The sequence below is a fragment of the Mercenaria mercenaria genome, chromosome 2 (genome assembly GCF_021730395.1).
Source record: "Mercenaria mercenaria strain notata chromosome 2, MADL_Memer_1, whole genome shotgun sequence".
Classification (NCBI taxonomy): domain Eukaryota; kingdom Metazoa; phylum Mollusca; class Bivalvia; order Venerida; family Veneridae; genus Mercenaria; species Mercenaria mercenaria.
Genome location: NC_069362.1, coordinates 25,270,328 through 25,392,599, shown reverse-complemented (window position 1 = coordinate 25,392,599; position 122,272 = coordinate 25,270,328). Strand labels below are relative to the sequence as shown.

Here is a 122,272-nt window from a genome sequence, read left to right as displayed (position 1 = left end):
TGTAAAGTTGGCAAAAATATTAAAACTCAATGTCAAAGCTCTGTTACTAAAAAACTAATGTCACAAATAGCCTCTTTTAAAAGATGTATAATAATAATAATAATAATAATAATAATAATGCCGTTTTCTGTTCTGATTCTGTTTCAACAATGGACAATAAATTTGAGCTTTTTACAGCCAAAATGTCCAGAAAGGCGTTATTGCCTCCATTTTCAATGGTACGAAATGTCACTGATTTTCTACGACTTCATTCGTGAAAAATTTTATTTGGATAATTTAGCAAATATTTCCGGATAAACAGACAATTTTAGAGTTAAATAGACCCAGAGTATGTCCCCAAGGTGAATAGATCGGAGAGATAAATGGTCAAGTCCATAAAGAACCATAAATCTACGAATTTTATTGGAGAAATAAATTTTGATTTTGATGGACCAAAGATAACAAGTCAAAATTTGCATTGTTCGCGAATTTTCGAACTCAGAGATTTGAAAATTGTGCTGAAGCTTCGCTTTTCAATTAAAGGGAGAAAACTTATTTTTTAGCTTATCCTACTGTGATACTAGCGTAATTAAACTCCTTGCACAAGGTAGTGATAAAAATGTAAACGCTTCTGATATTCAAGTAAGTTATGTTATGTATCATTAAAATGAGATGAGACTACATGAAGAAACCGATTGGTGCGAGTGATAAAAGTGGCTGACATCGAATGATTTGAATCAGTGATAAGTCACCAACGGTTGCCCAAACAGGCGATTCAACCAGAGTTCGTTTTTTTCCTCGAAGAAAGTGCAAGGCACAGAAAATGCTCCATTTCTTTTGGTACATTTGTATTGTACCACTTGATCATCCATGTCCTTATGCAGGGTTTGGTCTAGTCTTTCAATGGTGGACGTATTTCATGTAAGGGTGCCACTGATTAGGTATACGAAACCATTGGTCGTGATCGAGTTCAATCCCCACTCCTCCAGCTGAACGTGTTAACATTGGAATAAGAGTTCCGGGTATGGGTGCTTTACACGTGGCACGCTAAAGGAGCAAGATAGCCTCTGGAATTGGAGCCTCTGCTGTATTTTGTACTATCCTCCAAATGGAGGAGTCATCCATGTGGGTCTTGGGTAAGCTTACAAGGTCAAGATACAGTGCATTGGCACGTTAGAGAGCGGATGTAGTGGTGAAATGCTGATTGCAGTGGTAAATTTAATAAAATAAGAGTGTAGGTCCATGGCTGAGCACCTCACTGGTTATACTGTATGTACCAACACGAGCCTGACCGTCCGTGCAGGGCTGTAAACCATTTTATGATCAAAAGGAAAATAAACAAGCTATATGATCTCCGTAGTGCTAAAGAATTATTTGATATCTGATTTCATTAAATATGTACACGAATTCATTATCTGCACATGCTTTTTAGATGAAACAAGATGTATGTTTTATAGAAAATCGTACATTGTCATCTCATTCGATTTGGGCAGTAATTTATGCGCCCTCACAGATTGAAATCTAAGACAGGATATAAAACTGACCCTTAAAAGATGACCATTTATGTACACGTGTTTTATTCTGTTTCTATGCATATCAAATTTTGATGACAGCTATAAGATATCTTTATAAATCTAAATATTCATATATTCGTATTTTATTTTCATGTTTTTCAAATAGAAGATAATTGCTTTTCATCGCACATCTTTAAAAGGGCAAAGTAAAAGATCTTCACTGCCCTGGTGCTCAGCTTATTTGAATTTTGCCTTTTTAAGAGTTTCAATCCATTTTTGAAGGCTTTAATATTTCAAAGTATGCAGTTTTTAAAGATAATCTATACAAAATTAAGAAACAAACTCATATGGAATAAAGGGAGGTAATTTTCATTATATATTGCCGTCTTTCGTCTTCATGTTAGGCCTTTTACTACGGACATATATGATGATTACAGATTAAAAATTAACGTACATTTGTAAGGATCTATTTTCATTTCTAACATTAACCCTCAAGGTGATATAATGGACTTTTATGTCGTTATTAGGTGATTCTGTCTCGGTTTTATTATTAAAGTAAAGATTTTATTATAGCAATGCGTAACTACATAATATCTTGTTTTAAGATCAGGCCACCCATGTTGATGGTGTAAGGCACTTCATTGAATTTAAAGATTTTTATTACCAACATAAAACTGAAAGTCGTGACTTACACAATGCAATTCGTACGCCAACAGCAAATTTTGGATATCGAATATTTCTTGGTCTTTATTTTCTATTAAAAAATGTAATACACAATCTGTGTAACATTTTTGCTTCTTTTTTGGTTGTTAAGTTACGAGACTGGGACGCTGTTGTTACATTAAATTAAAAAAAAAAAATGGCTGCGTCTAACATTTGTTTTCATGAAAATTGCACTTTGGGTTCTGTGTTTTCAAAACATCGTCAGGTTTTGACAGTTTGCACGTGTACAATAAACATTTCTATTGTTTTTCAAATTGAGTTCACCCGCCCTGAAATGACATTTTGCAGTCAATGCTCAAAGTTGCGCAAAACAATGCAAGACAGCGTGAGATGATTTCAAATTGAGGATTCAATACGAGCGTTTAGGTGTTTGAAGAGCTGAGAAGTTGTTCACAGTTTTGTTGATCTTGCAAACGGATGTCGCGCGCGCCTAATATTATTCGAAAACTTCCTGTCGGTTTCCCAGGCCAATCATTTATGCATAGCACTTTCTGTTGTGGAAAAAAGCGTCAAATGTCCGTGTCCGAGTGTTTATGTTGCAACTTCGAATCAAACGCCCATGACCTCTGTAGGTTCAAACCCTGCTTGGGTCGTCATTTGAATAAAAAAACTTAGTGCGGAGCTGCACCTGGAATCTTCCCTCACTACTTCAACACGGGTAAATCACCATAATTTTTATAACCTTATAACCCAAAATATACAAAGGTACTATGCTTAGTGACAATCTAGGCCGATGCCTAATTTGTTTCTTGCCATACAATAGATGCATTATAGATTCGCAGTTTTGTCGACTTTGTAAATGAATGTCGCAAGCGATCGAATATCGGAGGCATTTTCCTCTTAAAGTTCCCAGGCCAATCATTTAAACCTGAATTCCTCTGCAATGTATTTTTATCAAGTTCAAAACAGTCATCAATGATCAATGCAAGAGTGCTAACAGACTTATTGACATATACTAGTACAACATGAGAAATATATACCGCTATAGAAGAGAGCTGCACGAACTGTAGTATCATTATACACATTCATTTAAACTAGAATTAAACAATTAAGCTTGATTTCAAATCCACTTACTGTTGTGAAATTCAAGATTATGAGAAAAAGGTGATTTTTTTTCATCATCATTTTGGAATAAACTATCGATCATTTGCTAGGCTCATTACAAGAATTTGATCTTGGGAAATCTGAAATTGAAGACGCGAGATCTTGATTTTCATGATCAAATTATTGTGAGAAATTTTACTTTAATATTGAATTAAAATAAATCAATTGTTTTAAATGTTATTTAAAGCCTTTGGGGGTATTGCTTGGTCTAAATGAAACAGTAAATTGGTAAAAGAGTACATGAATGCAAAAAGAAAAAAAAAATAGGTATGGCATTTTCTTGAGAGAAACTATGAAAGAAAATCTTTAGTCCCTTTGTGTTTAGAGAAAATAACTGATCCAAAGATCCAAATATAAACTATAAATCGTTCTCAATGCATCCGAGGGTGGTTTGATTTTTAAAATATCTTCAAAAATGTCTCTTTTTTACCAAAATTGTATTTCCAATTGAAAAAAAAACTCAGTTTTTTTAAATAGAACTTTTATATTTTTTGCTTTTATGCTAACTAACGATCCATAAAAATTATAGTCTTTAATTAAACTAAAATAAAATGGTGAAAATACCCCACCAGTTTTTGTTATCATAATTTCGAAATTAATCGATATATTTTGAAAATTAAAAAAAATCCTGTTACTACCCTCAGAGTTCTTTAATATGTCATAACTTCTATGCTATTGTCGCATATTTTAAGAGAAAGCAAGGAAAAACCTTGTTACGGAAAAAGACGAAGGTATCCTAACGACGCATCAGCTGTTAGACGTTCTTTATTAAATGTTGAAACATAATAGACTTAGTGTTCATCCTCTGCATTTGATATTAATTAATATTATTCACAAATAATGTCATCATTTGTCATGTAACAGGCGATTTGATCTTTACATGATATTATTATTGTATACACTATGTGATTTGATACTATGTACAAGTCAAATAAAATATATGTCCTGTTCTGTTCTGTTCTGTTCTGATATAAAGCTCGTAGTGATACTTCAGCAATACCTATTGCATTTGGTGTTATACTTGTTGTTTTTTTTTCATTCTCTAATTCATTGACTTGAAGTAACCCCAACTTTTGACTTGGCGAATTGAAAAGAAATGTATCACATTTAACCAAATTAAGTGAGGACAGACCATTGAAGATACTAGGGTCAGCATCTTTGCTAAAACATTTGTCATCCTATAGTTAACAATACAATGGACAGGGAAGCAGACGACAATATGTTAAAAGACATTCGCATACCATGCAATTTTCCCATGCAACCAAATATACTGTAAACAACTATTTGAAATAGATAGTAACGACAAACAATGGTTTCAGTGTATAGATAACGAACTGCTGTATCCAGCCATGATCTTTATGTCTTTTTTTGTGAGCTTTGATATCGTATATTTTGCAGAGGTGTCATAATGTTTTCAGACAAGGACAAGAGGCAAACTTTGAAAAGGTCTCTTTTTAAATTTTGGGTGTAGAAAAACACGGAATGCCATTAAAAGCTTTTTTCCTTGTGTTAGATTATCATGCAACAAATAATGCACGTCCTTTATCAGCAACACATGTTGTAACAAATATGTAAGTATCAAAGGTCAAAGTATTGCGATTACTGACTTTTTAAATTGACGTTGCACTTCTCAACCCCAGTCAAATACCACACTACTCAGTCCCACCTAAACACCACACTTTTCAACCATACTCTAGCTCCATACTTTTCAGCCCCGTTCAAGCACAACACTGACCGCTAAACCCAACTCAAATACAGCATTAAGTCTTCTCAACCCCAGACTCAGCCTCACTCAAACTTCACACTACTCAATCCCATTGAAACACCCGAAACATGGTTAAGACAGACACATGCCATTGCTGAAAATGCAACGTTATTCGGATAGTTTATATGTTACTGTTAAACACAAGAAAGAAACACATAAAACCTTCAAAAATATATAATTTCTAACAACTATTCGGCAAGTATCTTCCGCGCACTTTATCATCATTTCTGTTCAAATTTGTGGCATAGGCCAAAATATATTTATAAGATACAGCATATAAAAAGCCCGAATTTCAGAGATCACTCGAATAACGTCCTTTTTGAAATGAGAACACGCAAAACAAATATCATTTGTACAGAAAATTCACAAAATTCCTTCCGTGACTTTTCAAAAATAAGGAAACAAATATGTCCCACGAAAATAAAGGCTAATGAATGCTATAATGCGGGGTCAAATTTAAGTTTCCCACATATACATAAAAGAAGTTAAAACTTAACAAATCAATTACATTATCATTGTTGTTCATCATTGCGTGATGATGTTTGTCAACTCTATCATATTTCTAGTGGAGGAACAACAATCGTGTGAATCTACTCTACAAAAACAATGTATACACACTATGAAGACAGAGAATGTTTTTTTTTTCTAAAATATTTTACTTTGAGCTGAACTTCGGTATGGTAAGTCACAAGTTGTATTTGCGTACGACTAAGCCCCTAATAGATTCAGATATGTACCAATTTGTGCTGATTAACAGTATATGGAGGGATAATCCATTGAGGCTGTAGGCCTCAGGTGTTACTAGGGTGAGGCAATGCCGTCGTATATATATTATCCAGCTCAGCATAGTGTAGTGCTCAGGTGAGGAAATGATAACGGGTAATTCCAAAAGTAATTTTATTCTCAGAAGAGGAAATCTGTATACTAGTGGGTGCAGTTTAGTGTTCTGGCTAGGCAATCAGGTCAGTACCAGTAGGCAGTCTAGTGCTCTGGCTAGGCAGTCAGTTACAGGGTCAATATTAGTAGGCAGTCTTGTGCTCTGGCTAGGCAGTCAGTTACATCAGGTCAATACCAGTTTGCAGTCTCGGTAATCTGGCTAGGCAGTCAGTTACATCCGGTCAATATCAGTAGGCAGTCTGGTGCTCTAGCTAGGCAGTCAGTTACATCGGGTCAATACCAGTTGGTAGTCTGGTGCCAATTACATTGGGCCAATGTCTGTAGGCAGTCTGGTGCTCTAGCTAGGCAGACAGTTACAACGGGTCAATAACAGTTGGCAGTTTAGTGCTCTGGCTAGGTAGTCAGTTACATCGGGCCAAAACCAGTAGGCAGTTTAGTGCTCTGACTTGGCAGTCAGTTACATCGGGTCAATGTCACTAGGCAGTCTAGTGTTCTGGCTTGGCAGACCGTTGCATCGGGTCAATATCAGTTGGCAGTCTAGTGTTCTGGCTTGGCAGTCCGTTACATTGGGTCAATATCAGTAGGCCGTTTAGTGCTCTGGCTTGGCAGTCAGTTACATCGGGTCAATATCAGTAGGCAGCCCAGTGCTCGGGCCAACATCAGTAGGCAGTCTAGTGCTCAGATTAGGCAGTCAGTTACATCGGGTCAATTTCAGTAGGCAGTTAAGTTTGCTCTTGCTTGGCAATCAGTTACATCGGGTCAATAACAGTAGGCAGTCTAATGCTCTGGCTTGGCAGTCTGGTGATCTAGCTAGGCAGTCAGTTACATCGGGTCAATATCAGTAGGCAGTCTAGTGCTCAGGCTTGGCAATCAGTTACATCGGGTCAATTTCAGTAGACAGTTTAGTTTGCTCTTGCTTGGCAATCAGTTACATGGGGTCAATATCAGTAGGCAGTCTAGTGCTCTGGCTTGGCAGTCAGTTACATCGGGTCAATTTCAGTAGGCAGTTTAGTTTGCTCTTGCTTGGCAATCAGTTACATCGGGTCAATATCAGTAGGCAGCCCAGTGCTCGGGTCAACATCAGTAGGCAGTCTAGTGCTCAGGCTAGGCAGTCAGTTACATCGGGTCAATTTCAGTAGTCAGTTTAGTTTACTCTTGCTTGGCAATCAGTTACATCGGGTCAATAACAGTAGGCAGTCTAATGCTCTGGCTTGGCAGTCTGGTGATCTAGCTAGGCAGTCAGTTACATCGGGTCAATATCAGTAGGCAGTCTAGTGCTCAGGCTTGGCAATCAGTTACAACGAGTCAATATCAGTAGGCAGTCTAGTGCTCTGTCTTTGCAGTCTGGTGCTCTAACTAGGCAGTCAGTTACATCGGGTCAATATCAGTAGGCAGTCTAGTGCTCTGGATAGGCAGTCAGATACATCGGGTCAATATCAGTAGGCAGTTTAGTGCACTGGCTTGGCAGTCAGTTACATCGGGTCAATACCAGTTGGCAGTCTAGTGCTCTGGTTAGGCAGTCAGTTACAATAGTTCAATACCAGTTAGCAGTCTGTTACTCTAGCTAGCAGTCAGTTACATCAGATCAATTAATACCAGTTGGCAGTTTAGTGCTCTGGCTTGGCAGTCAGTTACATCGGGTCAATACCAGTTGGCAGTCTAGTGCTCTGGCTAGGCAGTCAGTTACATCAGATCAATACCGGTAGGCAGTCTAGTGTTCTGGCTAGACAGTCAGTTACATCAGATCAATACCAGTTGGCAGTCTGTTACTCTAGCTAGCAGTCAGTTACATCAGATCAATTAATACCAGTTGGCAGCCTAGTGCTCTGTTTAGGCAATTAATAACATCGGATCAATACCAGTAGGCAGTTGCGCTCTGGCGAGGTAGCCAAATTAATATCATACTACTGTAGTGGTTAAGCTCAGTGCTCTGTTGAAAGCCCTACATGGTGAGGCAATCATATCTGATAAATACCAGTGGTACAACGTAGTGCTCTGGCGAGGGAGTCATACCATATCAATACTACTTGTGCAGTTCCGTGCCCTGTCGAAGCAATCATACCAGATCAATAACAGTGGTGTAGTATAGTGCCCTGGCGAGGCCAATCCCAGTTGTGCAGCTCCGTGCCCTGGTGAGGCAATCATACAAGATCAATAACAGTGGTGCAGTATAGTGCCCTGGCAAGGCAATCCAAGTTGTGAAGTTGTGCAGCCCCATGCCCTGGCGAGGCAATCATACCAGATCAATAACAGTTGTGCAGTTAAGTGCCCTGGCGAGGCAAATCCGCTCCGTGCCCCGGCGAGGCAATCATACCAGATCAATAACAGTGGTGCAGTATACTAGTACTGCCCTGGCGAGGCAAATCCCAGTTGTGCAGCTCCAAGCCCTGGCGAGGCAATCATACCAGATCAATAACAGTGGTGCAGTTGAATGCCATATCAGGTCAATCCCAGTTGTTTCAGTTCCGTGCCCTGGCGAGACAATCGTACCAGATCAATATCAGTTGTGCAATTTAGTGTCATGGCGAGGTAGTCATATCAGATCAATACCAGTGGTAAAGTTCAGTGCTTTGGCGAGGCAATCATATCAGGTCAATACCAGCTGTGCAGTTCAGTGCTCTGCAGAGGCAGTCATGCCAGATCAATACAAGTGGTACAGTAAAGTGCTATGGCGAGGTAATCATATCAAGTCAATACTAGTTGTGCAGTCTAGTGCTCTGGGGAGGCAATCATACTAGATCAATACCAGCGGCGCAGTTTAATACCCTGGTGAAGCAACATATCAAGTCAATACAAGTTGTGCAGTTTAGGCCCTTGTGAGGCAATCATATCAAGACAATACCAGTGGTGCAGCTTAGGCCCTGGCGAGGCAGTCATACCAGATCAATACCAGCGGTGCAGTTTAGTGCCCTAGTGGGGCAATCATATCAAGTCAATACCAGTTGTGCAGTTTAGGCCCTGGCGAGGAAGTCATACCAGATCAATACCAATGGAGCAGGGGCATCAGGCCAATAGAAGTGGTTACCGAGGCAATCTCATCTAGTTAAGACAAGCTGTGCAGTTTAGTATTTAGGCCTGGAAATCGTCTGGTTCTCGGATGAGGTTACCAGGCGATGTTTATACCGGGATAGCCAGGTCTCCATGAAGTTAGATTTAGAGTAAGTTGCCGTCAAAATATCATCACTTGTTAACAGTCTCACTGACTGATTACAAATCATTCACGTCTGCACGGTAGCAGTGATTCGTTCACTAATGAAAAAATGTATCTTTCAGTCCTTTGATATACCGTCTTAAACTGTCCAGCCAAATGGCTGTAATTATTGTCCAGAAATGCCTGCAGGTTTTCTTTGACGGGCTATTTACACGGCGACGGGACATTACAGCTATGGTCATCGAAAACTAATTTATTAAGCTTCACAAGAAATTGCCATCAACACTTTGATGTCGTCAAAAGATGTCGCAAAAAGTGTCAATCATTCGATCTCGTGCACGAGCAATTTACACGAAAATAAGGGCTACATCCGTTCTCTCGCGTGCCAATCAAAAATAATCAGAAATATTCCGCTTTACGACTGAACTTTTTATTCATTTTATCTTTTACACGTCTTTGTCGTAACTCCCCCGGTATTTTGTATTTGGTTTTTATTTCTGATAATTTCTAAACAATTGCATTACAGGAATAGTTTTTAAATGACAAAGAAGCGCCAATTTGTTCTTTAATTTTGCGCTACAGGACATAGCTGGACCCACGAGGATTGGAATTTTACATTATTGCGTCGGAAATCTAATACTGACATTAAATGATCGTCACAATTTAATGTATTTGCCCTCGGATGAAATGTGGGGGCAAAAACTAATTTCACAACGTTCTTTAAGATTCCTCGAGGATGAAATTTTAGATTCTGTTGCAATCACAATTTTATTTTGATCATTTCAAATGGCATAATATTTCTTTTTACCCCTGTCTGTCAAGAAGAAACACTTCTTGAAGAACTTTGGAGGTTTGTAGTCAGTTGTTCATTTTTGATGCGCCGGTTGCTCAGCACGAAGTCCAGTTTTTCGACCTCTTCATCATGCATGGGCATTTTCGACACCAACACTTCCAGGGATGGAGAGTAATTCAAATTTGTTACACCGAGTTAAAATATAATCCGAATAAAGAGAGAAAGTATGTATTTTTTCCGGCATTCAAATATCTAAACGAGTTAAAAAAAAGTCATTTTACTATAGCAAAACACTCAAGTATATAATTAACATATTTTTCCAAGAATTAAAGATTTATCTATACAATTACCTGTAATATGATACTGTGAGAAAACAAGTTTCCGTTTCTGAGTTGAAACATTTTTCTTTGATTTATACTTGTCCAGTTGGACGAAATTTCTAACTGCCCGCTGCTTGTACATTATGTCCAGTTACTGACCCGGCCACTGCACAGTCGGACGGCTCTGAATGCCCCATATATCTCATTTAAAACATATGCTTTTTGTTTTTTAAAACTGTTTTAAAGCATGTAAAGTATTCACGGCGGCGCGTCCAAACATTATTTATTTACTCTGACAGCGGGAGCAATTACCCATGGTGTTGGTCTGCACGCGTCCATGCATTCTTGAGTACTTCCTCACAAGGTCAACATGCGGAAAGGTCAGTGAAATTGTTCAGCTTCTTCAACAGGACTGGCATGTCACGTATTTAATATTTTTGACTGTTACCAGGTAAAAAGTGAATCAAGGGCTTTTCCCTTATGTAAACTTTTTATTCTATTTGCAGAAACATTAATTTTGTCTTTGTCTACATCTCTTGAATCAGGGTCTTTCAAAAATGATCATTTTGAGTGACCCTGCTTGAATGTAATTAGAAATATTGCTACAAAATATAGGTTATTTATGAATCTGAAAGAATGTGTTTTTTTTTTTCTTGATTTCAGTCCAATGTTATTCAGAGAGCTAAAGTTTGTAACCTGTAAAATTTATCTTACAAATTCATCTTAGCTTAAATCGTTATGTAAAAAATATTTGAAAATAAGTTAAGGGTTCTTAATTAATTTAGCATTTTCATGACAATTGACAAGTTTTTGCACAAGTAATTTCTGCCTGCCGTCTTGTCATTACTTGAACATAAGAAAGCAGTAGTAGGCCTATACTATCTGAAAGTATGGCAATATGACATAACATAATTTAGGCATATTAAGTGCTTTATGGTCCCACAACCCTCTTGAAATCAACCTAATTCAAATATCCTTGTTTTAAATCAACATTTCAATATTTTACACAAAGACTGATTAGTCTGGTGAGTGCAGTGAATGTATTTTTCCCCCCGCTGAATGGAATTAACACCGGGTTGTGAATTAAGTGACGCCTTTTTTTCAAGTATTTTAAGGGGTTAGCAAATATTTTGCGGAATATTTTAGTGTGTTATATTTGTATTAAAAAATTAAAGTGGTATAAACTAATATTTGCCACAGGAATGGAAATAAAGTCATTTGCGTGAAGCTTCAGAGCAACCGATAAAAAACGGCGTTGACGCTGCCGGTGGGACAGGATAGTGTTTACCGTTTGCTTTTACAAAAGTTACTCCCCTTAGTTGAAAAATCGCCATGGAAAATGACAACAACAGTGGTGAATATTAATATGCCATGATCGAAATTGTCACGTAATAACTCCGGTGACAAAGGAATAGTAAACAACACTTTGAAAGTCTAACAGTTTTTATTTAAAGTTCAACCCAAGTTCTTAAGGAAAAGCGAGACGTCCTGACAATGATAGCTAACCCAAGGTGTTTTAGCCCAAGTAATTAAAAGAGTCTAATCTATTCAGTTCCCCGTGCCGTTCTCCACGGTTCTCCCGCTAATCAGAGTTATATAGGAAATATACCCAAGAGCATTGTTGGTAATTAGCTATCATGTCCGAGCGTTATTACAAATATGGTGATACAACATTCTGCAGACTGCTGAATCTGCATGAAACTGCAATGTATAATGGAAATATGCCAGCGTCCAGTTGGCTACCTGTATGCCTGGTACAGAGAAGAACTGTACTCTGTTAACCTTAGGATAAGAAATATACAATTATACACATGTATGAAACAGAAAGATCAATATTTCGGAGAAGCAGTATTTTAGAATACTGAACTATTTCTATATTATTTTATAACTATGTCCTGAATGGCCATTACATTACAATTTCCTTTCTTTCTTCTCTTGAAAATAAAGTAATAATTTAAATATGAATATGTCATAATAATAAAGTAAAGCTTAACTGGCCATTACATTACAATTTCCTTTCTTTCTTCTCTTTAAAATAAAATAATAATTTAAGTATGAACATGTCATAATAATAGTAGGCCATTACATTACAATTTCCTTTCTTTCTTCCGAAAAAAAAATTCAAAAGGATCTTGTAACGATTTCAATTTAGACTACGTACTTATGATGTATATAAAAAAAATACTTATAGAGAATATGATCTGGTTTACCAAAAAAAAATCACTTATAAAATACTTCTTTATTATAGGAGAGATCGTGTTTGTATACAAATCCGTTGTATATTCTATTTTTAGAACTGATAAGACAAAGACCGGGTGGGCTGTCGCCGAGCGTCCAAGTTTTTTTGTAAACATTGATGTTTTTCTAACGGCTTAAACTTTCTTAAATCATAAATGATATCAATAATTTTTTTATCAATGGAAAGGATATAAAACAAGCAATTTATTGATAACTTTTAATTTTTATTTCGAAACAAATTCGATTAATTATGAACGCTTAACTTACAGTGTTTTTTCTAAAAGTTTGGAGCATCGATACGCCGCTATTAAAATCATATGTCATTTAAAACGGTTATTAATTTTCAAAAGTTATTTGAATATAAAAATATGAAAATCGTAAGCATTTCAAAGCTTTTTGAATTTTTAAAATCCATAAATGAACGAAAAAGTTATTAGAAATTAAAAATTCCGATCCTATACATAAACGATGTAAAAATATTTGTTTTGCCCACCGTCAGATAAACAGGTGTTGATGCGTGACGTCAGGGCGATCTCTCCTATATCCTAATTTCTTAATCTATTCTCTTATCTTGACTCCTTTCTTTCTTCTACATTTAACAGAGCAGAAAAAGATGGTATCAGCAATATTATGTCTGAAATACCACACCATGATCGTATAGGAATTGTGATTACGCATATTTGTAAGCATCATGAAGAAAATACATAGATAATAACACTGCTAAAGATAATATCCGGATGAACGTCTGTGAATTAATGCGAAATGCATACCTGGTAATTGCAGTTAATTAATGACATAATACGTTATGATAACATGAAAAAATAATGTCTTTATTCATTCGGTATCTTTGATGTTGTTAGTTTTTTATACACAACATCTCCTGTATGGATAAATCAAAGTCACTAGTTCAGGAAAAAAAAAATATATATGTAGGTGTTTGTCACAATTAAAACGCACTTCTAAAAAAGTAAATGTAAGTTCGTCTACACAACGACTGTATGTTTGCATGAAAATTAAAACGCACTTCTAAAAAGTAAATGATAATTCCGTGATGATTCCAGGATTGTAAGGCAACGCACTTCTAAAAAATACCTGTAATTTCGTTTACACAACGACTCCATGTTTGTATGAAAACTAAAACGCACTTCTAAAAAGTAAATGATAATTCTGTGATGATTCCAGGATTGTAAGGCAATGCACTTCTAATAAGTAAAAGTTAATTCCAATTACACAACGACTGCATGTTTGTATGGAAAAAAACCCAAAAAACATGTCACTATGCCTGGAGAATAAATATATATGACATCAAACGCACTTCTAAAAAGTAAATGTTAATTCCGTGTACACGATGATTCCAGGATTGTACAACTCACTTGTAATAATTAAATGTAAATTTTGTTTACGTAACATCTCCCGTATTGTATGTAATGAAGGTACGATAATGTCGATTCAATAAAAAAAATGTGTATATGTATGTATGTCACATGTTACACTAAAATCGGTATGTAAATGAATTTAATCCAACGCGTTTAAATCAGGATACCATCCTGGAGGTCCACGCGCATAGTTCAAAGGATGGTCAGTACAGTTATGTAGTTCCCGCACGCCCCCTTGGTAAGGTATCCAGAGGTGTAGTTCACATGTACTGGATGTATGGGTGTTGCTGGCTTCAGCTGCCAGCTGTTTAAAAAAACTTTCTTCTGTGTTAGGGTTGTTCAATATTACTTGTGTAGTGTCGAGGTTGGTTGTAGCATACAGAGTGCGTAGGTCTACGCCCCTGTCTTCTTCATATCATATATTTGTACTCTTTGTATGAAGTGGTAAACACACTATGTATCATAAAACAAAGAGTCAACTGCCTCCAGATAGAAGTCATAAAAGTTCTGCATGATTAGTGTACGTAATTTATAGAATATGATTGCACAAAAGGTCTGTAGGATTTATGTATGAAAAGTTCTATATATGCACGCTTCTTCTACCGTTTTTGCTTTTAACTGTGATTTCCACGGTACTGTCAGGATTTGTATCAGTATCATCGGAGAATTAAAACGTTGGATGTCTATACTATTCAAGTTTGGATGCAATAAGTTAAATAAGTTCCAAGATGTCACTTTCATTAAAACAGTTTTAAAAGAGGTTATTGTCGCTGAGGAACAGATTTCTCATCACATTCGTTTTCAAACTTATGAAGTTATCATCTGTAAAAACTGTATCACTGGAGCTAAAAATTTATAAAATGTTCAAAACATCGTATTTAGCAAGTTATTTCTTTTCACTGTGTTTCACCATAATATTACAGTATATGTAATCGTATGTTGTGTCATTAGGGTAAATTATGACTGTATATATTTCTTGCGAGTTTACATGTAATTACTCCTTTGGCAACATTCTGACGACAGTTTGTAATACACACTATCTCAGTTCTTAGAGTGTACTGCTTACGTTACCTAGCCTAAATCTTCATGTATTTTGCAAGCATGTCTTACTTAAATTTTCAATGTTTCCAAAAAGAAATGAAAGAAAGGATGTACCTAGCATAAATATGTGTACTGTATTATATCAAAATACAAGACTGGAGTCAATTAACATCTAGATAGGAAAACAGTCTTACAAATGATGGTTAACCAAAAGTAATTGAAAAATGACAAGCCTGGATGAATTGTCAAGGTGCCTATGGCCTAACTTGAGAAACGAAAACAGATCTATTTTGCTCAAATACAATATAATACAAGTCTAAGAGTACACCTCTATGCTACTATATACACAACGCTATCAATGCGTCTATTTCTCAGATTGCGTGCCGACGTAAACACTGTCGGATGCGTCACTCGCGCACACCAAATACCTTGGTCACTAAGCATGGCCGATTTGCCATTCTACTACACTGGAGTCCCCTATTCCAGAATTCATGTCATAAATAAAATAAAAAAAAAAAAATATACTGAGGGAGTAAACAGTTTGTTTACTCCACACCCCTGTATGGGTGTCCTCATATTTTCAGCAAAATAGACCGTCCTGCCTCAGGAAGCCTTCAGACTGGATACTAATGTAACCCTTTGTCCACTGATGATCAAAATCAACAAGCTGTCATTTTTTTCACATTAACAAACCAAGAGAATGCACAAAATGAATGCATTCCAAAACCCAATGCACCAAAAGCATAACATTTCTATGCAGATAACCAGCTGTCCTAAAAATAGACTATACACTTCGTGTTCCAGTTTACAATTCAAATATTGTACCAAGTATCCTTATTTTTATTAAAACAGACAACCGTATGTACATTTGACCTCTGACAAAATGAAACTTTATTCACGAATGACCAAAAAATGAAATGACATGTGGTAAAACCGGTACATAAATACATTTCGAAGTAACACATTTTGCACTGAATCCGATAAAAACATACCAAGTTTACCAATGCTCAAACCAAGATTTCTTCATAGATAAGAGATAACCCTAATTATTCTAAATCAGTGATACAGACAGGAGATAACCCTAATAATTCCAATACTATAGCTATACAGAACATACAGTACACAATTCCATTTATTTCTGTTCTTTTTGTTTTACTATTTTCTAACTTTTTCATTTTTATTTCTTTTTCTCTTTTTTTGTTGACCGTCCTGCCTCAGGAAGCCTTCAGACTGGATACTAATGTAACCCTTTGTCCACTGATGATCAAAATCAACAAGCTGTCATTTTTTTCACATTAACAAACCAAGAGAATGCACAAAATGAATGCATTCCAAAACCCAATGCACCAAAAGCATAACATTTCTATGCAGATAACCAGCTGTCCTAAAAATAGACTATACACTTCGTGTTCCAGTTTACAGTTCAAATATTGTACCAAGTATCCTTATTTTTATTAAAACAGACAACCGTATGTACATTTGACCTCTGACAAAATGAAACTTTATTCACGAATGACCAAAAAATGAAATGACATGTGGTAAAACCGGTACATAAATACATTTCGAAGTAACACATTTTGCACTGAATCCGATAAAAACATACCAAGTTTACCAATGCTCAAACCAAGATTTCTTCATAGATAAGAGATAACCCTAATTATTCTAAATCAGTGATACAGACAGGAGATAACCCTAATAATTCCAATACTATAGCTATACAGAACATACAGTACACAATTCCATTTATTTCTGTTCTTTTTGTTTTACTATTTTCTAACTTTTTCATTTTTATTTCTTTTTCTCTTTTTTTGTTACTATCTTACTATTTTCTGACCATAGATATAAAAAGACTGTTTGAAAATATTTTTTTATGTTTTGCCGATGAAAAATATCCAAAAAATAATTTCGTTCTTGTTAATCTGTACAAAATAGGAATAGGAAAACGTTTCCAGCTTGCAAAATTGTCTGAGAAGATTGAGGAAAAGTAACTTACAGTTTCTGGCATGTTGTTTACTTCATAGTCCATGTGATCGTAGTGGTAGTATTCACAGATCATTACAGCGACAATCTATTTTAAAAAGTTCATTTTTGTCCCACTTATCCTTGGTCACGGCGCCAAACAATTGTCACGTAATAACTCCGGTGACAAAGGAATAGTAAACAACACTTTGAAAGTCTAACAGTTTTTATTTAAAGTTCAACCCAAGTTCTTAAGGAAAAGCGAGACGTCCTGACAATGATAGCTAACCCAAGGTGTTTTAGCCCAAGTAATTAAAAGAGTCTAATCTATTCAGTTCCCCGTGCCGTTCTCCACGGTTCTCCCGCTAATCAGAGTTATATAGGAAATATACCCAAGAGCATTGTTGGTAATTAGCTATCATGTCCGAGCGTTATTACAAATATGGTGATACAACATTCTGCAGACTGCTGAATCTGCATGAAACTGCAATGTATAATGGAAATATGCCAGCGTCCAGTTGGCTACCTGTATGCCTGGTACAGAGAAGAACTGTACTCTGTTAACCTTAGGATAAGAAATATACAATTATACACATGTATGAAACAGAAAGATCAATATTTCGGAGAAGCAGTATTTTAGAATACTGAACTATTTCTATATTATTTTATAACTATGTCCTGAATGGCCATTACATTACAATTTCCTTTCTTTCTTCTCTTGAAAATAAAGTAATAATTTAAATATGAATATGTCATAATAATAAAGTAAAGCTTAACTGGCCATTACATTACAAAATAAATTGAATTGAATTGAATTGAACTTTCTTATTTAATTTAGTGGGACTTTAAGCGTGTTATCTTATTAGATTTTGAAAGGGATGTAAAGTATGTTGTGATAATAAATAATCAGTTAATGATCCGTAGGCCTCCTTCTTGTTACTGTCCCAGCTGCTTGGCCTTTGAGTGCGTATGTCAGTGACAGTGTACATAGACGCTTTAGAGCTGTTTGCAGTTGCTAGATCTCAAAATTATTTGACAGTTTAGTGCTATCATTGACTGATTTTTATTGCCTGACAATCGATATTTCCTGCACATCGGACTGGTATTTCTGTTGATTTCACCTGCTTAAAATACTCGCAAGGGTGTCATGCAGTATTTATAGACAGATAGATAGATAGTCCAGCCTCCACCCAGGAAATTAGCCCTCCTCCCCATAGTCCAACTAATTTGACGCGATCCTAGGAAATATTGAGATATTTTTTTCATATGGGCAATATCCCCACTTGCGTCAAACACTTGAAAGACCAAAATAGTTAAGCAACTTCTGATGAAATTTTCATCACTGCCGATGCTTTACACAATATAGGTTTAAATGCCGTTTATTTCACGAATTGGCCATAAATTCAAATAAAACTTACATGTATCGAAAGGCGATTCAGTTCCTTCAGTTCAGTTACGAATTTTCTGTTGATTTAAACTTATGTATGTTCTGTACACGATTAACGTTTACCGTGTACAGTACGCCAATATGCGCAAGCGATAAAACCAGTAACTTTACACGACAGTGTACTGTACTGTGATTTATTCTCCATTATTTTGGTCCATTAAAGTTTTGACGTTTAGATTGCCCCGTCATAAATATAAAACAATCTGAACGTCAAATTATTTTGACTATGATATCCTCCCCATAGTTAGTAACAGACATTTATTTTGTCAGACTAGTATGTGTGATCCCCAGTAGTGCGGGACATGTCATGTTATTGAGGCAAACATTTCTGTCAAATAAAAAATTGCTCTTTGCATTTCAAAGTTACAGTGGGGACAAGATCAGACTGATGCCCGCACTCATTTTTGAATCAGTGGCAGTGCACATGCACTTGTTTTCATATATGCTAAACAGCCATTTTGACAAAAATGTCAGGCTCAGTGCAAGTGGGTGCAACAAAAAAGGAGAGTGGCAATATTTTTCGAAGATGGTTGATGTGGGTGTGCAATTTCCTGTCAAACTGACAAACCCCAATTGCACCCCCACCCCCCACCACCACCGTCATGCCAGATTACTTTTGTGTTGTAAATGACATCAAACTAATTTACATTTATGTGCTAGATTTTTTGCATTTATTATATTTTTAAGGAAAACTGAATGAAAGTCAAATACCTTGATAGTTTCTCGATGTTCGTTATAGCATATTCTTAATTCAAAAGAAGTTACTTTACAGAAAATATGTACCATTATGGTACAAATAATAAGATTTAAAGGTAAATTTTATTTTCCATCACTTTGTTAAACAATGAACATAAGCTCTATAGAGCTTTTGAGCGACCCTATTTAAAGAACATTTAAAACCAATTATACCTTACCCCCAGCATTTTCCTGGTACCCATTTACAGCTGGGTCAACTAAGGCAATCGTGATAAAGTGCCTTTCTCAAGGAAACAATGCAATGGGAGTAGCCAGGAATTGTACCCAGGGACTTCACCTCCTTAGGAAAATCGTCTTAGCCCTCTCGACCAATGCGTAACCAAAACTCAACATGGATTTTCTTCTTTTAAATGCCATGATTTTATTTCTGTATACAGATGTTAATTTCTCATCCTTCATTTTAACATGTAATGATCAGAAATTAGTGTCATAAAGAATGTTGTTAGTTTTATTTTATTTATCCTATAGTTTATTTGTAGAGTTTGATAGGAAATTAATATGTCACTGGTTCAAGGTGCAGATGGGAATATCAGGCTGTTTGGTAACTGTTTAAGTGACAGCTCAGAGGAGTATTTTTTGCCCCCTAAATGGATGCCCTGGATCCAGATATTACCATCTACAACTACAAGTGGCAGATTCTTTTAACCACTGAAGCCCTTATGGAGAAAATATGGCAGGAAAATGTATTTCGGTTGCATTAATTCCAAGATTATGTAGAACCTTAGCCCTGTAATTAATAAAGGCTCTAACAGTTGTTTGTAATAACTTCTGGACATGTCGCAATAACCCACTTATTCTTACTTAATAACAAACAGCTGTCTTACTGTATCTTAATATTCTAATATTTTATTAATCTTATCTGATGTCTGATCTTTTTTTTAATGCTTACTAAATAGTTTTTTCACAATGGTATTTATGCTCATTTATGTTATATGTCATTAAATATCTTAATTTTTGTCGTATTTTTATGTATTTGTAAAACGCCATTGAATATGTTTTGCATAAAAATAGGCGTTTGATCAAATGAAACAGTTTCAGTTTCAAAGGCTCTATGGCTAAGTGGTTAAAATCACTCACTTCAAATCACTTGCCCCCACCGCTATGGGTTTGAGCCTTGCTTGGCACATAGAAATTCTTCATGTGAAGAAGTCATCCAGCTGGCTTTATGGAAGACTGGTAGTTCTACCCACATGCCTGCCTGTGATGAAATAATGCTGCCGTCAATATCTGGAAAATCGCCATATGACCTATAATTGTATTTAGCACAATGTTAAATCCAACAAAAAACAAAAACAAAACAATAAAAGGCTACCGTCTAAAAAAATGATTCTCTGTTAAGTTCAAGGATAGTTTATGTAAATATGTATAATAAGAAAAGTCAGAATATATAGTTATACCGGTATTCATTTTCTTTTGAATCTTTAAAAACTAATTTATCTTTGCTATTTTTAATTTTACATTTTTTGACATTGAATAGAAAAAATTCTGTGTTGGTACATATTGATTTGACCATAATTTTCAGGAAAACAGCATGGGGATAACAGATGACAGTCCCATTACTACATTAGACATGGGCCTGATAGGGACTGACATGATTTGTCACTGATTATGTTTTTAACGGTAGTCAGCGTATGTTTTAAGTTAAGAAACATTACTTGTAAATCAATGTTTTCATTTTCTTATGTGAAACAATGACGCTTGTTTCTGCTTGCCAAAATAATTGTAAAAAAAACAAACAAACACCAAAACAGTGAAAGCTTAGTAAAAGTGTCCAAGTTAGTGTCTTATATATTGAGTATTTGTCTAGTAGACCTGTTAGTGACAATAGAATATCAAACAAATAAAAATGCTTTGGTTTTCATTTCAGTCTCTTATTTTACCTGTTCACAATGCTGACAAATGGTTAGATGACTGTCTACAGTCTGTTGTCAGTCAGACATATTCAGATGGACTAGAACTGTCCATATATAAGGACTCGTGCACTGTAAGTTTATAGGTTATGTACATATTGGCTTATAAATAGCTTTGAGGTAACAATAATGTCCCAGGGGTGGCAAAATCAGTTGTCTGACTTGCCTAGCTTGTCTTAGAGCCTATACGAAAAAGTAGAATTTCTCCGTATTATACTGCATGACCATTACCAGGTATATGTACAAGTAGAAAATAGCTCTTGGCAAAATAAGACAGGTAAGTCAAAATAAGATTTTACTGCCTCTGATGTTCATTCAGTCTGCTAGTTCTTCTTAAGTCATTCAAGGCAGTGAAAGAAAGTTCAAATAAGAAAATGATGAACATTTCAATATTTCATCATAATTGCAGCAGTTTTGTTTCCATGGCAATGTTAAACAACATGGCAGCTAGTTTAAATTTATTTTATTTCCATAATTTTAAAAAATAAGTTCTGTACTTTTACCATCTACAATGAAAGAGATCATCATGCATTACATCTTAAACTTGAATAACTCTAAATCAATTTATTTAAAATGGAGTTTGCTAAATAAATAATTCAGCAATGTATAACTGATGTCATAAACATAAAAATGGCTGCCTCCATGGTTAGCCATTTTGTTCATTTTCAGACTGCTGTATCCTTTTTTCTATAACAGCCATGACTCTTGCACCAATATTTTATGAATGATGTCCGTTTTACTTACAATTTCAGATTTATGTTGATGCACTTTCACCATATGTTTGTTTTAACTTCATGAATTTGATTCAGACTTAAAATATTTCTTCCACATCATGGCACAAAGTCCGTAACTGTGGCACAACTATTACATGAATTATGTCCCCTTTTTACTTAGAATTTCAGTTTTATATGTTTTGATACACTCCATTTCTATCTCTCATATTACTAATACATATGATACAGACTTGACCTATCATCCAATATTTTTAGCTCGGCTATTCGAAGAATAGGGGAGCTATCCTACCCGCCCCGGCGTCAGCGTGAGCGTGAGCATCACACAAATGTTAAAGTTTGCGTACCACCCCAAGTATTTTCAAAGTCCATTGACATATTGCTTTCATATTTTGCATACTTGTTTATCATCATTACCCCAGTCTGTAAAAAGGAGGAGGCAACTCTGTCAAGCATTTTGACTGAATTATGGCCCTTTTTCGACTTCGACTATTCTTATTGTAATGTTAAAGTTTTACTCATAGCTTATATTATACTATCAAACGCTGAGAATAGTCGAGCGCGCTGTCCACTGACAGCTCTTGTTATCCACTTTGGAGTCAATAAACACTCCAGTAACAGCTCAAGCTTCCTCAGATGTGCCCAGTTTCACTATCCAGCATCGAAATAGCCAAGCGAGCTTTTTCCTGTGACAGCTCTTGTTACAGTTCATATTCAGTCAGATGAACACAGTTGACTCAAAACAGTAATTATGTCTCCCACCACACAGTGGTGTGGGAGACATATTGATTTACTCCAGTCTGTGTGTGTGTGTGTGTCTGTCTGTGTGTCTGTCACAAAGCTTGTCCGCACTCTAAGTCGAACATTTCTCATCCAATTTTCACCAAACTTGAACAAAATGTGTTTGACCATAAGAGCTCGGCCAAGTTCGATAACTAGCCAAATCGGTCCAGGCGTCTTGGAGTTATGGCCCTTGAATTACCACAAATCGGCCTTTTTACTCTTGTCCGCACTCTAATTCAAACATTTCTCATCTGATCTTCACCAAACTTGAACAAAATGTGTTTGACCATGAGACCTTGGCCAAGTTTGATAACTAGTCAAATCGGTCCAGGCATTTTGGAGTTACGGTCCTTGAATTATCAAAAAATTGGCAGTTTTACTCTTGTCCGCACTCTAAGTCGAACATTTCTCATCCGATCTTCACCAAACTTGAACAAAATGTGTTTGACCATGAGACCTTGGCCAAGTTCGATAACTAGTCAAATTGGTCCAGGCATTTTGGAGTTACGGTCCTTGAATTATCGAAAAATTGGCAGTTTTACTCTTGTCCACACTCTAAGTCGAACATTTCTCATCCGATCTTCACTAAACTTGAACAAAATGTGTTTGACCATGAGACCTCAGCCAGGTTTGATAACTAGCCAAATTGGTCTAGGCATTTTGGAGTTACGGCCCTTGAATTACCAAAAAATCCACCTTTTTACTCTTGTCCGCTCTCTAAATCCAACATTTCTCATCCGATCTTCACTAAACTTGAACAAAATGCGTTTGGCCATAAGACCTTAGCCAAGTTCGATAACTAGCCAAATCCACCCAAGCACTTTTGATTTATGACCCTTGAATTACTGATTGGATCCACTCATCCAGACCATATAATTGGATCCACTCGTCTAAACCATCTAAAGAAACTAGACATTTTACATAGGGGCAGTTGTGGGAGACATGCGCTTTTCTCAAAAGCATCTCTAGTTATACAAAGACTATAAGGATTATGGAGACATAGCACATCTCTATCAATGTAATGTTTACATGATACTGGTGCACCAATGTTTTAACAGTTATTTAATTGTCTTACCATGTTGTTTAAGGATAACTCTGAACAGATTATAAAGGAATGGGAAAAGAAATTAGTTGAACGAGATGTCAAAGTTGTGAATGGTGGCCACAATGATGAAAACCCCAGAGGAGGTTTGTGCTTAAACTGTACCACTGAGTATATTTTTAGTGACATGCTAACCATTCCCATATCTAGCTGTCTTATCACCCTTACCACTTGCTAATTAACAATGGTATTTAAATGAATAGCTTATTTTGTGTAATTACATGAAAAGCTTATTTGGTGTATTTACATGAACAGCTTATTTGGTGTATTTACATGAACAGCTTATTTTGTGTATTTACATGAACAGCTTATTTTATGTTATATGATAAAAAGCTTATTTTGTGTATTTACATGAACAGCTTATTTGGTGTATTTACATGAACAGCTTATTTTATGTTATATGATAAAAAGCTTATTTTGTGTATTTACATGAAAAGCTTATTTGGTGTATTTACATGAACAGCTTATTTTATGTTATATGATAAAAAGCTTATTTTGTGTATTTACATGAAAAGCTTATTTTGTGTATTTACATGAACAGCTTATTTGGTGTATTTACATGAACAGCTTATTTTATGTTATATGATAAAAAGCTTATTTTGTGTATTTACATGAAAAGCTTATTTGGTGTATTTACATGAACAGCTTAATTGGTGTATTTACATGAACAGCTTATTTTGTGTATTTACATGAACAGCTTATTTGGTGTATTTACATGAACAGATTATTTTGTGTATTTACATGAACAGCTTATTTGGTGTATTTACATGAACAGCTTATTTGGTGTATTTACATGAACAGCTTATTTGGTGTATTTACATGAACAGTTATTTTATGTATTTACATGAACAGCTTATTTGGTGTATTTACATGAACAGCTTATTTGGTGTATTTACATGAACAGCTTATTTTGTGTATTTACATGAACAGCTTATTTGGTGTATTTACATGAACAGTTATTTTATGTATTTACATGAACAGCTTATTTGGTGTATTTACATGAACAGATGATTTTGTATATTTTTATAAACTTCTTTTTCACTGCTTGATCCAGAAGATAGAGCAATGCTAATTTCTGTTTAAAAATGAATTGTTTATTTAATTAATATTCTGATATTCACACTGATGTTGGACATGCTATGGTAATGAACATTTACTATCTTATTATTTTCAGTTGGTTATGCTAAGAATAGGGCAGTCAAGCAGAGCTCGGGACAGTATCTGTGTTTTCTGGATGCTGTAAGTAAACAAGAATTAGGTGGTTAAAGTTTTTCAGTATTACATTATTATAACTTGACATACAGAATAGGAAGCTATTTGTTAGAAATTAATGAATTGATATAATCATTAAGATTTTCTTGAAGCATCTTTCTAGAAAATACAAGTTAGTGTTTTAAGAGCATGATAGCTGTGACATCTCCCTGCTATTGAAAAGTAGAGAAGAATAAGAAAAGTGTATGGAAATTTCAGGTTTGTATATAGGCTGTCTGATGGTTAAGATATTGTTATAAACATGATATTATATTTTAGAGGGAGTTTTTCTTACATTTAGGATGATGTTATGGACAAGGATAGAGTAAATGAACAATACAAGGCAGCCAAGGCCCATCCTGACAGTGTATGTTCTTTGAATGTTACAGATTGCAAGTGGAAACTATAAAAATGCGGAAAAAAGTTGTTTATGTTTATGGCTACCTGGATGCATACCCATTCTATATACTGGTAGTTTTGACCTCTAACATATAGTCAAACTATATTCACTCTAATTTAGATAATTCGGACACTACCCTTTGCTTGAACTCATCGTCGGCTCACGGCAAAATCCCTATAATACTGTATTTTGTTCAATGCCTCGAGCTACATATAACTTGAACAAATTTTGCTGGTCCCATTAAGTTCAAGCGAACTTAGTTTGACTATGTGAGCCGCGCCATGAGAAAACCAACATAGTGGCTTTGCGACCAGCATGGATCAAGACCAGCCTGCGCATCCGCGCAGTCTGGTCAGGATCCATGCTGTTCGCTAACAGTTTCTCCAATTCCAGTAGGCCTTAAAAGCGAGCAGCATGGATTCTGAGCAGACTGCACAGATGCGCAGGCTGGTCTGGATCCATGCTGGTCGCAAACCCACTATGTTGGTTTTCTCATGGCGCGACTCATTGTGTCTTTCTAGTATCCCTGTAGCTAATGTTTGTAGTAAAACTGGAAATCATTATTTGGTCATTCCTAGAAGTATGCTGCATTTGCCATTGTTTCCTTCTTGCAAATATTTTTCACATAGACAGTAGTAGATATAGAAGCTGCTGACAACATGAGAAAAAATTAACAATAACTATATTTTGAAAACCTTCCTTGTCTTCCTTTCTTTCTTTCATCAGAAATGAAATGAAATAGTGATGCTGAGAATTTAGTAAGTTAAGGTATACTGCTGGATTTATGTTGATATATTTAGATTTACAACATTTGTTTACAGTGAAGATTGTTCAGCTAAGCTTAAGTCAAAATGATAGAACTGTGACTGATAGAAGCTGCAAGGGGGTGTGGGGATTGGGGTGGAGGGTTACAACACTGGTAACATGAACAACATTTAGATCTACATACTGTGTGTATGAAGAAATATAACAAGATTTCTGCATAATTGTAACACTGATGTAAATGTACATAATTTATAATCATTTGTTTGTGTTTGAATGATAGATTATTGGGAGTAAGTTCCACAGGGAGCCAGAGGGATCCACAGACAGATTCACAAAGTGGGCCAACACTATAACCCAGGAACAGCTATACACACAGGTTGATAATTCTTTTCCATAGTATGTACAATCTATAACTGTAGCTCATTGAGTCTGTTTGCATGAAACAGTTTTTCAAATTGGATACAATAATGGTCCTTCGAAATTTTGTACACATATGTTTTTGGTGTATGTTTGGTTGTTCAATCATCAAGTTCGTTATAGATTACCTAAAGGTACATTCTATAACATTAAAGACATCTGTCCACTTGGCACAAGTGAGCACAAATTATTAGGCTCTGAAGGAAAGCTTTTTGTTCAAATAGCAAAAAGAAGGAAGTTACTCGGAATGATTTCTGGCAAGTGAGTTTCAGGGTATAATTAAGAAATATAGTTTTCCTTAGTTGTACATATTCTTATTGTGTTTCTTTAAGATAAAAGCAATTCAGCTACAACATACAAAATTCAAAACTTTGATATCTGTAAAGATAATTTTAAATCTGACTATATGTACTGTACATGATACAAGTACTGGTATGTATTCAGGTGTACACATCCCATGGACCCACTGTGATTATGCCAACATGGTTTTGTAAGAGGGAGGTGTTTGATAGAGTAGGTGGTTTTTGTGAGGCAGGAAAGGTATGTTTATTTCATATTTCTTGCCTCAGTAGCCAATTGGTAGAGCACCTGCTTCCAGTGTAGGAAGTTGTTGGTTTGCTCTCCTGGCAGCGTCACACCGAAGATGCGAAAAATGGTATAAGTAGCTTTCTAGCTTGGCATTCAGCATTAAGAGGATAGTATTAGGACTGGTCAGACTGGTGTCATTAATACTGATACACTGAGTTGAGTATCTTGTCATGTGTCTATGGCTTGATATTCTGGTGAGACAGCACTATAAAGTTGGTCATTAGGCTCATGGCTACAAGTAGACGATGTCATTTATATGACTAAAGATTTTTGAAAAAGATGTTAAACCCATACATTATTTCCTTCTGGAAAAGTCTTGTCTATAATTCCACATATTTAGTTACTGCAATTTTGTTGGTAATTACGTCTTCTTAAAAGGTGTTATCTGATTTTCTTTTTGAAGGGTGTGCCTGAAGATTTGATATTTTTCTACAAACATTTGGAGCTTGGAGGAGGGCTGTACAGGGTGGAGAAAGATTTGTTGATGTATAGGTACCATCCAGAGGCAACAACATTCTCTGTGAAAGAGTAAGTCATCTGTGATGAGGTGAGGGACCTTGCGAATATAGCAAAAAATTAAGCCCTCACAAATATTTCTGCTTTTACAGTACGTTATTGATACAAACACATTTACTAATGCATTTTATTTGAGGTACAAAAACTGTGCATGCACAGTTACGTATTGGTTCGTATTTTGTTTTTGCATGTGTAGTTTGGGTATCCAGATAGCATCTATCTGGTATGCCCATTTTATATTGCACACCTACAGTACAATCGTGATCCTACGAAAAGCCAAGGGACCGGCCGTTTTTTTCGTAATATCGCATTTTCGTTCGAGCGTAGCATAGGAAATTTCGCTATACAGCACCTTAATATCTACACGTCGTAACCCGTGATATTTAAACGTGATTTTCGTATAGGAGTACATGTATACCAATTTTATATGTACATCTAGGTTTACTACAAATCTTATTCGAATCTGAACTCAGATGGTATCTGGAATGTAAAACGGTTTTTTTCTTCACTTTTTATTCACTGTACATTAAACATATATAGGGTACAATGTTGCACGAGAACAAAAAATCACAACTGCATATTTCGATACCCTCAGCTACCCTTTACTGAATTGTTTGGAATAATAAAACGACAATAAACAGACGATCAGGACTTAAATATTTTTTTTTAATTTTCTTTATGCATTGATTGTTTGAGACGTATAGATATCGAAGCAAGTGTGACTGGTATGCCATCCGATATGATAGTTATAAGAGAAAAAAATAACCACTAACTTTTGTCATAGGGTACAGCGTATGTGTTTCGAATTTAATTACTAAGTTTTCACACTTTAATTACTGTTTACGCCCAGCTAAATGAAAGTGACACTTTCCACTCTAAAGCGTTTTCACGCCGTTATGGAAGGTGTGAAAATTTAGACGATACAGGTATTCGTAAAATCCCAACTTAAACAAGTTGAAAACATGCTTTAAGGACATAACAATACATTCGTATAAGCGCATTTTTCTTAAATTGCATTTTCGTAAAACTGCGAATATGTAACATACAAATTAGACGGAAAGCAGCCGGGACCACAAAACCTTTTCGTAGTATACCGGTATTTCGTTAAATTGCGATTCGTAGCATCGTGAATGCACTGTATTTGCAATGTCATAATGTTTGATTTTTTAGCTCACCTGTCACAAAGTGACAAGGTGAGCTTTTGTGATCGCGCGGTGTCCGTCGTCCGTCGTCCGTCCGTCCGTCCGTAAACTTTTGCTTGTGACCACTCTAGAGGTCACATTTTTTGTGGGATCTTCATGAAAGTTGGTCAGAATGTTCATCTTGATGATATCTAGGTCAAGTTCGAAACTGGGTCACTTGCCATCAAAAACTAGGTCAGTAGGTCTAAAAATAGAAAAACCTTGTGACCTCTCTAGAGGCCATATATTTCACAAGATCTTCATGGAAATTGGTCAGAATGTTCATCTTGATGATATGTAGGTCAAGTTCGAAACTGGGTCACGTGCGGTCAAAAACTAGGTCAGTAGGTCTAAAAATAGAAAAACCTTGTGACCTCTCTAGAGGCCATATATTTCACAAGATCTTCATGAAAATTGGCCAGAACGTTCACCTTGATGATATCTAGGTCAAGTTCGAAACTGGGTCACGTGCCATCAAAAACTAGCTCAGTAGGTCAAATAATAGAAAAACCTTGTGACCTCTCTAAAGGCCATATTTTTCATGGGATCTGTATGAAAGTTGGTCTGAATGTTCATCTTGATGATATCTAGGTCAAGTTCGAAACTTGGTCACCTGCGGTCAAAAACTAGGTCAGTAGGTCTAAAAATAGAAACACCTTGTGACCTCTCTAGAGGCCATATATTTCATGAGATCTTCATGAAAATTGGTCAGAATGTTCACCTTGATGATATCTAGGCCAAGTTCGAAACTGGGTCACGTGCCCTCAAAAACTAGGTCAGTAGGTCAAATAATAGAAAAACCTTGTGACCTCTCTAGAGACCATATTTTTCATGAGATCATCATGAAAGTTGGTCTGAATGTTCACCTTGATGATATCTAGGTCAAGTTCGAAACTGGGTCACGTGCCTTCAAAAACTAGGTCAGTAGGTCAAATAATAGAAAAACCTTGTGACCTCTCTAAAGGCCATATTTTTCATGGGATCTGTATGAAAGGTGGTCAGAATGTTCATCTTGATGATATCTAGGTCAAGTTCGAAACAGGGTCATGTGCGGTCAAAAACTAGGTCAGTAGGTCTAAAAATAGAAAAACCTTGTGACCTCTCTAGAGGACAGACTTGTGAATGGATCTCCATAGAATTTGGTGAGAATGTTCATCTTGATGATATCTAGGTCAAATTCGAAAGTGGGTCACGTGCCGTCAAAAAGTAGGTCAGTAGGTCAAATTAAAAAAACGTTGTGACTTCTCTACAGGCCATATTTTGTTATGGGATCTGTATGAAAGTTGGTCTGAATGTTTATCTTGATGATATATAGGTCAAGTTTGAAACTGGGTCAACTGCGATCAAAAACTAGGTCAGTAGGTCTTGAAATAGAAAAACCTTGTGACCTCTCTAGAGGCCATACCCTTGAATGGATCTTCATGAAAATTGGTCAGAATGTTCACCTTGATGATATCTAGGTCAAGTTAGAAACTGGGTCACGTGCCTTAAAAAACTAGGTCAGTAGGTCAAATAATAAAAAAACCTTGTGACCTCTGTAGAGGCCATACTTTTCACGGGATCTGTATGAAAGTTGGTCTGAATGTTCATCTTGATGATATCTAGATCAAGTTTGAAACTGGATCAACTGCGGTCAAAAACTAGGTCAGTAGGTCTAAAATTAGAAAAATCTTTTGACCTCTCTAGAAGCCATATTTTTCAATGGATCTTCATGAAAATTGATCTGAATGTTCACCTTGATGATATCTAGGTCAATTTCGAAACAGGGTCACGTGCGGTCAAAAACTAGGCCAGTAGGTATAAAAATAATAAAACCTTATGACCTCTCTAGAGGCCATATTTTTCAAGAGATCTTCATGAAAATTAGTGAGAATGTTCACCTTGATGATATCTAGGTAAAATTCAAAACAGGGTCACGTACCTTCGAAAACTAGGTCAATAGATCAAATAATAGAAAAACCTCTCTAGAGACCATATTTTTCAATGGATCTTCATGAAAATTGGACAGAATTTTTATCTTGATAATATCTAGGTCAAGTTCGAAACTGGGTCACATGAGCTCAAAAACTAGGTCACTATGTCAAATAGTAGAAAAAACGATGTCATACTCAAAACTAGGTCATGTGGGAAGAGGTGAGCGATTCAGGACCATCATGGTCCTCTTGTTTTCAGTTCCTGAACATGCAAATTAGACCAATCTATTCACATGCACTATCTTTAAACACATGCATAGTGCTTGTTAAAAGAATTAAATATATAAATGTTTATAATGCTGTTTTGTAACACTATGAACTTCTTAAAAGATATTATTGAATGGATTTTTTTTTACAAAGGAATGCATGCATTGAATTATTGGTGCAAAATAGTTCAGCATGTTGTTAAGATCTTTTGTGTTATTCTCTACCACCAGAGACACAATATGGAAGGAGCGAGTAGAATTTCTCCAGAAACAGGTGCTGTCAAAATGGCCGACATTTACAATATGGAATGCTGGGAAACAGGGGAGAAAACTCTATAGATCCCTTTCAAGAGCAAATCAAAAGAAGGTATGCATTTTCAATTTTTCTTTTTATAAAATCATTGCTTTCATATTCTATTGACAGACATATGTAAATGCACTGACAACAAAAAGAAATGCCTCATTCAAACACATTGTACAATATTTTGTTACCCGTGATTCAAAATTAGAAAAGAACATTCCATTCAGAAATCTGATGATTTAAAAGAATTGATGGTTAATTAGACAACATTTCATGGTCGCATTTGCTTCAAATCTTGAATTTCAATAGACTGGTCAGAGGAATTTTACTGACACAATCAGTAGCATGTGCAGCCATCTCTACTGGCAACCACAGCAGCAAGACATCACCCCGTGGACATGTGACAGTTATGTAGCAGATACCATGGGATTCTGGCCCACTCTTGGTGTAGTGCTGCTATCAGTTTCTGGACGTTGGCAGGCTGTGATAGGTAACAAGTGCAACATGAAATTGCATGTTGTCTTGCTGAAAGACCAAGCGTTGACATTGGCGGAATAGGACGTAATATCTGGTGGATGTAATGCCTGGCTGTAAGATTACCTTGGCACATGACAAGTTGGGACTTAGCCCTATTGGTGACGGCTGCCCAGACCCTAACTCTGCCCCCACCTTAAGGATTATGCTGTAGAATGCAGTTGTTAGTGTAGCGTTCACGACATCGTCAATAGACTTCCAATATGTCCATTGGGGTTCCACAAGTTGAAACGTGACTCATCACTAAACACTAGGTTCTGCCAACGCTGACCACGATGGTTGCGGGCCCAAATCAGATGTTGGGTACAGTGAAGTAGCATAAGAAATAGACTGCGGTGGAGCCTGCAGCAGATAATTTCCCATACTCTAAGCTGATTTCTCACTGTATGTCACAGATAGGCCATCTATGGTTACCTACTACTAAACATGACGTGGATTCAGCTGTGCAAATGGCGTTGACGAATGTAATTGTCCTGCTGTACTGACGTTACACGCGGTCTATCCGAATGAACCTGTGGACAAGCATTCTGACATGTCGAACAAGATGCAGTATTGTGAAATGAGAGATGTTTAAATGTCTAGCAACATGTTCTTGCATTTGCCAACATTCGAGCATGGCCAAAACTTGGGCCTTCTCTTTGAAATTTAGTCTCAGCATTACCAAAAACTGATTAATTGTCAGAAAATCTCTGAGATATGGTTGTATGTTGACTAACACATGTACCTATGTAAAATTTGCCCAATAAAACCACATGGTTGATACACACAGGCTAAACGAGGAATCATTAGCAGGTACATGAATTTAACAGTGGGCTGAATAAAATCGTAAGAGTTTTGGTTGGCTGTATTTGTCAGTCAGAGTACATGTACATTTCTGATATTGCTCAAAAAATTTAAACTATGTAACAAAAAAAATGGCAACTTGAGATGAGGCGTTTCTTTATCTCGTCGGTATATTTTGACAAACAAGTACTATACTTTGTACTAGTCATGCACATGATGGTTCTATTTATTGTAGCATAAAGTAACCAGGTGGTCCAGTTCTACATAAGGTCAATTGTAAATTCTCATTCATAGAAAATATCAAATGCTCATTCAGCCATTAATTTTCTACCGTTATACCCAAAGGTAAAAATAGAAATGCATAAAAATGTAATAGTAATAATAAGCAGAAGGAGCTATTTCTGTATTATCCTTGCGGGTGTGCATGATGATAAAAGCCAGACTGGTCGCTTGATATGATTACTTTTCCCACAATTTGAGCATCTTTGTCTTTCTGAGGTATGAGAGTATCAATTCTCCATTTATCATTAAACCAGTCTACTCTGCCGTGTAATTAGACTTGATTGTCCGTCATAAATTTTGTGTAAAATTCTCACTTATTGCGGAAATCAATTGTAATTTTACACAAATATTATACAAAACATCAAACAGGTCTGTTAGCATGTTTAAATATTCAAGAAAATCTTCAAAGACTTCTGAAAATATTCAAACCCCTAATCCTTAATCAGTAAATTTTCTACCTGATTTGACGTTTTGCTTAGGATGGCGGACAACCTGGGTTATAAATATGGTGAGTTTTAAAAGACTGGGACACTAGATTTTCCAGCTCAGCTCATGTTTTCACAGATATAAAAAAGAAACCTGTCCAGTGATTTTAGAGCAGGATCTTCCCGTTGTATGATTTACAATATGTGCAGTGACCTCTGAGGCTGTCCCTATTATAGCCTTAATTACTAATTAGCATTTTGAAATTGATCCAAGGAGGAGTCGAGAGTAGATCAACACTGGCTTAAATTTCAATCAGTAGTATTGACAGGATTTTTTTAAACAGGTCTTTAAATTCCTTTTGATCTCTTTCTCCTGGAAAAACAATTTTTATAATTTTTGGCTTGATCAACATTTAGTTAAATTTCAATTAGTTATTTTGACAGAAAATTTTACTGGACACTGAAATTTTGCTTTGAAGCTCAGGGTCTTGAAAACAGTTTGTTTTTATAGTTTTTGTCCATGTTAATTCCTGTATAATTTTCATATTTCTCTTTTGACAGAAAATATTTTAGGATCATTGAAACCTCACCTGGCAGAACTTTCAGGAGTTATAATTATTTTAAAATTATAATCATAAATTGTGATTGTGTCCAAGAGACCTTTGTATGGTAAAAATGGTTTTTAGCTCATCTTGATTAAAAAAAAAAAGCTGTGAGGTATTTGTATCACTTGGTTGCCAGTGTCCGTGTGACTACCCTGTTGGTCCACTTTTTGTTAAGGTCCACTTTTTCCTGAAAACCATAAGAGCTGTAGGTCTGAAACTTTGTATACTAGGTGAGTAAGTAGGCCAAGAACCATAACTCTGGTGGGCATTTTGTTTGAATTCCTTACAACTTTTAAGTACATAGCTGTTCATAACAATGCATATTGGCAAGGAATAAAGGAGAGGGTTGGACTAGCATAATATTTGTGCCTGTTTTAAGTAAAATTTGCTAGGAAATCATGATCTAGACCAGACAATGAATTGATTCAAGATATTCTGATTTATATTAAAGTTTCTTGGCTGTTCAATATTTTATTTCACTTTAAATTAGAACAAATGAAAAATTGACAACATATACTCTTCTACCTGATCTGACAATACAAAAAGAAGATTATTCAGCTATATATATCTATAGTTTTGAACTAAACATTGTGACAATGGCAGACAGAGATAGAAATAAAGTGTTTTGTTTCTGTTCTAAAATGTTTTTATATATGATGAATAATGGAAAAATGATGATAAATGAAATGAAATGACGAGGGAATGTCATGAAAAAGAACAGGTGGGTGTGGGGGTGTTTCTAATTGTAATATAATGTAAAAACAAAGAGGAATCAGAGTATAGTATTTGTTTTGCTCACAGAATATACTGCTGATACAACATCAAGAAATTCTTCCCATTTTGCATTGAACGTGTTTCCGTTTTATTCTTTATGCTAGCAATTGTATATTCTGAATTATATAAAAGCTTTGAATTATTCAGAGTATACCTTCAATACAGAATATTAAAGTTTCTACATAAATTATAACTCATACACACTGTTTTTAAGCTTTAATTGTAATGATAGTAATTTCAAACTTAAATTACCTAAACAAGTTTTTGAAATTATGTTGTTTTCTTAAATACAGCTGCATGAACTAAACATCTGTAAATCGCTACCTGAGGTTTGACATGTGTAATAATTTGATTATAAAACTTCCTACATTTAATTTAAATCTCTCAATTAAAAATGAACAATACAGAAATCAGATGTCACACTTCCTTGCGAAAACTTGAGAAATTCAAATTAGCTTCCTTATAATGGTAATGTTTCAATTAGAGCATTTACACCTGGTTAAGCAATGATCAGTGTGTGTTTATAGTGTTCTACAAGTGTCCGTACATCTACTTAACATCCGTGTGTCATTTTCACACTTCATTTATTACTTCACGTCAGTTTCGGGAGGGGAATTGTTTCTTTGGACATTCTGTGTGACACTTTCCTCGCCGATACTTGGTCACCTTTGTTGTCACCTAACTTAGTTACTAAACTGACCCCTTGTGGCAGGTTATTCTATCCACGGGCAGTCCTGTTCGAAATGAAATAGAAACTGCCCTTTCTACAGGTGTTTAGGGCCAGTCACCAAGTATTGTTTATTATTGCGGAGAAGACATTGCCATTTAATGACTTAATTACAAACACCGCAGGGCCTGTCATACCTGTACCTGTAAATTTTCTTCTCGAAAAAGGGAGTTTGGGCCATTGTTATGATGTTTTTTAATTTACGGTCAAGAAAGATTAAAACTGACCATAATATTTTATTACCACTTAAGGTAACAGTACATTACAATGGTGGAGTCCTTGGAGAAAATCTTGAGTTGACAAGGTCTGTTAAATTGTCAATTATCAGTCTAAATGAATTATCGAAATTGCGTAAAGTGCTGAAAATGACAGTTATTGTCACCTAACAATTTCATTGGACTCAACTTGCCAACGGCTCTGATTTCCTACATTTTCCCACAACAGAAAAATAATTGGAACAGAGTGTAAGTGTCATGTAATTTTAAGACCTGATGAAACCTTAGTGAAGAATTATTTTATATCGTTCATTTAAATTATGTATGAGAGCTCTGATAATACATATACAGTCAAACCTGTGAACAAAGATCACTCTTCAGAACAAGCAAAAGTGGTCTTTGTTCACAGATAGTCTTTATTCGGGGGGAGAAGGGGGGAGAAGGGTCACTTCTCAGTTAGCCATTATCATGCTGATAAAAAGTATTTTTACAGCTTCTTGCTTTCTTTCCCTTACAGAAGCAAGCCTCTGTGGCGTACATGCTGCGTATTAATGCTGTGTATATGCCGCGAACACAGTAGTACGGCAGAGGAGTACATTTTACATACACCGCATGCCGCGTACATGCCGCGTACATGCCGCGTACTATTTCGACGAGTACACAGCATGTACGCAGGAGGTCACTAGTACACTTCAAGTACGCAGCACAGACTCTGAAAATTTAAGGAGTACACTGCATGTACGCAGGAGGGACTTGTACAAGAAAATAGTACACTGCATGTACACCGCAGATACTTTGAAATTTGTGCAGTACACTTCATATACGCGGGAAAGACTTGTACAATTTCTTTTGGCATTTATACTTAGTTTTTTTTTTTATAAGTTAAAGTCTGAAGTAAACTTCATATATGCAGGAGGGACTTGTTCATTTTCTTTTGGTGTTTATACTTTGAATTTTTTTAGGTAGAAGTCTGAAGTACACTTCATGCAGGAAGGATTTGTACATTTTTTTTTTTTTTTTGAAGCAAGAACTTGATTTCCGAGTAACTTTTATCTTAATAGCATAGAATAGTTCAGATTACCAGTATTCTGAACAATGAAAATTTGCCAAACTATTTGCAATGTTCATTTGTGAGGCTTACATCTTAGTGATTTCTGAGCTGCACCTTGCATGCAGTGTAAAAATATATTCTTTTTCATTTTGAATTAATCCTGGAGCTTTCTAACTTGGATAATTGAAAAGCCTTATTTGAACTTTGTTGCATTACATTTTGTAATACATGAAATAATTACCAAGATAATGCATCAACAGCGCCTGAATTAGAAGAATTCATAGCTCTCACTGTTATTTGAATACTCTTAAGCAAAACAGCATTCTATCATGTTTTATAAAGGCTTTAATGCTCATTATTGAGTCGGCTAAAGGCTGAAAGCCTTTTGATGAGTCCTTGCTATACAACGATTCTCTAAATGGACCAAATAACACAGTGAAGGGATGTAGTTCCATTAGATTTCTCAAACTTCAAACAGTTCACTGCATGAATGAAGTTAAGTTGTGTCAATTCCCTTTGCTATGACCAATATACGATGTAATCTGTCATATTTATGACTTGTAATTGTGCAATACTCGAATTTAACTCATTAAGCATAAATGTGCACTTTAAGAATTGCGCAGGCTTACAAAGCTTGGGTAACATCCAGCGAAAGACAAAAAATAGTTCCACAGGGCTCCAGATAAGATGCGTATTAGCGTAAATTACGTATAGAAATAATGCAAATACGCATGTCTAATAATTTCTAAGCGTATAAAAACGTATATAAAATTACAGAAACGCACACAATGCTTTTTTAAAAACAAAATCTGAATCGTCTGGATGCGTTAGGTAACATAGCCGATCAGCCTTAATTCTCCCACTTTGAACGTAAACACGCATCGTATGATTTCTATAATCTTTGCGTGGGTTGAATTTTGCAGTCAGTAAACGGATAAATTATCGGAAGAAGAAGCTCTTACTGGTTTGTTTAGTTACTACTGATATTAAAAATGATTTTAATTCTTATTTTTCGAGAAATAAACAAATCGGCGAAACATTAAATTGTATTTTCTTGTAGTTTTTGAAATCGAAAGTAGATCGTCTATGTTTGGCTGCTTTCACGAAACGAAACAACTTTTTTATGAAAAGATTTAAATAAGAGGTAATTTAACCGTAAACTTCAATGTCAGATACTGCCAATTGCTGCTAAATGTCTTCGTATCATCACAATTTGTAAAATATATTGTTGAAACTGGAGAAAAGTGTAATCGTATCCGGATATAATATTTTGGGTAAATATCGAGCTGTGTTATAAAATTTTAGGAAAAAAACTAAAAACAAACTGAAACTGGTAGACTATACTGTCAGTACATCAATCATAAGCCGACTCAGGCCATTCAGGCCTTTGATGTTAACTCATTAAGGCCTCACCAAATTAAAAAGTTGTTCATCGGATTTGTCGCTCGTATATTTTCAGAACGTTTTTGGCTAATTGCGCTCGCCCCATTGGAAAAAATCAATCCAAAATACGTAAAAGTGTATAAATGCTTAAATAATTCCAGTCCTAGATTGTTCTCAGATGGATTTTAATCAAAATAAATACATACTACGCACACATCATCTATAATAAATCATAACACTTATATTTAGTTGCATTAAAGTTGTTTCCCCTTGATGCAGTTACGCCATTTTCTTCAAATGTTTACCAAATTACATGCTACAAAAATTGATTTATTTCATTGAAAAGTGGATGAAGAAAAGCATACTAATTTATTTGATAACATCAATCTACATTATTTTGGTAAGGGTAAATACTTATTGATGCATGTCACTTATCTTTTTTCTGTTTTTTTCTGTCCAAATGATCAGCATTTGCATATGAAAGTTGGTGGGGTAAGGAATTTACATTATCACAGCAGTTTCACCACAAGAGTACACAGCATGTATGCAGCAGGAGTACACAGCATGTACGCCGCAGGACTTGGGCCAGGAGTACACAGCATGTACGCCGCAGGAGTACACAGCATGTACGCCGCAGGGGTAGTACACCGCAGGCTCATTTGCATGTGAAAAGTGTATGTGCCGCGTACATGCTGCATACTATTTCCCGCATACTAAATTTCTCCAGCGTACATCCTGTGTACTATGTAGTCCACAGCATGTACGCAGCAAGTAGTACGCGGCAGAGCTCATTTGCATGTCGAAAGTGTACTACAGACGTACTATCGGTGTATGTGCGGTGTATATCCTGCGTACTATTTAAAGCCCTTGATTTCAGTACACATCATGTACGCATCATATACGCTGTATGTACACAGCAAGAGTATGCAGCAGGCCTTTTTCTTCTGTAAGGGTTATGTTCTATGTATTAATTCAGCCGGTGCAACTTGCAAATTTTCAATCAAGCAGTAATTATTATGTTTGCTATAAGGCGAAAGTCGTGAAAATTCGGCGGATTTCAAATATTTTCATGCCGGAACGGTCAAGCTTGGTCGTTATTGGGGGGCAAATATGTCCCTTGGGAATGAATTAGGCCGGTTGCTGGTCGAGGTTGCCAGGTGGTCGTTATTCACGGCCTTTTTATGAGCATTTTTCTAGGGGGGGACCAGAGACTGGTCGTTGTCAGCAGGTGGTCGCTGTTCATGGGTGGTCGCTAACACAATTTGACTGTACTTAATGTAGAAAAAATTGCTAAACAACACTGTTTCTTCACCATTTAGAGGTATACTAGGTTCTTTTGATAACATTTATTGTCTTGAACAAATGAACAGTAGGACTATTTGTTAAAGGTCGAAATAGACCATTACCAGTACAACTAATAGGCAGTAGTGTAGAAGTGTTCTTGATTAAGTCATCCTGAAGTTTTTTACAGATCTAAAAGATCTCACCCACACATTCTTATATCCATATTTTCTGTTTTAAAGTGATTAGTAGTTTTGTAAACAGATGCTTGCATATATTCTTTTAATGAGAAAAAATAATTAACAAAAACAGATGATAGTTTTTTCTCTTATCTCATTTCCTTGGCTTGTTTTTGTGAAATATATGATATTGAATGTGTTGTGGCCTACCTATAAACACATAGCAGGATTTTTGTCACATGTGGCCTACCTATAAACACATAGCAGGATTTTTGTCTTGGAAGTGTTTTTTTCTGTTTTCATTATTTGGTTCTTTTCTTTTTCCGACAATGTTTGACTGCTTCCAAAAGTAATATTGTTAAGCCAGGTGTCATCATTAATGTCATTTTCATTGATAATGGCAAAAGAAGACTTAAGAAATAAAGCAAGGCATTTTTTAGTTTTATGAATTTTAATACAAGAATTTCATGGTGTTGCAGGTTGTTGCTTTCTGTGATGTAGATGAGAAAAAGATCAGCAAAGGTGTCTATATCTATGAGGAATCTAAGGTAATTAAAAGTGTATATATCTAATAGGAATCCAAGGTAATTTAAGGTGTCTGTGTCTATGAGAAATTTAAGATGTCCGTGTCTATGAGAAATCTAAGGTAATTTAAGGTGTCTGTGTCTATGAGGAATCTAAGGTGATTTGAGGTGTCTATATATAGTGAGGAATCTAAGGTAATTAAAGTTGTCTGCATCTATGAGGAATCTATGGTAATTTAAGGAATCTGTATCTCTGTGAATCTAGAGGAATTAAAAATGTCTGTATCTATGAGGAATCTAAGGTTATTAAAGGTGTCTATACCTATTAAAAATCTAAAGTAATTAAAAGTGCCAGTGTATTTAAAAAATAAAAACACAGAAAAGATGATGTTCAAAGACTAACATTGATGTGGCTATATAATTTGAAGCCTTTTACCTGTTTGCCATGAAGGAGTCCCTGTATATTTTTCTGCACTGTTACTAGGTATTACAAATAGATAAACATTTGAAAAAAGCCACCAGTACTTAAATGATTTAATATAGAAACTGTGCAAACTCTTCCTCCATTATATAATATATTAGGTATAAATGGGTAATATAGTTTACATTTTGTCTTTTAATTTACAGGAGAAGCCTAAACCAAAAGTTCCTATTGTTCATTTCAAAAATGCTGTACCACCGTTTATAATCTGTGTAAAGATGGTGAGTTAAATTCTTTTATACTTTTTTCTGATATGAAAGTGACTTTGATATAGTTTTATCATCTGGACTAGACATTGATTTTTTTTTCAAGTTGATGATTTATGGCCATTGACTCATAAAATTTTATGGTGTTTTGGCCACATCCCTTATCGGGCAGATTTCTACCAAACCTTACAGGGGTTATCAGTGCCAAGCCTAGTTATGCATCTCATCAGCATGTTACCATTTAGAGATTTTCAGCAGAGTTATGCTCCTTGATTTGTCATATTTTTAGGTGTTTACACTACTTGTTGTATACCGTTGTTAATAATCTGAATTTCACCATACATCACAAGTTATTAGTTTGAAGCATAGTTGTGCATATCATGGTTATGTTTTGATTAAATGATTATCAGCAAAGACATGACCCTTGATTTGTCAAATTCATTGATATCTGTGCTACTTCTCCTGTACCACTGGTTGGAATTCACCCAAACTTTACTACTGTCAAGCCTAGTTGTGTGTATTGTTGTAAGGTTATGGTTTAGTGATTTTCCCTGGAGATATGGTCCTTAATTTTACAATTTCTGTGTGTTAAGTGGTGGGAGACATATGTTTTTCAAGAAAAACAATCTCTAGTTCTATATTTTGATTTTGAACACAATATTTGTGAAATATGTTACATAATTTAAGAGCAGTGAGTTTTCTGAAAAAAGTTTACTGAAGATGGCTTGCAGAAAAATGAAAAATCCTACATAAAAATCTAAGGAATTTTTTTAGAACCACTTGTACGTATGAGAGAGATGAACGTAGGACAAATCCTCCTGCTTATATTGACCAAGGTGGATAAAATACCCCTCTGATTTTTAGCTCGGCTATTCGAAGAATAGGGGAGCTATCCTACTCGCCCCAGTGTCGGCGTGAGCGTGAGCTTTAGCGTCACATAAATGTTAAAGTTTGAGTACCACCCCAAATATTTTCAAAGTCCATTGAGATATTGCTTTCATATTTTGCATACTTGTTTACCATCATGACCCCAGTCTGTAAACAGGAGCAGACAACTCTATCAAGCATTTTGACTGAATTATGGCCCCTTTCGACTTAGAATATGCTTATTGTAATGTTAAAGTTTTACTCATAGCTTATATTATACTATCAAGCACTGAGAATAGTCGAGTGCGCTGTCAATTGACAGCTCTTGTTTAATATAAACTCTTTTAGAGTTACAAAAATATCACCACTGATTGAAAAATAATAAATGTGATTATGATCCATTTTGAAAACTAGTGATATGTTTGTAAAAAATGGGGGATTGCATATTTCAAGAGAGACCTCTCCAGATAGGTGGGTGTCGAGTGAATGGTCCCTGCTTTGGCTGCTTGAACTTCCATAAAGATAAATAAACATGATGATAGAAATCTGTTTTATTTCAGTTTCACAATCCAGTAAATGCTTACAATGCATGATATTTAAATGGAATGACACAGCATACCAATGTTTTACAATAATACATGTACAATAGCACTATAGATAAACTCAGACTTAGTGAACTTGAATACCAGGACAAGTAGCATAAACATAACATATCTGATACAGAATAAAATCATTTTAAATGGGTATATCTTTGTGTTTACTTTTAAATAATGGTGAAATAAATACAACAAAGTGAAATATTTATGATGAAATAAATTATGCTTTTTTTTAATGTTGGAGTTTGAATGCCATCGAAAGAACTCAAGTCACATTTCACGTCCTATATTTACATTTTTTGTTTTCTCTCTCATGCACATTGTTTTAATAGATAATATGTTGCATACCTTTTCCCCTTGAGCCTGCTGGGCAGACGTGATTTTGCCTTTTGCTACCAGTGCAGAACATAATCAGACTGTACTGACGTGATCATGGTCTGCACTGTTCGCTATTCAGTCAGTAAATTTTCATTGAACACCTCTTTGGATAATAAGTGGTATTGCCCAAATTGAATGATGGACCAGTCTATTTTAGAAATATAGCAGGGTAAAGGTTAAGTTATTATTCACTAAAAGGAGGAAATCATCTGCTGGAAGCAGTTGTTTTAACAGCCAACATTGTGAAATTGTTCCAGAATGCATGCTTTCCATTGACAGTGTGTGGCTAAAAGCATGTAATTCATTTGATAATAATATTATGATGTTTGTAAACAAGAATGGACAATTGAACATTGTGACTGTTGGGGACAATATTTATCATAGGAATTGAAATATACAGTCAAACTTTGTTCGCTCAAACATGACAGTATTGGCAAAATTTATTCAAGTTATCAGTAGTCATCAAACAATATACATTAGACAGGGACTTTGCCAGGACCTGACGATGAGTTTGAACAAGGTACGGTGCACAAATAATCAGAGTTGCAGCGAACGAAGTTTGACTTTACAGTAGCTGTGTATAGTTCCATCAAAAGAAACATGCATTTTGGACTGTTAATAGAGAAGTTTGTTTTACAGGTCCCACCAAGTTAACTTTGTCTAAGTTTTACTGTATATAACATACATGTATATGAATAAGGTTTTGCACAAATATCACAGTATGAGGGAATGCTGATATTGTGTTAAATGAGACCGGTGAATGGTTTTGTCCTCAAGAAATGAAAGAAACTAAATTTCTAAACAAAAAAGATAATTGTAGAAAGATTCCTATGCTAGAGATGCATTTCTGTGAGCATGGATATGCACATTTACTCAGGTTATTTACTCAGCTCTAATCTGTTACAGTTTTGATGATGTGACAAAATTTAATATTGTTCTGAGTACATTTCCTCAGGGATTGCATAGTGGTACATTTTTGTAATACTTTTATACATATTATTAAATAACTATTCCTTATTAGCCCTTAAACACAGCACACAGCATTTGCCTCTCCCAATAATACAAAGGCCTCCTCAGTATAACAGTGCCGATATCTGTATCAGTCAGCAACCCCGGGCCGAAAAGTGATATACATGTAGATATAAAGCCCGCATTTTAAGGAATTTGATTGGCTAATTAGACAGGGCCAAAAAATGATATAGGTTGGCAGCTTTGTTACAAGTAATAAATTGAGTGTTTAAATTTTGAATCCTTTAAGTACATGTAGATATTTAATAAAATTGTCAATACGGTAAATAAGTGATTTGATATTGGCCCTGTTATTTGTCCTCGGGGACAGTCGTATTAGCCCTCAGCCTTCAGCCTCAGGCCAATACAACTGCCCTCAGTCAAATAACGGGGCCAATATCAAATCACTTATTTATTAATATATATTATTTTGCTTTATTGTCCTTCAAATGCAAATTTTCACTACAGAATTCTTATTATATAAATCTTTGAAAGCACTGAAATTACTACATGTATCACATACGGTGAACACCTCCATTCATTTATAAAGTAAGTAAGATGTTGAAATTACTGTCATATACAGTAAACATTTCCATTTATCTGTAAAGTAGGTAAGATTTGAGAAGTGGAGGTAGTGGCAGCTCCTGTACTTTATCTGGGAGTCTAGGTGTAAGCTGACTTCGCAGAGAGACTCGCACCAGATGCTTCAGTTCTCGAGGACGGGTTGCTGTGTAAATCAGCCAGTCCTTCATGCCTTCTGGAATATTTCCATTTGTATAGATTATAAGTGGGTTATATTTAGTAGCAGCAGACACAACAAAATCAAACATTTCTTGATTGTTTTGCAAACACTGAACATAGGGTACAATCGAAAAAGGATCTCGCAAACGTTTTAACTCCATGTCTAATCCACATGAGCTGAAATGAATTATTGCTCCATTTCTTATCATTAGTTTTACAATACTGAAACCCTCTGTGTTTGCGATGCATTTGAAATACTCGGTTAAAGGAGCCAAATATGGATCGAAATAGCTGTATCCTGGAGAATGAGCATTGATGTCTGCTCCACAGTCAAGAAGAAGTTGTACAATTTCTCTACGTTCCTTGAGTTCCGGGGTAGAACACGCAAACATGATAGGAGTCGCACCCTCATCAGTTCTTTCATTTGGGTCTGCTCCATGTTGTAACATCAGACGGCATATGTCTGCCCGACCTTTCATGACAGCTGTATGAAGAGCACTGTACTTGTATTCACCTTGTCGGGCAATTTTTGCACCTTTACCAAGCAGAATATTAATTATAACAATATTCCCACTGGTTATTGCAAACTGAAGAACAGACTTCTGTTCAAATAATGGCGGACACACAGCATTCACATCAGCGCCATATTTTATCAGTTTCCTTACAGCTTCAATATGATGATCTTTGCATGCCTTCATCAGGGGAGACAATCCACATCTATTGAAAACATTCGGATCAGCACCAAACTCCAGCAACAGTTCCATACATTCGGGATTGTCAAGTGGTGCAAGGCATATTTCATAACCCATGAAATACTTGTTGTTTGGCCTTGCACCCTTCTCTAACAAGAGTCTAGCACACTTGGGATGACAGTTTTGTACAGCCAAGTTGATAGGTTCCATTGTGGTGTAACCAAGTTTGTTTTTCTCATCTGTTTGGTGTATCACTACTCCGGGATCACAGTAGTTTATTATAGCTCCATTCTCTATCAGTACCTCCATAGATCTGAAAAAGATGGCAATTAAAAATAAAACTTTACACAATGTTGTTTGTACAAGTCATAGTGACAGTTCTTTTTAAGTATTTAATTGAAGACTTACTTGTAATTGGTATAATTTAAGCATTAGTGTGAGACTTTCTTGACATTTTACTTCAGAAAATCTTTTTTTCCTTTAAGTGTGCTTAAGTTTATAAATTGAGTTCTATAGTGCTTACCTGTGGTTACCTCTTCGGGCAGCAAGATGTAAAGGTGTGTATCCTATGTCATCTGTAACATTTACATTTGCTCCAGAGTTCAGCAGAAGCTCTATACATTCAGGATAATCTGTATATGCGGCATAATGTAACGGGTATAAACCACTTTTTATAGGTTTGTTAACATCACCGCCGCACCCAATAACAGTTCTTAAATCTTTCATAGAAGCATGTAAATTTATGGCCTTTCTCAACAATGCCTGGATATCTTCTTGAGTCCAAGCTTCTTTTTCAGTTTTGTTTTCAGTCGTATCATCTGTCTTTTTGCCTTTATCAGTTTCTTCATTTTGTGGATCAACCTGAGAACTTGGTCCACTTAGAGCATCTTCATTAATCTCATCTCCATTTTGATTTTCTGCTGCTACATTATGATTATGTTCATTGTCATTTCTGCTTTCCTCTGCTTCATTATTGTTATGATTATCCCCTTGATTTTCTCTTACAACTTCATCATTGTCTCTCACACCTTCGTCATTGTCATTAGAATTTGCATTTTTTGCAGGATCGTCACTTACTCCTTCGTTTTCGTTTAGATTTTCTTCAGCGGAGATATAGAGGTCTGGGCATGGTCCAATATTATCCTCTGTGCCATAACTGTCTGCTTCATCATTTTTGTGGTTGACATGGACATTTTCTGCTTGAATTTCACTGATACTTTTGTTTTCATTTGTATATTCTCCTTCAGCATTATAACTTCTTTGGTCTATTTCTGTAGATTCCTCAACAGTTTGACAATGATCAAGTTTTGTAACAATATCTTTATTGTGATCAACAGATGAATTGCCTAACACAGTATCATCGATTCCTTGGTTTATATCTGAATTTTCTGTTACACTATAATGGTTACCTATTCCTTGTCTGATACTGTCATCTGCAATATCACTTCTTGTACTGTAATTCTTTCTTGGCTCTACATGTACATCAAGATTGGTATTTATTCCTGGACTTCTGGTTGGAGCAGCATGGATATCTTGCCTTTTAAACAAATTTTCTCCAATAGTATAATTTTTGCTATGACTTAAGCCTATATTTTTGTGTACAACATCACTGCCCTTTGCAGTTTGTTGAAAACGTTCTTTAATGTCTTTTGTAGACCAGTACTGTTTTCTTAATGCAAGAGGTCTCATTACGACAGTACCATAATTGCGATAAACAATGGGTTTTTCTGCTGGAACATCACCAATACTTTGGTTTTCAGTTGAATTTTCTTTGGCATTGTTATGATTTCTTTGACCGTGATCAGTATTGTCCTTTTCAACGTTACATTCCGTTGTAATATCAGTTTGATTTTCTGCGACAGTATTTCGGTGTTGTTCATTTTTGTTAACATCTGCCAAGTCTTCTTGCTGAAAGAAAATATTATTATTATTATTCTCCCATTGAATAAATTGAAAAGAAACTGTTCTCTACACAGCCTGTCAGACACTTATCTAAATGAAGACAAAACATGATTTCTTTTTATCCATTATGAGTCCCAGCTCTACTACCTCAGAAATCAATCAAGTGTTCGTTGATTCCTTACAATTATTAAACTTACTCTATTCAAGTAAGTGACAACTTCCACATCATTACTATCAAGTGAACATCCTCAGCTAGGATACGACCTCTCAGATTGGAGTGTTGTTTTCTACATTTTGAGCAAACCAGACAGGTTAGTTAAAGGGGAAGGAATGCCTAACAGTAAGTTAATTTTTGTGAAAAGACATGGTCCAACCATTCATAATGCTCAAATAATTTTTAAAATTGGACCAATATTAAAATATATAAAGCAGTTTGAAATTAAAGAAAATGACTAACCATAGAGACAGCCATTTAAGTGTTTACAACGTCACTTACATTCTGCTGAATTATTAATTTATTTAATACCTTATATTTTGTAGGTTCTTTACTTTAAGATATAAAGTGTGATAATTTCTTTCATTCTATGTGGAAAAATTAGAGAAATGATTTTTCAGATTTAAAAAAACAACAACACAGTCCTAATAAATGTCTAAGAACAAAATAAATCCACAAATACTAGTACGTATGCCTTGCCAAGGAAATAAAATGGCTTCACTTTTGATAAGATATTGATATTGATCCTGACGAAGACTCATAAGAGAGTCGAAGCTAGTTGATCATAAATAAAAATCATATCATATATCCAGTGTTTTTGATGTGTTGTCAGTCATACTGGGTTTTGTTTATTGTTAAATATTGAAATGTTCAGTTTTCTTTCATTGCCTTGAATGATTTCAGACCTAACAGACAAAATAAGTATAAGAACATTGTTGACTTTCCCTTTAAGACTAAGCTTTCATTTTTATGATAAAGTCTGAGTTTTGTGAAATATTCCAAAACAGTACAATAATTAACAGTACTAAAAATAAATATAATTTCATACCGGAATATTTGCCTCTGCCATATTTCCTACAGTATTTACAAAGAAATTGCACCACTTGTCAAGGTGGTTGGAAACGAATATCACGTACTGGCACAAACTTCCAGCAGCAGCATTTTCTGTTCAAGGTCATCCACAATATACACATAAATATTTAGAAAGAAAACTTCAGTTTTGGGTTTTGGTAGTATTGAATGTTAATATAATGATTCAGAATGAGTATTTATTCTTTAGTCTGTATACATACCACATGTGTATTCTTTTTTTAAAAAATGAACACAGATATACTTATGTAATTGAAATATTTCAAAATGGCTCAATTCAGTACATTCAAGTTCATACCCTTTTATTTCAGTCATTTTGTTTTGCTCATAATTTCACACTGATTATGCTCATGTTTTAATTATAGATCAGTTTCAGCAACATTCCACAATTATGCAGAACAGAAAGTTGTATATTGAGCAATAGAAAAATTCCATGATGTAGAATAAGTCAGTAGTTTAACTCAGTACTGTCTGTGGAAATAACAGCATTCTGTGCAGTGCCAAGAACATGTAGTAGTATATTTTTTACCTGTACAATCTTTACCTATAGCAATATTTTGAGTGTAGACTTGCTGCTGTACCTAACAGCTTGTTATTCAAGATTATACTGTGGGATGGAATAATGTCCTAGGGAATAAATGCAAATGATTTAATTAAAACATGAGTGAAAGGCAAAGGCAAATGCTAATGTAACTAAGATGATGTATTTGTGTATATTACAGGACCTGACACATGGAGACTTTGAGAGGAACCTGGAATCACTGCAGCTTACAGAGGGTCAGGACTACTTCCATTTTAACTGATAATTGTTAAACTGCAATGCCAGCCGAGTCTAGAAGTGTTATGAAAACTGTCAAGAAATACATAAATGTCAGACTGTTCTATATCATTTAGAAAAATATTCTGCAGAATTTGTCTCCCAAGGAAACAGAACAATGTATTATACTGTTTTGTTGCACTCAACAAGTGAAGTTGTGTTAAACTAGCTATTCAGATGTGTCTCTGGACTTGTATAACTAATGAAAGAAATTCAACATGCAGAATCATTGGTCAAAAGTATGAACGCCTTGTAAGGCCTGGACAGTTTGCAAATATGAATTCAGAGCTGTTACAGAAAATTTTACATGGTGGTGTCTTTGAATGGTAGATTCCAGAAATAAACGAGACTTAGCATAGCAAGAGGTTCCTATTAGCGCATACAAATATTCTGTCTTTTAAGAAAATTTGTTCTTAGCATCATTTTACATAATGTTTAATATGATATTGATAAAAAAAAAACTGTTTGGTTATACTTTATGATATGAAAATTTTCTGAACTGCGCATATGTAGCCTTCCTCAGATATTTTTCGTCACATGATTAACGCATGTGAGCCATATATACACAAAGACTTTACACAAGAACATTTATGAAATGCAACAGGTAAAAAATGAATGAAAGGAAGCATCTTCAAACCTGAACTTCAGCATTGCAACTTGCAGCTAATGACATCACATTACCATTGACTATTTCATTATGTGATTATTTGGTGGGAGTCTATTTTTAGATCATGCATATTCATTTATTAGTCTCTGGTCTACAGTAGCAAATATTCAATGCCTCTAAACTTGCTCAAGAGACCACCTCTGTTAAGAGACCACTTGCATTATAAGACCACCTTTTAAGTTTCTTTTTGTTTTGTTTTAGAACAAATTATGTTGTAATAAGAAACCACATTAATTTTGTTATTAGGTCACTTTTAGCCTTTCCCGTGGTAGTCTTATAAATGCAAGCTGTACTGTATGTTATAGTAAGATTAACCTTTTGTAACTGAAGGACATACACACAGACTGAAGGAGAAGGATAAATGATTAGGCAAATGGAGTGCATAATTTCTTGCTTACCAGACTGGGGTTTTGCAGTGATATAACCTACCTATGCTGAAAAACTCCATCTTACACCCCACGGTGTTAGATTACTCGTACTTTAAATGGCATATAAAGAACTACATCTGTGTAGAAGTTTTATGCAGTAATTTATATTTTATTACATAAAACAAGAGAAAAATCCAGTACCTTGATAGTTCCTCTTTATTTCTTGTTGTATATTTCTCAAATCAAGATGTTATTTCATCAGAAATACATAACATTACTTTGCAAATGATAAAACAAAACCGGAACAAAACATCATTATTTGTCTTTGAAACATTATGACGTCTTCCCTGTTTATGGATGTTGATTTCCTGTGCTTTGTTTACATGTAAGAACAAGAAGCTGCGTTCAATAAACGCTTGATGCCCCCGGTGGCATCTTGTCGATACAAAGCAACCTAAGTCCAAAACGAGGTCAAGTTCAAGGTCAAACTGAGGTCAGGTGATGTCTGAAGATGAGGAATGGTCACAGGTTACATCTGCATTAGAATCAAGTCATTCTAGTAAGGGGTATTGATGCTAGACGAAATTGTCCCATTTGGTTAACCTTGTACGAACGGATGGACAAACGAACGGACGGACAGGACAATCACTATATGCCTCCCACATCAGTAGATGCTGGGGGCATAAAAATGTGGTACAAAGAAAGTCATTCGTTTGATTTTATTTTAACCACTGTTTGTTGGTTTGTTGAGTAGGGCATGCAAGAAAAAGATTCTATCACTAGCTGTAGATGCTGATTGGAATATCTGGCTCTCAGCAGAGCCTTGTTACTCCCAAGCCAGATGTTCTCCCAGTGAAAGAATCTATACTCGTTGCATGTACATGTACTAGGTTTCATGAAAAAATCATTTGTATTTTAAAAGATTCTGGACCCATCTTTTGTGCCTGGTTGGCAGACTGACATATAAGCAGACATACAAATGGTCAAAATAAAGTATGTAAATGATACTTTTAACATTGCCTAATATCTGTGTATTATAAAATTGCTTCCTGAAAAAAGCTTGTACTTTTTTAGCTCACCTGTCACATAGTGACAGGGTGAGCTTTTGTGATCACCCTTCGTCCATCGGTGGGTCGGTCCGTCCGTCCACAATTTCTTGTGAACAAGATAGAGCACATTTTGCAAGCAATTTTGATCAAACTTGTACAAAACATGTATTGGCATGATATCTCAGTTCCTTTCAAAAACTGGCCAGATCCCATCATACGTTCTAGAGTTATTGCCCCTTAAAGGGCCAGAATTTGCTATTTTTGTGCGTCAACAATTTCTTGTCTGCACGACAGAGGTTTCATTTATGATTTTATTTTAACCAAACTTGCACACAACTTGTATCACCATAAGATCACGGTTCCTTTCTTGAACTGGCCAGATCCCATTATGGGTTCCAGAGTTATGGCCTCTTTAAGGGCCAAAATTAGCTATTTTGACCTTGTCAGCACAATAGCAGCTTCATTTATGATTTTATTTTAACCAAACTTGCACACAACTTGTATCACCATAAGATCTCGGTTCCTTTCTTGAACTGGCGATATTCCATGATGGGTTCCAGAGTGATGGCCCCTGAAAGGGCCAGAATTAGCTATTTTGACCTTGTCTGCACATTAGCAGCTTCATTTATGAATTGAATTTAATCAAACTTGCCCAAAACTTGTGTCACCATAAGATCTTGGTTCCTTTCTTGAACTGGCCAGATCCCATAATAGGTTCCAGAGTTATGGCCCCTGAAAGGGCCAAAATTAGCTATTTTGACCTTGTCTGCAAAATAGCAGCTTCATTTATGATTTGATTTTAACCAAACTTGCACACAGCTTGTACAAAGAAGTATAAAATACACAGAATGGCAACTGGCTGTAATCTCGCGTGAGCTCGTGTCAGAGCGTGATTCGGCGTTATCTTACTAAAAACAAACATCGGCGAGCATGGAGTTACAATTTGTACCTTTAAAACTACATTTAAAATACATGTTAGCTTCTAAAACAAAATTAGTTTAATGAGAAATGGTCTTAAGACACGAATTACAGGGTTTTTTTGCCATCGAAAGAAGCGTGGTCATACGGTGATAACTATTTTACCGGTGAATTGCTTTCGCATACAAAATGGCGCGTGGAGAAAGCGCCACTTCCGGTAACGAGATCTCGTTTTTTTGTCACGGGAGGCTGGCGAGATTTGCTCTATATGCCTTTCAAGTTGCCAATCTATTTATTTTTATAGCTCTTTGGCTTGTATCACCACAAGATCTTGCTTCCTTTCTTCAACTGGCCAGATTTCTTCCTGTGTTCCAGAGTTATGGCCCCTTAAATGTCCAAAATTTGCTATTTTGGCTTTTGCAGCCATATAGAGACTTCATTTATGGCTTTTTTTTTTATACAAACTTCCAAAATATCTTCAGCAACAATAAATCTTGGATTCCATGACAAATCAGATCCAATTGTAGGTTCCAGAGTTATTTTATATCTGATTACCTCCCCTGATTGTAATCAAAATGGATTTATATCAGTAAGTACTTATAGGACTTATTTTAAATTTCATTATTGTTATTAGTTGGACTGAGACAATCAGGGTAGGTAACTATGGACTGATTTTATGTCAAATTACCTCCCTTTATTTCAATTTAAAATTGCTATATTTCCATAACTAATGAAGATACTGATCAGAAATTTCATTTATGTCAACAGATTTATTTGGCAGATCCTTCTTTTGTTCACTTACAATACTTTTTTTTTTTTTTTTTTTAATTACTTCCCTTTCACGTTACTATAAATAACTTTTTTATTATTGGCCGTAGGGAAAAACCAAGACCACTTTTCTGTGGTACAACATGGATGGTACCTCCAATTTGTAGGTGTATTTTGACATATCTATTTTTTTCTTTTTGGTTAAATTTCTTCCCTTTGTTGTTCCTGTCCTTTGGACTTAGATATTTTTTCTGAGGACCTTCTTCTCCTCAAGTGCAATGATAACAGGTGAGCGATATAGGGCCATCATGGCCCTCTTGTTTATTTATGAAAGGATACATATTTTTGTCATATTTTTTGCTTAAAAACCAGAATTTTATTACTAAGTACCAACACAAAAGAATGCGTTGTCTCCTTAGGATTCCTGATCACTGTATTGCGTTTTGTTAAAATACCTTGTGTACTTATAAGTTATTGCAGCATCCAGATTTTGCAGACGGGCTGCTGGCAAACCTGAAGCTCCTCCCCTGCCAGTTTTTAACTGGTAGGGGATAAATGAAATGGCTGAGTATTTCCATTCCATCTGGAAATATTGATCCTTACTGGGTTGAGAGTACGAATCTCATGGATCCAAGAGTTTTACCTGTTACATCTTATATTTTTGTGTTATTTGCTGCCTCTGGAACACAATGCATGATTTCAATGATTTTGATTTGATATCATACTATAGCTGCACGTTTAGTGTGTAGTCTTTAATGCCTTGAGAATTTACATAATATATACTTAGGAACTATGTTGCTTCTTTTTGTCAATGACGGGACTTTATTTTTAAAGATAAAATTAAAAACAATAAATCTCAAGTTACTGAAAAGATCCCGATGGAAGTTGTGCATACACCACCACCCTATAGTGACCTATTTTTGTATTAGATTTCAGAAAGATCAATCAACCGGTTACTTTGTTGTGGGAATTCATGTATTTTTAATCAAAGGGCAATAACTCTGCAATTGATGAAGAGATCCTGCTGAAAGATGTGCATGCCCCTCCGCCCTGTAGTTATCTGTATTTGTATTAAATTTCAGGAAGAGCCATCAACGGAATATATATGGGATTTAATGAATTGTAAAACTGGGCATATTATATGCTCATCCTTTGAAGAGTATATGATAAAATATTCATTGGGTTCTATTTAATCAGACAAGCGGTTGAGAAAATCACTAAGACTGCCAACATGGAGTGAACAACAATGCTATGGATCAAAATGTCACTATCTCCTATTTCAAGCCTGGTTAATATTTCACATTTTGCGGCAACGAGAAACAAAGTCCGTTCATATTTAAGGGTCTACAGGTGATACAAGAACTGTCAACTGCAACTTTTGATGATATCATTTTAGTGAGCAAAGAGACAAGGCTAGGTAATATTTTACCATGTTCAAATGCATTGTTCAACTGTCTTGTGGCTGTTTTAAACATAAAGAAATGTTGTGGCTGTCATTAAACAAGAGCTCTGCCAAGCAGGGCAATTTTCGTCTTAAGGGTTATATCATGGGAGGAAGGAAGCAAAATTTGAAGACTGTTTTGGTGGGAGGCACGTGCGTGTGGGGGGGGGGGAAAGCAGGGTGTGTGTGTGGTTGTGGTGATTGGATACTAAAGGGCAAGAAACTAAATGTAAAAAATAGGGGTTTTTTTGGCAGGGGGTGTAGGGTGTTGTAGTGTAGATTGTTGCAGCTTTCACCACCTGCCTATATTCCAAGTTTCAAGTCAATACTTTTAATAGTTTTTAAGTTATGCTCTGGACACAAAATTTTATGGAAAGATTTGACCTTGCACCTTTGTCTCACCATCCTGGTTCATGCATTCTGCTTTGTTTGTTTTCTGGGCCTTCACATCATCTCATCACCACCTACATATATCCCAAGTTTGAAGTTAATACCTTGAATGGTTAATAAGTTGTGCGCCAGATATTAAATCAGATTTGACCTTGGAGCTCGATTTGTAACCTTGACCTTTGACCTACAGACCTAGTTCATGCACTCTGGAAATCATCTCATAACCACCCTACCTTCATGCTTCAGTTTTATGTCAATACCTTGCATGGTTATTTAGTTATGCTCCTGACATAAAATATGATGGACAATTTTGACCTTTCAGCTCAATTTGTGACATTGACCTTTAACCTACAGAGAACTGGTTCTCCACATCTCCTCATTGCCATCTATCTACTTTCCAAGTTTAAAGTCAATTTCTTTAATGGTAATAAAGTTATGCTCTGGACATTAATTATGACAGACAGATGGATGGACAGACACGCCTTCACATAACACGTCCTGTTTTTCCAAAATGTGCATATAAAAAAACAATGAAACATTTTTTTATAAAATTGAACTTTTATTACAAAATGCAGTTGCTAGCACATTAGTAATTAGAAATGAAAACAGTTCATGAGACAGCAGTACACTCGACTTTCATATAGTTTAACAAAGCTAAATTAACTCCTCACAAATAATATACATGTACACCAAAACAGTGCATTACCTATCTAGGTAATAGAAACAGATCTATCAAAATCAAGTAAAGTTTCAAATCATTAATAATTCAATATTCATGGAGACTTTAAAAGACAATTTTGGTTGAATAAAGGATGAAAAATATAAGAAAATCCTTAGGTTATTTCTCACATATCTTGTATAATATTCATGATTTAACTAACTTGACATAACTATGTATACCCGGACAAAATAGCACTTGAAAAATTGTTATTGAATATAATTAGGAACCTGTTTTCCAGATTTCTTTTTAAATCTTACTGAAACATAATCTGAATAAAACCATCCATTTTTGATGGTGACACATCTGGTAAGAATGTTACTTAATTTTTTAGAAATGTCATTGTATGTCAAAAGACTTCTTTCTGCATCCAACGTTTTAAATCCGGGTTAGAAGACCAGTCTCAAACTGTAACCTTGCTATTGGTCAATTTTGTTATTGTCCTCAGAACCAGCCAATCAGAATGATGCTTTAGTATGAGACTAGTCTCCAAACTCAGTTTTACAACCTGGAATTAAGTTTCCTTCAATAAATTGAGTGAATTATTGATCTATTTCAAGAAAAGATCCCTGAATCTTCCTTTAAAGTAGTCAGTTTACAAAACCAGCTTACTGTTTCAAAGTAACTGCCATAGATGATTGCATCTGGCAAAGTGCCAAGAAGCAATTGATGCTAATGTTACTACAAGGAATACACAGACATATAATACAAAAACAAATAGTACACATACTTAAAAGTATTAATTCAGTTAATACAAGTACATGTGTATAATTTGTATCCACAATTGTTTCACATTTAGTGAAATAAACATAAACATATCACACCCTTAAATCAAAGTGTCTTTAAAAAGTCTGGTATGAAAATTATATACAAAAAGTCACTATGCACTGAATACGAGCTGTATTCATTTTAAGCAAAAAATAGCTAACAAAATTCATCTTCAGTCAATTAAACTATCTAAACTTTTGACTTGCAAAAGGACCACTACATCAGATGTTAACTTTCAACAATATTGTTATCTATACCCAAAGCTGGTTGTAAAGCATGCTTAATATATTCAAATAAATAAAATGTCTCTAAATATACGGCTATTCAAAACATGCACAATTCTTAAATACAGTAGGCACTAATCCATCTCAAAAGAAAAAGTTAATTAAACTATATACAAGGCATTTTAGCGGTTTATTACAGTTAAAACACCTAAACACAATTATAACTTCATGAAAGAAAAATAAATCTGAAAATATTGTTGTATATAATTATGCAAATTCAGAATATATAAAACAACAAAAGCTGTCCATAAGACAGCGTGCTTCACTATTTGGTGATTTGACAGTAAAATGAATTTTTGTCTCAATTATATTGTACTCAAGTTATATCCAGAAAGCAAAGATTGCAAAAAAACTTTAAGTATGAACGGGGCATAATTCTGTCAAAAATACAATTAAGTGTTATGGGGATTGTAACCACACATGCAGATGATGATTATAAAGAATTTTTTTTAATTTCAAGTCATTATCTTTTAAAGTACCAAAGATATGTCTATAAACAAAGCTTTCAAAAAAATTTAACATGAAAATAATTCCAAGTATAACACCTTGGTGACCTTGACCTTTGGTATAATGGGCCCAGCCCCTGCACATACTTTGTTTGTATGCTGGACAATGTTTATGTGAAGCTACAGTAAGATATAAGCAATAGTAACAAAGATAACAGAAAAACTAAGGTTACCAAAAAACTTCAACCTTAAAAAATACCAAAGTATAACACAATGGTGACCTTGACCTTGGATATAATGGGCCAAGCCCCTGCACATACTCTGTTTGCATGCTGAACAATGTTTATGTGAAGTTACAGTAAGATATAAGCAATAGTAACAAAGAAAAACAAATTGTTGCCGAAAAACTTTAACCAAGAAAGTGACACGCCAATGCCTTGGCGAGTAGAAAAGCATCCCTATTCTCCGAATAATGGAGCTAAAAATTGGTTCAAAGGTTATAAAACTAAGTTTGAAGACCAGTCTCAAAGTGCAGCTTTGCCATTGGTCAATTTCAAAACTGACCTCTTGAGTACACCAATCAGATGTTTAGGATTTGAGACTGCTCTCCAAACTTGGCTTTGCAACATTTTATCCCGATTTTTTATTTAAATAGAAAAGATCATCATGTTACAATATAATAAGTAACATGTATATTATTTAAATTGTGTATTACCAATGATTTATTGCAGTGACCTTACTTTATAATTAACATTTAATCAGTTAACAAATATCATTATATTCTATGTACAAGTGTGTATATATATATATGCTCTAATGCAAGTCTTAACCAGTGAAATATTTACTAGGAGAACTTTTCCCATCACTAGTAAAATTTATTCATTAAATTACTTCAACCTAGCTGCAAAAATTTAAGCGCAAGCTTTTTTACACAGATTATACCATTTTAAAGCAATACATTATGAACCTACTCTCTTTAAAAACTAACAAATTTCAATCAACTTTGCTTTGGAGTCGGAAAACCTTCCTTGTGGCTCCTCAAAGGTAAAAACATCCTCTTACCTAAAGCCTAATATGACGAAAATTGATCTTAATTTATTAAAAAAGTCTTAAAATCTGAATTTGCCAAATACAAATTAACATCTACACATGTAGAGAACGTTATTTATTAACTATGTACCCAATTTACATAAGTGTTGCCAGAATCTGATGGTGAATCAATCTGCTGTAAATATTCCACTGGACCGACAGTGTACTTTTAACCAAGCAACAAGAGATACTTCTTGTGTTTGCCTGGTTTATTCTGCTTTTATCCAAGTGTCTTTGTAAAGTATGTTTTGTCCCAACATTTATTGACAAATTTTCTAAGTAATTTCTGGTATTTTTTGGGTGAGCTTTTATTGCTTATGATCAAACAGTGAAAGAAAACCAAAGGTTCCCCTTATAGCATTACTTCAGGCATGTATTTAGATCATCCATATGGCTTACTTGAAAGAATTCAGCCAAGCTGAAGCTCAAATCCACAGCAATGAGTGGCAAATGTTTTGAACACTTCTCACAGTGAAGTATCTTTAAAATACAAATAAATTGTACAGAGAGTACCATATATAGACTGAAAACATATATTACAAAGCACTGGAAGTCAAAGCATCTTCATACGATAAATCTTAAACATCTCAATTATCAGAGGTTTACCTTTCATTACCTTATATTATCTAAGCTTATCATAAATATCTCTCATACAAGATGAATCAAAAACATGTTCTCACTTAGCCTTAACAAATCTGTACATTATCTACATTGTAAAAGCCTTTCCTTAGCTTGTTACAAAAACTCTTGTATCTACACTTTTGCAATAGAATGTTTATCTAATTCTGTCAAACACCATACACTGTAAGTATATGCATGTCCACTCTGCCTGAACCAGGCTACAAGATAACCTTGTGTTAGCCTGGTTTAAGGCAACCACTGAACAAATACATGCCGAGTTCTACACATTCCTTTCAAATTTTTCAGAAAATTGTTCCATCCAAGCTATAAAATGATTCCTCACCTTTCACAAACAAAACTGCTTTACCCTTAAAAAATTAAAACTAAGTAGAAAGTAACATGAGTATTTGCTACAGTCTTACATACCAGAAGTCTATGGTTCCCCAACTGAAACTCTGGCACATTTTGTCGAAAGCCTTTTTAATTTGATTACATTACAGGTAAAACAATTTAGCCAATGAGCAACGTTTCAAAACAAACCAAAATCAGCTGTGACAAGCATGACCATGTCCTTCCTGATATCGACGTTGAATTACAAGGAATCTATTATTTCTTGAGGTAAATTACTAAACATCCGATTAGAGGAATCAATCTATTAATTGCTGTCATACAATATCTTCTTTATTCTTTTGTAGCCAGTACTTTGCTAAGATGTCGTTTGAATGCCGAATGATGGCAAACATTGGCTGAAACCACTCTTGGTAGTGATAACAAGTGCGCATGCTCACTAAATAAATGAAAGAAATAAATTAGAGGTTCATCTGATTATGATGAACCTCTGATGGATGATACTGATTAGCTACTGAACCAGTGAGTTCTTGTAAACAGATCTAGGTATAACAACTGCCCAATGTTAAAACTTATAAACATATGACCTGTACTTTCAATAACATAATTAATAAGTTGAATCTCAGCATGTATTTGTTCAGTGGTATGATAATTTTTGCAGTTCTGCAAAAATATGTCTGCCCTTTGGTAAGGGAAGATTTTCTTACATGTTATCTCAAACAACACAACTTCATGAAGATATCTTGTCAAAAAGGCTTATTCAGTAATTTCTGTGCTAATATAGTAATATTAAATGTCTGCACAAACTGTAAACAGAATGAATCCTTCAGGAAGACACGTAAAATAAACAAGAAAAAAAAAATAAAATCAGTAATAAGTGTCTTTAACAACTGTGCACAAAAAGCAAAAAAGAAGACCATAGCAGAAACAAGAACTGCATCAAGCCTGCAGCTCTTTGCTGATACATATACACTGAAAGCCTTGAACAGAGTAATATATAACCTTACTCCAAAGGTTGTTCAAACTTTGCAGCAATTCTAGACCTACGTCTATTGATTGAGCTGTTGCCAGACTCATCACTTAGAGAACTGGAGCTCAACTTTTGCTGACGCTGTAAAATTTTCTTCTTTGGCGAAGACTCGGGGCTTTCTGTAAAGCTTGAATCCGATTTAATCGAGCTTGTCTCGATTGGGTGATCTTGACGAAAGACGGCCTCATAGCACATGCAGTCTGCTGCGACACAGCTTTCAAAATGATGTCCAAAATATTTGTTTCTATTTTTATCAGATTCTGATTTCATAGCTTGGTTGATATTATTTCTCACATACTTCTCAGTTTCTTTTATTTCCATCTCCAGAACATCACCAAATTTTTGTAATTCATTGCTTTTTACATCTTTTTCAGATTTCTCAAGGTTTTCTGTGATTAGATCAACTTCTTTAGATAGATTTTCTCTGCTGACTTCTGGAGTTATAGTCTCTGCAGAGAATGACTCACTTGTGTCTATACTTGCATGAGGAGTAGCTGTATTTTCTGCAAGGGGAACTGATTTTGAATCATCCTCTTTCTGTGAATCAGAGCTGGTCTTCTGTTTTGGTTTTGTATTAGCTAGATTAGCGAGAACTTTTCGTACCTCATCACTACTGTTGCTAGGCAACTCTTGACTACTGTCGCTTTTAATCTGAAATTGCTTAGAGTACCAGTAGGATCCTGGCTGAAGGGGGCGTGGACAAAGAGCAACTGGAGGTTTGTCTTCCGTTTTCTTATTCTCAGACTGGTTGCTTTTGCTTTCATCCATGGTATCCTTTGCGTGAGTTTTACCTTCTTTATCCTCATTTTGCTCCTTTAGGTATGCAATAGTGGCAGAGAGACTGTTGATTGCAGCTTTGTATTCTGTCCCAGTACTTTTTGTTTTCTCATTATTGTTTCTATCTTGTTTATAATTTGTTTCTTTATTTACTTCAGTACTGGAAGAATGTTCTGAATTGCCATTATAATCTGAACCCATCTGGCCTTCAGTAGCTGGGGAACCAGTTCCTGCTATTTTGGAGTCAATTTCAATCTGTGCCATTTTCTCCACAAGCCCTGCATTTTTTATGCTTTCGCTAACTTCCTGCAACTGACTTGGACTCGCCCTCCACCACCCTTGTTTAATCAAATCGAAAATGTCTTCTGATGGATTTCCTATGGCTTTTTTTACTTGCAGCATTATCTTCATTACTTTTCTTTGTGTTCAATTCTTCTACTGGGGTTGGGGGAGGTGTAGGTAGAAACTGAGCTGCTAATTGTAATAGCTGAGAGGTTGGGGTATGGCAAAGTGGTGTCTTCTGCTGGGCACGCTCGTCATCAGTGATAGATGAAAATATTTTGTCTCTGGTATCTGCAACTGAAAACAGTTGACCTTGAAACCAAAAATTGTTTTCACTTTATACCTCATCAAACGAACTCCATCAAAGATATATAAATTTTGTGTAATGCCTAACATGGCCATTATCAAAAAATGATAAAATGAATTTAATTTCAATGACATACACAATAATATGAAATCAATCTTTATTGTAATGTAATTAATTCAAAATAAAAATTTCTTAAAATCCTTGAGGAATAAAGTTTAGTTTTTTAGATAAGGCTATCACAATTACTTTGAAATTACCTGGGGTATTGTTTTCAAATTTGATGAGATCTATCTGCTGACCAAATTGATCTGGTCTTAGGGTGGGGGATGGCACATTTGAGGGGACAGCCCCACTCATCAAGTCAGCAGGGAGGAACTTCCTCTGCTCTACAGGTGTGTCTTCATCTGTGAGGGCAGAGCCTGAATCATTTGAGGGCGTGTCCGAATCTGGTCTGGTGTATGATTCATCTATGATAGGTAATGATCCTAAAATATATACGAAACTTCAATAAAGAAACTGCCTAAGATCTGCCTAAAATGCATAAAATACTGAATAACCTCACATAAATGTGAATTTTTGGGTTCAAGTCCTATGACGCCTCACTGTAAAGCAACAGCGATTCCCTAGCAGGGGAAGTTGCAGCCACCCTAATGTAGTTAGTTAAAAATTTGTGGGGGTGTATAATTTGACCATAACCTTGACAATCCCTCACAAAAGTTTAAGACTCTCCCAGAAATCACAATTTAATTAACTACATGTGTGTCCATAGGACAATGGTTCCCCCACTTCCTGTTACTGTACATGATTTCATGACTCCAGGTGAAATATTTTTTAAGATATATACAACAAACTTTTATGCACTATTCTTCACTAAGTCAAGAACCTTAACTCAGGTCTAGCTGAGTGAATTCTCAAAAAGAATACCAGGTGCCCATCATCACATGCTATATAACAATCCTCTAATGTTATATGACTCAAGGCAAACACTTTTTGAGATACATGCAACACAAACTTGAATTGAATGCCCTTCAGGCATATTTCTGACTAAATCAAAGGCCATAACTCGGGTCTGTCGGACAGAAAACCCAAAGAAAACCCTAGGTGCACAACTTTACATGCTGAATAATATTCCAATTTTTTTTACTCTAGGTCAAGCAAGTTTTAAGATACGTTCAACAAACTTTTATGGATATTTTTGACTAAGTCAAGGGCCATAAGTCTGGTCGGGCTGAGTGAAATCTCAAACAAGAGGGCCATGATGGCCCTATATCGCTCACCTGTTATCATTGCACTTGAGGACAAGAAGGTCCTCAGAAAAACTATCAAAGTCCAAAGGACAGGCACAACAAAGGGAAGAAATTTAACCAAAAAGAAAAAAAAATCTTAAAAGGTACAGATATGTCAAAATACACCTAAAAACTGGAGGTACCATCCATGTTATACCACAGAAAAGTGGTCTCGGTTTTTCCTACGGCCAATAATAAAAAAGTTACTAAAAATAAGCTATTCATAGAAAGGTAAAAGGGAAGTAATTAAAATGAAAATTATTGTAAGTGAACAAAAGGAAGATCTGCGACATAAATGAAATTTCAGATCAGTATCTTCATTAGTTATGGAGATATACCCATTTTAATTTGAAATAAAGGGAGGTAATTTGACATAAAATCAGTCCATAGTTATCTACCCTGATTAGCTCAGTCCAACTAATGACAATAATGAAATTTCAAATAAAAGGACATAAGTACTTACTGATATAAATCCGTTTTGATTACAATCAGGGGAGGTAATCAGATATAAAATAACTCTGGAACCTATGATTGGATCTGATTTGTCATGGAATCCAAGATTTATTGTTGCTGAAGATATTTTGGAAGTTTGTGTCAAATAAAACCATAAATGAAGTCTCTATATGGCTGCAAAAGCCAAAATAGCCAATTTTGGACCTTTAGGGGGCCATAACTCTGGAACCCATGATGGAATCTGGCCAGTTCAAGAAAGGAAATAAGATCTTGTGGTGATACAAGTTGTGTGCAAGTTTGGTTAAAATCAAATCATAAATGAAGCTGCTATTGTGCAGACAAGGTCAAAATAGCTAATTCTGGCCCTTTCAGGGGCCATAACTCTGGAACCCATAAAGGAATCCGGCCAGTTCAAGAAAGGAACCAAGATCTTATGGTGATACAAGTTGTGTGCCAGTTTGGTAAAAATCAAATCATAAATAAAGCTCCTATTGTGCAGACAAGGTCAAAATAGCTAATTTTGGCCCTTTTAGGGGCCATAACTCTGGAACCCATAATGGGATTTGGCCAGTTCAAGAAAGGAACCGAGATCTTATGGTGATACAAGTTGTGTGCAAGTTTGGTTAAGATAAAATCATAAATGAAACCACTATTGTGCAGACAAGAAATTGTTGACGGACGCACGGACTGACGACGGACGATGGACGAAGGGTGATCACAAAAGCTCACCTTGTCACTATGTGACAGGTGAGCTAATAAAACCATATGTGCACAACTTCACTTGCTGAATAATATTCCTACAATGTTTCATAATTCTAGGTCCAATCCTTTTTGATATACATGCAGCAATATGTTTGAATAAGTCAAGGGCCATAACTCTGGTCTGGCTGTGTGAAATCCCAATTATAACACCAGGTGCACAACTTCTCATGCTAAATGACAATCCTGTGAAGTTTGAAGAGCCTCAGTCAAATTCTTTGTAAGATATGCACCACACAAATTCGGACGGATGGACAGACGTACGGACAAGGGCAACTCTAAGTGCCCTCCCCCCAATTTTTTGGGACGGAGTACAACAAATCTATCACAGTAAGGCAAGCTGAAATAAAAGGCATTTACAAAGTATATGAGAAGATATCACGTAAAAATTATAGCACAGAAAAAGAAGTTAAGTTCCAATACCTTGCAGGTCTCCCGATAAATGAACCATCCTTCTATTTCCTTTTCCTTTTATGCTGATAACATGTGGTATAGCCATAAGCAAGGCTACAGTGGTCGGGAACCCATACAACGCAGGTTTGATCTCCAAACAGAACTGCTCGTAAAACAGCCTCTCAAACTGTGCCAGTGACATCTTGCCATGCTTCTGTAGTAGCACACGGATATCTCGTGCAAGGACCTGTAGACGTGTTAGACTGATCACACCAGATTCATCATCTCCAGATATCTAAAACAGTCAATTGTATTATATTTTACTCTTAATTTTTTGATGAATCACCATATCAAAAATAGTAACAAGAGCTGTCAGTGAACAGCGCGCTCGACTATTCTCAGTGCTTGTTAGTATAATATAAGCTATGAGTAAACCTTTAACATTACAATAAGCATATTCTAAGTTGAAAAGGGGCCATAATTCAGTCAAAATGCTTGATAGAGTTGCCTCCTCCTTTTTACAGACTGGGGTCATGATGGTAAACAAGTATGCAAAATATGAAAGCAATATCTCAATGGACTTTGAAGATATTTGGGGTGGTAAGCAAACTTTAACATTTATTCTAAGTTGAAAAGGGGCCATAATTCAGTCAAAATGCTTGATAGAGTTGCCTCCTCCTTTTTACAGACTGGGGTCATGATGGTAAACAAGTATGCAAAATATGAAAGCAATATCTCAATGGACTTTGAAAATATTTGGGGTGGTACGCAAACTTTAACATTTATTCTAAGTCGAAAAGGGGCCATAATTCAGTCAAAATGCTTGATAGAGTTGCCTCCTCCTTTACACAGACTGGGGTCAAGATGGTAAACAAGTATACAAAATATGAAAGCAATATCTCAATGGACTTTGAAGATATTTGGGGTGGTACGCAAACTTTAACATTTGTGTGACGCTCATGCTCACGCCGACGCCGGGGCGAGTAGGATAGCTCCCCTATTCCTCGAATAGTCGAGCTAAAAATGATAATAACACTTGTCTATAAATCTAAAAGTTTGAATAATCATAGTATTCTTCATGTGTATATCACATGTGCATACATCCTTCTTTTAAGCATTACCCGAGAGGTTTGGACTTAACAATACCTGCAAAACTTATTCTACATTTTTATATTGGAATGAATTGCCACAGCTATAAAATGACAACAAGAGGTTCATGATGGTCCTGAATCGCTCACCTCTTCCCACATGATCCAGTTTTGTGTATAACATCGTTTTTTCTATTATTTGATATAGTGACCTAGTTTTTGAGCTCATGTGACCCAGTTTTGAACTTGACCTAGATATTATCAAGATAAAAATTCTGACCAATTTTCATGAAGATCCATTGAAAAATATGGTCTCTAGAGAGGTCACAAGGTTTTTCTATTATTTGACCTATTGACCTAGTTTTTTAAGGCACGTGACCCAGTTTCAAACTTGACCTAGATATCATCAAGGTGAACATTCTGACCAATTCTCATGAAGATCCATTCAAGAGTATGGCCTCTAGAGAGGTCACAAGGTTTTTCTATTTCAAGAACTACTGACCTAGTTTTTGATCCCAGTTGACCCAGTTTCAAACTTGACCTAGATATCATCAAGATGAACATTCAGACCAACTTTCATGAAGATCCATTGAAAAATATGGCCTCTAGAGAGGTCACAAGGTTTTTCTATTTTTAGACCTACTGACCTAGTTTTTGATGGCACGTGACCCACTTTCGAACTAGACCTAGATATCATCAAGATGAACATTCAGACCAACTTTCATACAGATCCCATGGAAAATATGGCCTCTAGAGAGGTCACAAGGTTTTTCTATTATTTGACCTACTGACCTAGTTTTTGATGGCACGTGACCCACTTTTGAACTTGACTTAGATATCATCAAGGTGAACATTCTGACCAATTTTCATGAAGATTTCATGAAATATATGGCATCTAGAGAGGTCACAAGGTTTTTCTATTATTTGACCTACTGACCTAATTTTTGAGGGCACGTGACCCAGTTTCGAACTTGACATAGATATCATCAAGGTGAACGTTCTCACCAATTTTCATGAAGATCTTGTGAAATATATGGCCTCTAGAAAGGTCACAAGGTTTTTCTATTTTTAGACCTACTGACCTAGTTTTTGACCGCACGTGACCGAGTTTCGAACCTGACCTAGATATCATCAAGATGAACATTCTGACCAATTTTCATGAAGATCTTGCGAAATATATGGCCTCTAGAGAGGTCAGAATGTTTTTCTATTTTTAGACCTCCTGACCTAGTTTTTGATGGCACATGACCCAGTTTCGAACTTGACCTAGATATCATCAAGGTGAACATTCTGACCAATTTTCATGAAGATTTTGTGAAATATATGGCCTCTAGAGAGGACACAAGGTTTTTCTATTTTTAGACCTACTGACCTAGTTTTTGATCGCACGTGACCCACTTTCAAACTTGACCTAGATATCATCAAGATGAACATTCTGGCCAATTTTCATGAAGATCCATGCAAATTATGGCCTCTAGAGAGGTCACAATGTTTTTCTATTTTTAGACCTACTGACCTAGTTTTTGAAGGCACGTGACCCAGTTTCGAACTTGACCTAGAATTTACCAAGACGAACATTCTGACCCATTTTCATAAAGATCCCATGAAAAATGTGACCTCTAGAGATGTCACAAGGAAAAGTTTACGCACGGACAGACGCACGGACGACGGACACCGCGCGATCATAAAAGCTCACCTTGTCACTTTGTGACAGGTGAGATAAAAATGTCAAAATTCAGTTACTAACTTTCTTTCCATTATTCAATAATTTTGCCAAGAATAAAGAATTGGTAAAATTACTTCTTATGTTATATATCTGTACTTTAAAAAACTGACTAGGCTAGCTGGATATCAATACTTTTAATCAGAATACTGAAATCCCATACTTCCAATGTTTTAATATTCTTACTTGCACATAGTCTAATAATTCTTCCTTTATTTTTTGGACATCAGGATCAATTCCAAAAGTAGTTTTGTATCTGCTGCATAGTTCCATCAAAGGGAGACTACCTCCACTCTGGTCCATCAAGAGTTGTAGAACTTGCCTGGCTAAAGGGGGAGCACTACTTCGGTCTGACAGTACAATATACTGTTTACCATCATAAATTTCAACCTAAAATTGATAACAATTACATAAGAAAAAAATTTCTTAAAGACCTTTCATCAGCTAAAATGAAGAAGAAGTAAGTGTTCAGTACAAGATATACTCTTGAAATCAACAAAAAACATTCATGACTTTTTTGGGAGATAGTTGTCTATCAAATTACATTGATCCTAAGGCAGGCAATTTTCATATATATCAGCACAGTAACAGTGGACAAAGGCTCGAATGAAACTTGTCATTGGAAGATTGAAAAACGCTACAACGTTTTCAAACAACACATTCACAAACCAACATTTGTAATATTTGCACAATTTAAACATTTTATCTACAACCTTTGTATTTTACACCTGCTTGTTCACACATGCACAATTGTTCTATGTCTATTGGTAAGAATCAGATTATGTAGTTACTGACAGAAAATACCACTCTTTCAGGTAAAGCAAAACAAAAGAAATATAACTGACACTAAAAGAAAATATTTAAAATGTATAATCACATTCAGCTCACCTTTAGAACATGTTTCAATTTTGTCATTAACTGTTCCATGCTATATACATGTAAATCTTCCATTGGTATGGTGTAGCCATAATGCTGTGTGAAAGCTATCATTAGATTGTCCAGCGGGTAGCACTGAACTTTCTTCTGTTTAAGGAGGTCAACTATATGATCGCCGACAACTTTACGCAGCTCCTGTTCTGTCAGACGTATTACCTTCTCCTCACCTTCATCAAGAAGCTGAAATCAAAATGTCATCATTGATAATCACGATCAAGTAAAAATATGAAATCAAGTCTGCATATTTAAGCTGATTATGCACATATGTAGCTGGAATATAAGGCTCAACTAGCTGAATGTCCAAACTCTAAACTCAATCAACCAAGAAAATCTTTATATGCCATTTACAAAATGCGACTGTATTAGGACATGATGCAGATTAATATTCACAATTTTTTTGAATTCACAAGTGGCATTATTTACAAATATTACGTTAATGAAAATAAAACCATCATAAATATTACTGTTTAAGTGAAACTTTTCCATTTAAACAGTACCTAAAATCTACAATAACAATAGCTGTTCGTAAGACAGCTGATGCTCGACTATTTGAATTGTTGTCCCATAAGCAATATTATCCCAAATGTTAATATATCTGCAGCGTTTCAATTCAATATCTGCATTCGTTTTAGAGAGTAACTTGTATGCAAAACGTTAACCAGAAGTTTTAAATTCTAAAGGGGACATAATTCGGCCAAAATGCATGTCAGAATTATGGGACTTGATGCTATAACCTAGTTTTATAATCCTGAAGACACATGTGCAATCAATTCCATATCTGTATTTGGTTTTGGAGATTGCATGCAAAACTTAAACCAGGATTTTCTTAGTCCAAATGGGGGAATAATTCGGCCAAAATAAATGTCAGAGTAATGGGACTTGATGCTTTCACCTAGTTTTATAACCCTAGAGACACCCGTGAAGTTTCAATTCCGTATCGGCATTTGATTTGGTTATAGAAACTTGCATGCAAAACTTTAACCAGGATTTTCTAAGTCCAAAATGTGGCATAATTTGGCCAAACTACATGTCAGAGTTATGGGACTTGACCCAGTGAGGTTGGTAATTGACCTAGAAAAAGAAAAAAATAAGTTTCAAAGCTATATGCCTTTAAATGATAGTCATATGTACTTGCATGCAAAACTTCACCAAGGTGTGACGCCAGCCCCAAGGTGAGCAGAATAGCTAGACTATTCTTCGATTTAGTCGAGCTAAAAACAAATCTTTAGCACTGACATAATTTAAGTTTGCTTTATGTATCAAAATATTTAAAATTGGCAAAAACTTTATCAATATTTCTTGATCAAACACTTTAAGACAATTATGTATTAGAAATAATAACCTCTACAATCTTTGGTAGTGCCTCAAAAAGATCCTGAAGTTTTGTGAATCCATAGTCACTGACTCGACACTGATGTCCGAAATGATGATGGTAGGCAGGTATGAACTTGTTAAACAACATACGACACTGGTGACTATGTGAGAGGAGGTCAACAACCTCAAGGGCAAACTGCTTCATTCTCTCTTGCTCTTCGGGTGTCTGATCTGTGAAACAAACACCACAGTATTCAATATTACCTACCAATTACTTTACTGTCTGTGCAAGAAGTTAACTAAGTAAATTAAACATATTACTTGTTACAAATTACATCCAAATCATGCATTTGTGACTTATTTTTGTGGATTTTGTAGTTATGTGAATCAATGAATTAAATAAACAGGTTTTTGGTTGCGGGTTTATCCCGTAACCAAAGTTAAGTGTAATTCTGACAATCATGTAGCATCTTTATTTGATTCCAAATCACATCCAAAGGATATGTTCATGTGCTACACAAAGTAGTTCCATTCAAGAACAATGCGGATGAATTATCAATGATCAAGTTGTTCTTATTCATCCTCTATATCCATCCACACTGGCCATTTAGATTATATAAGACCTGTCAATGATTAGGTATTCCAACCTATGGTTACATCACTGACTTCCAGCTGTTCATGTAAGGTCAGGCAGAGTTTATCTTAGATATGAGGCACATTAGTATTTGTTTCTTATACATGTATATTTAAAGATTGGCATTTAAAATGAAAATAAATCTAGCAAAACCCGCAACCATCAGACATCTCAAGGCTTTGATTTATTTTGTCTTTCAAACTTTAAATCCACAAATTAATATATCCGTGAAAAAAAAATTTAGCCAATAAATGCAGAATTATAGCCCCGCGATACAGAATAACTTTAGAGTAAGCCCTAAGTTTGTTTTCTTAATTTCATCTCCCTTACTGAAATTTTTCTTCTAATTCTAATGAAATGAAAGTTAACTGATTTCACAGAATGTGATTTTAATTTTACCTCCTTAATTGAAATTAGTTTTAACAAAAATGAAATCTATGTTTTCATTACTACATGTGTAAGGCTTTCATTATTTTCCATGGTATCACTGCAACATTTACAGTTTTCTTAATTCTGTTATAGAACTTTCTTACCTTTCCTAGGAAGAGCTATGATAGTATCATGTCCCTCGGTCATTATCTGAAGTATGAGATACAGAAACATCCATATAACTAAAGACATTAACAGAAATATAGTATACAGTCAGAAAAGTCAGAATAAGAAAGTTTTCAGACAAATGATGGTTTGTAACCTTTTTCAAGCAGTTTAACTTATTTGAGAACCAGATTTATTCTAAATAATGCCTTCTTTACATCTATGACCAGCCTAATCTATTTGAAAACAAGAGCCATGTCAGACATGGCTAATCCCCCCACCGGGCATATCATAATTGAAGGATGTGGTCCGCATCAGGGGTTTTAAGATGTGGAAGAAAGAATAAGTCAGTAGTGAGGTGGTTTACTGCTAAATTTTATTAATTTTCATGAAGAGTATAGCTATGATGTTTTTCTATATGGCTACTGTAAAAAGAAGGAATGGAAAGCTAACAGGGAACTAGAGTGCCAGAATGTCACAATATATGCCCGTCAAAGCAAATTTCTTTACTCTAGCAGTTGTATTTGCAAATGGAATGTTAATTTTGTGGTTGTTTAGTAATCATTGTAAGTCTATGTTTTTTAAAGTCACAAAAAAACTCCTTACTAGGTAGAGATACCTTATATATAATAAAATTAATAAATATACCTAAAACTGGAGAGTAACATCTATGCTGTACCACAGAAAAGTGGTCTTGTTTTTCCTAGGGTCAATTATAAAAATGTTACAATATAAGTTATTTATAGTAACAAACTAAGGAAGTTAATCTTCAAAAAAAAAAAAAAAAAAAAAAAAAAAAAATTGCAAGTCCACACAAAAATCTTTATCAGGAAGAGACTGGTCAAAATACACCTCAAAATTGGATTTAGCATGTTTGTTGTACTACAGAAAAGTGGTCTCGATTTTTCCCTACGACTAGTAATGAAAAAGTTACAATAAAAGCTATTTAAAGTAACAACAAAGGGAAGTAATTCTAAAGAAGGGAACTGCGCATAACACTTCGTCTCATGATGGTGTATAATTGTGCCAAGTTACATCAAAATCCCTCCATGCATGAAGAAGAAATGCTTCGGACAAAGTCATTCTTGTATCTGACCTTTGGCCTCTAAGTGTGACCTTGACCTTAGGCCTAGTGACCTGGATCTTGCGCATGACACTCCGTCTCGTGGTGGTGAACATTTGTGCCAAGTTATATCAAAATCCCTCAATGCATGAAGAAGAAATGCTCCGGACAAGGTTTTTATTCTTGTATCCTTTGACCTCTAAGTGTGACCTTGACCTTAGACCTAGGGACCTGGTTCTTGCATATGACACTCCGCCTCGTGGTGGTAAACATTTGTGCCAAGATATATCAAAATCCCTCCATGCATGAAGAAGATATGCTCCGGACAATTTTTTTTAAGAAAATATGATGAAGGGGAATAACTCAAAACATAGGCAAGGTAGAGTTATTGTTCTTGCACAATGCACTTCCTCCCAATGTGTTCTATCAGTGTATGAAGTTTGAAGAAAATCCCTCCAGTACTTTTGGGGTTATGCTCCGGACAAAATGTTTTAAGAAAATATGATAAAGGGGAATAACTCAAAAAATAGGCAAGGTAGAGTTATTGTTCTTGCACACTGCACTTCCTCCCAATGTGTTCTATCAGTGTATGAAGTTTGAAGAAAATCCCTCCAGTACTTTTGGAGTTATGCTTCGGACAAAATGTTTTAAGAAAATAAGATAAAGGGGAATAACTCAAAAAATAGGCAAGGTAGAGTTATTGTTCTTGCACACTGCACTTCCTCCCAATGTGTTCTATCAGTGTATGAAGTTTGAAGAAAATCCCTCAAGTACTTTTGGAGTTATGCTCCGGACAAAGATCGTTGCGGACGCACGGACGGACGGACGGACGGACGGACGGACGGAGAGCATTTCTAATATCCCCTTCACCTTTGGTGGGGGGATAAATGAGTGAACTGAACTTACATCTACAGTACCAGCAGGTAACTCTGACAACATATCATCCAGATGACATACACCATACTCTATAATATCCCAGTTCTTGTTGTATAGTTTACCTGTAATCAACAAATAATTGTTAAGGTAGTTACAAGTTTACATATACAACAGAAGTGTAGAGTATACAACTTGTTGACCAGAAGGTTTGAGAAGACATTACTATTCATAAGAATGAAATGTAGAGAGGATATTTGTTTGTTTCAATGTAACATTGAAATATCTTTCATGAATGAACACCAGATGCAATATTTTCCGGAGTGGCATAAGCAAAGAGTGAAAATGTAAGATATTGTGGGCATGAGTAAAAGATATTTTGATCTTAATACATGTAAAACAAATTTTCTTTTTATTTCTATATTCATGTTTTGACTAAATATACCCATTTTATGGTTTCTTACCACTGAAAAATATATCTCGATATTTTTCACTGTGAAAATACTCGATAAAGTTCATTCTCATAATTAATTTGAGCCGTGCCATGAGAAAACCAACATAGTGGCTTTGCGACAAGCATGGATCCAGACCAGCCTGCGCATCCGCGCAGTCTGGTCAGGCTCCATGCTGTTCGCTTTTAAAGCCTATTGGAAATAGAGAAACTGTTAGCGAACAGCATGGATCCTGACCAGACTGCGCGGATGCGCAGGCTGGTCTGGATCCATGCTGGTCGCATACCCACTATGTTGGTTTTCCCATGGCACGGCTCATTTTGATAATTCACAGAAAAGCATGTAATAATCAGTATTTTTAGCAGGAAAATGTGTAATAAATGTAGTAAGAAAGAAACAGCTGCACAGTGATCACCCTTTCTTGTCAAACTAGTGGAGGGACATACAAGGTTGCCATGGTAGATCACTTCATCTTTCCCTTCAGAAAAACTACACATCCGCATTGTGATGTCATGTTTTAACTTCATAGACTAGAAAGGTGACCATATCATTGAAAACATGGTGATTGTAGGCAAGAAAAATAATCAGTGTCAAAGAGGTATTTTCCAAAACCCTAAGGATAGCACAGATAACAAGAGCTGTCCGTAAGACAGCCAAGCTCGACTATTCAAAATATTGTCCCAGAAGCAGGAAAATATTACCCAAAAAGGTTAAATATCAAAAGAGTTTTAAGTTCAAAAGGGGGAATAATTTGACCAAAATGCATATCAGTTATGGGACTTGCTGCTATCAACTAGTTTTATAACTCCGAAGGCACATGTGAAGTTTCAATTCAATATCTGCATTAGTTTTGGAGATAGAAACTCGCATGTAAAACTTTAACCAGAATTTTCAAAGTCCAAAAGGGGGCATAATTTGCCCAAAATACATGCCAGATGTATGGGACTTGATCCAGTGAGGTTAGTAATTGATCTAGAAAAAGAAAAAATATGTTTCAAATCTATATGCCTTTTAGTAATAGCTGTATGTACTAAAAGCATGCAAAACTTTAACCAGAATTTGCTAAGTCCAAAAGGGGGCATAATTTGGCCAAAATGAAGGTCAGAGTTATGGGACTTGCTGCTATCAACTAGTTTTATAACCCCGAAGACACATGTGAAGTTTCAAATCAATATCTGCATTAGTTTTGGAGATAATAACTTGCAGGTAAAACTTTAACCAAAATTTTCTAAGTCTAAAAGGGGGCATAATTTGCTCAAAAAACATGTCAGAGTTATGGGACTTGACCCAGTGAGGTTGGTAATTGATTTAGAAAAAGAAAAAATAAGTTTCAAATCTATATGCCTTTTAGAAATAGCTGTATGTACTTGCACGCAAAACTTTAACCAGAATTTTCTAAGTCTAAAAGGGGGCATAATTTGGCCAAAATGTAGGTCAGAGTTATGGGACTTGCTGCTATCAACTAGTTTTATAACCCCGAAGACACATGTGAAGTTTCAAATCAATATCTGCATTAGTTTTGGAGATAGTAACTTGCATGTAAAACTTTAATCAAAATTTTCTAAGTCTAAAAGGGGGCATAATTTGCTCAAAATACATGTCAGAGTTATGGGACTTGACCTAGAAAAAGAAAAAATAAGTTTCAAAACTATATGCCTTTAATTGATGGCTGTATGTACTTGCATGCAAAAATTTAACCAAGGTGTGACGCCGACGCTGACGCCAGGGTGAGTAGAATAGCTAGACTATTCTTCGAAAAGTCGAGCTAAAAATTCTTGCTAATGCTGGTTTCTTATTCCCTGCTGTCATGTAGACATGTAAGATCTTAATATTCTTTTACCATCCTGAACATGATCAAATATTTCTTTTCATTACATAGGAAAAAGTGGCTATTTTAACAATAATCAAGGCATAGATGAATTAATAGTAAATCTGAAACATACCATAAATTCCCTTATTAATGCCCCTGGGGGTCTAACATTTTGCAGAAGAGGGTTGCAATATTTATTTTTTTAATGCGTTTTTTAAAGTAAATATAATACTATAAATCCAACTTTTAATGAACTTCAATAATTAAAGCATTTCATAGTGCTAGTATTCACTTATGACCCAAGTTAATATATATTTTCCATAAACATGCGGGTTGCATTTATTGGGGGGGGGGGGGGGGGGGGGGAAGGCATTTATTAAGGAATATATGGTATACATAATAGCTAACGAATGAAACTAAAGAAATCAGATATTTAACATACAGAATTCTTCAGTGAGTGAAGACAGGTAAAGCATCCTTCCTGGAATGTTCTTCAATAGTCGTACCAGATCAGCTGTAAACCGTTTCACCTGTGCCCTGTGCGTCAGTGTCAGCACTTTCCTGTCTCCTGTACCCAATATCTGAAATAGTTCATACATATAATGAGAATTTGCCTGGCAGTTAACCTCACTGGTCCACTCGCAAAATGTTCAATGTTTTATTATTTCAGCAATTAATATATATATTGCCGTGCTAGTTCTTAATTTCTCTTCAAACCTTGCAGTGCTTTTAGACTTGTGCAGAAAGCTGGTGTCAATGCGTGGCAAGAGCAGTGAGGGCACCAGTCTACTTATTAATTATAAAGCAGTTTATATGCTTATTTCAGGACTTCAGCCTTTCAACATTTTTTCCTCGGTTTTTAATCAACTCTTTACTACATTAACTGACAATATAACACAACTGACAGGTTAATGCTTTTGCAGCATCATAGAACTAACAAGAGCACCACCTTGCGGGTGCTAACGCTCATCTGATTTTTTTGTATAATAGAAATATTGTCCTACCCATGATTTTCTAAGTCTAAAAAGGGCCATCATTCTTTCAAAAAGCAGGATAGAGTTATGTTTCTTGATGTACAGTGTCCGCTTATGATGTAGAAAAACTGTTGCAAGTTTTAAAGCAATAGCTTTGATAGTTTATGAGAAAAGCTGACTTAAACATGATACTCAACCAAGAAAATTGATTTTCTAAGTCCAAAAGGGGCAATAATTATTGCAAAAAGCAGGATGGAGTTATATTTCTTGATGTACAGGGTCAGCTTATGATGGTGAACAGGTGTTGCAAGTTTCAAAGCAATAGCTTTGATAGTTTAAGAAAAAAAGTTGACCTAAACATAAAACTTAACCAAGAAATCTGATATTTTCTAAGTCCAAAAGGGGCCATAAATCTTGCAAAAAGCAGGATGGAGTTATGTTTCTTGCTGTACAGGGTCAGCTTATGATGGTGAACAAGTGTTGCAAGTTTCAAAGCAATAGCTTTGATAGTGTAGGAGAAAAGCTGACCTAAACATAAAACTTAACCAGTCAATGCCAACGCCGACAAAAAGTGATGACAATAACTCATCATTTTTTTTCAAAAAATCAGATGAGCTAAAAATTATCCTTGGTTATTAGCATTAACCATAATAAATTACCAAATTTGAGCAATAAACATGTATATACCTGAAGAACATGTGGTATAGATTCAAACACTTCAAGGAGTCTGTTGTAGCCATAGTCTGCGACTCGACACTGACGTCCAAAATGTTGGTGGTAGCTAGGTATAAACTTGCTGAATGCCATTCTACAGTTTGGAGAACTTTTCAACAAGTCCAAAATCTCTTTACTGAACTGTGCTAACTGCTGTCCTCCTCGACTCAAATCTATCATTAACAAGAAAACAACGCCATCACTAAATTTACTGATATATACATGCTACATTGTACGCATGGCACTAGAGAACAACCTTGTACGCATGGCACTAGAGAACAACCTATGACATCAATAATAATGTCATTTTTCTCTGTAAACAGTGAAATATTTTGAGTTTTTATAGATAGTTTAATAGTTAAATTTAAGATAACATTATATATATATTTCAACTTAAATCAAACATTTTCTGATGTCATACAATATGCATGTATTTGACATCTACCAAGTAACATAATTTCTTCTTGCAATAATCATATTATCACTTAGGATTACATATACATCAATGACTTTGAAGGCAGGACTACTTGCAAGAGGAAATATATCAAAATTTAATATCAACTTCACTTATAAAAGAAGAAACCAGGATTTCGCTGTTATACTTGGTCTTAAATGATACATACCAACAAACATCCTAAGTTTTTCAACTGTTTTTTATACTTCAGTACTATGTCTATATATTTGTTAAAATTTTGTTTACAAATCTTGTCAAGACACACATTCTCACTACTGGATTACAACCACCACCACCAACTTATTTCCTTGTCAAATTTCACCTGAAGTAACAATATCAGCAGCACTATGATAGTGCAAGTAGTAAGATATTTCTCTCTAATATAAGGGTTGGCAGCTCTGTTCCACACAGGAAATGTAATATTTTTACTTTCAAATTACAAAGAAACTCCAGTAAGTTCAAAACTACGGTTGAAACTCGATGTCTTGAACTTGCTTATCTCAAAATTCCGGCTATCTCAGAGGCATTTTCAAGTCTTGTCCCGAAAACACATGCACTAAATATCATCAAAGTACAATGCTTAATCCCTTAGAATTCAAGATACTGAGATTCAACAGTATTTATTAAATTTCAAACTATCATCTCCTTAAATACCTATTCATTAACATGCATCTATCATTATTGGAAAATATAATTTATAATGTTTTTGTTTTCACCATATGTTCCACTTACCTGGTGAATTTGGAGGTTTGTTTTCCGCCCAGTGGACCTTTTTCACTCCAGTAGGGGAGACAACAATTTGTACCCCAGGCACACAGCTGATGAGGTGCTCCAGTGGGACACCTCCCTCATAAACATAGACGAGTGGTGCTACCTCCACACTGAAGCATGCTGAGAAGCTGGAATGCATTATTATTATTCTATCAATCATCTATCTATATAACATAAATTGAACATATTCACCGAGTCAAAAACATAAAACCTCAAGGAAGTGGAAGTCATGTATACAGTACTATAATGTATAGAATCTCAGCACCACTGCATTCTGGTATTGGAAGGCAATATGATACCTTAAGACCTCATATAGCACATGAAACAAAGAAAAATTCCATATAATATTCTACCTTAAACTAATAAAAGACTAACTTTCATACAGGACAAGAAACAACACATGCAGACTGAAAGTCTGAAATCATTCCTATTAACCTGACTGACCAAGGCTTAAATATTTCTAAATCAAAACGTACAACAGTCATATCATCAAACACTTAAAATTCACATACTGGTCAGTTTTGAGCTATCTTAAAAATCTTCATCCTGTGCTGTGAATAGGCACGCAATAAGTTGACATCACTTTACCCCTTAGCTGCAAATCACCACCTTGAGGTACATGAGGAACAGCAAAACACTTACAACCTAAACTAGTCTCATGTGCAAGGACAGTGAACCTGTCATGTGAAACAGGAAGACACCAACATTTCGGGTTGTAAGATTCCTCACCTCATAAGTGGAAGATCACCATCATGTGTCATAAGAAGAGAGTGAACCTGTGGAGCAAATGTTTTCAGCTGCAGCTTCACATTGGGTAGGATAGATGTACTCACAGTCTCTGCATACATTGTACTACCTTCAGGACAGTGGTACGGACATACAACCTGTTCTATTATCTCCTGTACCTGCAAACAGTTACACAAATAAGCTATGATTTCCTTGCTGGATAGTGATATTTTAGTTATCTATATGAAATCAGTTGTATGCAACTACAATCCATACTTCATGCTACCCCGTTCACTTCAAGTAAATGTCTTCCTACAATGGAACAGTTGTAGAGTATAGTGCTTCATGATGCTATACATGTTTAAATCATCACAGAAAACAAAGAGACCAACTGAAGTTTCAAGCCTTGTTTGGCAGTCCTAAACCCATCATACACAGCAAACTTGTTTTTTCATACAAGAACATGACTAGTTTATCAAAACAGAATAGCATCACCACAAAGAGTATCCTTGGTTTCTCAAAAGAGATGTGTTGCAGCAATTCTGTTTTTATTTTGCTTTTAAAATTAGGTTGACCCCTCAATGGTTAATGCTGAACATATTAGCTGCTTCTATTCATTTGTCTCGTGCAACAATACAATTCTTACTCAACCACCAACAGTCAAATGCTTGCAGTAATTCTAAATCACTTAAATTCTGTTCTAATTACACTTTTTTTTTTTAATGCAATAATTTAGTACATCACTGACCTCCCCGTCCTCTGTATCTTTGGGTTGATCTGGTTTCCGTAGTTCCGGAGCAAGGTGTATCATACGTCCAGCACCACCTTGCTCCCGAATCTCTATAGTGTCCTTCATCTTATACAGCTCTGCAACACTAACTGAACGATTAAACCTGAAAGTTTAAGTAATATACTGGTTATGGTATGTAATGTGATACATACTCTATTGTATATAAAGCATAAATCAAAACAATAATGGTGTATTTTTTGCCTATATAGTTCAAGGTATAAATGCTAGTTAGCATATATACCAATGTATTATGTCAATTATCAGGGGTGCATACTGGTTCTCGATATGTATCGAATACCAGTATTCAGGGTTCGATCAATACGTTCCTGTATCGATCAAAATAATCAAAACAAACTAATTACATGGTAAATGGCCTCAGTAATAGATGTCCTCCTGTTCGCGTAATATGTTTACTCCAGAAATGCTTTAATACAATGTCACACCTGACAGCCAATCAGTGTTCAACAGCATCAGAAAAATGTAAGTATACAGTACTCGGAACAGAACGGTAATTTTGCAGTGATGATTTTTTCGTCTGCAAATTCTAAGCATACTAAACAAATTAAGAATAAATCTCTATCATAAGCATGCTGCCACCAAAAAGTAAAGTTTGGTTGTACTTTGATAAACTATTGGAGGTACAGACTGCAGAGTGATATACTGTCTGCAGAAAGGTCGATGTTGGATGCAAATGCATTAGACTGCATGATTTTCCTAATACAATGCATCTAAGTCATGTGATTTTGTCGCAGAATAGACCCACCTTAAAAGTTATTAATCAATACTAGTAATAAAGTTCATACTGCACTACTATATGGTCTTCTACTCTGTTATTATTTCGGTATAAAATATCATATGATATATCGGATATCGATCATTTTGTATTGATACAAATATCGTATCGATCATTTTAAGTGATTTGCACCCCTATCAATTATATCCCGAAGATAAACAGGATAATAAAAAATAGCTACACTTTGTCATATGCTTATATGAGATGGTTATAGACAAAATTCCCTTATATCAATACCGACTAATTCATATCTATATAATTTTACCTTTTATTGAAGAGTTCTATAAATTTGAAGAGAGGTAGTACATTATCCTTGGCCTCAGATAATAGAGATATAGCTTCTGACCTGAAAGAAATATTTACAAGCAGTTTTTGTTAGTGTTCACAGATGCTACCTTTAAACAAATCAAGATAAATAAGCCAAGTTTTTTGTGTACTTAGAAGAAATTTCTGAACCAGACTTTTGTGTGCTTTTATACGCAACATCACTGCTAACTGCAATAATCAGCAAATTCAATCAGTTAAGGCTGCTCTTTACCACTGAATGAACAAACTGTTATCACCTGCAACAAGTGCAATGACTCCAACATTCTTAATGAAATGCTATTTTTAAGATTTCTAGTTTCTTTGAAAAGAAATAAAACAGTTTTTATACTTTGGAAGCTTCAGAACATTTTGTAATTAATAAACATACATGCATTTGGTTAAATGTGATAAAAAATGAAAATTGTATGACTGGCTCAAGTCTTCTAATAATACAGTTTTGTAGCAATACCAAAAACAAGAAAGGTGTAAACATAGTATGACACACACCCCATGAAAATGCTTGATAGAATAAGGTCAACTCTATAAAACAAGATCTGACAAGAAATTTCTGACAATATGCTCATTTCCATGCCATGGTTCATACTAAGTTTTATTTTAATTGGATGGAAACTGTTCCATACCTTGAATATTCAAGGTACAGATGAAGTTGTAATATTGTTAAGTCATAAAAATGGGGGTAACTGGAAAACTCATTATCAGACACAGAAATCCAGACAAATTACAAATTTCCACTTCATATAAATTACCTATACTAAGCTTTAAATTGGATGAAAACTGTAGAAGCTGAGTACACAAAGTACAGATGTAGTAGCAATATTGTTAAGTCCAACAAAAGGATATAACAAAATAATTATCAAACTTGAAAGTCTTAATAACATGTGCATGTCCACTTCATGTTGTTGGTGTAAACAAGGTTTCAATTGGATGGAAACTGTAGTGGGAGTAGTGTATACAACGAACTGTAGGAGGAGTCGAGTATTACATGCAAGTGTGACAGCACAATGCTTCTGAGGTCTATGATGCCGTAGGCATGAATCTCATCCAGAAGTTTTTCACTTACACTTACCTTACAGTAGACACAGTTTTATTTTCGTCATCAGATTTCAATGTGACATGTATTCTCTTGTAGCCTATCTTCTTCCTGTGGAACTGAGAGATAGCAAACCTTGCTTCCTCTATACTTCCAACCTTGATCAAACCCAGAGATGTGTTGTCTGGCTGCAGGGACACATCTATATATAATATCTGTAATACATACACATTATAATGTGAAATGTATCCTTTTGTCTGTCTGTTGAACAAGGGGGCAAATCTGGCCTCCCCTTCACTACAAACCTTATATATTAGATCCACAATATATTGTCAGATCTTGTTACACAGAACCATAGTTGTATCAAATCTGGTAAAATCAGTTAAAAAGAGAACATTCAGAGTGAAGTAGACAAGCAGAGTGTTAAATTTGCAGGAACAAACAAGAGCTGTCGGAGGACAGCAACGCTCGACTATTCAACAGTCTTGTCAATTGAATGAATACAAAAGTCGAAAAAGGGGCATAATTTTGTAAGAATGGGAAACAGGGTTATGGAACCTCCACACTGCTTATCAGCTCATGACAGTGGACAAGTATATGGGTTTCAATCCATATCCATTATACCAGCTTACATATAAGAATCTAAGCAAAAACATGTTAAGTTGAAAAAGGGGCATAATTTTGTAAGAATGCAAAGTAAAATTTATTGAACCTTTGCACTGCATGTCATGTCATGACTGAACAAGTGTGTGAAGTTTCAATCCTTTCCCATTAGTGGATACTGAGATACAAGCTTACATACAAAGACTTAACCAAAAACTGCTAAGTCAAAAAAGGGGCATAATTTTGAAAAAATGCAAAGTAGAGTTATGGGACCAGCTTAGAGCAAGTCAGACGATGACAGTGAACAAGTGTGTGGAGTTTCAATCCATTCCCATTAGTGGGTACTGAGATACCAGCTTACATACAAAACCTTAACCAAAAATTTCTATGTCGAAAAAGCGGCAAAATTTTGTAAAAAAAGGCAAAATAGAGTTATGGAACCTGTGCAATGTAAGTCAGTTTATCACAGTAAATAAGTGTGTGAAGTTTCAATCCATTTCCACAAGTGGTTACTGAGATACCAGCTTACACACAAAAACTTAACCAAATCGTGACTCTGTCGCCGACGCAGACGTCAACGCATGAGCGAGTCCAATACCTCTACTATTCTTTGAATAGTCAAGCTAAAAAGTGCTATGATTACTAACAAAATATGAATCCTTCAGCTACATTAGACTGATTTTGCAACTGCAAAATACATTAAGCAAATTAATGAACTGGTGCTTATCACAGCCAGTATCCTGTCTTACTTTTATGTGAGGATGAAAAGTTGTAGACAAAATATGCTTCCACTCTCTTGGACTGATGTTGTAGTCAAGGTTACTGACAACTATGTCAACTGATCCAGGATACTCTTCACTGTTGAAGTCACAGGGGGAGGAGCTTGCAGAACTCTCACTCGGAGAAGCTGATCTGATTGGTCGAAATCCTCTGTTGGCAGGAACATTCATGTTGCTATAGGGATATGGTGGAGGGGGATTCTGGGTATTCTGATACTGGTAATAACTACTATCTGTAATGAAACAAACATATTAGGTTATATGTTGATACATTTGCTTAACGAAAACTGTATCAGAGGCCGATATATCAGATAAATCTTTTATTGTATATTATATTGTACTGTACATATTTAATTGGTGCTTTTGAGGAGACTTTCAACATTTAATGTTATATAAAGAATTAAGCCCATATTTGGCTGACAAAACAAACAAAACTTATATGTAATTCAAGTAACTTTGAATTTCATGAACTTATTTCTTCCACAATTCCATTATTTCAGTTTCATAAGGCTACTGCAAAACATGCCAAGGGTGAACACTGAACACCTTCCATTCACTGAATGTCATGATAAACTGTTACCATTTTGAATTCTGCTACTACAATGACCAAAATGCCCATAGAACAATGTGAGATGTATTTAAATTGAGCAGTCAACGTCATAACAGATTCATCATTGTCCTTACTTGTTTTGTTAGGTACATAGACACACTGACGTGTAAAGTCACATGGCAATTTAGAAGCATAATGAGATGTTTGAAACCATTCTCTAGACAGGCAACCACATAGCAGAATCACAAACGTTCTACAAGACAACTGAGGTCAACTGTATTAAAGATATACACTTCCATCATTGGAACATAAAGGTTACACTTTCACACATACATCTATCCTGAAGACCTATGTTTACAAAACCTGTTCAAAATGTAAGTGCACTTACTGTAATCACTGTAAGGTTGAGTTGGTTGGTAACAATCAATATACTGTCTGTTGTCATGGTAACCTTGTGGTTGCCAATGGTTACCATAACCATAGTAGCTGGTTTCCTGGTACTTGGTGAACTGGGAGTAGAACTGTGTAGATTCAGTGCCAATTGGAACTTGTTCTTCCTGGTATATCTGCTGCTGTAACATTAGTAACTGTGAAAAGAACAAACTTCTCTTTGTCCTCTTCACTGATAGTGTCATATAACAAGAGCACCGCCTTGCGGGTGCTGACGCTCATCTGATTTTTTTTGTGTAATAGAAATATTGTCCTACCCATGATTTTCTAAGTCTAAAAAGGGCCATCATTCTTGCAAAAAGCAAAATAGAGTTATGTTTCTTGATGTACAGTGTCCACTTATGATGGTGAAAAACTGTTGCAAGTTTTAAAGCAATAGCTTTGATAGTTTATGAGAAAAGTTGACTTAAACATAATACTCAACCAAGAAAATGATTTTCTAAGTCCAAAAGGGGCAATAATTATTGCAAAAATCAGGATGGAGTTACGCTGCTTGCTGTACAGGGTCAGCTTATGATGGTGAACAAGTGTTGCAAGTTTCAAAGCAATAGCTTTGATAGTTTAAGAGAAAAAGTTGACCTAAACATAAAACTTAACCAAGAAATCTGATATTTTCTAAGTCCAAAAGGGGCCATAAATCTTGCAAAAAGCAGATGGAGTTATGTTTCTTGCTGTACAGGGTCAACTTATGATGGTGAACAAGTGTTGCAAGTTTTAAAGCAATAGCTTTGATAGTTTAGGATAAAAGCTGACCTAAACATAAAACTTAACCAAGAAAACTGATTTTCTAAGTCCAAAAGGGGCAATAAATCTTGCAAAAAGCAAGATGGAGTTATGTTTCTTGCTGTACAGGTCAGCTTATGATGGTGAACAAGTATTCCAAGTTTCAAAGCAATAGCTTTGACAGTTTGGGAGAAAAGTTGACCTAAACATAAAACTTAACCAAGAAATCTGATATTTTCTAAGTACAAAAGGGGCCATAAATCTTGCAAAAAGCAAGATGGAGTTATGTTTCTTGCTAACAGGGTCAGCTTATGATGGTGAACAAGTATTCCAAGTTTCAAAGCAATAGCTTTGATAGTTTAGGAGAAAAGCTGACCTAAACATAAAACTTAACCAGGCAACGCCGACGCCGACGCCGACGCCGACAACCGCTCAAGTGATGACAATAACTCATCATTTTTTTTCAAAAAATCAGATGAGCTAAAAATGTCAGTTTCATCTATAGTATTACTGTGATCTTAAATAAAATAGCAGAATACCATGTTTTGACATTAAATACACCTATTAAATCAATTCACTCTCCAGAACTAGCAATAATTTTATAGCTCTAATAACTATCCCAGGCTCTAAATGAGAAGGCATGAATTACTTGTCACTACTCAAGGTAAATTTATCTGTGTAAAAAGAACTGTCTAATGACAACATGCTTAACTATTTAAAACCCTTCCACTTAATACTAGATTGCATGCAAAAGCCTGAGCAAAAATTCTGAAAACGGAATAATTTTGTAAACAGTAAGTCAGAGATATGGAACCGGGTTAGAATGGTCATTTCATGATGTCTAACTTACGAAGGGTTTGAAAGCATTCAGTACAATAGTTCCTGAGAAAGCAGATTACATGCAGAATTTTCACCAAAATTTCTAAGTCAAAAAGGGGCATAATTTTGTCAGAATGCAAGCCAGTGTTATTTAACTTGCAGTATGAGATTTTCCTATGATGTCAAAGATGTATGTAGAATTTGAAAACATTAACAGTAGTTTCTTAGAAACATGCTTACATGATTTCATGTTAAAAATGGGCATAATTTAAACAAAATAATAAGAGTTAAAATTATTTAACTTGCCCTGTAAATCAAAGTGCCAAAGACATGGGTGAAGTTTCAAAGCATTTCGCCAGGCAGGTTTTGTGTGAACAGCAATGCCTATGTCTACAAGATGGTGACAAGAATAGCTCTCATTTTTTAAAAATTTTGAACAGTCTAGCTAAAATGTTTTCAAAATTTTGTACAGTACCTGTCTGCTGGATTTATTTTCCTGACTAAACTTTTTGACCAGCCCCTGAAGTCCATCTCCACCTGTGTGGTCATCAGTAATTGTTTCCAGCTGACCCGATAACAATGCATCAAGGGGGCTAACTTCTCCTGGGTTTGGTATAGAGTTGTCTACCTTTGACACATTAGGTTGTGGAAAGGGCAAACGAGACCTGGGTGGAGAGTTCTTCCTGTGGGACTGGGAGTATGGCCGGGTTCTGTTGGGGCTTACATTCTTCCGATTGTCAAGTCTTCCTATGTAAATACAAGAGTTCAATTACAGATGCTTTATTTAAATACAGACACAGTAGATTTTTTCAAACCATGTAGAAGGTAGATGGTACATGTAGCACTGATTCAAATACAAGAAGAAATGAGATTAATTGAGCCGCGCCATGAGAAAACCAACATAGTGGCTTTGTGACCAGCATGGATCCAGACCAGCCTGCACATCCGCTCAGTCTGGTCAGGATCCATGCTTGCTGTTCGCTTTTAAAGCCTATTGGAAATGGAGAAACTGTTAGTGAACAGCATGGATCCTGACCAGACTGCACGGATGCGCAGGCTGGTCTGGATCTATGCTGGTCGCAAAGCCACTATGTTGGTTTTCCCATGGCATGGCTCAATTAGTCTATTTTCTCAATTTAAAATCAACTGGAACACAACACTTTGAACTATGTATCCAACTGTACATCTGTTGTTATACCTATGTTTTAAAAGTGATCAAATGCATTTGACTAATATTTTTGCATAACTTACACTTTTCATACATTCTACTGAAGATTTACTAACAGTATCACTAAGTCTTGTTATATGGTTTGTCAAAATAGTATGTTTAATACATTAGACTTTTCATGTGTTTGTGTAACCAGAAAAAAATGAAATCAAAATTTAAAAACAATCTAACACAGATGCTCAATGAATTAAAATTTATGTACAAATTTCTTTCTGAATGTTTCAGGAGAATTCTTGACATGTCAACCACTTTCAAAGGTTTTCTTGTAAATATCTAGGCACTTGGGAATAAATTTTTGCTCTTATTTATGTATTTATTTACATTTAGGTCACAGCATAAAAGAACATATTACAATACATAAATATCACAGACATGTCATTCATAAAACATACTTTCTAAAAAGAAATCTCAATTCTTTACATTAAATAGCACAATATCACAATTTGCATACTTTTAACAGGCTGGTAACATTGCCCGATCGGGCTTATGACACAAAAAGTAGTATTTCTTGAAAAATAATGAAGCTATTTCTTTCAAACTTTGTCCATTTTTTAAGCATACCATATAATGCTTAACAAGATAGAAATAACTTTGTTGCCTTCAGTTTTGTTAGAATTACTTCCCTTTTTCAGTATTTTATGATGCACAATTTTAGAAGTCCAAACAATACATGTTTTAATGCAATGTTTAAAACAGAAAAGGTTCAGTGGCTTTCTATTGCTCCAAACTTGTGCGCCAATACCTTTATTCTATGTATTTAGAGTAAATACTTTGTTTCTAGTGCAGATGTATGAGCAATGTTTTTAGAACTAACATTTCTCAATAATGTTGTAAGTGAAAGCAGAGTAAAATGTATACACTCCTTTACTAGCGCAATAATTTAGAGCATTAGAAAGCCATTGAACCCTTTTTTGTTTTAAACTTAGGATTAGAACATATTTTTTTTGGACTTCAAAGATTATGCGTCATAAAAATCTGAAAAGGGGAAATAATTCTACCAAACCTGAAAGCAACCAAGTTATTTTCATTCTAATTTGTATTATTTGTTATGCTTAATAAATGGACCAAGTTTGAAAGAAATATCTTCATTATTTTTCAAGAAATACTACTTTTTGTGTCGTAAGCCCGATCGGGCAATGTTACCAGCCTGTTTAATAAGATAATACCAAATGCCATTACTAAAAATTACATGTGTTATTAAAATGCTAGGGACCTATGGATAACCCATTAAGCTAAGAGCTTATTTCCAATGGGGTCCATTTACACATAAAATGATGTAGGAAAAGATTACTGGGGGTCAAGACTTACGTGGAAAACGGAATTATGTTTAACACAAATTAATGTTAAAGGTCTGGATTTACCAAGTGGGATAAGGTTGCAAAAAGTATCTTGCAGCTGGGTTTCATCAAATTTGGTCAAGAAATAACAAAGTTAAGGTACTTCCGCCATCTTGAATTTAGAGTGACATTCATTTGAGGTGTGAAAATATAGTGAACCAAAGCTTTCAAATGCAGCTGTTCCGCAGCACAAAAACAGCTCAGTTTGCAAGACCTGAACTAAAAGTAGCTGTATAAAAAGTGATACTAAAATTTGGAAATAAACAAAGCAGATATTTTTACCTGTATTTTTCCAAATTTTTGGTTAGATTTATAAATCCTTTCAAAATACTTTATTAAAAATTCATGAATGGCAAAAGTTAGTTCAAAGTTTCAATTAGTGCATAGGAGAATTGTCTTACTGAATAGAACTTAACTTATTACAAAATCTGTTTTCAAATCTGACTACTTCATGTATTAAAACGAAAATACATTTGTACATATTGCTATTTTCAACATACATAAAAGTAGTGCAATGTGCACACACTGATTTTTCTATGTATGGTGTACCAAACTGCCTAAAATTGTAAGAAAAGTCTCCGACTTAATGCGACCAAAATTTGGCAATGATCAAAATTCGTTTAAAGGATTGTGCAAGTATAAGAAAGGTTAATTTATTACAGTGGAATTTACGACTTACACGCTGCTTATCTCAAGGAAATTTTGGAGCAAATGAATTTTCGAAACTTCTTGCGGTAACTACCGAAATTACTTAACGTAATTTTCTCACACATACGTGATTTTAATTTATTAATTATAAAAACAATCGAAATATTTGCTTTATCACGATATATGCAAACATTTTAGACAATCTTGAAACATTGGGCCACAGTATTTCCGCATACTGGTCCGGGACAAGTTCGATGTGTAGGCCTATAGAGATTCCTTATTAGATGTTTCATGCGTCGTAAACTAACCAGTTTTGATCTATCGACTTTTATACACTATGAGAATTTATGCAGCATGTTTTTAAAAACGCAGTGAGAATAAATCGCAGACAAAAATGTACAGCCAAATATGTTAGGAGGTAATACAATTGTATACAATTGTAGATAACTACAAAATGCAATCAGTTGAACTTTTCAGGCGAAACCTGATGATTAAAATCAGAAAGATCTCAAAGTTACTGTTCTTCGTTAAACAATAAATATTTTTTTCACACTTTCATAGATATAAACTGATAATAAATGTGTATTGAAATTCCGGCATAGAAATGGACACTGACTTTATATTACTGCGGTGTTGACAGCGGGAAGCAGCGGTCCAGTACTAAGACTGTCTACGAAACCAAGGATAACGAGTACAAACATAAGGATCAGTGTTCAGTATACACCTGAAAATAATAGACTTGCTATTTGCCAAGTGCAGACTTGTTTTCTATAGTCGTTAATATAAAGTAGACTTTGAAATAATGCGCACACATGCATAATCTCATAAGCACTTCTTTAATGTATGAACCGCCTCGGTAGCCTAGTGTATCTAGCGTCCGCTTCGATAGCGGAGGTCGTTGGTTCGATCCCCGGCCGCGTCATACCAAAGACGTAAAAAATGGTACTAGTAGCTTCCTCGCTTGGCGCTCAGCATTAAGAGGATAGTGCTAGGACAGTCTGGTGTCAGTATAATGTGACTAGGTAGGGTATCATGTCACGTGTCTACGACGTGATATTCCAGTGAGGCAGCACTATAAAGTTGGGCATTGTGCTCACTGCTACAAGTAGACACCGTCGTTTATATGACTGAAAAATTGTTGAAAAAGACGTTAAACCCGAACAAACACACACACACACACACACACACACCCCCCCCCCCCCCCCCCCCCCACACACACACACTTTAATGTATGTTCTCTGAAATTAACAAATAACTGGCTCAACTGAGACACCATACTTTAAAGTAAATTCAGTTTATTCACCACGAAGTTCAAAATGCACGGGAGTCTCGTGATAGTACATGCCTTTAATTTCACATGGTTAAAGTGTAAACAAATACTTAAATTTGCTTCGTTTTATTTCTCACGGAAAAGATCGGACGGTTTTTGATATTGGAATAATTTTAGAACATATATGCATTTAAAGTTGAAAGTTGATCGTTTTCTACAGGATGTTAAACTGAAACAAGTAAGCACTTTTACTTTTTCAGCAATGTCCCTCAGGTGAACTTTGACACTGTTTACAAAGAGAAACCAGTTTTGTGTCATCCTGAAATGCGTTGTTCGGCTAAAACTTATAGTTCCCGGAAAAGTTCTAAAATGGTTTATTTGGGGATTTTTGTTTTATTTATGTATTCAACACAATGTGCAATATTTCCAGTTTTTGAAAATGATTGAAATTGAACTTTATTTTAGAAAAAGTTCCGATCTTTCAATATTATTTTGCCAGCGGATGCTTACAAATTTTAAGTGAAACGCCTTTCTTGTCCAAAGGTGGTGTGTAAAGCGAAAAACTATCATTACACATTGCGTTTATTCTTAAAATGTAAAGGATCGGTAACAGATTAAGGAGATCGGGCAGTGCTAAACTATACTAAATGGATATTTTCTAACCGTGAATAAGGAGCATATATATTTCAGTAAGGAAAATCTGAGGTAAAAGAACAATCATATATTTAATTCCTTGAAATAAACATGGCGGCGAAATATTTTAGAAAAACTGTGCACGTGTTTTACGCATTAGAATGTTTAACGACATTTTCTTGAAAAAGTAACGCTCGTATGCACTATTTTGGCATTTCTTTGATTTGAAAATAAATATTTTATAGCAATTTAGGTTACATACGATACCTAAATTTTGCACCAAAAATCTTCACTCATTTTCTTCTAAAGCACTGTGGAGATAGGGTTCAACGTAGCTTTCATGCTCGCAAGTTTACCTACAGATATATCTTTTCAACTTTTATCATGTATTTTTTGTGTCCTTGCATTTTGAAAGCTGTTTCGAGGATTCTGATTTTTCACATGAATTTCTAATTTCAATTTGCGGAAGTACCTTAATGCAATAACATTTTTTGAATTACCTCCCCTATTTAGTCACTTGCTGTCACCTTTCAGCTCAAAGTACAAAGTAAGTGCTATCGTATATTCAAAGACACTACAACCATAATAAAATAGGCTAACAAAGATTCATAATCACTATGTCAAAAGTGAAAAGAAGTCAAATGCATGAGACAAATTCAACATTTTGTCACAAAACTGAACAAAGAGTGTTGTTTCCCTTTGATAATATCAAAGTATCATATTTACCTTTATCAAAGTAATTATTGTTATTTTCCTGCATTGGGTACTGTCCTGGTGCAGAAAAATCCACATGTATCTGATTCCCATAAAAGTCTTGACCATCCATCCTTCTCTGAGCCCTGTAAAAGTTGGAATTCTTGTAGGTTTTCTTGCCCCTAAAGGAGCCACCCTGCTTCTGACCCTTTCTGTTCCACCTAGCATACTGACCATTTCTTGGTGAATAGTTTGGATTAATTCTTTCATGCATTTTGGTGAGCATTTTTCAATAAATACCCTGCAGCTTATCAAATTATCAGATTATATTGTCCTATAAAGTACAGGATTTATAGCCACATGGTCAACAGTATTGAGTGTTCCAGTCCACTGATTTTCAGTGAATGCACAGGTTTTTGGTGCTCAAAGTTGAAACATACCTACACAATAAATCTTTTGTTTGGTGTACCACTACATTAATTTATAGGCCAAGAAGTAAATAATTGGTTTCTTGTACTGTTGTACTTGTAAGATAAAAAAAAACTTTTGTTCTTGTAAAATAGAGCAATTTATATTTTAAACAAAGTTTTCAAAAATATTTGACACATATTATTATTAGTTTCAATATCCTACCAATGTAGAAGTGACTTTAAAACTACATAATTTTTTACAACCCTGCTCAATTTCGTTCTTTTCAGGCAAAACAAAAGTCAGATCTAGTTTTCTTGAACTGATTTAAAAGATGGGGTCTATCTTTTCAAAATCATTTTTCAATTCAATACAAGAACAACAGGAGTGCTGGACCAACTTATTACAACTTTTGGACAGGGCAAATATTTTCTCTGAGATAAGTGACAAATGAGTGTAAATCTAAATCATCTGCCCTCCACATCTGTCTAAAGAGTAGAAGTTGTAAGTAATACTTGTGATGAGCAATTAAGTATTGGTAAGACATATTATGTGCCCTAATAATATACAAAGGGTGTTAAAAATATACCTGGAAAAGTGTCAATTATTGAATACGAATACTTATAAACTAAAGATTTCAGAGTTTGAACATTATTTATCTAATGTTTCTAAAATGAACATCACTACCAATTCAGCTCCCTAACGTCATTCTGACACTGTCATATCAAACACAAGGGTGCCATAGTCACAAGATATGCCCATCAAGAGCTTGTTAAGTTGTCATTCTTGTATCTCTGACCTCTAAGTGTGACCTTGACCTTAGACCTAGGGACCTGGTTCTTGCGCATGACACTCCGTCTCATGGTGGTGAACAATTCTGCCCAGTACAATAGAATTTGTTCAAATTTTGTATATGATTATGGTTTCATGTTAGAAACAGAAAAATGCAAAAACAATCATAGGTCACCTTGCTTGTTTAGGAGTTATCTGCCTTTAAAACTGGATATTTCTTCAAATTTGCATATTCAAGGGCAGATAACTCCTGAACAAGCATCAGCGACTAGTCCCGAAAGCCTTCAGCGAATGCTTAATATCACGCATAGGTATTCATGCAAATACAGATATAACATAAACCCGCGGAAAAGCCATATAATAGTCTTTAGTACAAAAAGAAAAGTGCCCCAAATTCAGTTATCAATTGGAGATTGTCCCATTGACCAAGTGCGCAGTGTTAAACAGGTGTATGCCTTAATGTTACATTAAACGATACAGAAATGGTAGAACATGCATGCGAAAAAGCAAAAGCGTCCCTCTTTTCTCTCCTATCCCTTAAAATTGACCCGACTTACATAAATCCAATCAAATCGGCTTCCCTTATCTCAAAAATTTGTATTTCAAGGTTATTGTTTGGTTGTGAAATATGAAATAATCTTAAGAAATCTGATTATGCACAATTAGACAGATTCCTTAGGCTAGCTGCAAAAAAGACACAAGGATTTACTACTTTAACACGAACAGACATGTGTCTCAGTATGCTAGGTTGGAGGCATTATATATGAAATAGAATATAGAAAGTTAGGATTTTTAAGAAGATTATGCAATATGCCAAATTCAGTTCTCTCAAAACAGGTTTTCAACGCCAGACTGTCAGAATATGTTTGTAGTATAGACGAAAAACAACGTGGCTTTGTTCCTGATATTGTAAATATTCTTAAAAAGTATAATCTGTCAATGTATCTTATTAAATATATAGAAACAGGTACTTTTCCACCTAAAGAAGTATGGAAAGCACTATGTAGGAAAAATATACAAAATTTTGAAACTGAAAATTGGACTCAAAAAATGGTAAATGATGATGACTTCACAAGATTTCAATTTTTGCATACAAATATAGAAAGAGCGATAATATGGGAATGTGCGGATACTTCTGAAAGCTTATTACATGCTTATAAAACCAGCAAAATATGGGTTTGTAAATAAGAAAATACATAATTATATTAGATCTATGTGTCTTAATTGTGGAACCTTTTGTTGTGATGTCATAAAGCATGTTGTTGTTAACTGGAACAGAATGAACATTTACAGAGGGAAATTGTACAGAACCTTATATGATGTCTCTGGTGCACAGGTAGTTTCAGAAATTTTGTCAAGTGATAGTGAAACCAAGTTTCAAAAACTTACAGGGAGATGCTTGTTATCTTTACAGAACAGGAATGTTCATAAACATTTTCTAAGAATAGTGTTAGAATATGTTTACCATTGTATTAAAAATGCTAGAAGTATACAACTTTAACAAAGGTCCTTATTAACAAATCTGTATTACTGTTGTGCTAACATTGTATGCATAAGTTTGAATGTCTATTTTGTTTTGTTCAAAACAACACAATTATATGTAGCATTGTCATTGATCTAATATGCAATGATCTATGTTTTGTATTACATTGAGATGAAGAGATTAATCTTTAATCATAACCAATGCTCATATAGTCCAAATCATGTAAATGTGTTCAATAGTTACATTTCAATTATTTAGTTTATAGTTTTGTATATATGTTACCTTTCTGTGATGTTATATTATATTTTTTGTCAAAGTTATGTAAATCACTCAAATGTGGAAATAAAAAGTATATATATATATATATAATATAATGTCATCCTTAAAATAGATTAACCAGTCAATGATGTACAAATGTTTTAGGTTTGAGAAATACTGTATCATCATATCATTACACTATAAAAATTTGCAAATTACTAAAATAAGAATAAAAACTTCAGTCAGACAACAAAATAAGCAAACAAAGACAGAATCATTTTGGGTGCAAAAAGGGAGGAAAATTTTCACACTTTAACATAAAGAAATTTGAAAAGTAAAGTAAATTACCCTGACCTCTATGTTTCTGAATTTGTTCAGATCTGAAACACTATTTATGAGCAATTTGTTATAAGTCATAAATTGTCAAACTGATAGAAGAATATTCTTTCTGCATTTATAAAACATCATGTTGGCATGCACTGTAAATCGTGTTTTCCAAAAAGAAGATAACTTTTTAAACAAATTTCACTGCTTTAAGTTGGTACAGTTTCTATACAAACAACATTTAAACAAAGACTGCAATGTATCCTCCTTTCCGAAATAATGAGGAAGGTAATTTGCCTTGTGAAAAACTAATAATATAATGGCATTCCCAATTCTGCCTGAATGTTCTTGGCCCCTTATTAGTAAATTGTGCCCTACTGTACCTTCCCTCCAACTGTGTGTAAATATTTAAAGTTTTACTTTATTTTTCGAAACAGCGACCTTCCCTTACTATGATATTATCTAAGTTTCATTCCAACATATCTATCCAACCTCTAATTAATGCATTCTATCCATCGATCTATCTGCCCACCTGATATGTTCAAACTCTAGTTCACAGATAAACACTTTCTAATCAAGTTTAGTGAATAAGCAAACCACAACTACAGTGCTTTTGCTTTTCCCACACTTGATCTACTTATATATTAAAATATTATCAACTGCAAGTTTCAAATTCCTTTCAAAATTTTAAGAGTAACAATGGCAAAATATTAAGACTGATATCCTGATGGTTCTAAATTGAATACCCAAGTATGGTTATAGCTTAATTTTCACATCTTAATTGCAAATGGCTGCTAACATAAAACTGTGACCTGCACATGAGAACATTTCCCCTTAAATTCTACATTCATTCACAAGATCAAATGACAGTCATGTCTTTATAAATTATTAACTTATTTTGTTTATGTTGGGAGATATTCTTTAACATGATTAATTTAACAGTTGTTTAAATGTAAATGTTAAATCTAACATTCTTTATATTTATTTGCTCATTAACTTGATTTTGTTTGATTAGGGTTTAACGCCGTTTTTCAGTCATATAACGGCGGGCAGTTAACCTAACCAGTGTTCCTGGATTCTGTACCAGTACAAACCTGTTCTCCGCAAGTAACTGCCAACTTCCCTACATGAATCAGAGGTGGAGGACTAATGATTTCAGACACAATGTCGTTTATCAAATAGTCACGGAGAACATACGCACTTTTTAGCTCTGCTAGATTCTTAGCACAGTTAGGTGGAACCATTTGAAATAAAAACCTCAGACAAATATATCCAATGGTTCTACAACAAAAAAGGTTCATGAAAAGAGGCTGTTTAAAAATTTTGTTTTAATAGCTATGGTAGACCCTTGGTGCCACCAAACAGAATCATCTGAACAAACTTCAGAAAGGACCATCCAAGGAAGTTACAGACCGAGTTTAATACATCAAGCTGTTTAATAAAGTTTTTTGTCAGGTTTTTACAGTCAAACAGCTCTATTCAGGTCATATCATATGGCAACTTTTCTAGCTTTTCCTAGTGGAGGAAGACCAGGTTACACTCAGTGCAATGTTTCAGGCACAAGTGGGCACATGGGAAGAACCATAAACATTCTGTAAGCTAGTTTGATGGCTTCCTCACATAAATGTTGTGCAAATGCTATTCAAATGTTGAACATATAAATTCATTATAGAAACTAGAGCTGCTTTTCAGAACAACTGCCTAATCATCTGGATTGGCATTTCTTCTCCATTATGTATCTGAGTCAACCATGCACCCAGACCTGTATTACTGGCATCAGTATTTTTGGTAATTCAAGGGCCTTAATTCTGAAGTGCCTGGGCTGATTTAGCCAGTTATCGAACTTGGCCAAGGACTTATTGGCAAACACATGTTGTTCAAGTTTGGTGAAGATCGAATGAAAAATGTTCGACTTAAAGAGTGCGGACAAAATTTGTGACTGACACATGGACACACAGACAGACAGGAGTAACTCAATATGCCTCCCACCACAGTGGTGTGGGAGACATAATTAAATTTGCATGCTGAAAAATAACTAGAGTGGGGAAAGAAAGTTTTTCCTGCTGGGAAAGAAGACCTGCATAGCTAAAACATAGAAAATAAGACATATCTAGTTTTTCAGTCAAGTAAAATGCAGGTATGTTGATATATTGCTGATACACAGGAACAAACTTTTTTTACACCTTGTAATTTAGAACTTACCGTTTAGCCGAAGTTTGTGAAGTGAATCGAAGCAGTGCATATTTGGCAGTGACACAGACAACTTTACCTCCAGTGTTAGAGGCCAGTTTCTGAAGCTTGGATCTGATACATTTAGAATCTAGTTTTTCACTGAAGCCAGTCACCATTAATTGTGCATCAGTATCTACAGACTGCAACAAAAATATTCAACAAAATCTTATTAAGGAGGTTGGTTACCGTCATATTTGTTTGTGCGCATGTCCAACCGGAAGCTAATGTGACGATTTACGACGACGTTTACAACAAACCAAATGTGTTTGTATAACCATTCTTTAGAAAAAAAATCATGAACCTGTCTCCGATCTGCTGCTTAATGGTTTAAAAATGCAGAAATAATTAATAATTTGTCGCAGAAATGCTTCAAAACATTGTTGCTTTAAAATGACGTCATTGACGTCATGACGTTACGTGTCAGTTACCGCGCAAAATAAATAGCTTTTATTTTGAAAGTACGTAATTCTGTGCATTTTCTTTATTTGAACTATTTTTTAAACAGCCATTATTTACTGAAATATTTTTATGTGTCTTTTGCTCTGAATAATAATCAGTATTTTGCTTCTTTTATATAGTTATATTGAAATGTTATGCGAAATGTAAGAAAATGGATGATGGTAACCAATGTTATTGGGAATATAACTGGGTAAAAGGTTACTTAATACGGACATTTTCAAATGAAAATTGGGCAGTTTGATTTCTAATACCTATTTTTCAGTTTCCGTTGATAATTTGTTACTTATATATTAAAACTAAGCTCTAAAATTGTCCAAATTCACTAGAAAATTGTGGTTTCTTGAATTAAAATGATGTTACCATGGAAACGAAGCCCGTGACCTATATATCTAAATGTAAAATTCAAAAGCGTTGATACTGATCTATTTAAAGAACAAAGCTTCGGCATTTTATTTTCATTTCAACAATATCCATAATAACAATAGCAGCATGCAGAACGATTTTTCCATAAAAATGTCAGACGAGGGGTGCTGCTGTAAGTATCTTAAGCTGTGAAATTTGTTTAAATAAATGTAAATAACACGAAATTATTACTTACTTTAGAATTAAAATGTTTTAAAGCTACATTAACAACAAAGATATCTTATTTAATATTTTTTTTATAAGAAATTATGATAAAAAGCAAGATATAAGCTATTTTAAACATCTCTGTTGCCATGGTTACTTTAAACTTTAAGAAAAATAGGGTACCATGTAAAGTGCTTGGTATTTTGCTAATAATATTACCCAAATATTCCATGTTGGTCATTAACAGAATGGCACTGAAGCCGTCGAAAACCCCGTTTTCATACATAGTTGTTTAAAAATGAGAGAAAATGCGTTACCATGGAAACACGAGCCCCGCGACATATATATTTCAAGCTTTTATTAGAAAGCTAACGCGCATACTAGAAAAAATATTAATTATGCAGACTTCTACGGATAACAATAAAACCAGAATGCACTGAAAACTGTTAAATATACGTATTTTCCTTCTACTTTCTATATAAAATACCTTTAGAGGGTCATGTTCTTCAAACCTGTATAAAAATTGTACTTGAAGGGCCAGAGATAAAATAAATTGAGATTATAGCAGTAAAAACATTAAATTACACGAAATATAAAAAATAGCTGCGGTTAAACTAATTTGAATTTACCCTGGTAACAAGGTAACCTACCTCCTTAAATATTGTTAAGAAAGTCTATTACAGTAATGGAATTTTGGCACTATTTCTGAAGGTGATCCACATGGCTTACATTTAACTAAATTCTATAAAGGAAGTAAAATTTTCAAGGTGATCTACATGAAATATCTCTGAAGGTAATTCTGATGCTATTTTTGAAGGTGATGTACATGGAATTTCTCTGACAAATTTATCTAAAATTTTACATTTGGAGGAAACCTACATGAAAAAATCTCTGACAATGTCCTTAAATTGAACTTTGATGCTATTATTAAGAATGATGTTACCTCTGAAGGAGATGTACAAGGAATATCTTTGACTAAGTCCTTGAATGAAATTTAGATGCTATTTTTAATAATGATGTTACCTTTGAAGGAGATCTACAAGGAATATCTTTGAATAAGTCCTTGAATGAAATTTAGATGCTATTTTTAATAATGATGTTACCTTTGAAGGAGATCTACAAGGAATATCTTTGACTAAATCCTCATACAAGAAGCTTTCAGTAGCGCAGAGACGCAATGACTGATGGATATGCTGACTGTGTATTAGGATTATGTCAAATTTCTTTCTGTATCGCAGATCATACAGGTCAGTTGAAAAATTTACATCACCTAAAATATATCAATTTATAATATGAGCCGTGCCATGGGAAAACCAACATAGTGGGTGTGCGACCAGCATGGATCCAGACCAGCCTGCGCATCCGCGCAGTCTGGTCAGGCTCCATGCTGTTCGCTTTTATAATCTATTGGAATTGGAGAAACTGTTAGCGAACAGCATGGAGCCTGACCAGACTGCGCGGATGCGCAGGCTGGTCTGGATCCATGCTGGTCGCACACCCACTGTTGGTTTTCTCATGGCGCGGCTCATATACTGTTAACATGGTTAATAACATATAAAATCTCCAAATTTCCATACTGATATAATTTTCTTTTGAAAATCAGACTGAAAACGATTTGTAAAATACAACCTTTTCTATTTTTGATGATTCTGAAGCTCATCACACGAAAGTGCACAAGAAATCAGTATGGCAAACAATATTTTTGACTTTTTTCTGTGGATTCAGATTTCTAATTCAGGTATTAGGAATAATATAATAATAATCTCAAAAATATCATATTTTACTGTGTACCAGTAATATTTACTGCCTAATTTTTCAAAAGAAATACAGTGAAAATACTGGAAAAAAAATAGGTATCTCAAAATCACTGCGTTATAAATAAGACATAATTATAATATATAAGACTTAAATTGACTTTACATCACCTAAATAAAACCTGTCTGTAAGTATTAAAATGATTACTGAAAAAAACTTACTTGATATGAGGACAATTCTAGCAGGGGGAGTATGTGTATCTGAGAACCGTCGAATGTTTTGTCGTAACTTGTCGTCTGCAGCGTTCTTGCTCACAGCATCTATATGTACGACATTTACCTGTTGAGAAGAAACACATGTAAACATGATTATTCAGAATGACACAGTATAATAAAAATTTGTACACAGGGAAATAGCATACATTACTCCGGATGCTATTTTAGTACAGAAAATCACAGAGTACAGGATAGTGTAAAATTTTAAGTTTATTATTTATAACTATGTGAGGTGTATTCGCTGGGGGCGAATTTTACCACAAAGCTGGAACTCACGAGGCTTGCAAGCACCTAGTCAGATCTAGCCTTGTAAAATCTATTCCTGCTTTTTACATTGCAGATCAAGCTACTAAAAGGTCAATCATAGTAACCCTTTTATTATACACCTCTACGATATCAACTGTTTTTATCTGAACCTAAACTGACTTTAAGCTCCTCTTAAAGAACTATTTAATATCTACAGAATGCTGCATAGGGTTTTGAAATCCCTGGTTAAATCTTTCCCATTTTTTTCAAAGTGCACTGTCTCAAATTTTAATACATATATTTCCGTAAAACTTGAAAAAATGCTTTTGCCAATGGGTGCACTTAAAGTCTTAATTGCACTTATATTTTTCTGTACTTGTTCTGATAATTGCACCTTCATTATTAAGGAATCCAAAAATATAGCGAAGATTAAACCTGCATGATTAAAAGCCTCTGTACAGTATTAGAGCAAATTGAGGGCTGAGCGCGAAACATTGTATCTTGTTCTTTATTCATATACAGTTACAATAGTTTCGCGCTCAGCCCACGATTAATACTCTTTTGAATATTTAAAGATATGTAAAATAAAACCTGTTATGACAACAGTATTTCAGTTGTGAACAATTTATAACATTGAAGTACTTGGCTTTCAAAAGGCTATTACTCTGTTGCAATTTTATCAGAGTAAAGTCTTTTATACAGAATACAAATTAAGATATACCTGTGCTTGATTTAATTCTTGTATAATGTATTTGTTCTCTTTAGACGTATCACAGACACACATAAACTCCACCTCACGATGTCCATTGAAGAACTTTTCCCGAACAGCTTTTACGACAAGAAGAGCAGATTTCCATTTAGGTACACAGCAGTTTTCGATATCCCAGAAGACACCAATTGGTAAACAGACAGTAGTTTCATCAGTTTTAGCCATTATATAATCAAACTGTCAAATAAAAATATATACAGTTTATAATAAATTTTTACAGCTGGCTTGTGATAAAAGCTTTAACCCTTACCATGCTAAATTTCTATAATGAACTTGTCCATCTTCCAATTTGGACAATACCATTAACTGTTTAAAGGGGTGCATACCAAAAAGATACTGACTGAATAGCGAACAGTGCAGATCATGATCAGACTGCACAGATGTGCAGGCTGATCATGATCTACACTGGTCGCAAAGGCAGAATCAATCGTGTCTGGCATGGTAAGGCTTATTAGAATCACTCTCAAGCCTGCTTCCTGCAAAAGCCAGCACTGGTGTCAAATGAGAAGTTGCGGTTATTACTCCATTGGGATCTGAACCCACAACCCCAGGTTGAGCAGCCACACCTTAACAATTAGATGACTCTCCTGTTGAAAAAGATATCTGACAGCTGATATACATGTAAACACTGAAGTGCTTATGAATTTAATACTAGTATTACAAGATCTTAAAATTTTCTTGATGTACTTTAACACTGTGCTTCTACTAGCATTTGGAGCCTTCGTGGCCGAGTAGTTACGGTCACTGACTTCAAATCACTTGCCCCTCACTGATGTGGGTTCAAGCCTCACTCGTGGCGTTGAATTCTTCATGTGAGGAAGCCATCCAGCTGGCTTACAGAAGGTCGGTGGTTCTACCTGGGTGCCCGCTCACGATGAAATAATGCATGGAGGGGTACCTGCGGTCATCCTCCACCATCAAAGCTGGAATGTCGCCATATGACCTATATTTGTGTCGGTGCGATGTTAAACCAAACAAGGCAGTCTGAAAGACAGCTAAATCCCCCGCCACTGCTATGGATAGTGAAAGGGTAAAACCTTTGATTTTAGCTGTGACCTTGACCTTGAACTGACACGGCTGACTCATGAATTCTGCACAACGTCTTGATGAGGTGATCATTTGACCAAAGTTTCATGAAAATCCTTCAAGGGGTTTAGGAGATACAGAGCTGAAACCTTTGACCTACAGTTGTGACCTTGACCTTGAGTTGACATGGCTGACTCATGAGTTCTTGATGAGGTGATCATTTGACCAAAGTTTGATAAAAACCCTTCATGGGGTTAAGGAGATACAGAGTGGACACCAAATGGAAGGCTCAAACCTTCGACCCCTAGTTGTGACCTTGACCTTGAGCTGGCATGGTTGACTCATAATTTCTGCACATCGTCTTGATGAGGTAATCATTTGACCCAGGTTTTATAAAATTCCTTCAAGGGGTTTAGGAGATATAGAGTGGACACGAAATGGAAGGCTCAAACCTTTGACCTTCAGTTGTGACCTTGACCTTGAGCTGACATGGCTGACTCATAAGTTCTGCAAATCGCCTTGATGAGGTGATCGTTTGACCCAAGTTTGATGAAAATCCTTTAAGGGGTTTAGGAGATATAGAGCGGACACAAAATGGAAGGTTCAAACCTTTGACCCTAAGTTGTGACCTTGACCTTGAGCCGGCATGACTGACTCATGGGTTCTGCACATCGTCTTGATGAGTTGATCATTTGACCCAAGTTTTATCAAATTCCTTCAAGGGGTTTAAGAGATATAGAGCGGACACAAAATGGAAGGCTCAAACCTTTGACCTTGAGTTGTGACCTTGACCTTGAGCCGGCATGGCTGACTCTAGGGTTCTGCACATTGTCTTGATGAGGTGATCATTTGACCCAAGTTTTATAAAATTCCTTCAAGGGGTTTAGGAGATATAGAGCGGACACAAAATGGCAGGCTCAAACCTTTGACCTTGAGTTGTGACCTTGACCTTGAACCGACAAGGCTGACTCATGGGTTCTGCACATCGTCTTGATTAGGTGATCATTTGACCCAAGTTTCATGAAAATCCTTCAAGGGGTTTAGGAGATATGGACCGGACACGAATTTGTTACGGACGGAAGGACGGACGGACGGAAGGACGGACGCAGACCATTCCTATAATCCCTCTGTTACGGCGGGGGATTAATAAACTAAACTCTATTAGCGTTTTTACAGAAAAATGAAAACTTGTACTTACAAAAGAAGAATATTTGTGTGGAGCTTTATCGGCCCAAATAATCTCATCATCCTAGTATCCATCTCTTGCATCAACCCCCCTCCCATTCTTTTTGCTGAAAACAAAAATCTACAAATATTAGTTGGTACATTTAGTATATTATGTATTTTGATAAATAGTTAATTTTATAGACAAGTATTGTGGTTTTATTATAACTTTAATATCCATAAACATGTAATATTTTAGGTGTTATCTCTTTTAAAATATGAGAAATATTGGTAAAACACAATCATCTTATTTTATCCCATTATGTCATATTCCAGTAACAATGATTACATATCTATGATAAAATCATTTCACGATTTTCTGTTACGTATCGAGATAAGATCAATTTCAGTAGTGTGACCTGTTTTGAGTGAAGGTATCAATTAACAACATATCAAACCTTCTTTGAAGTTAATTGCAAATTTCAAGGTTTAATATTGCACAATTTATAAGTTACTGGTACTGATGATAAACCCGGACAGATGATAAAGTCGAACACCTTGGAAATATTCAATTGCAATCGGTTATTTATAAAATTGAACACACCATCTAATAGTTTCCACTTACAACACCAACTGGTGTAAACAAAAACAAAATTGGTAAATATTCTGTATAAATAAATGACTTACATAAATTTGTATAAAAAATATTTATCCAAAATTACTGGGGAAGAGGGTGTTTTTTTGTGCATGCTCACTGTCGAAACATGAAGGCCTGACATTTGTTAACTTTTCATTACTTGATCAGGAATGTCTGTTGCAGCTTTTTGGGGAAAGTTTCAATACAATATACCAAGGAAATTTTGTAAATGACAAAGGGTTCGAATTTATCATCAGTCAACGTTCGCAAAGTCTCCTTTTTACAAACCCCTTTCAGGCCCTCAATTCGTGTGAGTTTGCTTACTAAATATAAATTTGAATTATGTAAAGTTTTCGGCAAAGGTTAAGCTTTATTTTGATACCGACCATTGACTTCAATTTGCAGAAATAAAAAAGTTACAGGTAAAAAACCTCATTTTCTGTTCGGGTTTATCATCAGTACCAGTACAGATTCTATATGAATATTTTCAATAAATCAATGATTATTTGTTTTTGTTAAAACTGGTTGAAACACTATCTGTGAATGTTACTGTACAACTAAAACACAACTCTTAGAATGTTTTAAATTGGTTCTCCACCACAATCACTTGCTAAAGTATGCACTGCACTCAATGATTTGTTGACTAGTGCACATTTCTTAAACACCTTGCAGAAAAGCTACTATTGAAAAGAATCTTACATCTGTGTCTTTCCACAATGAATTTATTCAATTTAATGAATGAAAATTATACAAGAGCTGTCGGGGGACAGCAACACTTGACTATTCAATAGTCTTGTCAATTGAATATATATTGAAGTCGAAAAAGGAACATAATTTTGTAAAATTGCAAAACAGGGTTATGGAACCTGTACAATGCATATCTGCTCATGACAATGGACAAGTGTGTGAAGTTTCAATCCATTCCCATTAGTGGGTACTGAGATACCAGCTTACATACAAAAATTTAACCAAAAAAACTGCTATTAGTCAGAAAAGGGGCAAAATTTTGTAAAAAATGCAAAGTAGAGTTATAAAACCTATGTACTGCATGTCAGATCATGACAGTGAACAAGTGTGTGAAGTTTCAATCCATTCTCATTAGTGGGTACTGAGATACCAGCTTACATACAAAATTTAACCAAAAAACTGCCAAGTCAGAAAAGGGGCATAATTTTGTAAAAATACAAAGTAGAGCTATTGAACCTGTGTACTGCATGTCAGATCATGACAGTGAACAAGTGTGTGAAATTTCAACCCATTTCCATCAGTGGGTACTAAGATACCAGCTTACATATAAAACCTTAACCAAAACATTTTAAGTCCAAAAAGGGGTATAATTTTGTCAAAAAGCAAATAGAGTTATGGAACCTGTGCAAAGTAAGTCAGTGGGAGTAGTCATTCTTGATGAGGTAATATAATCAGCCTTGGACCATCTCTAGTTGGGTATGGCTCACTCAATGTAAGGACCTGATGGAAGAGTTATTTTCTTACCGGTAAGTAGGATGGACATAAGGACAAGAAGGAAGCTAGTGAACTAGCCTTGATGTTTCATAACTGAAATGGGAGAGTTGTGTTTGCTTTCTTGAAAATGTTGTCAATGTGGACTCCCCAGTTGAGGTTGTTGGTGATAGTTACTCCCATAAGTCTGACACATTTGGCAATCTGACAAAAGTACATCTCCTATTACGCTACGTTTAGGATCTGAGAACGAGCTATTGATAGCCTCATTCTGACGACCCTTTCGCTAGCCAATCAGAGCTTAAACTTACAACATTTTGCAAAATCTATAGTTGGCCTTGACTGCTGATATTACAATTCTTATGTCGTAAAGTGTCAGATAGCGGGTTAGCTCAGTTGGTAGGCCACTTGCTCTGTAAGCGAGGGGTCCTGGGTTAGAGCCCTGGATTGACTGCACATTTTTCTTACTCTTTGACATTCAAACAAGTTGTCTGATTGGTTCAAATAAAAATACATTTGCGAAAATAAAAATAGCAATATTGGAAATCCAAAATATACAGAAGACGAATGTGAATGAGTCATTCTCAGATCTTTGTTTATATCAAGTACTTTAGTCAGATTGACACATTTGGTTGACTTCTGGGTAGTTTCACGAGTGTTGCAATTGTATTTAATCGGGGTTTTTTCTTAATGATGTGGATTACTATGCACTTGTCTCATTAAAAGCCATCTGCTAATCTTCTCCCCATCTTTGAATGTTGGAGGTCTTGTTAGGGATATCTGCATCAGCTTGGCTCTAAATGGTATGACTGAAAAGCAGTCTGGTTTTAGTTGGTACTATTTTAAGTTTTAGTTGATACTATCTAACAATCTATTATGACTGGGAGATGCTGGTCAGGGAAAAGTGTTAATCTATAGACTAAAGTTAAAAACAAGAGCTCGTAGAACACGAAATGCCCCCCTTGATGCATTCAGTAATTGAACAAGGAACAGAAATTATTTGGTCACTGTTACAGTCTGTACACAAAAGTTCTACTATTCCAGGTTACTGTGACCTTAACCTTTGTCCTACTGACCTTAAAATCAATAGGGGTCATCTGCAGATCATGATTAACATCCCTATCAACTTTCATGATCCTAGGCCCAAGCATTCTCAAGTTATTGTCTGGAAACTGTTAAATTGTTCTGCAGGGGTCATCTGCTTGTCATGACCAATTTTCCTATCAACTCGTGATCCTAGGCTAAAGTGTTCTTGAGTTATCATCTGGAAACTGTTTGACTGTTCCCGGTCACTGTGAATTTGACCTTTGACCTACTGATCTCAAAATGAACAGAGGTCCTCTTCTTTGTTTACTGAATGTAATTGTTTTGTAACATCTTTTTATTTGTTGTTAAACTGCTTCCACTATTTTGGTCTTTCGAGTGTTTAATGCAAGTTGGGATACTGCCCATATGAAAAAATTAGGAAGTGGCTAGGGTTCCAGTAACCTTACCTCTAGACTTGGAGTCTAGAGGTCCAGTAACAGGACCTCTAGACAACCCATACAGGGTAGGCTAGAGGTCCAGTAATGAATACTGAGAACGGTATTTACAAAGAGCTAGAAAACTATATTTTATCTTAAAAACGGGAAATGATCTAAAAATTTTGTTTTCCTATTTTTTGTCGTTTTTCCGGTTCGATGCATATTAAATATGAAATTTTAACAGCAATTTCCGGTAGTTACCGTTATTTATTACTCAAGCACAGTAAAAAGAATTCAACAATTCATGAGCAAAATCCATGTCTTAAATACTAAAGCAAAAAATAGATTTATTTTTTCAATTCATCAGTCACGTAAAAAACAAGAAAAACAATAAAAGCTTCCGATTATGGCGTATAAATTACTATTAATTATCTATTTGTCAAATTTGCGATCGTATTTTTCCTAGGATTAAAGAATTATAAATACTTTCCTGTGACATACTATTTTTAAAACGAGAAAACTACATTTATATAACATATTTTGAAATCATCTCCCATTTTTAAAGATAAAATATAGTCTTCTAGCTCTTTGTAAATACCGTACTCAATATTCATATTGATTACCGGACCTCTAGTCTGCCCTGTACGGGTTGTCTAGAGGTCCGCAGGGCTCACACTGGCCTCCAAAAAATAATAGCCAACTTTTTAACCTATGAAAAATTAATAGCCAAAATTGATGCGGATCTTTGCGTGCAATTTTTATAAAAATAAAAGTGATAAATTTCAACATATATATCTTCTTAATTACTTTAAAAAGTAGCAGGCCCCAAAAGGGGGTGTGGGAATCGGGGATTCAGGGAAATTACCTCCCAATATTGGTGGTGGGGTCCCACTATAACAGTTTAAAATGCTATATTCTGATGGATTTTGAAGGCATTTACAGGGCACATAGTTAGTTTGTGTAAGGCAGCTGAAAATCTTGATATTGACTGACATTATGGACTGGGCAATGGCTCAGTATTAGCCCCATTCATGCACATACAATAAGGACACAGTTGCACACAATGGAAAGTTTACCAAGTCTTTGAGTATCATTCATGTTTATACTTTTTCTTTATACAAGTGTTTTCATGATTCTTTTGACCATAACTGCACTTAAATTGCTCGAAAAGTACAAAACAATCAAGTCGCGAAAATACGTGATATTTTGCATCTATGTACACTATTGAATTACAGCTTTTTGTCAACAAGTTTTTGATGCTTTATTCAATAAATATACTAATTTTTAAGTGTTTTAGAATGTTTTTACTTACGCTAATTACAGTATGCAAGCACATTTATATGATGTTTTTTTTAGTTTGCCCGTATCGGCCATCTTTCTAAAAATAGAAACAGGACTGGGTTTTCCGATATTTTTTCAATTAATGTGCAAAACAAAAAACATTTATTATGCCAGAATTGTCGTGGTAAAAAAAATAGACTATTAAAAATATCTGGCCTGTAATATTTCAACAAATTCGCGTTCTTTACAAATTCTGAAAATTCGAAAAAAAATATATTTTTCGTTTCGAACAATTTCATTTTAGATTAAAAACACATATCTAACCTAGATACTGATTAAAGACATTTTGAAACCGTCGACAGTTAGGTCAGTTTATAATATGTTTTTAAAGATAATTAAATTAGCGGTAACTATAGATGGCAATTTAATTTTTCATCAGGAAACTGCCCTTACAAATTGGTTTAATTGTCGTCTGCCGAATATAGAGTTGAAGAAAATTTGCGCTGGCGTTTTATAATGTTCCAAAAAAAGTAGCCTGCCAGTTCAATCTGATTGATAGCTAGATAAGTAAGATTAACTTCCGGTTATAATCGGTTTAATTGTCGTCTGCATCATACCGCCTTGGGCAATGTTATAGGCATAGTTGACACGTGTTTGGAATACACAAGGTAATAAACAGTCCGCTCTATTGATTTTCTACACTAGCAGGCCGCGGGTTACTGTCTCACTTGGCATAATTATTTATGTAGCTATTAAATAAAATAATCGCCAGTTCCTGTCGCCAAAATGAAAAAATATTCGCCATTTAAATAAAATAATCGCAAATGGCGATAATGGCGACTGACAGCGTGAGCCCTGGGTCCGGTAACCAGACCTGTTTCGTCTGTGATAACCATATTTACAGACTTGAAAAATACACAAACATTATTTTCTTTGATCTGAAATGATTCATTATTCACACTATCAGATTAACATAACCAATTATGTAATTTGTTCTGGAGTCAAATTTTTTATTTCAAATTTGTAAACATGTCATTCGAAAAATTACAAGAGCTTCGTTTCATTATATTGTAATAAATACAATACCGTAAGTTGCCTTTCTACATTTTCATGATTTCGTCTGTGAGGAAGACAATAATGAAAAACTTTGGAAAGTTTTTTTTTAGTTTTGTTTTCGTTCCAAAATGGCTTGTTTACAAAATTGGGGCACCAGTTGGTAAAAGTCGCTACCATACTGTGGTAGTCAGAACGTACTTCATCCGTACAAAGCATGATAAGGGTTAAAGAACCCACACTTTCGATAGGAGTATAATATATGATAAAGTCATGATGGGAATGTCTACCCTTTTCAAATATCATGGCTTTTGTTTCAGACGTATTTATTTTCAATCCCCATTGCATTGACTGTAAAGATTCGGGAGACTTTGCAAAAAGTACCTGATTGTCTGCAAATAGGATCAAGAAAAGTTTAAGCCCATTTATAGTGAAAATATCGCTTAGATCTGTATTCATACTAGTATTAAGGTCATTGACGAATAAAGAGCAGAGGTGGATTCGAAAAAAAAACCTCTGAACATGAAGAAATATATTTTACACAAGACTTAACTTGGGTATACATCGACTTTACAGCTTTGACAAATTTCTTTGCGGTCTGCAAATTCTCACATATATTATACCGCTAGAAAGTGCTGTAGTTAAATACAGAGTAAATATAATGACCGTTCATTATGTATTAATGCTAGGAAGTGCTGACCAGTTAAATATTGAGTAAATGTTTAAGTGAGAGAGTAGGAAGTTGCTTACGGACTTTATCTAGTACTGGGTGATAACATTTTCCCTGCATGTAGAAATTAAAAACAAAAACAAAAAACGGTTAACTAAGAATGCCCATAGAAATTGAGGTAGCTTTGACGTCAAAGGATGTTTGCAGTCATTTTGAAAATTAACAATGACGCCTGCGATGCATACATACAGCCAAACCTTTGTTAATGACCACCTCCGAATAAAAGCCACCCTGTAAACAAAGATCATACTGCGAGAAACCTACAGTGATATAATAGAGCAAATTCATATAAGTATTATTTTCATTTCTTGTCTTTAAAATTACAGTGCAACAGTCCTGGTGTCCGAGATCCTACCAAGGGGACATGATTTGTTCCAAGTTTAAAACCCCGACCGTGTAACGACAAAGTCTATGTTTTTTAAGGACTGGCATCCTGTTGCTAATGAAGTCAACAACTTGCTCCGCGTGTTTTAAAAGTCTACCAGTTGGCTTCAGACTATCAGTCAGTGGGATTTTCGCTCTATATTCGGTGAGTACATATTTAACTGTTACTTCTTTATCTTACTACCTGTTAGCGCAATGATCTGCGCACTCGCTTCACACCAAGGCGGTCAGAGTTCGAATCCTGATGTCGGAATGTTGAATTGTCATGTGGTCACCATGACGGACAAATGGTCTCCGGGCACTCCAGTTTCCTATTTCAGTCTTTTTTAAAAAATAAATAAGCTGAAACTTTTTAGTCTCAAGCGTACACAAATTATGCTTCTAGAGCTGTCATTCTCTCATTCGCTTTATAAACATGTATACTACGATATAGTAATAAATGCCTATAACATGTACAATTTTTCAGGCGCTGCTCGTCGGTTTCTGACCACACCTTAAAATCGAAGGCACGGAAAAGTTGGCCAACATCATTGAGACAGCAATAGAGTCCGTACCGGCAGTTTCTACACCCGTGTCTTCTCGGTGTCGTGAGCCCGAAGCTACGTGCATCGCACCTCCGAGCAGCCCAAATCAACCGCCACTGTCCAATCGTCAGCAATATATTAAGTCGTAAGACAGGTCGTCGGTTGTCTTCAAGTCGTAAGTCTGGCGGACAAGCGTCGTCGGGTCCTGTTTCCAGTAGTCGATCGTCATTGGTTGAGAGAGCTCTAGAAAACAGTGTATGTTATGCAAAAGCTATAATTGTATTTTTTTCTCAAGTAAAATTGTGACTTGCTGTTTAAAATTAATATCAGACTTTATTAATCCGTGGTGTAAGGGATACAGTACTTGAGACTTGTAATCTCTGAAATTTGTCATGGGTTCGAGCCCCGCTACCGACAACAAATATTTATGATGAGCACGTAGGTAGTCGCGGACTCCGGGTACTAGTACTGGTTCTTCCCAGGAAAGATGATTAGGTGAACTGCCTATCTGAAATACTAGTAGCTGAAATAATCTCCAGCTTGGTTCAAAACTTATAGAATTTCTACTTACGATGAGGTTAACATTCCGTGTCCGTTTCTCTACAATTGATTGACGGTTTATTAGTATGTAACTATTTAAGTAATTTTTATTATTCTCTATTTTATTTTTATTTTCAGAGAGTCTACGAAGCCGTCCGTGATCTTCCGTCTGCTACACAATCTAACGGTCGGTATCTACCAGCTGCACATGCGTCGGTTCGGAGAACATCCACTTACCTACAGGTCGTCGCCATGGTAACGGTACCACGCCAAGTGTTACATCTTCAACTAGTTCATCACAGCGTTGTCGTAGAAAAACTCACGGTTTGTAGTGGTGATAAGGTTGTTTTGTGTGAACCTGAATGCATTATTATTTGAATACCGATGTGTCGCCAAATCTCGTTTGGGGCGGAACCGATACACCAATAGGATATTATCATACGGAGAAGCGTCCTGCATCCTGGAATCTAACTTGCCTAGCAGCACTACCAAAGACCAGCCATACAAGCCAAAAGAAGGAAACGTGTTTTTCGGCGAACGCCGTCTAAATTCGTTTTCGTTACCTATGCCACGTGACTTCAGTTTGCAAATCAAACTACTTGATAACGCATTATAGATAATTTATCAAAATGGAATATTTATGCAACACTCTGTCTGATTGGACGAGAGTGTCAATTTCTTTCACTCTGTTGATTGTGCTACGCTGAGTGAAATGTAGACAAAGCGTTTATCCTAAACGACGCTGTTCACAGTTTTAAAGCTAACTTTGGCTCAGTATATTTAGCAAGAATATTGATATATCTCAAAATGATAAGTAAGTTTAATAAATATGATAAAAACCTGTTCAAATACCAACATATATCAAATTAAAGAAAGAGCTGAATACGGTCTGGGTATCACATGAATAAGGGTGTGATAATAGTCTTTTATGTAGAGAAGTGCTTTTAAAAGATGTTCCTTGTTACAATTGTCGTCTGTATATGAAAAGGTTTCTTGCGTTTGTGACTTATTCAGATTGCATATCAAAATGAGTACTTGTTTGCTTTGATATATTTGTTATAAATTATTTAACTGATTTATTATATATGAATATTTTTCTTTAGTATGGTATGCAAATATTGAACTCATTTGAAATCTGTTTTATTATATATATGCTATATAATGTCTGAATCTCATTACACTGAAATGAAGGTACTATGCAAACAGTTTATCTATGTGATATGACTATGGTCAAACTTTGCTTATGGAACAGAAATATTGAAATAATTACAATTGTATGTTTTGCTTGACCTTCACTTTTTTATAGGTGTGACGTCATTGTCCAAAGATTCATGAATAGCGAATTTGCATTTGTTAAAGCGGGATCAGTTGGCCTATTTTAGAAATAAATAAGAATAATAAATAAAAAAATCCTTTGATTTTTTCTCATGTATTCTAATCAAACTTGATTCGTAGCATCTTTATTAGGCCCGCAGCCAACTTTGTTCAGCTGGGACATTTGACCCCTTTTAGGGGCTGCTAGAGCTAAATCTAGAATTGCCTTTATACAGCGTCTCATGAACAGCTTGGTGGATCTTTGTCATACTTGGTCTGTAGCATCATTATAAGGTCCTCTTTCAAATTTATTTATATAGGAACTTGGGCCCTATTAGGGACCACTATAGCTAAAAGTAGATATGCCTTTCTTCGCATTAACCACTAAAATGTAATGGATGTTTATCAAACTCGATGTGTAACAATATCGTAACACGTTTAATGACCTCCTCCTGAGCCGCTTCATGAATCTTCATCAAACTACTGCTGTAATTATTCGTCTAAGGATAAACGAAACAAAATTGCAACCCTACGAAACCTTTGCGAAAAAGTAAAAGAGAACCATTTAAAGTGTTAAAGTGCGGTGTTTAGTTTTTCAATTTGAAAAATGTTAGATGAAAGATGAATGTTAGATGAAAAATTCATAAACTTCTTTCTTTATTACAATTCGCCGACCATCATTTTTAAAGATATTTCTTGTTATACTGTGATTCGGGAGATGCAAACAAGAAAGATGATTGGAAAGCGGATGGGTATACCTGGCGCCATATTGGAAGGAAAAAGTACAATGTTGAAGGGAAAATAATTGAAAGGCATTTCTATAAAATTAGAAATAACAATGTTGTCGGTGGCGACTTTCAAAAACATATGTTTAGATTTACGTGTATATTTGATGGATATAATAGCGAAACAGTATTGGGTTACTATGGTAGCTCTAGCGCATATCAGTCATTGCCGCATCGAAAAAGAAAGCGTAAAACAAGACTGTTCAAACGCACTAAACCGTCCGTCTTAGAAGATATTAAAAATAAAGTTACAACAAAAGATAAACCTAACGAGGTCTTAGAAAAAATGAGCTCAGAAAAGTCACCAGAGACTAAACTCAGGGGTATTGCTGCTCCAAGAAACCTAAAACAAGTTCACAACTTAAAACAAACTGTTCAAAACAGTACAAGTTGTCGCATGATGCGATGTTCGCCTTACATTTATTAGTGACTCAATAAGATGGCTATATATTAAGTATAAAAACAACGCCGGATTTAGTAATTGTAAGAAATACGGAATTATTCCAGGAAGTTAAAAATCTGATTAAGTCAAAGGACTCGCATTAAGAAATTTTCTACGACACAATTTTCAATCTTGGTGATTTTTATGTATCTGCAGTGGCAGTTCAATATTCTATGTTTAAGAAGAATCCAGTACTGCCTATCGCATTTATGCTGAGAGAAAATATCAGTCAAATATTTGGACAACATATATTCCAGCCAGCGAAGGAAAAGTTTTCTTGCCAAATTCACCATAACCACAAAGATCACTGGGTTACATCAGTACTACACAATGATACTATATATTTAATAGACAGTTTAGGTAACGAAAGAAAAAATGACAGAATTATTTCAGACGGCCTTAAAATTCAACTTTCTCAGATTTATGGCAAAAATGAAGAGCGTTTTAAGATAACAGTTCCATCAGTTCAAAAACAAGACAATTCAGTAGACTGGTTTATTTGCTATGGCTCATGCAACTTCACACTGTATAAGGCAGAAACTGTGTTTTGATATCATATTTGACCCCAATAAACTAAGAGGGCATTTAATCTCATGCTTAGAAAAAATGCAAAATGACGGAATTCCCAACAACTAAAAAGACTTTAAGTATTCGTCGGAAAAAAACCAGCAGAAGATTATTTCTATAGAAAATTATTGTATTTGCAATTTACCCGCCTGCTTAGGCGATCAAGTCCAATGTGACAAATGTTCACGTTGGTACCACAAACACTGCGTGCGGCCACCAGTTGATGTATCACATGTCGACATTGAATTTGCATTTAACACATGGTTATGTACAATGTTTCATCAGAAAGAATAACAGCATCAGTGATCATCACTATAATTTTGTGTCTGTTGTATATGATTTGTTCATATATTACTGTGTTGTTTATTTATTCGTGTGAGTGATTTAAATGATGAACCATATTGAAGTATAATTTATATATATGTTTGTCATATCGTAATAATTATCGTGTTTACTCTTTAGAAATATGAGTAAATATTTATCAGTATACTTGAACTTCAAATATATTGCAATAATTACAGAGATCTGTGTTAATATACTGTCGATATGATACAAAATTGATTAATATGTATTTTCTGATAGAATATACATGCATTGTCTTACATTATGTTTGCAACACAATGTACACATTTTTAATTTGAATAACATAAAATATGTTCGATACGTATGACATTTTATGGGTTTTTTTTTATTAGCACCTCCAGTTCTATCTGATCTAATAAATAAACGTTCAAATTCATCATAATATTTTACAGGTACCTCAGGTCAGTAAAACTAAGTTCGGTAAGACAACCGTCCGCTTAGCTCAGTAGGCAGAGCGTCGGTCTACGGATCGCGGGGTCGTGAGTTCGATCCTCGGTCTTGGCGTATGTTCTCCGTGACTATTTGATAAAAGACAGTGTCTGAAATCATTAGTCCTCCACCTCTGATTCATGTGGGGAAGTTGGCAGTTACTTGCAGAGAACAGGTTTGTACTGGTACAGAATCCAGGAACACTGGTTAGGTTAACTGCCCGCCGTTACATGACTGAAATACTATTAAAAAACGGCGTTAAACCCAAAACAAACAAATAAGTTCTGTAAGAACAGCTTTAGGTATGCTGCCCCTGTATTGTGGAACTCCCTACCTGACACCTTTTGGCAAACAAATAATTTTAATAATTTTAAAATCTAATATCCTGCTGGTCAGGAAAGGAGTGTACCTGTGTGGCTTGTCAACAGGTATAACTTGTCCACAATGCAGTGGCATGCTTGCCTTTATCAAACCCATGCTTGTTTTCCTGTTTGACTGTTTTTGCATGTTTCTCCGCTATAGTTACAAATTATTATTCTTTGTGCTTCTTAGATTATGTGTTTATCCTCCAATACCTTTTTTAATTTTTTTTACTTATTCTTGCTTGTTTTAGTGTTTGCTTGCCACCGTACGTATTATAATTATATGCTTGTTTTATTCCAAATCTGAGAGGTTTATGCTCATCTGTTCTCCTCAAACCTGGTTTGAAGGGATACGCTTTCTTAGCTTTTTTTTCAGTCTAAAACACATTTGTGTCAGTTTTTCCCTTTCAGTTTCTTAACCTCAGCTTCTTAAGTAATTTTAGGCCTCTGGTCATGATTAGAATAGTCAACTCAGTTTTTACTTTGTTTTGTTTTGCTTGTAAAATAATATGCTTTGCTTTGCTTTGCTTTGTGTGTTGTATATGCTTTAAATTTGTATGCTTTTCTTACAGCTCTTTTTTATTTGTTCATTTAATATATGTTATAGCAGTCGGTTATAAAAGTTCTTCTCCAGCTTATGTTTCCTGTGATGATGTCTTACCAACTTTAAATAAAATTTATTGTATTGTATTGTATTGTAGTGTTACTTCAATGGATACAACAGTTAAACTGGCCATCTTTACAAGCCCGAAGGCAATTATCCGATTTATTACTTATATGTCTAAGGTCGTGAACAATTAAGTGGCGGCACCAGCATCTCATGTCTTGTTCCATTGTCTAGACATACCATGAAATTGATAACTGTAAGATTAACGTATAGCAGCACTCATTCTTCCACATTAACCTGGAACCTGTGGAATAGCCTACCACGAACATTGCTGCAGTTTGACACTCTGGATTGTTTCAAGGCCACTGTCCAGCCAGCTGTGAGGATGTAAAACGTACTAGATATAGTGTACAGTGTATATATATATGTTCTGGTTTTAACGACACATACATGTTCGGGATTTTAAGGACACATTCGGGAGCACCTGGCCCCGCGCATATACATTCACCCTGCACCTCCGCTAGATGTCCGCATGAATTTTGTGGAGTTGAAGTTGAACTCTTGAAAAGGAATGGCCACGTCCTCTTACGGCAGTGCACCTATAGAGATGTAAATGATCTGCATTAAATTTATACAAAAATATACACCTAAAGTTAAACAATAAGGAGAAAACAACAGGTTAGGGCGCACAAAAAGCCGCAAAACCTTACTCATTTTAGTGCTTTGAATATTGTGCCTTTTGTCATCATTGTGTATGTAATGGATTCATCTGGGACAATATATTTATGTGTCTTGAGACTTTAGAACACAGAAGGTATAAAGTGATGTTTGTTGCACAGGGACGGTATGCACAAAATAGAAAAAGTGGAAACTCCACAGATCGCTAAACACGACAAAAACGAAAATGCTGCAGTCTCAGTTTGATTGGGCCTGTTCATGGACGGTAGTAGAAATGCGTGCTACCGTACCCTCTAGCCCCGGGTTAAGCAGAACTCGACATTTACACATGTTACAAGTACAAAAGCCAATTTTGAGACATCCGCAGATGTGTTCATAAGGCGGTGCACGTGGAACCTTCAATGATACACTAGGTGTAATTCCTTGAAAAGCGGCGTATGGTCCCCAGTTAAAATAATGGGTTTGCCCTAAACGAAAAAACAATGGGAAGAATTAAACAAACTGCAATTTAGAAAGGGGATCTGAGGTTATGGAGCCTGCATATCACAGGAACTGCCAAAAGACAAAATTTAAAAGCAGGCACCATATCCAAGGGATGATTATACAATACCCAAAGCTATGAAAGCGGTAGTATTGGAACCACCCAGGCCGAAATGTTCAAGCTTACAAACTAAACAGTACCAATAACACGACATAAAGGTCGTACCGAACGATCAGAGAAGATCGAAATATAACCCAGCTTCAACTCCCTAGTGGTGTTCTGACCACTGATTAACCCGCGATGGGGCTCCAATGTTTTCCTTTCATTTGTTAGTTTTGTCCTTGTTGTCACATGGGGATGTACCCCGTGTAACATCTCACCGGATATAATTTTCTCATCTTCTACGATTACTGTCATATTACCATTCTTGCCATTATTATCATGGTCATGCTATTATTCGATGTGCTATATAAGACTTAATAACAGTTTTGTTCCGTCAAAAATAAAGCGTTTTATAATTTTATCAAATAAAATCGGAAAGTCATTGAACCAGAATCTTACGATAACTTTTTGATTTTGTTAGGTTTAACGTCGCACTGACACAATTATTGGTCATATGGCGACTTTCCAGCTTTGATGGTGGAGTAAGACCCCAGGTGCCCCTCCATGCATTATTTCATCAAGAGCGGGCACCTGGGTAGAACCAGCGACCTTCTGTAAGCCAGCTAGGTTGCTTCCTCACATGAAGAATTCAACGCCATGAGTGAGGCTGGACCCCACATCGATGAGGGTCGAGTGATTCAAAGTCAGCGACCTTAACCCCTCGGCCACGGAGGCCCCAAGAATCTTATGAAGTTTGTAAACAACATATCCAAAAAGGTCAGGTTTTGATATGTTTTGTTGCAGAATTGTCTCTAAATTACTATTTAATTTCGGAACGAAACTTGAATTACGGTTATAAAATGTATTGGATATATTTTTGCAGTTTATGATAATGGTGACCCTGCTGACTGAGTTTATGGACATAACTTGATTGAATTTATTATCAAGAGAAATTTATATCTTACAAGATGCTACACAAAGTACATCCCCATCTAAAAAAGGAAAATTTTCTATACTTAAATTACAATTCTTCATATCACAAACATTTGTATTGATAATAGTACTGAATGTAAAGAATATGCAAGTCTAAAAAGGACTTAATAGCTACACCAAGATCATTTGAAAGTCTATAGAACGCACCAGATGAATATGATAGCAGACTCACTTCGACTGTGTGTGTTCAAGATAAGTAATGCAAATTTTCCATCTATATAACTTAAAAAGGACATTTGTCTGGTGCATGCAACTTTGCATTTTAGTTGAAAATAGATTATAAGCCCTTTATGCACATTTTTGACTATGTCAAGGGCAATAACTCTGGTCTGGATGAGTTAAATCTCAAACAAATCCCCGGTGAATAGCAGTCCTAGAATGTTTTATAATCCTAGATTAAATACTTCTTGATACATGCGACACAAACTTTAAGGCCCTTTTTATGTATATTTTTGGCTGTCTGAAATCCCAGAAACACCAGATTAACAACTTAACAAGCTGAATGGAAATCAAGAGGTCTGGTAACTCGAGTTAAATATTTTTTGATATATATACGACACAAATTAGGACGAACAGACGTATAGACGAGGGTAAATCTAAGTGGCCCCCACCCCCACCCCCCAAAAAAAATGAGGAAACACAAAAAGTCCGCACTAAACGGCTGTCACATTATTTTGAAAACATTTTCATAGCTTTCTATCATATTTGTTTAATACAAATCTGCATAAGCTGTTTGTTCTATTTAGCGTGAAGGTATTACACAATTTATTACCTCTCAAGAACAGACTCACTCAAACCGAGTACGCTATTATTTTGCTTGGCTGCTTTTTATGCTTCCAAAGGATTTTCTTCGATGATCTTCTGATATATGTGACTAACCTTTATAACAGCAGTCTTCGTGTGTCGTAGGGCGGTCGTAAAATATCGCCCTAAAGATGGACTCAGTGTTGTTAGTTTTTTTGTTCTTTAAATTCAGGGAGTGCATTCAATGTTATTTTATTATAGAGATCCGCTCAAGCCGGTGCAAGTGGGGTTCGAGAGGACTTGTACATATCATTGCCTCTCATTTTCATACATAATTTTATCAAATCGAGTCAGTTATTAAATAACATGGTTGTGTTCTTTTCTTTCAAAGGAATTCTTATAGATTTGATGGACCTTTTCATCAGCGGCCTTTTAAGTGCCATGTAGCGGCTGCAAAGGTCGCCTAAAACTGGTCCTTTTTAAACATGAAATCAGTTTCATGTTTTTTTTTTATATAATAGAATTCCGCGTAAGGAGACACGAGAGTGTTGTACTTTTCATTGACTGTCTTGACCAGACTCCTTTAAGCACAAAAGCCTCGATGGAGACAACATTTATTTTGCCTAGCTGCGTTCATACTTTCGAAATGATCTAGATTCTTATAGATTATCAGTTATTTTACTATCATTACAACATTCTTGTAGTACCATGAGGCGGCCAAAAACAGTTCTTGGACTCAAAGTTATTAAGATTTCTGGTCCTCTGTGAGTCCATTACATGTATTTTTATAATAGAGTTCTGCTTAAGCTGATGATAGAGGATGGAAGAGGTTTTGTGCTTTTCATTACTTCTGCCCACTGTTTTCTCGTTTAGGGAAAACCCATTATTTTAACTGGGGACCATACGCCGCTTTTCATGGAATTACACGCTAGCGTATCATTGAAGGTTCCATGTGCACCGCCATATGAACACATCTGCGGATGTCTCTAAAATGTTTTTTTTGTACTAGTACCCTGTGTAAATGTTGAGTTCTGTTCAACCCGGGGCTTGAGGGCGTGGACGGTAGCATCCATTTTCACTACCGTCCACGAACAGGCTCAATCAAACCGCACCTACAACATTTTCGTTTTTGTCGTGTTGAGAGACCTATGGAGTTTCCACTTTTTCTATTTTATTATCATAGCAGCGTTGTTTGTGCCGTGTGGCGGCCGTAAAATGTCTCCGCATACATTCAATCAGGGCTGTTATATTTTGATTTCTCAGATCGTTCAGCACAGCTTTTATGTTGTGTTATTGGTACTGTTTAGTTTGTAAGCTTGAACATTTTGGCCTGGGTCGTTCCAATATTCCCGCTTTCATAGCGTTAGGTTTTGTAGAATCACCCCTTGGATATGGTGCCCGCTTTTTAACCCCCCGCCACGAGTGGTGGTGGGGGGGGGGGGGGGGGTTATAGGAATGGTCTCCGTCTCCTTCCGACCGTGTCCGTAACACTTTCGTGTCCGCTCCATGTCTCCTAAGCCCCTTGAAGGATTTTCATGACACTTGGGTCAAATGATCACCTCATCAAGACGATGTGCGGAACTCATGAGTCACCCATGTCGGCTCAAGGTCAAGGTCACAACTCGAGGTCAAAGGTTTGAGCCTTCCATTTTGTGTCCGCTCTGTATCTCCTAAACCCCTTGAAGGAATTTTATAAAACTTTGGTCAAATGATCATCTCATCAAGACGATGTGCAGAACTCATGACTCAGCCTTACTGACTCAAGGTCAAGGTCACAACTTAGGGTCAAAGGTTTGAGCCTTCCATTTTGTGTCCGCTCTGTATCTCCTAAACCCCTTGAAGGATTTTCATGACACTTAGACCAAATGATCACCTCATCAAGACGATGTGCAGAACTCATGATTCAGCCATGCTGGCTCAAGGTCAAGGTCACAACTCAGGGTCAAAGGTTTGAGCCTTCTATTTTGTGTCCGCTCTGTATCTCTTAAACCCCTTGAAAGAATTTTATAAAACTTCGGTCAAGTGATCACCTCATCAAGATGATGTGCAGAACTCATGTGTCAGCTTCCATGCCCGATCAATGTCAAGGTCACAACTTAGGGTCAAAGTTTTGAGCCTTCCATTTTGTGTCCGCTTTGTATCTCCTAAACCACTAGAAGGATTTTCATGAAACTTGGGTCAAATGATCTCCTCATCAAGACGATGTGCAGAACTTATGAGTCAGCCATGTAGGCCAGGGTCAAAGGTTTGAGTCTTCCATTTTGTGTCCGCTCTGTATCTCCTAATCCCCTTGAAGGATTCATATGAAACCTGGGTCAAGTGATCACCTCATCAAGACAATGTGCAGAACTTATGAGTCAGCCATGCAGGCTTAAGGTCAAGGTCACACCTTAGGGTCTAAGGTTTCAGCCTTCAATTTTGTGTCCAATCTGTATCTCCTAAAACCCTTCAAGGATTTTCATTAAACTTGGGTCTCATGATCACCTCATCAAAAACTCATGAGTCAGCCATGTCAACTCAAGGTCAATGTCACAACTCAAGGTCAAAAATTTGAGCTCTGTATCTTCTAGACCCCTTGAAGGATTTTCATGAAACTTGGGTCAAATAATCACCTCATTAAGATGATGTACATATTTCATGAGTCAGCCTTGTCAGTTCAAGGTCAAGGTCACAGCTCAGGGCCAAAGGTTTACTCTTTCACCATCCATAACAGTGGCGGGGGATTTAGTTGTCTTTCAGACTGCCTTGTTAATTTTGTCCTTCGGCAGTTCCTGTAATATGCAGGCTCCATAACCTCAGATCCCCTTTCTAAATTACAGTTTGTTTAGTATGCCCATTGTTTTCTTTTTTAGGGCAAACCCATTATTTTGACTGGGAATCATATGCCACTTTTCAATGAAAGGTTCCATGTGCACCGCCGCATGAACACATCGGTGTATGTCTCTAAATTGTTTTTTTTTTTTTGTACTTTTGTACTTGTAGCATGTGTAGATGTTGAGTTCTGCTCAAACCGGGGCTAGAGGGCGTGGACGGTAACATTCATTTCCACTACCGTTCATGAACAGACTCAATCAAACCGAGCCTGCAACATTTTCGTTTTTGTCGTATTGAGTGACCTATGGAGTGTCCACTATTTCTATTTTCTGCTGAACAAACTCAAATAAGGACAAAAGATCCATCAGGAAGAGCCACGTTCAAAGAACACAGTCCCATCACCCTGAAACTCTACAGCACTGTATGAATGGCTACATACGTCATTAAAATACACACAAATACATATTTGACCAGATGGTATGGTACATAAAACGCAAAATGCCTTTGTTAGTCCATGTAAAAAGCAATCCTAAGAACCATATACACAATCACTTATCCCCCGTTTCCAGAACATAAGAGAAGACAAAACGCTATCACACCAGCTCAGTCACACTCGCTGTGGGGAAACGCAGAATGCAACATCATCCATAACCAGCGCAAATGAGTTTATCCACACAAAAATACCAGCCAATTCAGGTAAGAAATGTTTTGCATGACACAGTCAAACGGTTCCAGAGAATATATTTTCACCATTAAATGTCTTTGGGTTCCGTGTATACCGCCTTTTGAATAAATCTGTGCATGTCTCTAAATTGTATATTTGTACTTGTAACATGTATAGATGTTACACATATTACGTACGCTAGCCCGCTTAGCTCAGAAGGTAGAGCGTTGGTCTACGGATCGCGGGGTCGTGCGTTCGATCCTTGGCCGGGGCGTATGTTCTCCGTGACTATTTGATAAACGACATTGTGTCTGAAATCCTTAGTCCTCCACCTCTGATTCATGTGGGCAAGTTGGCAGTTACTTGCGGAGAACAGGTCTGTACTGGTACAGAGTCCAGGAACACTGGTTAGGTTAACTGCCCGTTGTTACATGACTGAAATACTGTTGAAAAACGGCGTTAAGCCCAAAACAAAT

General features: G+C 35.5%; 3 protein-coding genes across 3 annotated transcripts; 1 reads left to right on the top strand and 2 right to left on the bottom strand.

Moving 5' to 3' along the window:
* The first annotated feature begins 11,498 nt into the window (after positions 1 to 11,498).
* On the top strand, positions 11,499 to 49,280 carry LOC123563553 (UDP-GlcNAc:betaGal beta-1,3-N-acetylglucosaminyltransferase-like protein 1). Its single transcript, XM_045356408.2, has 12 exons — positions 11,499 to 11,600; positions 20,931 to 21,047; positions 23,576 to 23,675; positions 24,764 to 24,828; positions 25,142 to 25,207; positions 26,286 to 26,381; positions 26,867 to 26,962; positions 27,414 to 27,538; positions 31,118 to 31,253; positions 39,906 to 39,974; positions 40,578 to 40,652; positions 48,628 to 49,280. The coding sequence occupies exons 1-12, from the start codon at positions 11,586 to 11,588 to the stop codon at positions 48,706 to 48,708; spliced, it is 1,041 nt and encodes a 346-aa protein (XP_045212343.2). The 5' UTR covers positions 11,499 to 11,585; the 3' UTR covers positions 48,709 to 49,280.
* On the bottom strand, positions 42,041 to 47,961 carry LOC123563552 (uncharacterized). Its single transcript, XM_045356407.2, has 3 exons — positions 47,865 to 47,961; positions 45,443 to 46,827; positions 42,041 to 45,232 (listed from the first exon to the last, which is right to left on the bottom strand). The coding sequence occupies exons 1-3, from the start codon at positions 47,883 to 47,885 to the stop codon at positions 44,083 to 44,085; spliced, it is 2,556 nt and encodes an 851-aa protein (XP_045212342.2). The 5' UTR covers positions 47,886 to 47,961; the 3' UTR covers positions 42,041 to 44,082.
* A 7,999-nt stretch (positions 49,281 to 57,279) lies between the features above and the next one.
* On the bottom strand, positions 57,280 to 108,441 carry LOC123563551 (meiosis regulator and mRNA stability factor 1-like). Its single transcript, XM_053532946.1, has 26 exons — positions 108,307 to 108,441; positions 102,416 to 102,509; positions 100,144 to 100,368; positions 99,123 to 99,240; positions 98,250 to 98,416; positions 96,091 to 96,260; positions 90,657 to 90,769; positions 85,290 to 85,561; positions 83,211 to 83,409; positions 82,243 to 82,505; positions 80,927 to 81,105; positions 79,799 to 79,879; positions 78,699 to 78,843; positions 77,954 to 78,129; positions 77,186 to 77,352; positions 75,973 to 76,172; positions 74,754 to 74,892; positions 72,083 to 72,174; positions 70,113 to 70,158; positions 68,974 to 69,176; positions 67,584 to 67,811; positions 66,882 to 67,085; positions 63,915 to 64,179; positions 61,251 to 61,478; positions 60,819 to 60,983; positions 57,280 to 60,781 (listed from the first exon to the last, which is right to left on the bottom strand). The coding sequence occupies exons 3-26, from the start codon at positions 100,354 to 100,356 to the stop codon at positions 59,601 to 59,603; spliced, it is 5,214 nt and encodes a 1,737-aa protein (XP_053388921.1). The 5' UTR covers positions 100,357 to 100,368; positions 102,416 to 102,509; positions 108,307 to 108,441; the 3' UTR covers positions 57,280 to 59,600.
* Positions 108,442 to 122,272: the final 13,831 nt, after the last annotated feature.

Bases quoted from the DNA above. Each gene is read 5' to 3' on its own strand.
- LOC123563552 (XM_045356407.2), bottom strand. From the start codon at position 47,885: ATGGCAGAGGCAAATATTCCG. The intron at 46,828-47,864 runs GTATGAAATTAT...ATTTTCTTTCAG, and splicing joins TGGCAGAGGCAAATATTCCG to CAAGAAGACTTGGCAGATGT. The intron at 45,233-45,442 runs GTAAGCACTATA...CATCTTTTTCAG, and splicing joins GCCCGAAGAGGTAACCACAG to ATCTATGGAGGTACTGATAG.
- LOC123563551 (XM_053532946.1), bottom strand. From the start codon at position 100,356: ATGGCTAAAACTGATGAAACTACTGTCTGTTTACCAATTGGTGTCTTC. The intron at 67,086-67,583 runs GTGAGCTGAATG...TATCAATTTTAG, and splicing joins AATTGAAACATGTTCTAAAG to GTTGAAATTTATGATGGTAA. The intron at 64,180-66,881 runs GTAAGAATATTA...TGACTGTTTTAG, and splicing joins AATTATTAGACTATGTGCAA to ATATCTGGAGATGATGAATC.
- LOC123563553 (XM_045356408.2), top strand. The intron at 24,829-25,141 runs GTAAGTAAACAA...TCTTACATTTAG, and splicing joins ATCTGTGTTTTCTGGATGCT to GATGATGTTATGGACAAGGA. The intron at 27,539-31,117 runs GTAAGTCATCTG...CTCTACCACCAG, and splicing joins ACAACATTCTCTGTGAAAGA to AGACACAATATGGAAGGAGC.